The sequence below is a fragment of the Castanea sativa genome, chromosome 3 (genome assembly GCF_040712315.1).
Source record: "Castanea sativa cultivar Marrone di Chiusa Pesio chromosome 3, ASM4071231v1".
Classification (NCBI taxonomy): Eukaryota; Viridiplantae; Streptophyta; class Magnoliopsida; order Fagales; family Fagaceae; genus Castanea; species Castanea sativa.
The window spans coordinates 11128337-11272515 of NC_134015.1; the positions used below are offsets into that span (position 1 = coordinate 11128337).

The following is a 144179-nucleotide window of genomic DNA, read 5'->3' on the forward strand; positions in this document are numbered from 1 at the left end:
CGAGGTAGCAATAAATATCCTAGTTAATTTTTTTTTTTCCTATTTATGTTTTTCGGCTTTATTTCATGCAATAAACTTGTAATTTTTTTTAATTATTTACTTGTATTTTTTGTGGGATTTATTGTATATGGGTTTAGTCTCAAGTTGGTGAAGAATTGCTCAAAAAAATGTGGCCCACGAATATATACATATATGTATGAATTACCTGTATGAAACATGTACATATCGTTGAAATATGATACTTTCTTGGCTCATTTTTAGGACCAATGATGCATGGAGCTGTCCAGCTATGTGAAGCTACAATTCAGTAAAAATTTGCATCTTATAAAATGAAATTTGGCTCCATAATTGAAAATGTATAAATCATCATAACTTGGGAGTACATATATATATTGATAACTTGGGAGCACATAATTGAAAATGGGCAAGACGCTAATGATTAAAAAAAAAAAAACTTTTTAGTATTCAGTACACACAAATCATTTAAACACTTGTTCCCATCTGTACCCAAAAACAAAAAGTTCCTCCCTAACAATGGTGCCGCCAAATTGGTGGTCCGCCTATTATGTTTGGCCGGCTCCATGTCTTGTTCACTAAATATGATAGAATTAATTATAAATAACAGTATTACTATTTTCGTGTGTGTTCTAATAACTATTATTTTTTACTCAAAAAAAAAAAAATATCAACACCAGGAATGTAAACTATTATCATGCATCAATGACAACTTGCCAACTAACTTGCCATATTAAATGGGTATTGAATTAGGCCTATTAAAATCCAAAAAGACAAAGCTCCTTGATGAATGAATGAATTGAAGAGTGCTTAGAATTGTGCACTAAAGTGCAACAGATTCCAAATACAAATTAATAAAACTAATACTGCTATTTTTCTTTTTAAATTTTTATAAATCAAATACATATGGATTTTTTTCTTGCTCTCGTATGGAATTCTCCATCATAGATCTTACCTATATTGTCACTCACAGTATATGGATATTCATGTTAGTTAGTTAACAAAGCCAAGTCCTCCATCATTTTCATCTTCCCTTCCTTGCAGCAAAAATGAAATATTGCTTGCAGTCATATTTGTGGTGCAATCGTATCGCAACTTCAAAAAATAAAAGGCTACACTACACGAAAATAAGTCTATTACATCAAGTATTAATACAACAAATAAAAGGTATAGTGGTATTAGACAAAATATTTCATCTACAAGTAAAACTTGTTGCAATACTAACTTAAAATGTTAAATTATTGAATCAACAATAATAAATTTTAATAAACTATAATGTTCGGTTACAATAGAAGCTTTGATACATTAAGGAAAAAGTTGCAATAACTTAAAATAAAGAAATCGTTGCAATAAATTAATACCAACTATTTTTGCAATCTATTACAACGAAAATTTAGAACTAATAGCTTAATGCAATGAAGTTATCATTGCAATAATTTGATATAAATTATTTTATAATCTATTGCAATGGCAAACACGTAACTGGAACAAAGATATCATTGCAATGATTTTATCCGATTTATTTTGGTCAACATTTTGCAATTTATTGCAATAAGATTCATGAAGTAATAGCCTATTACAATATATTTGAAGTAGTAAATCTTTTATTGCAACAATATATATGTATATATATATATCATTGCATCAAAGTTTTCATTAAAATATTTGGAGTTTATGGTTGGTTTGAATTTCTCCAAAATAATGCTCACTTCATATCTGACTTATTATAAAGCAGATGAAAGCAAATTTTTCTCCAAGTCTAGACGGTTTCGGCATTTTTGAAACTTCTTCACGATATTAGAGTATCGGTGCTTCTCCATGATGTTAGAGTTACAGTGTATCTTATGAGAAACAAAGTGATTCCTAGACATTCGCAAAATGTCTTTCAAGGCTTTCAAGCGACTAATTGATGCTTTAACTCTATTAATTGATGCTTCACTTTATTACGAGTTTCTTTCAAAATGGTTTTCTCCTTCCAAAGTTCTCCCAAAAATCCAAAATTTAAAATATCACAACTGCTCAGTTCTCCTTTAAAATATCATAACATTGATTATAAATCTCTCAACATAAGCTGTAAATATAAGCCAAATCAGATTATGTATATTCCAAGCCAAAGAAAAAAAAAATACTAAAAGCTACAGATTCTAGATTTATTCCACCAAAGAAAAACTTTTAGTGATGAGATGTAAATGTAAAGAAAATGCTATACTTGTGTATAGGTAGTGCACATCATCACAAGTTTCAAATCTTCATTGTAACCACCGGAAAACACAAAATGTTGTAAATCCAAAGAGTCACCAGCCATATAAGTGCTATGACATTTTTGAGACTCAAATTTATCAACACTGATGGTTGTAAATGTCCATGTATATATAAAGCTGTGAATCACAATTAATAGATAGAGAAAATACAATTCATTAGAACTTTGATCAATTTCTACAAAATGAAATTACACTAAATAATAGAAAATGCGTGAATCATATAATTTAGTGAGCATATAATTGGTTGTGCAAAACGACTAATGATTAAAAGAAATAACCTACAAGGGTCCAATATGCGTAAATCATTGAAATGATTGTTTTCATCCATACCCAAAAACAAAAAGTTTTTCATTGACTATGGAACCTATGGTGCAGCTGTAGAAGACCATGAGTGATTTACATTTTTATTTTTGGTTGGCTCCATGTATCATTATTTGTGCATTATATATATAATGCACATAAAAATTTATATAATATGATTTTTTATTCTAATTATTAAATTTGATAATTATAGTAGATATTAGGAAGAATTTATTATGAATGTATTTGTATAAGAAATTACATATTCTAGGTTTAGACATTTATTATGATTTTATTTATTCATGAAATTATATTCTAGCATTTAAAAAAAATATGATGTGCCAAAATTTTTATGGATGTTTTAAATGTAGAATAGAATTTAAATTCAATAAAAATTTTATATTAAAATAATCATTTGCAAAATTGTGACTTTTGAAGTTGTGAGGTCCCAAAAATTTATGTGGCACAATATCATGAGGTCAAAAAGTCAACGTCTTTGGTATATATATATATATATATATATATATATATATATATATAATATAATAGATATTAGATTATAGATATTCAAATTGTTAAAAGCAATATTAATTTTTATTTTAAATTACTTTAAACTTTTAGTAATAGGATTTTAGTTGAAGTAAATTTTGAATTTTTTATCATTTAGGTTGAAATCATGTTTCAATTATTCTCTTACTAGATCGTTTAGTTACCAATCACAACTTTTCTTAGATTTCCTAATTGTAGTCATTTTAATTCCAGTTTTATTTTTAGAAGTTTAATGTTTGATTAGTGTTTGTAATTTTTACAAGAAGGGTAAGACTAGAATTTTTTTTCTATTAAATTATAAAAAATAAATAAATCATTTTCATATTAATCAGATGTATTATCATGTTTTTATATATTTATTAATATTTTACTCAAACATAAATTGAATCAAATTTTGATAAAAAAATTGGTGAGTTAAAGGGAAAAAAAATTAGGTTCAATAATTATATAATAAAACAAACAATAAATTTATTACCTATATCTTTTTTTCCCAAGACCGCCCATTCCAAACATGAAAAAGACTGGAATTTTTCTACCCTTATTATAAAAAGAAATCCTTGGTTAGGTCCCCACAGTGCCCTTTGTTCATGGCAAATCAACCATACATGTGAATGTTGTCTCCTTTGAAAAATGATGTTAATTTTGTGCTAGAAAAATCATAAGAACAAGTGGCACATATTGCACTTGAGGAATCGTAGGTCTAGGTTGTTAAGTTGTGTTTGATATTGGTGTTCACAACTTCATTAAGGTCATTTGTAGATTAGGGGCATTGGTGGAGGAAGGAATGAGGATGAAGGTGATGTATGGCTGTTGTGAGGAGAGGGCTAGGGCCAATCAAATGGTCTAGGTGAAAATCGATGTGTCTGCCATATGCAATTTGGGAAGTTTGATACTATCTCTTCCTCTCTTCTGAGTTTGAGTGAATTGAGTTGAGAAAATGAGAGAGTATGAAACACTACTATATAGAATAAAAGAGATAATAGAGATATTGTTGGTGTCAAGTTATAAAGTGATACAACATTACTTTTTCATGATCCTACCACAACATATGATTTTTATTTATGCATTAATTACATGTTTTTGAATTATTATGAAAAATATTTGTGAAAAGTTTTGAGTCAATTGACTTTATTCATTCATATCATTAAGGTATTGATACTATTAGGCTTCATTTGAGAGTTCATAAGGAAATGGAATGAAATGATTATAAGAGACTGAAAATTAATGGAATGGAATGGAATATATTTAAGTAAGGGAAAGGAATGGAATGGAATGAAATTAAACAACCTTGATTGAATGTTTTAAAATAAAAGAATGGAAATGAATGAAAATGAATGAAATTTAAGTAATCTTGTTTAGAAATAACATGGAGGGAATGAAATGAAATCATTTTATGATAATATTATTATTAGACTCCTATTTTAAAACAGAGGGTTGAATATATAAGGGTATTTTTGGAGTTTTAGTAAAAAATTTATTAAATCTAATTTTATTTCCTCTCATTCCTTCCAATTTCGGGAGGGGGGGGGGGGAATGAAAATTTGAGATTTTAAAGGAATAGAAATGAATGAATGTTCCCTCCTACACATTCCATTCATTTCTACTTAAACTCTCTTAAAACTCCCAAACAAGAGAAGGGAAGAATATTTTAAAATTATTCTTTTCATTTCTTTCAATTTCATTCCCTCCTCCCAAATGAAGCCTTAGTATTAGTTAGTGACTATTGGATTTTTATATAAATATATTTCTTCTTGCTTTCAAGGTATTTTCTTTAATCATTCGTAAATAGAACAAAATATTTTTGAGCATTAAATATATTTTCTAAAATAAGTTCATAATGTATTCTATTTTTTTAAATAAAAAAACAGTAATATTTATTATAACACACAAACATGAAAGTAGTATATAGAGTTTTTTTAAACAGACTTATAATATATTACATAACCAAAGTACTACTACAAAATAGTCTAACCTTTGTAATAGTAGCCTGGGATTATAAGGACTGAAACTCTAACACACAGAATCAATGTGGGATAAACATCTCTATAATTTTTTTGTTGAGGAAACAGTAATACTTATTAGAACACACAAATAGGAAAGCAGTATATAGAGTTTTTTAAACAAACTTATAATATATTACATAACCAGAGTACCACTACAAAATTGCCTAACCCTTGTAGCAGTAGCCTGGGATTATAAAAACTTATGTCAAAGAAAAGAACTTTCATATAAGTAAACTTCTTATCAAAACCAATAAATATAAATTATAAATTTAAAACAGATAATAAATCTAATTCTAAGTATCTTGAAACTTTTTTTTTTCAGCAAGATACTTCAAGTCATCAAATGATACCAAATGAAACTTTTGTTTTGAAGTTAGTTGATTATCTCTTTGTATCAGCTTTACAAGTGCTGGATAAAATCTGTAACGTACTTTTGATTCTCAATTCCATTGGCATCCTTGTATTTCACAACTTCGAAATACTTTTTTGATAAAACAACTTCGAAATACTCCATTCTATATATTTGTCTTTCTTGTATAATATCTCCAAAACAATCAATAAAAACTTTTCAAATACTTGCATGAATAAGGTTATCTTAAAAAATTTTAATACCAATTATAGAATCAAATTAAAAAAAGACAACTTTATTTTTTTTGAGAAACAAACACACACACACACATAGGGGAAGGGGAATGAGATAAGAGAATACACTCATACGCCAATATTAAAACTGCATGGGCAGTTAAAAAAAAAAAAAAGACAACTTAATAAAGAAAAAGTAAGTTCATTTCCATTTAAAGACCTAAAATAAATTTCATTTTTGATTTCATAACTTACTTTCTTGTAACTCTCTCTTTATTATTTCAATATTTTTTTAAACTATTTTTTTTCTTTTTTAAGTACTCATTTCATTCAATAGGTTATATCTCTTGGTGTCTATTATGATAAAACAATATAAACGAAGCAAGGAATTAGATTTTTGACTTCATATCTCTCGATGTCCAAGTTTAGGAATTGTGGTAGATGTCTCCCCTAGAAAAATACTTGATTTTAAAGGCCTTAGAGATCAATATTTCTTTCTTTCTTTTTTAGGAAAAAGACAGCAGTGCTTATATTAAGAAAAACTAGCTAAATCAACCTAAAGTACAGAAACAAATGGTGGTGGAATAGCCTTCATCCACCAAATAACAGTTATAGCATGTCTAGCTAAGTTATGAGCAACTTTATTACCTTCTCTTCTAACATGAGAGTAATGTAATTGATTAAAAACATTAGAACATAATTTTGCATCCACAATCAGTAGACCATATGACGATAAAGAAATTTCCTCCTTAGTTAGAGCTTTCATTATCACCTTAGAGTTTCCCTCCGAAACTGCATTGACAATCCCCAATTCAAAGGCGAACTCCAAAGCCCTTGTTGTTGCTAAGGCTTCAACTTCCATTGCAAGGTAGGCCTAGGGGAGTTTTTGAGAAAGGCAATGACCATGCCTTGATTGTCTCCAATGACAACACTGATGCCATACTTGTTTTCTACTGCAAAGGAGGTTCCATCGAAGTTAATCTTGAATAGATCGGGTGGAGGAAGCCACCAAGAGGCACGAGGCTGTTGTTGGGAAGACTTTTGGGGCGGTTGCAGCCTGCAGGCTAAGAATTCTTCTTACCTCTCCTTTAAGACTTGAACAAGTTGGTGGAGACTGTAGCTCAATCAGGCTAATCGAACTTGGTTTCGTTGAGTCTAGAGTGACCAAACTGTCATGGCAAACAACTCATAGTTTTTTTTGTAGCTGAATGATCCATGAGAGCAGCCAAAGACAGACCTTAACCCCCCAAATTTTGGGAAAAATAAAAAGCTTAGTATGTGTATACATAAAAAATTTACAATTTGCCCAAAAAATGTAATCTTGGCCCCCTCGTCCAAAAAAAAAAAAAAAAAAATTATAAATTGGCCCATGAAATCCAAAATAAAATGCTCTATCCCTTTTTGCCTAGTTGCGTCAAGAATAATTACAATAACCTCTTGATAATAAGAAAAAAAATAAAGCACATATCTGGGCTAAACATACCCAATTGCCTCAAGAATAACTAGAATAACCTTTAGACAAACCCAAATTCCGGTCTAAACAAAAAAGAAATATAGTTCATATTGAAAATGCAATATTGTCAACATCTTGTTTGACAACCCAATTTCTAAAATCCATCAAATAATTTTTTGAAAAATCACCATTGATAAAATTGGTAATAGTTCATTACTAAATAATCTAGAATTACCACATATATAATTATGATGTTAATTAACACAATGAAATTGAACAAGCTTGTGTTAAGTGCTTTTATTTTTAAGATACATACAATTTTTGCTTTTTGCTTTTAGCTTCTTTTTTTTTTTTTTTGGCTCATGTATAGTTTTTTTTTTTTTTTTTTAACTTTACTTTTTCTCACTTTTTTAAAGTATAAGCATACTTTAATTTACTTTCGGCAAAAAAACAACTAACAAAAACCCAAATATACTTACGGCAAACGTACACTCACCCATTTGGTACTAGTGTTTAAACAATAATTTTTAATTTTTTTTTAAATACATGTGGGGTGAAAAATATATATAAATACATATAATATTATTTAAAAACTGAAAATATATACTTGAACTTGCATACCAGACGGGCCTAAATCTTCCCAAGCATAGACCCCCTTCCTCTTCGGAGAGTCAGAGCATATACCCTTTTTTTTTCTTTTGGGTCAGGTGTAATTTTCAGTTTTCTAGCTCCAGGCCCATGTTCCCACCAAAAGCATTATGGATTAAATCAAGTTTTTTTTTTTTTTTTTTGCATCTATCGGCACAACTGAAGCATCGGAATTTGGAACATGATGGATGAACATATGTATGTGTGTGAGTATAATATACATATGACGCGCACATACACACAATGCACTGGAGTGTGTTTTTTTTTTTTTTTTTTTTTGTGGGGGTGGGGGGGGAATTTAAAATAAAATTTCTTGTAATTTTAACGATTTAACAAAACACATAAATGTTGTATTCCCAAGAATTTGATAGGTATGCAACTAACAAACCAAACGAGAGAATTCTATATTTCCATGAATATGATTTCAGGAATCAAAGATTCCACAAACAAAAATGGTCTCTTTTAATGTTTGAAACTTCGAGGTTGACCTTTCACATTCTCTAAAATAGCAGTCAGTGAATTGCTAGCTCCTTTCCAAGTGCAATGCACCATTTCAAGCTATGGTTATCAATCCCACAACAGATTCAGAAGATAATTGCTAAATAAATCTTGGATGGATCTAAGCTGCAAAGATATCTTGACATATCAAAACTCTGCTGGGTTTAAGAACCCTGCTTCATGTGATCAGTCACCAATTGGTCTCAAATACTCAGTGCCACACTTTTATGGTATCATTGATTTCAAAATTATGTTGCTTATTCAAACTCGGATTGGTGCTGTCAAACAGGCATGCAAAATTTATCTTTTTGCTGAAAATGGATTCATTGATGCTTGATATTCTTCTAGTGTTCACACCATGGTCTCAGGAATCAACTTTGCAATGAACAGAACGGTTAAGCCACACATGCTTGAGAATATCAAGAACGTTGCTGACAAAAGATAAGCATAAATTAAAAACTAAAATGATTGTATTGTAGTTTGTACCCAATATAACAATTCTATTGAAAGATTGAGACTAATTGGGCATTATCTACTAAGCTCCAATCTATTAGAAAGTTAAAAGCATATGAGATAATCCAAGAACCCAACCAGCTAACCAATGTCACAAGGTTACCAGCCGAGCCCTTCAAGTTTATGCGATTTATGTGAGACACAAACAACTCCATTTCAGTCAACCAAAGCCTTTCATAGCAATTATTTTGATTAGAAACGACGGAGTTTCAAATCTAATAAGATAAGTCTAGCTCTGACATTATAACCAAAGGAATTCCCCCCATGCCTTATGAGAAGGATCCTGTGTATACCTGATTGCAGAACTAAATAGATCCACAAAATTCAACTTATCAATCTTTAAACCTCTTAAGGATTTGGCTCAAACCAATAGTTAACATTAATTGGTGTATGATGCTGGAATTCTGACCTTCAAGACAGTATGCAAATGTTAAAAGCAATTGCACCATGAACATAGATTGGGACCTGTAATGGATAGCTAAAATCAGATATAAAAAAGCACAAATTTACGCAAGAACCTACAAACTTGATACTGTTTCAGAAATACTCATTCCGTGGAGGGAAATATTCATTCTTTCAAAGGGGGAAATAGTATTTTTGAATTGCTTCTAACGGGTTGAAACTACAACCACAGGTAAAGGTAGTAAACGGGCTTCCATTTAATGAGCATTAAACTTCATAGGACTTCCACACTCGTTGTAATGGGAAGACTGAACAAAGATATGAAAGTTAGAGATAAAAGCAAAAAGAAACTTTTTTTCCACTTTCTGTTTTTCCTTTGGTATAGTATAAAGAAGAAAGAACTGTCCTTGGGATGATTGCAATACTAGTACACCAACAAGCGCTAAAATTGGAGTGATCTTGTTCCATGTTTGCAGATCCTGCATAATTGAAGCTTCATCAAATATTCAAATGAAACAATGAAGATAGAATTCAAGAGAAATAGATTTTTCTCTAGAAAAAACCAGCAAGAACAATGACAATCCCTCAAGAAAGCAGCCTAACATGTTCCTGCCGCAGAAATCTGTGAATGGGACTCAAAATTATTTTTATTCAACTCCATAACACAAGTACTGATTTCTCAACCTTCTTACCAATAGAAGTAGTTGTTGTCCAGATTTATCCATAAAAAGTACCCCTAATCCTGCCATTGGAATCTGTACAAAATCATCTATATTACTTAAAAAAGCATTAAGCATAACCAAAGGTTGGAATTACATGAAAGGAGTCAAGAACCTGAACCGCAACCATTGCCACAGTCCCAACACTACCCAAAAACCCTGTCATAGACAAAGTATTTCTCTATTCAACTTCCAAATTCCTTGTCAACTGTAGGTTGAATAAAAAAGGAACAAAAAAGAAAAGAAAAAGTATTTTTCTACCAGCTAATATGAATATAGTTGCATAAAATGCAATGCTATTGACCCCTCCAACTTCTTGTAGTACCATCAGGCAAACTCCTACCTAACCCACCTTCATGTTAGCCACAAAAGATCAACATAGAAAGCTTACAATGAGATGAGCCTAATTCCATTGGAATAATTCAAGAATACTAGCTCTAGAAAGCCATTGAAGGGTTTCTATGTACTACTGTATAATTATTCAAAAACCATATCAATATTTGTTTCTAATAAAAAATGTTGGGAAAAATTCAAGACTATGTTTAAATTTTTCTACTTAAAATGGGAACAAAGAGATTTCTCATTGACATCTGAAGTCAAAACGTTGCTCAAATCTCAGCAGCTTCTTGAGAGATATCAGCAATCTCTCCTCTAAGGTTTTGTAGAGCAGCTTCACACTCTTTCTTTCAACCAATCTTTGCCTGCAAAAAAAAGAAATTCATCATTTGAGCATGTCAGCCAATGCTTGACAGATGCATTATACTCGGCAACACTGGAAACCATTACAAATACTAGCAAGGTTGTGGATAGCCTCTATTTTAGGTTTGTGAAGATAATGGCACAAAGTTGTAGCGTTTCTAACTGCCACCATATTTTCCTTGGTTTTATTCTTAAAGCAACTACCATGCTTTCTCACTTGATATACATGCTAGATTGATTGCTTGGTTCTTTTTAGCCTTATTTCTTTATGTGAGTTTTTGGATTCATTATGCTGGAGAACATTCATCTTAGTCGACAAAATTTGCAACAGGGATGATCAGCTAGTTGAACTTCATTTTAGTCATCAATTTGTTTTTCATTTAAGGAAAATTGTCCATGTTTTGAAGTCTGCTAATGATTTATGTTTTTTAATAACCCTGAAATCAGAAATCATCATTTCAGCAAGAGCTTTAACATGACATAACTTACATTATTTTCTTCTTCGGATTAATTCTGCATGGTTTGAGTGATAACATCTTAGGGCATTTAAGAATCACGAAAAAAAAAAAAAAAAAAAAAACCAAACTGAAGTTGTTCTATTTGTATGCGCAATTTGGAGGGTTTCAAATGCTGACTTAGTTGTACAATATAAAAAATCATGCAAATGATTTGATTGGCCGTATTGCACAATAAGTGAGAAGTTGGGATGCCTACTTCCCACCTAATTATTATTTTTATCTATCTCCCAGCTTTTTTTAATTTTGTTTTTGGTACTAAGCAATGAAAATTAGCAAGAACAAAAAATAACAGAAAACAAGATAAGTTCATTTACTTGCCCTATTGTTTACACAAGACCATATAGGTTCATAGAACCATATAAAGCTAACTTTGCAAGGATAGTTTACACAAGACCATAATAGGTTCATAGAACCACATTCTTCTCTTGATTTCTTATTAGTGAAGCATGACAAGGCAGCTTTTACAACAGCTTCTGCCTATGAAAGTTTGTTTCATTTTAAAGGATAGCTTACAGAGTTGTATCATACAATAACAATGGTGCAAAGTACATAAAACTAGACTCAGAATGTCAAATTCAAATGAAGATTAGCTGCCTACCTCAGAGGCTACAAAAGCCATGTGTTTTGCGTAGTCATTGGTTGTATGCTGTTTAGCATTGCCAAAATATGTTTATAGAACCATACGAAGCTAGGGCTTCTGTTTCTGTTAGCATTGTTACTGGAACTGTCATAACACAAAAAAAAAAAAAACCCAAAAAACCTTCTTCCTTTCCTACTCAAAAGTCTCACAAGAAAAACCGCCATATCACAGGCTCTCCAAAACTCCAGAAAATAGAAGCCAAAACAGAAAACACCAAAAAACACCTTCCTTTCTTTTACAAACCCGAAGACACAGAAAAACCCCACCTTTTTCATATACCTTAACCCTCATCAACAACAACAACATCAGCATCAAACGAGACAAAGAAAGGAGAAATCATTGACACTAAAGAAACAGAACAGAGGGAGAGGAAACAGAACATTCTGAAGCAGAGAACACTCAAAAACCCCAATAAGCTTTCTCCTCTTTATTGTTTTGGTTCTCTTTTTCTTAATTATCTACTTCCTAATTTAGAGCTTCATGTCTACTTCCAGCCTGAGCTCAAAATGTCAAACAAGCAACACAGGAAAAGAAGAGAAGCAGAACAAGAGATACAAATGACAAGAAAATGGGAAATATATATCTACCCTCTTCTCATTTCTTTCTTATATGGCTGTTAGTGTCAGTTTCATGTATGATGCTGTACATTTTCATCAACATATCTTTTTGCATGATTTGTATACACACAGACACAGTTCATAAACACATGAAAACATAATCACAAACATACACCTATACCCATCTCCCCAAACCAAAGCCACCAAATTTCCATACACCCCATTCTCCCAAAAAATATCCATACACCGGAATCCAACAAACAAACCCACTGGCATATTTTGCCAAATAGCATAAGTCTTTGAAATATTTAAGAAAAAAAGTACCGGGTCAAACATATTTTGAATCCCACTTGTTTTAACAAACCCGAAACCCAATCCCAAAATCAAATCCACAAATAACCAGACAAACAAAAGAAAGGTTAGGAACATTCTAGATTAAGAGGAGAGTGGGTATTCGGCTGAGAAGAAATAAGGTTTGGGCCAGGTCAACCCGCCCATTTAGGAAGCCCAATCTGCTCTATTTGAATTTAGGCCTAATTTTCATCCAACCTTATACAGCCCAATCCACTAAGCCCATCAGTTGCTGGAGACCCACCAATACGAAACACACTTCCGGTAAGCCCAAGTTCTCACTCATAACAGTAGGCCCACGCCTCACCTAAGCCCATCAGCTACAGCACCTTAGCCTTAGTTTTTCAGGAAGCAACTGAGATTTAGAGTAACTTTTGAAATGTTTTTAATTAGAAAGTCACAAATTTCGAATTGATACTTTTGTTGGTACAGCTTTCAAATGATTGGCCTTCCTTTCTTTCAGGATTATACACAACCCCTTCAACAATCAACAGCTCCCAAAAGGGTAGATTTTTCAAATTGTAATTTGTAAGCCAAGAACCTGGACAACAGCCATTACTATACTCCCAACCTTAGCTGAAAAACCTGCAATAAACCAGTGATATGAAATTTTATCTACGTTTTCTTTTCCTAATATGATTTCTATACATAATATGAAAAAAAAAGAAAAAAAGAAAAGAAGAAGTACAATTTTTAACTTGATGTGATTCTGATACAATGTATATCTTCAATGCAGATACCAATGACCAACCTCTTTTAATGTTACAATTGGGGAGACACTTTTTTATCTGTGTGTTTTGATGAGGCTGACTTTTATCTAATGCTAACACTTACAGGTTTATTGGGGACATGCTTGGGTTGCTTCATCACAGGGTTGTCATTCTTATTGCAGGTTCCTTCTAGAATATGTTCAATCTCCATGCTCTTCTCTTTTGGATACTGTTTGCTACTTTTACCTTATGTGTCATTTCCTGAGATGTAAAGCTTGTTGTGATCAGGACCTTCAATGGTGGAAGGAGTTCACTTCTGCTATGGTGGTTGTACTTGTAGGGATATACTGGTAACGTAATTTTAGCGTGGGGACATTCTTTGGTTTCTTTTTTTGGTACCACTTACTTACCACTACAAGATAACCACATCACTTCGTAAAGCAAGTGACAGTAAAATCAATTAACACCCACAATTTTCCTATTCTGCCATAAATAAATTCCACAAAATTTTTTTTTTTTTTAAATACTCACAATTCCCACATTAACATATTCGGCATGATAAGTCATTCTGATATTTTATTAGAGGCTCATTACACAATACTAATAGACATATCATGCGCCACTACTTACACACTTTCTCTTGTAGTGGACAAAAAATAAAAAATAAAAACCTTCCTCTTCTGAAATTAAAAGTTGAGGAAGTTTGCTGGCCGAGTCAAACCTAGAGCTTGTTAATTACTTAAAACATTATTAATGTTCAGAAAAGGGGATATTTCAAGCATCCAGGATTGAAATTGTTAACGGTTAGACAAAAGGGAGCTGTTTCATGACATTTGACAATGAATATAGTATCTTGTGCAGTTGTGCTGTTTTTCTCAATTGGACTAGGCCTTGCAGGAAAAACAAGGCTCATAATGTCAGAGGTCAGTTATCGTGCAAGAACTGTTGGAAAAGTATATGATTACAATGAAGGAATAACAATAAATAGATAGATAGCAAAAGGCTTAAGGCACAATCACTCTGCTATTCTTAAACGATATTAATTTGCCCCTATATAAAAGATACTAAAGGGTTACTATAAATTAGTTCCTAGATAAAACTAAGCTTGGAATTCTTCAAGTAGTATTATTGAGATAATTTTGTGAATTTTTATGAAAAATGGTTAAAGGAGGTAGTTACAAAAATGAATATGGATCACTATTTATAACCCTATTTATAACCAAGGGGTTATGCCCCTTCAAAAACACTATTGGAGAGTCACTTTGGTTGACTATAATATTCACATAGAATATTAGCCATTTGACAAACCAGAAAATCTCCATCTAGAAAACTGCAGAAAAACAGTTTTTACGATCGACCAAGAATTCCTTTGTCACCGAGCCAGGAATTGAACAAAGATCAGGGTTCTCATATTATACAGGCTTCAACTTATCGAGCCATATCTCAATTGATCAAAACAACTTTGGCCATCAAACAGGAGTCATAGCTCATTAAACCAAGACTTAGCTGCACTTTCAATGGGAAATCTCTCCTATTTAATCTTAAATATATTACAACCTACATTGTATATACCTTTATATACAACATGAACTCTGGATACTTCAATGGGAACTTCAAAAATTAGTCCACTAAAGCATGGCTTCTAATTCAATTTTCGTTTACTATTCCAAATATTTCCAATAAACATGAAGGGTTCAGCTGGAAACCTTGTGTTTTTGGTAAACTGGTTTAGTTTTTGTATTGTGTTATATGTTTATAACTTCTTAAAGAAATGGAGGTCAGCAGGTGATGCCTCTCTCTCTCCATTGTCCAGTGCAAATTTTTTAGTCCACTTTATTGCCTAGTGTGAAAGTTTCAAATATATCAGGATTGACTGTTCTATTTTTGTCAATGCTAGTACCAGAGACGAAGGGGCAAACACTTGAAGAAATGCAGACAGCTATGAACCCTTTTCCAGCAAGGTAAGCCAGGTTTCTTGCACAATGGCAGCAATCTAATTTGTGCAATATTTTATCATGGATGATGCTTAGCTCACTATATTTGGTTAGTGATAAGGTTCTTAAGCTCATAGCTTAGATAATTTATCTCCCTAGCCAAGGGTTCCAAGTCCACACCTAGTTTACAGTCATTTGACCACAAAACATTAATCACGCAACAAAACTTTTATGGATATCTCCATTGGGATTTTGGATTAATTTCCAAAAGCATAAACAGTTAAAATTTATTTCTTCTAGACATCCTAATACAAAATTATATGATTTATGAAAATTGATAGCCTCTGTTAGTGATATCAATCCGACTTCATGACATTGGCCAAACACTAGTTCTATAGTAAAGCATTTGAAATTAGGCTTTCTTCTACGGTTTATTTGATTGCTGATTAATCGGGAATAATAAAGAGAATCTGGAACGGTAAAAGTATTTGAGACTAGTATTTCTTTTAAAGTAATGGATATGATAGCTTGTTTAAATAGACAATTATTGAAGTTTGTAACTAAAAGATAGCATTAAGTAGATAGGCTAGGATTTTTGTGTTGTTGTTGTTGTTGAATAAATAAGCTAGTTTATTTTTGGTGTATGCCCTACTCAATTGAAAATCCAAACCGGGAAAGAGAAGCATCACCATCATTAATCTTTAATGCAAACATGATTTTTATAGAATCTTGATAGCAATATGCTTCTGATGCTGCAGAACTTTATTCTATAACTTTCTTGTATTCAAACTGATTCACTAAACTTAAAGGCTCCACTTTTCTTGCTAACTGAAATTACAAGGAATAGAGTTAATTTTGCAGACAAATAAAAATCAAGGACATTGTCTAGGAATCATTAAAAGATTGGGCATGATGGTTTTCCAATGAAGGAACTTTAACTCGCTTTGTTAATTAGATTGATGTATTTGAGTCCATGTGGAAGGCAGAGATGCATCTGAACTTCTCTGGGTAACACAAGTCTTGTCATCTTTAATGTTGTATGCATAATTCTTCATGTGAGATGCATCAGAGCTTACGGCTCAGAGTGTTTGAAAGGGAAAATTTCTATCAATGATTATGAATTTGATTGTGCATCAATATGTGGAATGAGGTAGAATATTGAAGCATTTGTGTGTTTTTAGTTGTATGATATTGTAAAGTTGTGATTTACAACTATGTTTTATGTTGGTTTTATTCCATAACAAAAAGTGTTGTATTTGCTTTAATTTGTTCCTTGTACTTTGTGGGATTTTATTGTATTGGGTTTAGTATTAAGTTGGTGAAGATTCAAGCTTAATTGAAGATTAGTGGATTTCGCGACTGTCTTGCTAGATGCTAACCTGCGAAAGAGCCACGTGAGAAGCACACGTTGGAAGCTGAAGCGTCGTGCCAGCCTGAAGGTTTTCGCGACTGTATCGCTGGTAAAGCCTTCCCGCGAGACACTCGTGAAACTCTTTGCTTGGAGGTTTTTTAAGTGTGACTTTTTTACCCTTCACTCATACTATATATACCCTCATTACCTACAAATGTGTAAGAAGGCCATTCGGAGAGAAAAAACCCTAGATAGGTTTTCTACAACACACACTCATCCTTTAGAGAGAGAGCTACCCATCCTTAGTGAAAAATTATTGTAGCCTCCTCTCCTTCCCTCTCCCATTGTCATACCTTGAGAGGAGATTTGTACCCAAACACAACCCACACCTTTTCAGAGTGTAGAGAGTGTTTTGGAACTTGGGAAGCTTTGGGGATTTTCCAAAAGAAGCTGGTAAGACTTGGCGGATGCAATCGGGCGTATTGCGGGATCCGGAAAGCTAGAAAAGACATGACTCAGAGAAGTCTGTTAGTAGCAAGATCTTTGAGGGCTCAAGTACATTGGGTAGACTAGGCTTGGAGGGTCTTTTGTTATTCGTGTACTCCAACTTTATTCTGTAGTGGATCGATTTACCACTTGGAGGGCGGTGGAGAGGTTTTTCGCCGAGTTCTTCGGTTTCCTCTTCGATAACACATCGGCGTGTTATCTTATGTTTGCATCTCTCTTCCCTACTCTTTTAACTTTCATTTTATTGTTGTGTATTGCTGAATATGGCTTAGAGTAGTTATTTTGTTTATTCGCTCACATTTACTCTCTTTTGCACTTAGTATAAGTTAGAGTAAAATCAACCAAGCCATAATATTTTATTTTGGGGTCTAAACAATTCTTGTATTTTTAACACAAATCCGAGCTTTTAGATATGATTCCAATTTGATGATTTTTTGTATTTTGATGACATGGAAGTTGGGAATAAAACTATTGATTTGGAGTGGTCTCTCTAAGAGAGAGTTTTAGTAGTATGATTTAAAAATCAGTAAAATAAATCTATTTCACACACCAACATACACACACGTCCATACACACATAAGAAAAACAGCTAAAATCTTGTGTGGAAGACATGACACACGATCTTAGTTGTTTTTCACCTGTGTGCCATGTGTGCAAGTTGGTGTGCTTAATAGAATCAAAATTCAACTTTGCTCAATTCCTAAATACTACTTGTCTTTTATTATGGACCATGTGAACTTGTTCATACATTTTTGCCTCGACAAATTGATACGTTAGAAATTCAAATTATTGAATCACTAAGAAAAGAAAATAAGACATTTTATCTCCAAGACTTATAGTCTTTAAAATAAATGGTACATTCCGACACTGTCTACAGCCAAAAATCTCAATAACATAATAGACCAAAACCCATATCCAAAAGCATGCAATCAACCCAGTACTCCCATAAAAGCATTTGGCTTGATGAAAGGTTTGCATGATAAAAGTAAGCTTCTAAGATTATGAGCAGTTAAGAAAGCCTAGCCTCTTCTTAAATGCTTACTAGAGGCTTCTGCTAGAAAGAGGACATTGTTGGAGGCTCCATTAACAATTTTTTTTAATGCATACCAACTTGGAGCTAGTATTTATGTGTGATTCTTTTTTTCTTTTTTTTTTGCTGAATGGTATTTATGTGTGATTCAATCTCACGTTCACTAATTAGACAAATGAAGTAACTTGCATGAAATTCTTCTTCGGCTTAATTCTGCATGATTTTGAGTGATAATATCTTAGGGTATTTAATAAAATAAAAAAAACTAAATGCAATTGTTCTATTTGTATGCGCAATTTGGAGGCTTTCAAATGCTGACTTAATTGTACAATAGAAAAAATCATGCAAATGATTTGATTGTCTGTATTGGACAACAAGTGAGAATTTGGGATGCTTAATTCCCACCTAATTATTATTTTTATCTATTTCTCAGCTTTTTTTGCTTTTGTTTTTGGTACTAAGCAATGAAGAATAGCAAGAACGAAAAATACAGAAAAGAAGATTAGTTAATTTACTTGCCCCATTGTTTCCACAAGACCATAATAGGTTCATAGAACCATATGAAGCTAACTTTGCAAGGGCCTTTGTTTCTGCTAGCATGGTTCATGGAACTGTCATAACACAAAAGAATAATTCTTCTATTACTAGAGAGACCTACCAAGGAGGTGTTGATCTTCCTTTCCATATGTGTCTTCCATCTTGCTTTTCAAAAGTTAGACTTGGGCTTTCAAAAATACCAAAAATATAACTTGCAGGCTGTGTATATTGATCTCTTCATTTCTTATTAGAGAAGCATGACAGGGCAGCATTTACAATAGCTTCTGCCTATAAAAATTTGTTGCCTTTTAAAGGATAGCTTACAAAGATGTATTATACAATAACAATGGTGCAAAGACTATAAAACATGACTCAGAAGGTCAAGTTCAAATGAAGATTAGCTGCTCGCCTCAGAGGCTCCAAAAGCCACACAGTTTGTGTAGTCATTGTTTGTATGTTGTTTAGCATTACCAGTGATGGCATCATGGTGCTGTGCAATCCCTAAAGCATCTTCCAGGCTGACAGATTTGAGACCATCAGATCACTTTCCAGCCAAATATTCAAGTTGTCGTGCTGCATATTTTTAACAGAAGGAATTTTGCTTCATTTATGTTTATAACCCAAATAAATGATGAGAAAACTCCACCTATTGATGATCAAGAAACATCATCTTCCCTGCATGGAACACGTCTTTGTGACCAAACACCAAGAATATATAACCAGGATATTCCAGGATGGTAGCATGAGATGTTAGGTCGTTTGAATCCAGCAAATCAAGTGTAGAGGAATGGAGGAAAGAGTTGTTCCCTATCTATTTTGATTCAACATAAGCATCAAGCCAGAGTGACACTGATATCATACCAAATAATATCCACTCAGGATTCAGACATATCGCTTCAAGGCTGGGCAACTAGTGAAAAAGCCAGTCCAATAAGCATTTTCCCTGTCTGCATAACTTCTAGCAAGCATTGGTCTGGCTTATTAATGGCAGTAAATTTCATTCAATTTTGCTTAGTCAACTAAAGGTAGAAGGAAAAATAGTATTACTTATGGGAAATAATCATCAATTTTCAGTGGCCATGATTCATTTGCTGCATATTTTGCCATAGTACAGATAGATGGTGTAGAATACAAGGCATTTACTTGATCTTCTTGAGAAAATTAAATACACTCATAAATGCATTACTAAACTAAGTGAAACATATTGAAGAACTAATAAAGAGAAAGGTAGAAAAACAAGAATGTTTGAAAGCTCCATTCCCGTTTTGAAATTAATTAAATTACACACTTAGAAATGATAGATAACAATTTAACAATAAGAATAGAACTAAAGAAGTAAAAGAAGAAGTGAATACCTCTAGACAAGTACATTATATAGTGAAAACTAACTAAAAGTATCAAACAGAGAGTAAAACTAATCAAAATTAATTTAGAACTCAAAAGACACAATCTACAGGGATCAGGACAGGAAATCATAATATCTTTTGAGTACCGAGCTAAATGTTGTAATAATTAAATATACCCAACTCAGAAATAAGTTTATAGAACATGAGATGCAGCATGGTTTGAACACAGATTCTAAGAACACTTTAACCTCAAATATGCTAGTAGAGAAAGGTGTGGTATAAATAAGTGGAGAAATTATAGAAACTTAATTCCCAACTTAAACCCTCAATCTTTTATGAGAGCCATTAACCAAATTATCTAGTAATGGACCTGATATCAAGAGTCATTTTTTGTAAATCTAGTGCTATATTTGAGTTTTGAAAATATGCTTTTCATGCAGTATTAGATCTGACCACCTTCCTGTTGAAGCATGTGATGTTAAAACATCTAACAAAGAGTCTTCTTCCTTCTTTAGACTTTGCCACAAAAGTGTGCCACTCCATTTGGTATCTCTCTTCCAAATTCCATCTGGGGTTAAAATAATTTATCAATCCTTGATGGGCCTACCTTTTGTTATGAAGTCTGAGTTTATTCTATTAGCATGTTCCTGCTGATTCTCTGCATAAGCTTGTTGATACATGCAAACCAAAGCCTTAGACATTAGGAGAACATTATAGGCATTAGCACTTGATTTCTGTGATGCCATATGGCTACAGAGTGATAAGTAGAGTTTGGGAAACAAAGTTAACGGTTTCTATATCAAATCTGTTGGATGAGCCATTTTTAAAGTGCCCATTTTAGTGAATTAGGTTGAAACTTTGCTGTCATGGATTAACCTGACCCAAACCAGATAGCTCTGGAAAAGGTGTAGAACACATAGGTGGACCATTATTTTAGTTTCTCTGTGACAAAGGTTACAAGCAGCATCACGGCTAAGCTTTCTATCTAATAAGACCGCCTTAACTGTTATAGCATCGTGCAGTATTTTCCAGGTAAAAGTGAAACTTTGCAGAAGTTTAACTTTCCACAAGATTTTCTTGACTTCATTGTTAACATTATTTGTCACGCCCCGAACCTAACTATAAAGATAGGCACGTGACAACCACTGCACGCTTATAAAGTAAGCACCATACAAGTGTGCAAGGCCTTCTTAGCAACTAAAATTTATCCTCAAAAATTAAATCAAATAAATCCAAAATACATCAACAATTTCTTTATGAATAGATCTCCAATAATTTAATAGGAACAAAATCCAAACCTCATGTACATAATACCAATTGGCCAATAAATATAAAACTATTAGAAGACCATCCAATCCCAAAATTTGTAAGCTTCTTTTCCTGCTCACAACATAACATCAAAACTCCCAAAACTTGTTATTCTTCCCAATCTGAAACTGGAGGGGAAAAAGGGAGGTGAGTTGACAACTCAATAAGTAACCAAAATCCTAATAAGTTCTATTAAACAATAGATCTGTAAAATAATAAGATGTAATATGAGTTTTCAAAAATTATAATATACTATGGGTTTTCAAAAAAATAATTAAAGAAGTTTCATAGTCTTAAAATAATAAGTTGCAAATAGATCACATACTTTAATCTTACAAATATATATCATAGATGATTTAGAAAGTAGTCCGTTTTCCATATATCAAAAGCTATAACTTACAATAGGTTCCAAAAATACATAAGCAGTTTAAATGACTCAAAACAGTTCAAATACTCAAACATTTCCAAAATCACATATGTAATTTTAAGGACTCGAAATAGTTCAAATATTCAAACGTAATTCATATTTTTAACAATCTTATGACTATGGTCACGCTATATCCCCGTGACTGGGTATCAGAGTACCAATGAATAACCCCCATTGACTGGGTATCAGAGTACCAATGAATAACCCCCATTAGTTTGGGTATCAGAATACCAATGAGTAACCCCCATTAGCTGGGTATCAGAGTACCAATGAGTAACCCCCATTAGTTTGGGTATCAAAGTACCAATGAAAAACCCTCATTGGCTTGAGTATCAGAATCAATTCATAGTCAGATTGTTTATAATCATAAATATGAAATCATAGTTCTAACAAAAATATATCTTATTAAAATACATATATATATAATCATATATTCAATATTCAAATATATTTGTGATATTTCTATATTCTTTACTTTAAATCAATATTGCTAAAAAAAAAAAACAATTAAGGGTCTGTTTAGATAGAACTTATTACTGAAAACTGAAAACACTGTAGCAAAATAATTTTTAAATGTGTAAATAGTACTGTGGGACTCATTTTTAATTAAAAAAATGCTGAAAAGTGAAGCTTATGGGTCCCGTGAACAGTGCATGGGACCCACTTATACTCAGAAAAAAGGGCTAAAAAGTCTACTTTTGCGGCTATTGTTCATGCACAGTACATGAACAGTAGCTTTTGTCCCTTAAAAGCTGTGCAGAAAAAAAAAAAAAAAAAAAAAAACTGAAACGTGAACGTAGACGCAGCCGCTAGATCCAAACGCCATTTAAATAAAATAAATCTTATATTCAATGCTTATATATATGTGTGAAAATTCTTTATTCTTTACTTTGAATCAGTATAGCTAAAAACAATTAAATAAAATACATCATATATTCAACAATCAGATATATTTGTGATAATTCTTTACTTGAAATTAGTAATACAATAGAAATAAAAACTCTAACAATTATAAACAATTTCCAGTAATTAAAAATTCATTAATATAAGCAAAATAAAACCCAATTAGGATAAGGTTATTTACCTCTAAAAGCCATATCAAAAGGAACTTCTCCCTAACATTTCCTCTAAAATCCTTATATATCACCTAAACAATTTTTCAAATATCATTTACTCAATAATCTAATATTTTTAAATAAAACTTATATGAATACTCGACCAGAAGAGAGACTATTAAAAATATCCAATAATTTTCCACTATTATCTTATAGTTAAAAATCCCCATATTCATCATATATATATATATATATCCTCCACTTTCTGCCACTAATAGTACCTAGGGATAAAGCCTATAGATACACCATACATATAGCTATAAAGGGTCAAAAGTATACCACCTAATCTTTTATACGTGTGCTCATATAACTTTTTATTATTATTTAATCTCCATTCATCCCTAGTTCTCTTTGAGATCAGGACAAAATTAGGAAAAAAAGGTACTATATTCTATGTCATACAAAATCTAGCCTACACGAACACTATAACCTTTTGCTATTCCCCAAAACCCCATTTCAGTAAACCTGTGCAAAACCGAACCGGACCCAGGAGCCTTCTTTTACACTTAACGCAACACAAGGCATAGAGAAAATAAATCAAATTCCTCCTTCGTTTACATTGTTAATCTCATATATAAACAGTCTCACTATTGGCCAAAATACCCACTAAAAAAAAATACTCTAATTCCAAATAAAGCTTAGATTTGCATGAAAGAAATTCTTAGGCTCTTACCTCAATTGTGCCGTCAAACCTTCTCTACTTCAGTCCTTTGGGTAATCCCCTCTCTCAAAATATCTCCATAAACATTGACTTAATAAGCTTATATATAGCTAGGGTTTCAACCCCTATTTTCTAAAAACTCCCTTATAATTATAAATTATAAAATTGGCCCTACAAAAAAAATTTTACTTAAATACCCCTCTTTTTAAATCTTTTTTTTTTCCAGGTATTACATTATTAGTTATAGCACTGCCACAATCGTCATCACTTCCCATTCTCAAATAACCTTATTTCCACATGCTGGAATACTATCCTTGTGATAGTAAAAAGGTCAAGTACCTTATAAACATATTTATTTTGATTTAATATGTTCCACTCAACTGGCAGGAGACCCTATGGATAGGTTAAAATAGAATGAAAACAGAATCCGAAAAGCAAAAAAACACAAGAAATAGTGAATGTCCGTGGACATGTGATTTTCCTTTTCAAATACTTTTTATATATAAATAATTAGTAAATAATTCATTAAAAAGCAGGGGTGTGCAACCCATGTACATGGGAAGTACACGAGATATATCAACAACTATTAACAATAATTACAAAGATCAAACATCTCAAGTAAATTAGAAATGGAAACTTGTCCTGAAACTGATATCCACTTATGGGATCTAAGAAATGGAAAATGCTTAGCATTTTGAAAGACAAAACCTTAGCTATATATAAAAAATCCTCTGTATTTCATTTCTATATTTTGTTCTTCTAGGCCAAACTTAGTTAACACTCTTTGTGTTCTTTTGCCACCAATTAAACATAAAATTCTTGACTAGTAAGCCCAATCATGTTCACATCTAATCTCTAAACATTCCTTCAGAAGTTCACCCAGTGCATTGGTCCATTTTCGTTACCAACACGCCCTTACACTTGTTCTTGTGATTCCTCTTTTTCTCTCAAATGTAGAATTGTCATGAATGAGCTGCATAAACTAAAGCTTTATTCTTATGTGCCACCCATTTTCAACCAAACAATTCTAGACCATATAACATATCTCTCAATGAATTATCACACTGATACTGCTCACTAAAAAATGTTTCAAGCACCCATAGACAATAACTTGTCTCGTTTGGTTGTATGCTTGGTTGTGACAAGAAATTTTTATTCTTATGGTTGTCTGCTTGGTTTTTACAGGAATTTTCTGTTCTTATCAATATGCATCTATTGTCTTTCATACTCTAGTAAGAAGCTAGTGGAAACAATATCATTATGGCTAATAATAAGATCCAAAGGTAACATAGTCACATTATAGGATCCATCCAACCCCCAACTGTGAACGTATTGCGTGGCAACAGCTTTTCCAATCTACCATGAAAACAAATTATTGTTATATTGCAGGTTTTACACATGCACACCCACAACCAACTCAAATTACAAATAGATTAGTCACAAACCAATAAACAATCTAATATGCTTCTTCTAAAAAATAAAATAAAATAAAAAGAAGAAGAAGAAGAAGAAGAAAGAAAGAAAGAAGTTTCGCAAAACTACACCAATAGACAACCATAATAATGCAATAGATTCAACAATAAAGAACTAAAGGCTCAACCCAAATGAAAATAAGTGCAAAAAAAATTAAAACAACATTGGTCTTTCTTTAAACAATTATTGTGAATGTTGAAATTACACTGGGCACATTAAAAGTCAAATTAATGTGTAGCACCTCCCAACAGGTGGCCACTATATGTGTTTCTTGACATTTGGGGTTTTCCCAAGACTACATTTGTAATGAGCAGGATAGCTGCAATATGCACAGTAGTAGAACCATTGCTTGGGATCTCGTTCCTTTCCACATATTTCACAATAATATTCACTAGAGTCATCTTCAAGAGTATAATGGAGAGTGAAGGGATGTTCATGTTGGTTGTACCATGTGGCTTGGGGTAGTGTAGCACATTTTAAGTCTAAAACAAATTCACAAGTGGAACAAAGGAATACAAAATAGTTTTCAAAATTACAACTACTACACTTTGGTAGAGAGTTTGTCATGTAGAGGTAAAGATGATGCTCATGACAGGCATGAGTAAGGGTGTCTGATAATAAAATACATTGAACTTTGTAATCAAAGTTGCATATCTGACAGTTGTATTTTAAGCCATTGCACCTCTGGCAACATCCATTACATAAAAAAGAAGCTTGTTGATAACTGAGGATGAGAGGGTGTTGATCAAGTGGATGTTGTTTTATTTTGGGTAATTTAGAACAAGATTTATGAAGAAAGAAGTTACACTGGGTATGCACCCGTTGCATTTTGTGTTATTCGGAATCTCACCAGTAAGCTTCAAATCGTGCTTGTGGCTGAAGTGTTTGATTTTTGTGGCGATTTTAGCTCTATCCTTCCTCACAGTGGTTTTTTTGACTTACATTACCAAATTAATGAGATATTATTAGGGTCTTCATGTCAAATATCTGGATGTAAGAACCTCTTATTTTGATGGTCTCCACTCTCCAAGTAAAATGATAGGAATAAAGAATAAATAATTTTTTTTAAAAGCCTAGAATGCTAGAAATAAACAATTATGTCTTTAATTGATCCCTCAATTCTTGCGACTAAACTATTGAAATTTAACAAAAGTTATGCTACTTAAAAAATAAAATTATAAGTGCTTGTGGGGTGTAGGGGGCAAGGGCCGGAGTTCAAGTCTCCAAGAGGAAGCTTCACACACATATACACTTAGATTATACTAGAGTAGAATTCTATCTTGTATCCAAAGAAAAAAAAAAAAAAACAATTCCTGTAATACTAGTTTTTTAAACTCAAGTAATTATTTAATACACTAAGAGTAATATTCCTTTCTCCACATAATAGTAGATCACACTAATTAAATTCTTAGTGAGAATTTACATTTATATGAGATGAGGGATCGTTAATCTCGGAATATTCAATAATTTTCTTCTTAACTCACGATTGAAATAAATTTCTTTCTGAACTATCATGTTTACCAAATTTTATTATGATCTATCATTCTTTCTGAATATTGAAGCAATTAAGCATTAGAAACTCATTAATTTATAAAGAGATCTTATAGTTTTTAGAATTATTAAATATATATATATATATATATATTTTAAAAACCATACAGATTTAAAGATTGCAACTTATTGTTTGGAATTCTTTCATGTGATTAACCTATAATAGATATTTAATAAGAATGTGAATTCAAGAAAATAGTAATTTAAAAAAGTAGCTAATTGATGTAATTTTTATGAAAGCTAAGTCAAATGTAGCATGAACCAAACCCGTTTAGCAACAATATATATCTCACAACAACATAATGCTAATTCAAGTACTAAATAAGCCAAAAAATTTACAGCAATTAACATCCATACGACAAAATTTAAGCCATCAAATCAACATATTATTTATGAAAAGTAATAGAAAAACACACATACATATAAATAAATTTGCAAAAACAACTATCATAACTAATAATAAGAATAATCCAATATTGACTTCAAAGCACGCCTAAGAAACCTTCCAAGTTAGTCTCAATATCAATTTTGTCAAATATATGTTCTTGTGGAGGTCATCCATAACTCCTATATATAGGCTTATTATGCCTATGGTACATAAATGGTACATGAAAACATTCTCCAACACAAAAGAAAGAACATGAGAAGAAATTGGGCAAGGAATTTGATGCTTACTTGTTTAGATATTTATACTTATCTTTCTCATTTTCTCTTATTATTATTATTATTATTATTATTATTATCATCATCATCTTTTCTTTATCATATCTAGACTTCATACCAGCATTTCCTCTTTCTTTTTTTGTAAACATGTCCATACAATCAATTTATTTCTCATTCATTTATTATATTTCTTTGTGCATCTCTATCTAGGTTATACATGCATGTATGAAACTCTATCTTTTTGTTTCTTAGATATATTCTTTGAAAACATCAAGATGTGCCAGTTAAGTTACATGGCTCTTGACAATAAAATGGTAAGTTGGTAACGATAGATCAATCCTATTCAATACCCAAAAGAAGCATCATATATTGCATTGTATTGTATTATATTATATTAATTATTTGTGTAACTATATTAAAACATAGATGACAATCTGGTAGTGGTTCTAATTTGGGCTATCAAAGACATCATTTTTTTACCTATTGTGAATATGTTGTGTCTCTAGCTTTATTCATATGACTTAACTAATTGAATTTATTTTGTTATCTTTTATATTAATTAATATATAATTAATTTCTTTTAGATAAGTAGATTAGTAACTGTAATAAATATGTAACTTGGGTTCTACTACATTTAACGCTTTTGCTTCAAAAGTGTAACAATTTGTTTTTCTTTTTTGTGTGTTTCCTTTTTCCATTTCTTTATTTTTGAAAAACATAAACATTAAGGTCAAAAAAAGAAAAATATAAACATTAGATTGAGGTAAAAAGAAAAGGAAAGAAGATTGAACAAAGAAAAAGAAACCACTACTCCCCATTGGTGCGGTGGTCACTCTACAAGTATACATGCTTGTGGGGTGTGGGGGGTACAGGCCAGGATTCAAGTCTCTAGGAAGGAGTTTCACACACATATATACTTAGATTAGGCTAGAGTAAAAATTCTATCTTGTCTCAAAAAAAAAAGGAAAAAAAAGAAGAAATTAATGTCCTTTCTCCACAAAAAAGAAAAGAAAAATGTCTATAAGAATTCTTACCATCTCTTCATATATTATTTCCTAATAATCAAGAAAATAAGAAACAATATAAAGACAAAAATACTTTGAAGAAATGAACTTCTTTATCTTTGCATTGATTCTACTCAATCACTTTAAAAAATTGATTATTCCAAACTTGAATGCTATATCTTGTGTAACAAAATCACTTCTTTATCTTTGCATAAATTCAACTCACTCATTTAAAAAAATTGATGATTCCAAACTTGAATGTTATCTTTAGTGTGACTTAATCATGTCAAATGTTGCCATTAATATCTGGTACCTCTAATAAGCATAAAATATCAATTAGTCCATTATATTCTAGTTTATCAACATATAGTGTAATTCTAAGCAATGTTATATTACTTAATAAAATTAAAATTTTGAAAATGCTAGTGTTACATTACATGTTCTTTACATTTTTAATATGCATTGAACTTTGAACATTTTTGTTGTAAACGCCAGTTGGTGTCAGTTGAACTATAAGACTCTTGACGCAAAATTATGATTTCAACTAGAATCATAAATGTTATATTCTCACGAATTTGATAGGAATACATCTAACAAACCAAACTTGATAATTCTATATTTCCATGGATATGATTTCAGGAATGGAAAATTCCACAAACCAAATGGTCTCTAAATCTATAAAAATTCAGTATTACCTTTCACATTCCCTAAATTAAGTGGGGAATAGGTAATTTCTCTCCAAGTGCAATGCAGTGTTTCAAGCTATGGTTATCAATCCCACAATAGTTTTGGAAAATCATTCTTGGATGATTTAAGCTACAAAGATATCTTGACATTTGAAAACTATGCTGGGGGGATAAAAACCTTGCTTATTGTGACAACCAGTCACCAATTAGTCTAGCACTCAGTGCCACAATTTTGAGTTGATATTTTGGAAATTATTTTGCATATTCGAACACGGATTGGTGCCGTCATACAGGCATGCAAATTTTTTTTTTTTTGGTGCTAAAAATGGATTCATTGATGCTTGAATTTCTTCAAGCGTTCGCCCCTTGGTCTCTGGTACCACTTTGCTACAAACAAAACAATTAAGCCACATATGCTTGAGAATGTGAAGAATGTTCATGACAAGCACTTAAAAAGCATTAAGCAGAAGCAAATGTTGGAATTCTACAAAGAGAGTCAAGAACCTGAAAAGTGACCATTGCTATGGTCCCAATACTACCCAAAAACCCTATCATTGACAAAGTATTCTTCAATTCAACTTCCTTTTCTTGTTAACTATAGGTAGCATTAAATAAGGGAAAAAATTAAGAAAAAGGAAAAAGAAATTCCTTTTTCTACCAGCTAATATGAATATAGCACTTGCATAAAATGCAATTCCATTGACTCCTCCAAATTGTTGTAGTATCATTAGGACAACTCCAACACTACCCACTTTTATGCTAGCCACAAAAAGATCAAACCTGTCTAAAAAAGTAAAAAATGTGCTACAAAGATTATGATACAAAAGCTTACACTAAGTGAATGAGCATATTTCCATTGAAATAAGTCAAGAATACTAGCTTCAGAAAGCCGTTGAAGGGTTTTTGTTTACTCCTATAAAATGATTAAAAAACCATGTAATACTTGGTCCTAAGAAAAATTGTTGGGAAAAATTCTAGACTATGTTGAGGTTTGTAATTTTTCTAGTTAAAATGGAAACAAAGAGTTATTTTCTCATTGACATCTGAAGTCCAAAAGTTACTCTTATCTCAGTAGCTTCTGGAGTGCTATCAGCATTCTGCCAGCTTTACACTTTTTCTCTCAACTAATTTTTGCCTAAAAAAAATGAATCATATGAGAATGTCAGTCCATTCTTGAATTTGCTTTGCCACTTTATAGCATTTAGATATCTTTCTTTGTACTTGGCTAAAAGAAATAATGGAAAAAGCAATGATTAGCAAAACTTTAACTCTTTGTTTGTTCTAGTATTCAAATGCATTATCTAGAGAGCACCTTTTGTAGGAATATTTACATGTGAGTGGTGCAATTAGTTATGACTTATAAGTTGTTTAATTATAAGTAGTGAAGTCCCACATTGGATAACAATGACAAAAATGAGTGATTAAATACAATATAATTGAGCCCAAACCCACTGGCTCTAGCTTTTAGGTTAAGTGGTATTCTGATATGTTATATTAACTCCTTAATTGGAGTCTCCCCAAAGTGTTATCTCCCCAACGCCTTCCAAAAAACATCTTTGAGTAAATTTTGAGTAACTCACCAACCATCCTGGAGATTCTGGAATGAAGAATAGACCAAGAAGTTGTACTAGACATGGTATAGTTCATGAATTAAAGAAAAGAAGAAGCCCCATTATGAAACTACCTTCAAATGACAAGAATACATGGCAAGAGTAGAGAAGCTTACCAATCAGAGCCAACGTTTGCCAGTTCACAAAAGCTCCAATTAGATATGTTAATGATACCCCATAACAAATCATCAACTATATGACTGGAAATTACTAGGTGAACAGGGCAATGACTTATACGGTTTCCATATTCATGAGACTTTTGCCTTACTTGACGAACAGTTGTAAACCATTCACGAAGATTCTTAGGTGTTAATTTTGCTATATACATAGGTACCTGATTGCTATCCGGGAACACAATTAAGTTTACTATTCACATGAAAGATAATTCATTGAAATTGCAATCCAACAACTTACCACATAGGAATGGAGTTCATCCCGCAACCTACCAACAGTCTCCCAAGCTCAAGCCACCAAGCAACCTTTCAACAAGCACCAAACATTTGACATTATGAAGTGAAGCTACGATAATATATGTACTTACTACAAATTAATTCCTGAAACAATGTTGTGACATAGTTGTTTCTGATCATGTATGATCATCTAAACTTATTTTTATGTCAGAGAAACTACAAAACTATGATGCTGCCTCAATGATTTCCAATATCCTTATCTAAACATCTTTTTAGATAAATGTAGGGGTTGTCATGCATGTAACATTAACATTGATGATTAGAACCACAAAAAAACAGAGAGATGGGGTTCAAAACCTTTGACAATGCTATGGCTAGCCACCCTCCCAGATAGAATATCTCTGAAAAGCCTATTGTATGCCTTGCAAAACAACCAACAAATTGAAAAACTAGTGATCTGTGGAGTTTGAACCTTAATAATACCACCAGTGATGATTTCAGGGTGAAGTACTTACACCTCTTCTATCTATGTAATCTGCTATTTGGCCATTCACTATTGCACCTATCATTGATCCAATTGTCAATATTGAACCAAAAAGTGAGTACTGCAGTATGACCAAAAGATGTTGAGAAGATCATATACAAAAACGTATAAGGCAAGCAAAAGATAGTTTATGAAGCAATGCAATAAAATGGACTTTGCATAAAGCAATACGATACAACATTTCACTTCATTTTGAAAGCTCAAATAATGACTTTTCTATGAAGATCAGATTAGTATCTCCAAGTCATATAGTCCTTACTGCCAACTAAAGTTATTCTCTGCATTCAAAGTTTGAAATGTCATTCATCCTTGCCTTTCAATTGTATTTGTTAAGGACATATTTTATGTAGTTGGCTAATCCTTTGACAAAATGCACTTTTCTTGTAATTAGGTAGATCTAGGATGTGTTTAATACTTTAAAGAACATGTTGTTCAAGTCTAGTATTAAAGCCATGAAGATTGGACCAAGAAACAAGTGAAGAAAATGTGTTTACTAAAGCTAGACACCTGCGGACAGCTGCTCGACAGATAGCTATCTGTCGAGGTTTAATGAGGCTCGACAGATGCTATCTATCGAGGTACCTATCGAGGTTATGAAAATCAAAATTTTCAGATCTGATTTTTGGGCCAGGATTTTGTATTTGTGTAGGGTTTCTTTTCTCACAACCCTAGACATATATAAGACATATCTTAAAGGCCGTCACATAAGAGAATACAAGGATAACATATGCAAAAGGTGACTGAAGCCTTATTCTTTCTAAAATAAGCTACTGCGTCTTTGCGCCTTAGGATTTTGTAACCAAGTGCTTCTTGATCTTCATTGTTGATGAAATGAAGAACGTTGTAGCCAACATTCTTCTTTCTAAAGTTGGTGAGTGAGTCACGTACTGGGATTCGTGCAAAGGAGTGAGTCACGTACTGGCATCCGTGCATCAAAGGGTGGCGTTCATATATTGAAGAGTTCAGAGGTTTTGAAGCGGTAGAAGGATTCTGCTGTGAGTTCATTTACGGGGATTGTAAAGTCTAGGGACAAATGTTTTGTACTAGATTTGAAACTTCTCTTTACTATAGTGGATTGCTTTTCGGGAAGGTTTCCCCCCAAGTTTTTTTACTATGAAACTGGTTGGTTTCATTAGTTTTCCTAGGTCATCATATCTTGTCTTATTTATTTTTTCGCTGCACTTAGTTTTAACATGATATTGATGTTTGTTTGTTTTAACAAGTTTTATGCATAATAAATCTAATTAACAACTTGGATTTAAAACTTGTTAATTCTATCAACCGGGGTCTAAATTTCCCAACAAGTGGTATTAGAGCGGGTACACTCTGATTGGATTAATTTCCTAAGTGTGATCCTGGACCCCCGTTGTCATGGATCATGGACAATCTCTTTGGATTCCTCCTTTATTTGATGGAACTAATTATGCGTATTGGAAAGTTCGTATGAAAGTTTTTTTTTTGCAAGCTCTAGGTGAACAGGTAAGGCTGGCAAGCTGTTGAAGTTGGCTAGATTAAGCCAAAGGAATCACCGATGGATTGGGATGATGCAACAATCATAGCGGCAAATTTCAACAGTAGGACCTTGAATGCTTTGTTTTGTGGGGTGACCAATGAGGAATTCAAGAAAATATCATCCACGGAAGTTACCAAAGAAACATGGACCATTTTTTAGACGACCTATGAAGGTACCATGGCTGTAAAGACTGTGAAGCTTCAAAGACTCACTAGTAGCTTTAAAGAAATAAAGACGGCGGAGGATGAAACCTTTGATGAGTTTTATGCTAAACTCAAGGATATTGTGAATTTTGCCTTCAACCTTGGAGAGTCTATAGCAGAATCCAAAGTTGTTAGGAAAATCCTTAGGTCCTTATCTAAAAGATTCTATGCCAAGATCACTGCCATTGAAGAAGCAAAGGACATTGATCAAATTCATTTGATTGAGCTTGTAGAGAACCTTCAAACCTATGAGATGGGATTAGGCTCAATGGGAAAAGGTGGAAAGAGTAAAAACTTGGCTCTTAAGGGTATAGAGGAATATATCAAGGACTCTGAAGATGAGGATGAGGATGAGGATGAGGATGAAGATTTAACCTTCATAATTGATGAGATTATCAAACTTCTTCAATTTAGGAAAAAGGATAAGGGTAAACCTCCTAGGAAATCTAAATCCTTTAGGAATGGTAAGAATGAGAAGCCCTCATCCAATGCCGTGCCTATAAGGGTTTTGGTCATATGAGGATAGAGTACCCAAACTACCTTATGAAGGAAAAGGCCAATAAGTCAGAAGATAAAGGGTTGGTTGCTACTTGAAGTGACATCGAGAATGACTATTCTAATGAGTATGTGGATGAATGTAGTCATGTTATGGCCTTTGCGGCCTCAACCGATAAGGTGATTGTGGAGAGTGCTAGTGACGGTGATGATTCTTCTGATGATGAAGTTTCCAAGAAGATGACCCTTCAGGAAGCTTATGATAAGCTATGCACTGAATTCATAAAATCTAAAAAGACTTCTCATCTTTGTAGAAAAGAGCTTAATGAGGTAAAAACTGAAAAGGCTGATCTGTTAGTCAAACTGGATGAGACTACAAAGTTAGTTGAGACTCTCATTGTGGAGAACACTTCATTAGAAGAGAAGGTCAAAAATCTTGAGGTTGAGCTTAGTTAAGCTAGAACTCAAATAGAGAGGATGTCTAGTGCAAAGCTTGAAGAGGTCTTGAGTGCTCAAAAGCCTAGTTTTGATAAGACTGGCTTAGGATATGCTATCTCCTCCAGTCCCTCCTCTTCCACGGCTTCTGGATCAAGGACTGTCATTGTGCCCCAATCTAAGAAATGTAATAAAGGTATGAAATCCAAAACTTTTTTAGCTAATTCTAAATCCTTTGTTAGACCTTATGTTTGTCACCATTGTGGTGTTTCTGGACACATTCGTCCTAATTGCTTTAAATTGTATCCTCAAAAGCAAGTGTCCAAACGGTCACAGGTTTCTTCTTAAGGACCTACACCTTTGTTTGGAGAGTTACTAAAAGCCTTGAGCTTTTTAACTCAATTTCAGAACTTATTTCAGAGCTTTGTTAAGGACTTATTTTATGTAGTTGGCTAATCATTTGACAAAACGTACTTTACTCGTAATTGAGTAGATCTAAGATGTGTTTAATACTTTAAAGAATATGTTGTTCAAGTCTAGTATTAAATCCATGAAGATTGGACCAAGAAACAAGTGAAGAAAAGGTGTTTACTAAAGCTGGACGTCTGCTGGACACCTGCGGATAGCTGCTGGACAGCTACTCGACAGCTACTCGACAGATAGCTATCTATTGAGGTTTAATTAGGCTCGACAGATGTTATCTATCAAGGTACCTATCGAGATTACGAAAATCAGAATTTTTAGATCTGATTTTTTGGGCCAGGTATTTTGTATTTGTGTAGGATTTCTTTTCTCACAACTCTAAATATATATAAGGCATATTTTAGAGGCTGTCACATAAGAGAATACAAGGAGAACATATGAAAAAGGTGACGGAAGCCTTATTCTCTCTGAAAGAAGCTACTGCATTTTTACGCCTTAGGGTTTTGTACTAGATCTGAAACTTCTCTTTACTATAGTGGATTATTTTTCAAGAAGGTTTCCCCCTAGTTTTTTTACTGTGAAACTGGTTGGTTTCATTAGTTTTTCTGGGTCATCATATCTTATCTTATTTATTTTTTCGCTGCACTTAGTTTTGACATGATATTGATGTTTATTTATTTTAACAAGTTTTATACATAATAAATCTAATTAACAACTTGAATTTAAAACTTGTTAATTTTATCAACCGGGGTATAAATTTCCCAACAGTATTTAACATTCCTTTAAATCATAGTTGAACTTTATTCTAATTTTCTAGCCAGAAAAACACAAGCTAAATGATGAACTGTGTCTGTGATCTAGCCATGTGGAAATGATTTTCTAGACATAACCTTTCTTCTTTTTCCATGTAGTTGAGCTCAAATATTGGTATCTTCACATGAAGATTTGTTGTCATAATTCACCATAATCCCAGACATTAAAAGCATAAATGCAGAAATTTATACAACATGTCAATGAAATAAATATATAAATGGAAAAATGGTTAAAATAATACAAATGTTATATTCATAGTAGAAGATGTTTCCAGAGCAAGATAGTTCAAGTGCTCTAAAGTGACAATATCATTTGCCAAAAGTAAAAAAGCACTTTATAGTTTTACACCCAACTTCGCCATGGTAAGGCTGTATGACCTAGGTCATCCATGATTCTAGACTGAGCAGGTGCAGTGATGAATATCCCACCTACAAAATCAATTATACACCATTTTCAGCTTTGTAGTCAGCATATCAAACATCTAGGCATTCCACATAAAGATACCTATTCCATAATTGTCTTATTTAGTTATTCTTCCAATGTTACAAAAGACTCTGCCTGCAATCCATTGATAAATCATTTAGATACATGTGTATGTAACATCCCTACAAACTTTTGGTCTTCAACTAATATATGTTCAATCATGGCCTAGTAGGCTAGCTATAGACTGTGGTAGCATTGAAAACATTGTGACACTTCAAATTGGAGTGAAGATTCAGAAATTAACAATTCTTCAAGCATTATTAATTCCAATGACTTGAGTTACAATAGTCTCTCCATTTCAAACGTATATAGTTAGATATCATAGAATTTGGTACTCATCATAAACACATCAAAGTCTTTGCAGACCACAGACGATGTGGACTAGAGAGCGTGTGGACCACTCAATGCTAAAGCTAAATTTCACTTACAGCTGTGCCAAAAAAAAAGGAACCAAAGACAGCAACCAATGTGCTAAGCACAACCACACCTATGGCCAAGGAAGATCCACTCTAATTCTCATTACCATTATCACAATCAGTAGTGTTGACACAAACATGGTCACCACCACTAGTACCACTGGCATGCCCTTCATGGTGTTCTTCTTTGGCAACTAGAGGAATTTATAGCTCTCCTTCTTGAATGCTTTCTCTTCCCATATGGTAATTCTCTTTGGATGGCAAACAACAATCCTAATAAGATATATCTCAAAGGCCAAAAAAAAAAAATCCCTGAAACTACACCAATAAACAATTATAATAACACTCTAGATTCAACAATATATAACCAAAGGTTCAACCCAGATGGAAAATATAGAAATAAAAATTAATACAACATTGGTCTTTCTATAAACAATTATCGTGAATGTTGAAATTACACTAGGCACATTGATAGATCATTTTTGACATTGGCAGTGGTCTTTATTTCTTCAATGAAAGTAATTGTGTCTATGTGACAATTAAATTAATAAGTAGCACCTCCCAACATGTGGCCATTATATGTGTTACTTGACATATGGGTTTTTCCCAAGAATACAGTAGCAATGAGCAGAAAAACTGCAATCAGCACAGTAGTAGAACCATTGCTTGGGATCTCGTTCTTCTTCACAAATATCACAGTAATATTCACTGGAATTATCTTCGAGAGTATAACAGAGAGCGAAGAGATGTTCATGTTGATTGTAGCATGCGGTTTGTGGTAGGGTAGCACATTTCAAGTCTAGAGCAAATTCACAAGTGGCACAACGAAATATTCCATACACTTCAAAATTACAACTACTACACTTTTGTGTATAGTTTGTGAAAGAGAGGTGAAGAAGATGCTCATGACTGGGATGAGTAAGGGTGTTTAATAATAAACTACATTGAACATCGACATTAATGTTGCAAATCTGACAGTTGTATTTTAAGCCATTGCACGCTTGTCCACAGGAATGACAGTGAAAAGAAGCTCGTTGATAAATAATGGTGAGCGGATGTTGATCTATTGGGTGTTGTTTTATTTTGGGTAATTTAGCACAAGATTTATGAAGAAAGAAGCTACACTTAGCACAATTGTAAAAAGGAGATAGAATAGCTCGTACGCACCCGTTGCATTTTGTGTTATTCAAAATCTCATTAGTAAGCTTCAAATCATGCTCGTGACTGAAGTGCTTGATTTCTGTGGCAATTTCAGTTCCATCCTCCCCCACAGTGCTTTTTACGACTTTGCAAATTTCTGAGTCAAAGGATTGATGGAGCTCTAGATCTTCAGATTTTGAATCGGTAGACTGCTCCTCTTTAAGTTCCTGCAAATTTATGTACTCCCTGTTTACGGGGAGCATAGCACAATAGAGGTGGGCAGCAAAATCGCATCTTGAGCAATAATAAAGGCAGAGTGTATCCACTTTTCGAACACAGAGTAGACAAATTGGAGAGTTGGATTGATGGACTTCAAGAGAAGGGGTGAGGTGGAGAGGGTGGTTGTGACGATAAACTTTCAGTTTGTGTGGGCAAGCAGCACAATGTGAATGTATAGCGAAATTGCATTGGACACAAAAATAGGGCAGATTGCCTTCTTTGCCACAGAAGTCGCAAGTGAACTTCATCAACTGCCAAATGCGGGTCAATTGATGGTCATGAACTTCAGTTTGGATGGTGAGTGATAAAGAAGAACATCTAATGTGAATGTTGAAGTTGCAACGGTAACAATAATAACTGTATTCATGACTCTTTTCTCCATAGACGTTGCATTTGCTAAATTTTCCATATTCCTCTCTGTTGTTTTTATGATATTTATATATGCCAATGAGAATAAGAGGATGATTTGGGTGTGAGGGATGGTTCAACTCAAGGGGTAGTTCTGCACATGATTTATGATGAACGCATCGCCCTCTGCATTCTTTACAACTGTAGCTAGGACCAAATACTGGTTCGAAGCACCCATTACAAGGTTGTCCACTTCTTTCATCTTCATTAAAGACCAATGGATGTTGCCAATGCCACCAATGTTGAAGCTCCATCGTCTGGACAACATCAAATTTGGTTAGAAAATAATGACAGTGCAAAACAAACTGAGATGCTTGATTGAAGTCTGGTAGCATTTGTTTTCTGACTAATTATCATCAAGTCACATGGAAGAATTAGTAAAGTTTTGTATAAAGAGTAAAGACCAATACCAAATAGACAATCTCACACTTCTCCACTAAGCTTAGACGCTAATGCTCTCGCTGGCTGGGCTTGCTCAATTTTGATTTGGAAATCCAATTTTAAATGTCAGCTTGTGAGATTGTTTAGAAGGATAGGAGACATTGGATTCATTCGGAGGTGGAAGTTGATGAGTTTGGACTTGTTTGGAAGGATCTAGAACACTATCTATTTTTGAGTTTGTAGGGTGAATTTGGGCCTGAGAATGTGGGTGGGCTTAATGGGGCTTAATGAGTGAATTGCTGGTTTGTCAAATTGGGGGGTGGGACTGGGTGGTGGTGTATTTTGTAATTTAATAAATATTAAATAGAACTACTGATTTTTTTTTTTTTTTTTGATAAACTAAATAGAACTACTTGATTTAGTTTCCTTAAAGTAATGTTTATTGGTTTTTTTTTTCGATGTAAAATGTGGAAGACTTTTGAAAAGTTATAAATATTGAGGTAAATAAGAGTTTTTTAAATGAGTATTTGAAAATATTATGAATTTTTAACTAAGGCTGTTAATAGAAGAAAATTTGAATATTTGATAGGCACAATGTATAAGTTATTATTTACATTATAAAATGAGTTATATTTTATTAGGGTCCTCATTTCAAATATCTGAATGTAAGAACCTCTTAATTTGAAGGTCTCCACTCTCCATGTAAAATGATAATAACAACAACAACAACAATAATAATAATAATAATAATATAAAAAAAACAAAAAAAAAAAACAAGAAAGCTAAGAAGAAACGAGAAAGACATTATGCTTGTACAAAAGTTTCAACTATAATTGATCTCCAATTTCTTGTGACTAAAAAAAAACTTAGATTTAATAGTAGAAGACATTGACAACTAAATGTTGTGAAATTTTGCATATGATAAAGCTATGATAGATATTTAATAAGATTGTGATTCAATAATATATCTCACAAAAATATATTGTTAATTCAAGTAAAAATTAACAACTAAATAAGCCTAAAAGTTTTCTACATTTAACATCTATATGACAAATTTTAAGCAAGCAAATCAACATACTATTAAGAAAAAAGAACACATCTATAAAAACAAATTTGCAAAAGCAACTATCTATACTTACATAAAGAAGAATTCAATTTAGGCTTCAAAACACACCTAGGGAAGCTTCCAAATTAGCCTAAATTTCAATTTTTTTTTAGAGCTAAGTTTATGTGAAGTTCATCTATTACTTCTTCTATATATAGGATCATTATGCCACTATGCCAAAAATACCTTCCCAACAAAAAAGAAAGTGAAACAAAGAAAGAGCATAAGAAGCAAACACATAGACAAGCATTGATTCTTGCTTGTTTAGATTTATAAACCTAAGGCATTTATGCTTTCTTGAATAGATTTATGTACCTTTCTTTCTCTTTAATTTTGCTTCAAAACACACTTATGGAAGCTTCCAAGTTAGCCTCAATTTCAATCTTGTTAAGCTAATTCCATTTGGAGTTCATTCATAACTTCTAGTTCTACAGTCATTATGTCATTGTGCCAAAAATACCTTCTCCAACACAAAAGAAAGTGAAACAAATAAAAAACATAAGAAGCAAACAAGTAGACAAAGTCATTGATTCTTGCTTTCTTAGATTTTTATATCTAAGGCATTTATGTTTCTTTATTAGATTTATATATTTTTCTTTCTCTTATATTTTATCTTTTTCCCCCATGGTTAGACTTCATTCTAACTTTTCCTCTTTCTTTTTTCTACCATTCTTTTCCTAAACATGTCCATACTATCGATTTATTCTCGAATTCATTCATTAATGAAATTTATTTAGACATCGCTATCTAGATTATATATACATATAATTCTATTTCATTTGTGATATTTGAATTATAACTTTTTTAGGTAAAATATATTCAAAATTTCTAATATTGATTTCTATGGTTTATGTTAACGAGAAAGGTAATTAAAAAATTCTACGTTGTTTTATTATTTAGATTTTGAAGAATCCAAAGTCAAAGTTCAATCTCTATGAAAGAATGCACCATTTATAAATTCTACCAACATCACAATTGTCGTACTCTCAATCAATCCACCATGATTACACTCTTGGACAAAAAATACATATATTCTTGGGGATCCAAAAATTTTAAATTGTCAAACTTTACATTTATGTTTTGGATTTAATTTTACAACAAGTATATTAGTGCCTCCCAAATTTTCTTAATTTTATAGGAGTCTTCTAAAATTATTTATATAGTTGATATTACTTTGAACCCCTAATTTTGAGTTCTAATTTCACTGCTAACTACTTTTCATACTACCATTGTCACCACGACTACCACCATCATCATTGTTAATACTTTTACCACTGCCACCACCATCCTCATTTCCACCACTTGTTAACAACATTAAATGAAAATTTAGAGATATTAGAGTAAAAGAAACAGAAAAGATCAAGCAAGATACTCCAACTTGCAAAATAAACTTGATCATATGCTTTTCTTTCTCTCATTCATTACATTTTCTCTTTCTATATCTTATTAGTTTGATTTCTCCCTTCATTGAAAATAATCAATGAAGATGTCATTGATTCTTGCTTGCATAGATTTATATACCTAAGGCATCTAGGCTTACTAGATTAGATTTATATACATTTCTTTCTCTTTTATTTGCCTTTGAAACACACATAGGGAAGCTTTCAAACTAACCTCAATTTCAATTTTGTTAAGCTAAGTTCACGTGCTGTTAATTTATAACTTCTACTATACACATGATCGTTATGCCATTGTATTAAAAATACCTTCTCCAACAAAAAAGAAAGTGAAACAAAGAAAAAACATAAGAAGCTAACACGTAGACAAGTCATTGATTCTTGCTTGCTTAAATTTATATACCTAAAGCATTTATATTATTTTATTAGATTTATACTAGTATGTAACTCATGCTTACGCATAGATATGATGAATTGTAGTGCTGCTATTGATGTTAGTTTGAGTTATTAAACATATAGGACATAGTTCAACCAAGACATTTAAAAGTACTAAAATAATTTTTCTTTGCAATTTTTATGATATTGGTTACGTCAAGTTTCTCATTACATTGTTATTACATATATAATTTTGAAAGATACTACATATACAATATCAATTCACAATTATTATTTGTGAAATTATACCAAATACAACACAAAATAAAATAATAAATTGGTCAAATAATACCTCCTAAATTGAATGGGAATAGGTATGTGGGATTGTTCAGCTCAATTGCAATTTGTTACGTTCAATATCTTTGCATACCAAATATCTGAATAGAAATAATATAAAAAATATGCTCATTAGTTTAGAGAAAAAATAACAGCAAAAATATAAACCATTTAATTTGTACGAAAAGTTAACAAAAGCAAAATTAAATTTTAATTCTAATTCTAATTGAATTTTCTCTAAACTTTTGTTTAAAAAAACATATATGTGTGTGTGTGTGCGTGCGCATGTACATATTACCTAGTTAGCAGTGGTCAATACATAATCATGGTATAATACATAAATGACTTATAAATTTGAATTGTTTTTAGTTATACAAAAAAAAAAAGACTCATAAATATAAAATCATTCAAACTCTCTCTTCCTCTAATTTTATATATAGAGTTAGATATATGATTATGTTTTTTTTTTTTTATGGTTTATTTATATTGGAGTCCTCGTTTTCTACACTAAATTAACTCATTTGACATAACAAAAAAAAAAAAAAAAAAAACTTAGATTAGATAGGACACGTAACATAAAATTAAACTCTACTTGAAATTCAATTTTCACACTAAATTAATTCATTTGGCACAAAAGTTTAAAACTAAATTAGATGGGACACATGGCACAAAATTAGACTATAATTAAATTCTAGTTTGAAATCTAATTAGATTTTCTCTAAATTAGATGGGACACTTGGCACACTTTTTTTCTCTTTTATTTTATCTTTTTTTCCCCATGTTCAGACTATATGCTAACTTTTTTATCTTTCTTTCTCCCTCCCACCTCTCTTTTCCTAAACTTTTCCATACTAACGTTTTATTCTCTAATTCATTAATTAATTAGATTTCTTTACACATCTCTATCTAGATTATATACACATTATTTTGTCTCATCTGTTATATTTGGATTATGACTTTTAAAGTAGTGGTGGTGACGACGGCACTATAAATAGTAATTAGCGGTGAAACTAGAATGTCAAAATTAGGGGCTTAAAGTAATAACAACTATATAAATAAATTTAGAAGATTCATATAAAATTAAGAAAGTTTGTGAGATACCAATATACTTGTTACAAAATTAAATCTGAAACATATATGTAAAGTTTGACAATTTAAAATTTTTGGATCCCCAAGCATATTTGTATTTTTTGTCCAAGAGTGGGGTCATGGCGGATTGGTTAATAAGTAATAGTATGAAAATTACAATGTTAGTAGAATTTATAAATGATGCATTCCTTCATAGAGATTGAACTTCGAATTTGGTTTCTTCAAAATCTAAATCATAAAACAACTCAAAATTTTTGAATTACCTTTATTGTTAACATAAATAAAGGAAATCAATATTAGAAAATTTTAAATTACAATTTTGAGTATCTTCCAATAGTTCATGAGTCAGAGACTCAGAGTGCACAATAATATATATGTCCCACATCCAACTATCAATCTAGATAGTTATTACATGTATACTATATTTGATTATACATGATAACACAAAACTAACAAAAAGTTCATAGGCCTACCTTGTTCACAACTCATATTGTAATCATAACATACAACAATACAAAAACAGCTAATTCAGGAAAAAACTATAAAAATGGGAAGAAATGATCTACCCTAGGTAGCGTAAGACAAAAAAAAAAAAAAAAAGTGAGCACTCAGCAGGGTTTGATGCCCCTTAAGGGAGAACCCCATGATAACAACTCCCTTGGGATTATGTGGAGCAAAAGATAAATGCAGTTTTAGATCTTTTAACTCATGGATGTTAATATTGTTTAGGGTTCTCCTCTTGTATTCAACACACCATAAATCACTCTAAAAACTAAATCTAGTACCATCTTCCACTTCATGACTTTGTATTACTACGAATATTTTATGAAAAGGTTGCATGTACAGTAAAGTCTTGAGATATAATTTATAAATAAGGCCTAGAGTGCAACTATGTTTATATAGTGGTATTAAATATAGTTAATAGTAATTTTGAACTTGTTAAAAGTTGACAGAAAAGCCCAAGGCCCATTGGAGCTAGTGTCTTATTGGTCCCTTTTGGTCTCACTCCAAGCCACACACTTAAGCCCAATTGGAAAGGCCCAAAAGGCCAACCCAATTAGATAATCAGTTAAATACAAATGAAGAAATATATAGAATTTTCTATAGACAATTGTAAGAACACTATTGCAAAGTGGTGTAAGAAGTGTTGGACACTTTGACATTCTCCCTTTGAAATTGATTGGAGTGAAGATTGAAAGTGTTCCCAAGTGCTTCTGATCTTCGGTTTTGAAATTCATCGCTCTAAGGTACACTCTCTTGTTCTATATTCTGAAACTTACATAGTACATGTTAACAATTATGAATGAAGTAGATTCGTTTATTTTCCACTGCGTATGTTTTGTATGCGATATGCGATACAAACATGTATATTTCCATCACATACCTCGTAAATCAAGGGAAAAAAATACAAAAGCTATGCCTAACACAACTGGTGACATGGCAGCATATGGCACATCAGGCATTTGCGGCAAAAAGAAAAAAAAATCTAATAGATTTAATTAGAAATCTAAGAAAATAAAATTTCTTATTTTCAGTTGACATGCCAAGTGTACTAAACTGCCATCCCACTATTTGAGTTGAGGGTAATTTAGCCATATTTTTCCTTTAGGTGTGAATTGCTAATCTTTTTCTTCTTTAAATTGGGGTGTGAAATGCACAAATCATTATCTTAGGCGAAGATTGCAAAATCAATAATAATCTAGGGTGGTAAAAGTGAAATTTACCCAAAACTAAGCAATATCATAAAATCCAATATTAAAGCTCTCAGAAGTAAGAATATTCACCTTAATTTTAAATCTATTTAATGAAGGAGATGCACGTAGTAGGGATGTGCAAAGGAGGAGGCAGAACACACAACGATTTAGTCCCAATTCCAATTGCTTAAGATTCCTTAATTTGGGCAGTTTGGGAAAGCAGGTTAACTTCTGAAAAATTCAATCACAACAAAATGGATAAGCATCTTATTTTGTTTGTACTTTGGAACAGAAAAGTGGATTTTTACATACTAACCTGAAACCTTAAGTCCAACACCAGTGTCTCTAGCTGAGACAGATAGCTTTGAAACTGGGAAAAGCTCTTGATAATATAGCTGGCATAAGTCCCACCAAAATGTGCATTAACAAGCGGGGGTGTGTGCTTCAAAGAAATGCATTCATGGTTTCCATCGTATTTAAATGAAATAAGATTCACAGCATAAATATCAAGACTTGTCAACATGCAGTAAGTTATCTCTAATTGCTTTAGCTTGAGTGATGGTCCGGAAATTTTAAAATTCATCACACGCGAGTTTGATACAGATAAGAATTCAAGAAGTGGGCAAGCAGACAAAAAGCATTCGAGAACTTCTCCAGTCACCTCCACATAGGACAGACGAAGTTGTACTAACGAATCGAGTCTGTAGTTACGAAGCATTGGAGGCGTAAGAGTGTATAACCTTTGTGTGGAAGCCCATGTACATGTGAATATCAAATGAAGCCTTTTAAATCTCTTTTGAAAAACGAAGTTTATCCAGCTATCAATATCACTTTTAAAATAATCACCATACACGGAAAACTCAAGGCTGAATTCATCTACATGCGAACCCTTATGTAAATTCAATACTTGATTGATCCAATCAACAAATCTCCTCCTTTTAACAAGAAATGGTGGGTATGTAGGTTCTAAGGGTGCACACATATCAAAGGGAGTGGGAGAGGGCGATCAAGGCCGAGAAAACAATAGATAGTTTACGCTGCAATCATCAAACTCTAAATGAGTAATGGAAGTCCACAAATACCGCCATCTACGGGCAAGGACACTAGTTCTAATTGCTTGTTTCATAGGTAAGAGAGACAAAATGGAAACAAGTATTTCATTTGGCAATTTACCAATACCAATCCAATCCTCCAGGTCATTTTGAGTCTTGTGACACTAAAAAAATTTGAAGAAAAGACAATTTGACACATGTTAGCAACAAGCACATAAAAATAAAAATTGTGCAACCTTTGAAGATAATATTTTGAAGTAGAAATAGTATTACAGATTAAATGCATAGAAATTAGAAACAAAATGTGAAGGTGTCACCTGGAGCAGAGGAAACTCTGAATCAGGCTGCCTTATTTTCCTTCTCTTACTTGAGAACCCCGCCATGGTGTTGGAATTTTCTTTTCACTTTAGCTTCAAAACAGTACACTCTACAAGGCAAACAGGCAAAAACCAGCACAAATTCAAATAAAAATTGAAACAATCTGAATTTAAAAAAAAAAAAAAAAAAAACCCTTTTCCTCTTTTATCTCCGAGAATCAGATACAAACCTTTTTAATCTAATACATTGGATTTATTATACATGAGCTAGAAGATGTATCAAAACAACAACATTATACATACTGATACAGATGATGAAGGTCGGCAACAGAAACAGAAAACCGAAATTGGGTCCCCGGCGAGAGAGAGAGAGAGAGAATACCTGGGCTGAATGAGAGAGAGAGAGACAGACTTCTAGACGTTTAAATGGTAAATTAGGTCTGAGCCTTTTCGGACTTATGCCGGTGCACGGAATGAATAAATCAGAAGAGAAAAGAACAATACCCTTTTTTTTTTTTGGAGAGAGAAATTAAGACTCCCCTTTTGTTTATAAGAATCTCTTTAAAAAATATTTAATCATTGTTAGTAAAAAAAATAATCAATAAATTCAGAATAAAATAGGAAATTTATCAAGTACCAAAAAACACTTGCAACGAAAAATCTCTTCATAATCCATAAAAAAAAAGTGAAATTCGCAATTAATATTTTAAAATACACTTTAATTAAAAATTAAAAATAATAAATTTTAATTATCCCTATCAAAAAAAAATTATGAAATAAGATAATTTTAAAAGCATACCGTTAGACTTCTAAACATTTAAATACCTAGGCTAAATGAGGAGGGAGAGTGTGCTATTTACACCTTTAAACGTTTAAATAGTGTTAAGATTTTAAGATGAGGAGAAGTTGTCTGGTCAGTCTAGGTCTTTTACATTATAGATTTGAATTCGGATTTATGTCGGTGCACGAAATTATGAGAATTATATTACGGGCTAATTATACTTCTCTCCCTTAAAATTTGTGGGAATGACACTCCACCTCAAACTAAAAAAAGAAAAACACTTCCCTTCTTTGAAGTTTGAAGAAATTAAGACTCCTCCCTTTTGTTTATATTAATAATGAAATTATCTAAATTTTTATAAGAATTTCTTTCAAAAAAAATTAATCATTGTTAGTAAAAAAAAAACCAATAAATTTAGAATAAAATGTGAAATTTATTATGTACCGAAAAACACTTGCAATGAAAAATCTCTTTGTAATTTGAAAAAAATAGCAAAATTCGCAATTAATATTTTAAAATACACTTTAATTAAAAATTTAAAATAATGAATTTTAATTATGAAATAAGATAATTTTGGAAGCGAGCTCTAAGCAATGGGCAAGTTAATAAATATTTTTAAAAATATTTCTCATTTCCTACAACAACAACAACAACAACAAAATTTAATATTAATTTAACAAAGTTTGGTCAATTGGATGTTAATGGGAGAAAGTGTTTTTTTCATACAAGTTTGTGGTAGAGTGTCATTTCCTCAAAAATCAAAGGAGTGGAGTGTAATTACCTCTTATATTATTAAAATTTTAATTATCTAAGTAACTTGTATTTTAATCGGCACTCACCAACTATCAAATAAAAAATAATAATTAATGTAAATTAGGAAAATATATCTATACTATCTATAAGAGGATTTCCCTCTTTGGACTGAACTTTTATGTAGTTCAGAAATACCCTTAGACCTTAAGTTTAACAGAAAAAAAAAACTTAAGGACAATCTAGTAAAAATATATCTTTAACTCCACTTAAAATGCCTGCAAAATAGGACACTCTCCTACTAATCTATATTTACAAAACAAACTTATTCAAATAAAAAAAGAAAATTATACATTAGACAAAAAAAAAGTCTCATCGTAAGCATAAAATGGGTGTGACAAGACTAGTACTACTATAGTTTAGTTTAGATGAAGAAAAGAGTTTTTGGATTATTAGAGACTTTTTGTATCTTGTTATTTAAAATTTTTTAAATAAATGATTAAATATAATAGTGAGGTGAAAATTGTTGGGTTTTCATGATAGTCAAGAGTCAACCTTAATCTAAAAATAAATGTCAATAAAAATATATAAATAAATAAATAATAATTATCATTATTATCATTATCCTTATTATTATAAATATTAGAATTATTATAGTTTACATTCCACTAATTACAACTTATCAGGTAATCTTTTTATTTTTCTTATAAAAAAATTGAAGTTAAAAAAAGAAATAGACATTCACAACCCTAATTAGTGGAGCATTAAATAGATAGAACACAAAAAGTAGAAAAAATTATTTGTATTAAAAGTACAATAACACATACCGGGCTCTTTTACTTAACTAAGATAGATCAAAAGTGCAATAACACAATGAGCATGTAAGAGCATTCACATGTGGGAATTCTATTCCATCTTATTTTACCATCTCAAAAAGCTATTTTATCAATTATACAACACAATTTTACAATACTCCTAACATCCCAATTTTTATTTTACAATACAATACATTAAAATAATATTTCTACACAATAAAATAATATATCCCAAAATTGTATCTATTCTCCCCCATCTGTCTCCTCTCTCTAATTTTTAGCTCTCTTCCATCTGCAACTTCCACCGGAGCCTTCATTTCCAAAGAGGTGGTGAAATAGTCCGAAGCCATAATCTTATTCAGCCTCTCTCTCAATACCGAATCTACAACAACACACAAAGAGACAAAATCACACACACCAATTATTCAAAATTGAATCAAAACAAAGAGGTTGTTGGCTGAACCATGAATTGGAGAAGAATCAAAAGATAATTTTTTCTTCAGACCATTGAATAGGTTCAAGAAAAAAAAAATGCATCAATCAAACAAAATCCAACAATAACCCATCAACTCAAACACCCAAAACTTCATAAATCAACCAAAAACGCATCAATCAATAAAACCCACAAACAAAAAATCCTAAATTTCACAACAAAATCCTAGATCATAAATAACCCAAAAAAAAAAAGAACAAACCCATCATCAATCAAAGAAAGAAAAAACAAATAAATAACAAAGATGAACGTCGTACTCGCACTTCCATCTTGATCATTCACTCCATGACGAGCTCGTACTCACACTTCTCATAGATGTGGTGCTCAGTCTTGCACTTCCATGGGAGGTACAACTCGACTTGCCTGCACTTGTTGAAAGGAAACCACGCTGCAATCCACGCTGAAAAATGCTGCAAACCACGTTGGAAAACGCTTCGTGGTGTGGTGGCTATGGGTTTTGGGTCTAAAGAGAGAAGGAAGAGAGCAAAGAAAATGAGAGAGAGAGAGAGAGAGAGAGAGAGAGAGAGAGAGAGAGAGAGAGAGAATTAAATAATAATAATCAGTTTACCATTCAGCTACAGTACAATTCTAAAGATAGAATTGCACTGTAGCTAAATGGCAACAAAAATTTGGCTTCTTACTATTGTTCACTTCCGGATGCTGAGCTCCATGTGGGGCTAATGCTTAAATACCTTTAAATTTGGCATTCCCCTTGTTGATGCTCTAATGAAAGATGGTAATGCATTGCAGAGAATGCCAAATTCCACCAGAACCATCTTCACAGAAGTATCAAATTACTGTTCAACCTTTCAATTTAATTTGATTAAAACAAAAAATCAAAAGAAGGCCCATTAGACTTGCAAAAGCAAGAAGATTCAATTTTATTAACAGAACCTCAATATGAAAATTTAGTGGACACAAGTACAGAACAGAAAAACACTAGAATTGTTACAAACTGGTAAACAACTCCTATCTATATGAAAGCACTAGAATTACAATACCTGAGAAGTAAATCCAATTAGAATTTAGAATTTAGAATAGAAGTCCTGCAAAACTGTGTCATTTTGATTCTAGTTAGGTAATAAACAAATGACATAAAACAAATGAGTTTTGAGACCCATCATTATCATCAAGCAATTAAACTGATTCTTTTGTGTTTTTAGTTTCAACTAAGTACAACAATTTTTTTCTTTTCTTTTTTTTTTTATTTACAAAAAGGACATTGAAAATATTTAAACTTTGCTTGGCATTAGAATTATGAAAACCCCCCTTACAAAAGAAAATACAATATACTTCTTTAAACAAACAGACAAACAAACAAAATATACTCAATTTTCTAAATTTGATTCAATAGATTCTACCTTAAAAAATAAAAGAAGAGAAAAACAGAAGAGTACTTCTTCAAAATATCTTTGTCTTGACGTTGTTTCTTATTTACTTGGTTTTTAGAAAAGAATATGAAGATATTGTAAGATTTTTTATAGACTATAAATTCATTTTTCTTTTTTCCTTTTGCCTTTTTTTTTAACGTTTCTAAATACATAAATAATCGTGGTCTTATCATTTTATGAAAGAGTATCATTATAATGAAAGTAATTCCCTTTCATCTTCTTTTTTTTGGTTCTCTCCCCCAATCTAATATTTAAGCTTTCCAAAAAGAAGGAAAATGGAAAAGAGATACAAAAAAAGAGGTAAAAATGAGCATACGAACCATTCATCATGTCTTATCAAATATTACTCCCAACAAAGCTCCCATGTTTTGAAGCACAAAAGCTAACATGACTTGTAACTAAATTCGTTGACACTTCTTAGTCTTTCTAATAGAGACATCTAGTCAAATTCTTCGCCTCTCAACTATCGAATTATATATATATATATATATATATATATCAAGGGAAAGAAACCAAATATGTTAATATCAAATTGCAACGATGGTACTTGATCCATATCCAAATTATCAACCTAGATTTTATTGCATGTATTCTTTACATGCTAACACAAACAATTAAAAAAAATTGTTCATAGTTTTATCTTCTTCACAAGTCATATATCTCATTATTTGTATAAAAATAAATAATCTCTTGATTAAGGAAAGAATCAAAGTGAGAGAAAATTATTAGGTTATAGTTCGGCAAAATTGTGCCATTTCTTCTCACATTCATGGTAGACCTTACAATGAATTTAATTTCTGGACTCTACCATAAATATGAGAAGAAAGAACACAACATCACTACATTCTAGGAGTACCAAAGTGAGAAAGCTAAGTCCCTAGGCACTGTTAGACAAAATGAAGTTGTCAGAATTTAGCAATTTTGAAGATTTCAATGGGGTTCCCCAAACAGGTAAGGAAAAACAATTCTCAAGCAAGAAAATGGTTTTATTGTGCCTTTGCATGAATACATGTTGGCCCAAATTTTTTCAACTCACAAAATTATATCTACATCTAGTTGAACAAAATGTGGCATTTAAGTAAGAGGAAACTAACGACTCTCATGCTTTAATAGGGACACAACTCACACAAGGTATTAGCCATGACAAATACTGACACTTTAGAAGTAAGAATACAACTATTTCATTTATGGTTCAAAGTTCAAACCAAGAAAGCTAGTCATATATCTTGTTATCTTATTACCACATGTACCACTTATATTCAATCTAATTCGTTGGTAACCTAGATGTTTTACACTAACTGCCACATACAGTTTTGGTGTTGGCGTGTGAGTGTATTCCCTTATTTCATCCCCCTTCCCCTATATATGTGTGTGTGTGTGTGTGTGTGTTTTTTTTTTTCTCAAAATAAATAAATAAATAAATAAAAGCAGATACCTCATGTAGGAGAGCATGAAGTCTTGCCAAGTGGTACATTCGTTGAGCCTCTCTCATTTAAGTTTCCATCTCATCAAAGTTTACATTTATGTAAAACTTTTCTTTCATTGAATGTGTCAATGAAGTGAATACACATTAATTATCTATAAGTATGCACTAATTATATATATATATAGAATTTTTTATGGTTTTTCTTTAAAAAAAATTATATAAGAAGGAAAAAACATCACGTAAGAGGAGGAAGTATGCTTCATCCCTCTCACAAGCTGGTGGGACCTACTAATATATATATATATATAAGCAGTGACCTCATGTGGGAGAGCATGAGGTTTTGCCAAGTGACACATTTGTTAAGCCTCTCTCATTTAAGCTTCCATCTCATCAAAGTTTACATTTATGTAAAAATTTAAGTTCATTGAATTTGTCAATGAAGTGAATACATATTAATTATCTATAAATATGCATTATATATATATATATATATATATATATATATATATAAGAATTTTATATGGTTTTTCTTTAAAAAAAATTTATATAAGAAAGAAAAAAATGTCACGTAAAAAAAGGAAGTATACCCAGTTATGGGTGTATGCTTCCTCCATTTCACAAGCTGGTGGAACCCACTAGCATGGGAAAGCATGAGGTTCTTGTCAAGTGGCATATTTGTTGAGCCTTTCTCATCTAAGCTTCTATCTCATCAAAATTTATATTTATGTAAAACTTTTAGTTTATTGAATGTGTCAATGAAGTGAATAAACATTAATTATCTATAAGTGTGCACTAATTATATATATATATATATATATATATATATATATATATAAGAATTTTATATGGTTTTTCTTTAAAAAAAATTATATAAGAAAGAAAAAAACATCACGTAAGAGGAAGAAGTATGCTTTCTCCCTCTCACAAGCTGGTGGGACCCATTAATATATATATATATATACAAAAGTAAAGACCTCATATGAGAGAGCATGAGGTTCTGCCAAGTGACATGTTCATTAAGCCTCTAAGCTTTCACTCATCAAAGTTTACATTTATGTAAAACTTTTAGTTCATTGAATGTGTCAATGAAGTGAATACACATTAATTATCTATAAGTATGCACTATATATATATATATATATATATATATATATATATATAAAAGAATTTTATATGGTTTTTCTTTTAAAAAAATTATATAAGAAGGAAAAAACATCACGTAAGAGGAGGAAGTATGCTTCGTCCCTCTCACAAGCTGGTAGGACCTACTAATATATATATATATATATATATATATATATATATATATAAGCAGTGACCTTATGTGGGAGAGCATGAGGTTTTGCCAAGTGATACATTTGTTAAGCCTCTCTCATTTAAGCTTCTATCTCATCAAAGTTTACATTTATGTAAAAATTTAAGTTCATTGAATTTGTCAATGAAGTGAATACACATTAATTATTTATAAGTATGCATTAATTATATATATTTATATATAAGAATTTTATATGGTTTAAAAAAAATTATATATAAAAAAAAACATCACATAAGAGGAGGAAGTATATCTTGTAAATAATAATACAAACGCCAAGCCTCTATGTCCGACTCCCACCCAACCGGTACCAATTCCAATTTTCCCAAATTCATCTTTAAACTCGAAATGGCTTTAAAGGACATGAAAACTGTGCTAAGTGGATACCTTGCCTGATTACCATGCATATCGCTTGTATTCAATCTAATTCATTATTTCTCAATAAAAATCTAAATTCTGTAAATTCACAACTAAATCAATGCAACACAAGGACTTGAACTAGTTTGTTTGTGTTTATTTATTTATTTTTCTGAATCTGTGAACGAGTTTCGCTTTAGGACTTAACAGAGTCTTCCAAGTTTCTAAGCTAACCAACGACTAGGCGGACTGGGCCACCTTTTTTTTAAACAAAAAAAATTTATTTATTTATAGTATATTACTATTTCTAGTCCTTTATCTAAGCTTCGGGTGAACCCTCTTAATAAGAGAAAGTCCAGAGTTAACATTGTTCTTTGTAAAATAGTACTAGTCGACCGTATTGAAAATCTTAACCCCTTTGGTTCAGCATCAAGGTAGTCCTCCTTGTTCTAACAACAAAATCCCTAATAAACCCATTTAGTAACCATAAAAATTAGTGCAATGTAGCCTGCAAACATATTCACTATTGATGCATGCAAAAGGTGTCAATTTATCAATCCAATTATGGTTCTACTAACAGCCTTCAGAATGGTGCACTACCAGAATCTCTCCACTTATACAAATTTGACCTCAAAGCCCAATTATTAGAATTAGACATCTAATTCAAAGCTAGACTTTAGGGTTTGTAAATTCTCTTTACAAGTTGTTTCATTAGGTCTTAAAATGGCCCCTAAGGTTTAACTAATAAATTTGACTATGTTTTATAGACTAATCAAAAAATTCATGCACTAACAATGTTTTCTTCTTTTTGAATTTAACTATAATACTTTTAATACTTGAATTGGCTTGGATCATTTATAACGCTATATACCGAATACTCAAGATCTTCTCGCCAGTAATTAATTATCACATAAAAAAAGAAAACCAAGTTCCTAAGAAGTTGTGTGAAGCCAATTTCCCTCAAACCCAGGTTGAAGGAACGAATACAACCACTGGTGAAAAAAAATTTGACTCAAAAGGAGCCGATACAAATTTGAAGGATAGAAACTAGAAAGGGAACAAAAACTAGAGGGAGAAGACTTCAAAATTTAAAACCCTTAAACAAGAAGACAAACTGGAATAATGCTCAACAAGATTTGGGGTGATTAAAAAGCAGTGGCGGCTCCAGGAATTTTTCCCAGGGTGTTCCTCAATAAGTATAAATTACACGATCTAATAAAAAGAAAATTTTATATATTGGCAACAACGATAAAAAAACATGTAAATACATAAAATTTACAATTGCCTTCTACGATTTTTCATTTTTTGAAATTATTGCATGATAGTCTCATTATCAATGCTACAAGCTATATCTTTTTCAATATACACAACCAAGCAATCATTCATCCACTGATCTCCCATTCGATTGCGCAGTTCATTCTTTATATATTTCATTGCTGAAAAACTTTTTTCTACTGTTGCAGTAGCAACAAGAAGGGTCAAAGCTAACTTCACAAGAAAATAGACTAATGGATAAGTCTCATGCTTCCTCGTGCTCACTAACTTTTCAACAAGTTCACTAACTCCTTGAAGCTCTAAAAACAAGTCATTGTTGCGCATATCAAAAATGAAATTTTGAAACTGAGAGTCAAGTGCCAAGATATCTGTCCCAGGAAAATCATATGGATAGAACCTTGCTAGATGTATTAACTTTTCCTTATCAAAAGCCACAAATGAATTACTTGGATTCAAGCAAGCCATAAAAATTAGCAAATCGGTATTAACCTCTGAAAAACGATTGTTTAGCTCTTGAAGTTGCATATCTATGACTGTGTAGAATAGCTCAACACGATAATGATGTAAATTTGTATTTTGTTGGGTGTTGCGTCGCGGCCTCCCACTAACTACAAATACTTCATCCATGTTCAAGATAGGAATATCATGTGTGGCACAAAATGAAGACACTTCAATCAATAAAGATGTCCATTCATCATCTCTCATCACTTGCAATCGTTGCTTAAACACTTTAACAAGATCCATAGCATTTACTATATCTTGATTTTTTTTTTGCAATGCTATTGACAACTCATTTGTGATCCCTAAAATGTTTTTCATCAAGTGTAGAGAAAAAACAAATTCAAAAGATAGAATTGACCTCATAATAGATCGAGCTTCAACTTTTTGGTCAGAGAGCCCATCTTCTTCAATAATCTCAAGTACATCAGCAACAACAGAGAATATCAAAATCAAGTTGAGAATAGTCCCATAATATGATCTCCAACGTGTATCACCGGGACGTTTAAGATTTGTCTCTTGATTCAAACCTTGTCCACTTCTTCGTACACCATTCTCTAAATCTTCTTTAATTTTGGCGAATTGAGCATCTCGAAGAGCATCTCGTCTCTTACAAGAGCCTCCAATAACAGTTACTAAATTACTAACCACATAAAAAAAATCAGCAATGTTAATGTGATTTTTAGCAACGGCAACAAGTGTCAATTGAAGTTGATGAGCAAAACAATGGACATAAAATGCTGACTTATTCTCTTTCAAAATTAAAGTTTTGAGACCATTGATATCACCTTACATATTACTAGCTCCGTCATAACCTTGCCCACGTAGTCTCGATAAACTCAAATTATGTTCACAAAGTAAACCTTCAATAGCACATTTGAGTGACAAAGTGGTGGTACTTGCTACATGTACAATACCAAGGAACCGCTCTATAATAATTCCTTGTTTGTTCACATAACGAAGAACGAGTGCCATTTGTTCTTTCACTAAGATATCACGTGACTCATCAACTAATATTGAAAAGAACCCATTGCCAAGATCCTCGATGATGGCTTTGGATGTTTCACGTGCAATTGCATTCACCGTGTCTTTTTGAATATCAGGATGGGTAAGCTTGCAATTTTTCCAAGTATTTTGCATCACTTCATTGATAGATTCATTGTGATCCCCCAAAAATTGTAGAAGCTCAAGGAAATTTCCTTTATCACTTGAACTTTGAGATTCATCGTGACCACGAAAAGCTAATCCTCGGAATAAAAGGAATCTTATGCAATCAACTATTGCGTTTAATTGAATCCGATATTTAGCTTTATCTTGATTTGATTGCTTAACCAAAACACTTTGAATGTGTTGCTTTTCCTTCTGTAAATCTTCACTCTTCTTGACAGCTTGGTTATGAGCACTATTAACTCCTCCAACATGGGAATCTAACTTCCCAACCTGATTCCAAAGTCTGAATCCCTTCGTTACAAAAGTGTCACCTCCTCCTTGCTTACCAACATCTTTCCCATATAGGTAGCAATAAAAACAAAATGCTGCATCTTTGGCTATACTATATTCCAACCAATTTCTAGTTTCATTCCATTCGACTCTAAATCGACGGGGCTTTCCAGAAAAATATGATACCGGGTAATCATGAGGAGGTCGACAAAGGCCTTTTCCTAAATAATGTCTTCTTATTTCATCATGATTATTAGGATGATAAGATGATATCTTTTATCGTAGCCCAGGATCTGAAGGAAGATTTTCTAAGTTAAAGTCAACACGACTTCGCTTAGAAGATGGAGATGAATCTTGCACATGAGATGAATCTTGGGTACGTGGTTTTTTTATCAAGTATTTGTCCATAATTCTAGCAAAAGAATAAACAATAAATTATAAGTTTATATGAAATATTAATAAATTATTAATTATTGTTGTTTAGTTGTTTCATTAATTTGTTTGTCTTTTATAAATTATAATTTATTATATTATTGTTTCATTAATTATAAAATTATTAATTGTTGTTTAGCCTAACATAATTTAATTTTTTTTGTCTTTTATAATGTATTGGTTAATTAAATTGTTAACGCTAAAAGACAATCAGAAAATTTCACAAAAACTAGCTACCAATTAGAAATTTTCACAATCACAATCTCATAAATCACAATAACGCTAAAAAACAATTAATGTCTTTGAGTCCAATACCAATACACACCAACAGTCCAACATGGCAACACCAACACCAACACATTACAATTTACACACCAATCAACGAATAAGAATCAATCATAAGATAAAGCCAAAAGCAAAATGCCAAATTCAAAAAGTAAAAAAAAAAAAAAAAAAAAGTTAAAGTGTTAAACTGAGTGCTTGTTTCCCAACCAAAAAAAAAAAAAAGAGTGCTTCAGCCAGCCAATCACGGTTCACCAGTTCAGACAAGGAGACAAAATCATAAAGTTAAGAGAGAGAGAGTCATAAGTAAAGGCATAACTCATAACTGTGTTCATTATTTCATTTTTTTCATTCCTATGTTCATTTCAGATTTGAGAGAGTATAGAGAGAGTGAGAGACCGAGAGAGAAAAAGAGAGAGAAATACCTAGGCGACGGCGGCGATGTGCAACGGCGATGGCGACGAACAATGAGCGACTGCGACTGGGACGATGTGGACCGATCTCCGTCTCCGATGCGATGAAGGGCGACGAGACGAGTCCGATCTCCGATGAGCGACTGCGACTAGAGCTGGACCGATCTGGCGATCTCCGATGTCCGATGAGCGATTGGAACTGACGAACCGTGGATCAATCTACCTTCGAAGGGGAGCGCCGTTGCTCACTTGCTCTGTTTTTCCTTTTTAGGTTTGCTTAGCTTTACTGATTTTTTTAATTTTTTTGAGAAAAGCTTTAGTGATGATGTACTGAACTACTGATAGCTGATTTGAGGTTTTTAATGGGTCTGTTTTTTTTTTTTTTTTTTGGTTGAGAAACCGTGGGTTTGCTTCCTCTGTCATTTGTTGGGCTTGCCGTGGGCTTGATGTTGGGCTTGCTGTGATCCCCTCCGATGTTTTGCTCTTACAATTTTTTTTTTCTCTTTTTTTTTTTTCAAATTTTAGTTGAAATTTCTTTTTGGGCTTTTTTTTTTTTTTTGGCTTGAAAGTAGAACAAATATATATATATATATATATATATATATATATATATATTTTTTTTTTTTTTAATGTGAGGGTGTTCCTAATTTTAATTGAGGGTGTTCCTATTTTATATTTTAAGAGTAAAAAAAAAAAAAAATTGTATATATAAATTTCAAGTCAGGGTGTTCTTGGGAACACCCTAACCATAACGTGGCGCCGCCACTGTTAAAAAGGGAGCCTAAAGAAGAGAGGTTTCAATCTCCAATAGGATAAATAATATCTTTGAACCCTATAACTTCATAATACACATTCATCTCAAATTCAAAATCAATATGAGGTTTTCTCATTCGCTCCTCACTCTTTGAAGAAATAAAAAACCCAAGCATATTTCAGAAGCTCCACCCCCACCTGACCATCAGAAATTGATAATTTTATAGTACCACTAATTGTGTTCCTAGAGGTAATCTTGTTTCAAGGTGCTGCCTGGCACGACTTCTAGACTCGCTTGTCAGAATTCTTAGGTGTCCATCTAAATGGACAGCGGGGATCGATAATTATCTTTTCAAGTAACACATTATGGCTTAGTATGTAAGCCGCAATCTGCAGATCAACTCCACACCCAACAAAGCCAATTAATTCAACCACCTCGAGGTATTTATGTTGATGTTTAGACTTTTTTTACCTCCACTTTCTCTTTCTTAGGCTTGCCTAAGTCTTTGAACTGCACAATAAAAGGTTAACATCACATGGTTGTTCAAAGACAAGAAATTAGAGATAATATAAACAATCAATACTAACAAAAAGTATAAAAAGCAATGGTATCATCACCTAAAATATAAATCTAACACTAGGCAATATGCCATCTAGTTGTCCCAAGAAAAATATGTTAAATCGCTCTAGCACTTTCTACATGTAATCCAACCAATATGCATGGGTTAAATAATCTAAGTATCATAATAAATTTGTAAGGATTTCAATTTGAAACTTATTTAAGGGGTTTTACCTACTAAATGAGCCATTTAAATAAGGTGAAAAGGCCTAATCCCATCATATCACATTTTGTGCAAGTACCACATTCCCACAATAATCCAGATTCTAGGCAAGATGGATGTAAGTCAAGAAATTAACTGCTTTAACTAGTATTTAAACCTAAAAAAAGCCTTCCACTATTCTTTCCTAATGGAACCCTTTTTAGTACAGCAAAAGTAGCTTCAGCAAGCAGGTAGAAGCAAAACTCATATTGCCATGAATGTGTTCAACCTTAACATAATGTCAGATAGATAATACTTGATCCAAATCCAAATTATCAATACCAACCTAGATGTTATTGCACATAAATAAGCTAAGACAAACAAAATAATGAATCATAGACTTACTTTCTTCACAAGTCATATACCCTGTTATCTATAATATATATATATATATATATATATATATATAAATTGAAACGTAGTATTTATTGTTTCTACGCTCTAGTTGAGCCACATCAATGTTCACGTCATTTGTTTTTTCTTTCCAATTTTCTTATAATTGTTTTTAACATTTATTTATTTAATATTTACACTCTCTAACCTTTCTCTCTCCCTTATTTTTTCATTTCCCCACTACCCTCTATATCAATATCATTCTTTCTCTTTCTCTTCATCTTTCTTTCTTTTTGTCTCTTCTTATTCGCACCCTCTTACTATAAATTTGTCATTATCTCTTTCATTCTATGCATAGTTTTTCCTCACAAAAAAGGTTCTCTCTCTCTCTCAATTTTTTGGTGGATTTTTTATTTTTCTTGCATTTCTTCTTTAGGTTGATAATTTTTTATATTCTTTAAAACTCGACTTTGGGTTAATGCGATTTAGTTTTGTTTTTTTAAATTTTTTTTTCTCTTCTTTGATTGCTAAATGGTATCCTATTGTGTTATAAAGGATTAAATATAGCATAAAAAATATAATATTATTCTATTATGTAGCATGATTTGGATAATTTGGTATTTATTCTATTACATAACATGATTTTTTATAGTGCTCAATTTAAATATATAAAACTATGAGACTTTACTAATTTTTGTTTATTATTTAATCCTTTGTAGTGGACAAAGTACTCTTAATAGTTGTATTAGAAGTACTCTATAATGACATTTATTTAGAGAAAAAAAAGGTTAGCCAAACGAAAATAATCTGATGGGTGAAAAATTTTAGTTTTTGCAATTTTATTTTATTTTTATTATTTTTAAACAATGCATATATAGAAATTTAATTATTAGATTTTGCTAATAATTGTATATTTGATAATATGTTTTGGGTGGATGAAATTACAATTTCTACAAATAAAATAATCTTAATAGATTATCAACAACAAATTATTTTTCTAATTGATCCAATTAATCATTGTTAAGTTTAATTAATTTTTTAGTTACGTTTTTCGGTGTTTTGGATTGTAGGCAAAAAAATTAAGGTTTGAGAAAGTCTTTTTAAAACTAAAAGAATAATTTCAAAATTTTATATTCTTTTTAATGATTCACAAAATGTTATAAATAACTGTAAGGACACAATTCAAATTCCCAAACCACGACTGGGAGGAAATGGGCTTGAAAGGCCTTTCTTCACAATGAATTTGTAGAGGATGGGTTTGTAATCTAGATTTCAAGGATGGCTTAGACAATTACAAAAAAGAACGGGCTTTGGGCCCAAAGGAACAAAACAAAGAATCGTTTGCAAAGAGTAAGACTGAGAATTCCTCCTCGGACTGTTTCCGAGGATAGTTTATAATAGTATTTCTCAAGTTTTGGATACAAATATTGATTATCATACACTTTTTCTTTCTCAAAAAGCCTCTCCCTGGTTCTTATGCCTTCCCTTCTATTTATAATCCTCTCCTTCTCTTCATCATCTTCCACTTTATGGTTGCAATCCTGATTTTTGGATACTTGTCCCATCCATTCTTCCCTAAAGCCCGCTGGGATTAGGGACCAAGTTTCAAGCTCTATGCTCAGGTCCCATCCTTCCATCTATACAGTCAGCGTATCAATTACAGAGCTTTTAATATATGGGCAGTGGTAGCAGCTTTACTTTAGACATTCCACCGCTCTTTCTATTGTCCTCCACGTATACTGTGTATCCTCGGCTTAACATTCCGAGGACAAATCTACTCCTCTGACGTTTTGGGACATTTAAATACTCCACGATCATTTTGATGTTTTCGGATTTGGGTTTCTAGCCCAAAAGACTTCGTTGGGCCGTCCTTCATAAATTACTGGGCCCAATACCCCTACAATAGCCCTTCGAGATTCTTTAATTTTTTTCACCTCGGGAGGAAAATAGGATCTCGACTTAAAAGACCTTTTTACCTTGCAGAATCCTGGAATACTACTAACGAAAATAACTTCTGAATTACCCATCGCGTGTTCCCGATGCTTCGGTATGCGAAACGCCCCCGAATTAATTGTTGGCACTTCTATGTCCCCCACGTTTCATTGATATGACACATATCCAACGGTCGAGAGCGATTCCTGTGTTGAGGCGGGAATTCGCCCGCTTCAAAACACCTTTTGACATATAAATACTAATTTTCTTCAAAATTCTTCACACTACAGAAACCTCATAACGTACCTGCCACACTTTCCATCTCCCCGTACTCTCTCTTTCTATCAAGTACCCTGTCCGAGGTGACGTGCTTTCTTCTTTTTTAAAAGTAAGTTCTTCAATACTCTTTCCCCTCCTTATCAGCTTTTTGTTTCTTTTGTTTCTTTTCCTTTCCATCTTCTCTTTTTCACTGTGTCTTTCATCCTCGGCGTAGTTAGTTTTCTTCACACCCCCCCTTTTTTCAAAGAAAATGGGTAGATTTGCGTCCCTGGTGGATTCAAACGAAAAAATAGAGCAGTTTAAGGTTAAGTACAAAATTCCCTCGGATGTATCCATTAGGTACTGTAACGAGGAAGAATATTATACAAAAAGAAAAACGGGGGAAGTTGTAATCCCGATGATTGCGTTCATCGAAGGGGGAATGAAAATCCCCATGGGAACAGTGACTAGGGATTATCTTAGGGCCTTTAGATTGGCTCCCACCCAGTGCGCCCCAAATATCTTTAGGATCCTAGGTTCCATAGATGCCTTAAATGAGAAGATGAACCTAGGGCTCACTCACCACGACGTGAACTGGGTTTATAACCTCCACTACCTAAGCAAAAAAGATGAATATTACCTAAAGTCTAGATACCCCGAAGTTAGGCTAATTCAATGTCTGCCTGAATCAAATAAGGGCCTAAAAAACGACTTCCTGATCGTATCAGGAAATTGGCACGATGGCCTCCCCTGTCCGACAAGGGAAGGGACTCCAGGTGAAGTTTCTTTTACATACTATTATATTTCGTCTTTTTACTTATTCTTACCCACTTTTACTTGGATAACTTTGCAGATCCACACGCAGCGGATCGTCATCCTAATCTTGTTGATTTCGGGCGATTGGATAGGATCCTACAAGCTGAGATCTTCGTGCATATTGACGGCCAACTCTGTGCGGCTCATCTGATCCTCGGCTACACTCTGATATCTAAAGCTTTTCAGGCGCCAAAGTGCGTGATTAAAGCCCACGATCCTCGTCTTCCTCGGATTAGCGTTGCCGTTGAGGGTTTCTTGCTACCGGAGGGGACTACCATTCCTCAAGGTACTTTGGTCACCCAACCAATCCAACCACCACAATTCGTTCCAGTTGGGATTCCCACAGTTCCTTTCTCCACAAAATTAACCTTTGGTGAAGCCGCGTCTTCCCACTCTACTGTAAAGGAAGAAGAAGAAGAAATAGTTGAGGTATCAGATTCCGAGGACGAGTTTGAGGTTTTTAATCAACCCCACTCTCCTGAAGATTCAACTTCCATCCTCGGCACCTCTACCCAAATCTCAAAGGCTACTACTGAAGAACTTGACAATATGGGCATTCAACGAAAGATTAAGCCCAGCCTAAAGGATGTCCTTGAGGGCGCTGACAAGGGCCCTAGAGTCCAAGAACCTCCAAAAGAGGTGCGCCCTCGGACTCAAGAAAAGGGTGCTGACAAAGGCCCTGAAGCTAGGCTTCCTCCTCCTCCCCCATCCTCCCAAACTCAACGTACCAACATAGCTGATCTCAAAAGAAAAAGGGATCAGCCAAAAGGAAAGGAAGTGGTGGAGGTAGGAAAGGGCTCTGTTTCCAAGGAGCCCGAGGTGGAAAAGGGTGGAAAGCAGGCCCGCACTATGCATACTAGGTCGGAAAGAAGAACCGACCAACAGGTGGTCGTGCGCGCCCCTGTATGGCTTCCTGACATGTCTATGGACGACGAGGTCATTACCGTGGATGCGTCCATTAGAAATTTCGATGAAGGGACAGCTGCATGCGTTGCAGATGCATTGGAGCAGGCGCTGTTACTCCCCGAGGATATGGTTGAGCTTAGAAAGAAAAGGGACCACACCGTCTTTATGACTTTGAAGAAGGAGCTTGCAATGGTGAGTTTTCTTTCTCTAAAACCTTCGCTTTTGTTTTTATTTCCTACATATATATATATATATATATATATATATGTCTAAGTTTTATATGTTTTGTTCGTAGGCCGTTCAATCTGCCCATAGGGCAGAGGAGATTGCCATCAACTCCTACAAATCTCTGAGGGCCGAGGAAGCCAGGAGTGAAACCGCCCAAAAGATCTCGGATCTTCACAAGAAGAAACTGCAGGAGGTCACAGCAAAGTTGGCTAAGGCAGAGAGTGACAAGGCAGGCTTAGTGGCTGATTTGAAGACAACGACTAATCAAGCCGAGGATCAGCGCCTAAAGCTCCGTGAAGCCGACAATAACCTCTCAGCAGCACGAAGGCTCGTAGAGGATCTCAAGAAAGATCTGAACGAGTCTGAGAAGGCCAGAGAGGAAGCCATCAAGGGCAAAGAGGAAGCCATTGAGGAGAAGAAAAAGGCTGAGAAAGCAAAAGAAGAGGCCGAGATCTCAAGGGACCAAGCCGAACAAGACGGTTATGATATAGGCGTGAAGGAGGTCACCGAAACCTTCAAGGCTCAGGTTCCCGAGGTATGTAGGCACTACTGCCTCCAAGTGTGGAATGAGGCACTTTCCCAAGCTGGGGTTGATGCCTCTTCCACTCTTTGGAAAGCAGAGAGTGTCTACTATCCTCCCGCAATTCGCGCTTCTTCCATTCCTAACGCTGCCCAAGAAGCTGCCCAGGGATCATCTGAGGATAAGGGGGGTGAGTTGGCTGAAGACTCAACTCTTCCTGAAGATGCTCCTAAACAAGTTGATCCAGCACAAGAAAAGGCACTTGAAGACGTACAGCCCTCAAGTGACCTTCAGGAATCTTCAAAGAATGAGTTGGGTGATCAAGCTAATCCAATAACTTTGATAGATGATCCTAAGGGCAAAGGGATTGCCGTTGAGTCCTCGGCTCAGCTTCCATCTCCTCAAGACCCCAAAGGCCCTCTGAAGATTAAGCTGAAACAGTGACTGCTTGTTGTCTTTCCTTTCTTTATTTTTAATTTATTTTGTCTCTAAGTGTAATATCTAAGTATAAGTGTAAAAGTACTATTTTGGAATCTAATATAAGGATGAATGTTGTTTATTTAGATGATTCTTACTTTTTTTTGCTTTATTTTGATCATATTGTTCAAAAAGTACTATCCTTTTGCTTTTTACCTAACTTAATAGCAACAACCTGGATTGAAGTTGATACTCCAGGAAGGTTTAATTATGCCGGGAATTGCATCTAAGTGATGCATTTAAGTAATTTATTCTTCACTTTGGATCTCTATTTGAACTATGTAAAAATAAGGCATATGGTCTTTTAACTTAGGTATGTAAAGATTTCATGTCTTGACAAAAAAGAAAAGAAATGTTAATTCTTCCCAAGTAAATGATCCGAGGACCAGGCCTAACTTAGGTTTTGTTTAACACTTGGTAAAGAATATTAATTTAGACGAGGTATGTGGTCCGAGGATCCAGGCATACCAAGCTTCAGCTTGATACTTTAGACAAATAAATTGAAATGTTAATTTTCCCAAAGTAGATGATCCGAGGACCAGACGTAACTTAGGTTCTGTTTAACACTTAGTAAAGAATATCAATTTAGACGAGGTATGTGGTCCGAGGATCCAGGCATACCAAGCTTCAGCTTGATACTTAGACGAATAAATTGAAATGTTAATTTTCCTAAAGTAGATGATCCGAGGACCAGACGTAACTTAGGTTCTGTTTAACACTTAGTAAAGAATATCAATTTAGACGAGGTATGTGGTCCGAGGATCCAGGCATACCAAGCTTCAGCTTGATACTTAGACGAATAAATTGAAATGTTAATTTTCCCAAAGTAGATGATCCGAGGACCAGACGTAACTTAGGTTCGTTTAACACTTAGTAAAGAATATCAATTTAGACGAGGTATGTGGTCCGAGGATCCAGGCATACCAAGCTTCACTTGATACTTAGACGAATAAATTGAAATGTTAATTTTCCCAAAGTAGATGATCCGAGGACCAGTACGTAACTTAGGTTCTGTTTAACACTTAGTAAAGAATATCAATTTAGACGAGGTATGTGGTCCGAGGATCCAGGCATACCAAGCTTCAGCTTGATACTTAGATGAATAAATTGAAATGTTAATTTTCCCAAAGTAGATGATCCGAGGACCAGACGTAACTTAGGTTCTGTTTAACACTTAGTAAAGAATATCAATTTAGACGACGTATGTGGTCCGAGGATCCAGGCATACCAAGCTTCAGCTTGATACTTAGACGAATAAATTGAAATATTAATTTTCCCAAAGTAGATGATCCGAGGACCAGACGTAACTTAGGTTCTGTTTAACACTTGGTAAAGAATATCAATTTAGACGAGGTATGTGGTCCGAGGATCCAGGCATACCAAGCTTCAGCTTGATACTTAGACGAATAAATTGAAATGTTAATTTTCCCAAAGTAGATGATCCGAGGACCAGACGTAACTTAGGTTCTGTTTAACACTTAGTAAAGAATATCAATTTAGACGAGGTATGTGGTCCGAGGATCCAGGCATACCAAGCTTCAGCTTGATACTTAGACGAATAAATTGAAATGTTTAATTTTCCCAAAGTAGATGATCCGAGGACCAGACGTAACTTAGGTTCTGTTTAACACTTGGTAAAGAATATCAATTTAGACGAGGTATGTGGTCCGAGGATCCAGGCATACCAAGCTTCAACTTGATACTTAGACGAATAAATTGAAATGTTAATTTTCCCAAAGTAGATGATCCGAGGACCAGACGTAACTTAGGTTCTGTTTAACACTTAGTAAAGAATATCAATTTAGACGAGGTATGTGGTCCGAGGATCCAGGCATACCAAGCTTCGGCTTGATACTTAGACGAATAAATTGAAATGTTAATTTTCCCAAAGTAGATGATCCGAGGACCAGACGTAACTTAGGTTCTGTTTAACACTTAGTAAAGAATATCAATTTAGACGAGGTATGTGGTCCGAGGATCCAGGCATACCAAGCTTCAGCTTAATACTTAGACGAATAAATTGAAATGTTAATTTTCCCAAAGTAGATGATCCGAGGACCAGACGTAACTTAGGTTCTATTTAACACTTAGTAAAGAATATCAATTTAGACGAGGTATGTGGTCCGAGGATCCAGGCATACCAAGCTTCAGCTTGATACTTAGACGAATAAATTGAAATGTTAATTTTCCCAAAGTAGATGATCCGAGGACCAGACGTAACTTAGGTTCTGTTTAACACTTAGTAAAGAATATCAATTTAGATGAGGTATGTGGTCCGAGGATCCAGGCATACCAAGCTTCAGCTTGATACTTAGACGAATAAATTGAAATATTAATTTTCCCAAAGTAGATGATCCGAGGACCAGACGTAACTTAGGTTCTGTTTAACACTTGGTAAAGAATATCAATTTAGACGAGGTATGTGGTCCGAGGATCCAGGCATACCAAGCTTCAGCTTGATACTTAGACGAATAAATTGAAATGTTAATTTTCCCAAAGTAGATGATCCGAGGACCAGACGTAACTTAGGTTCTGTTTAACACTTAGTAAAGAATATCAATTTAGACGAGGTATGTGGTCCGAGGATCCAGGCATACCAAGCTTCAGCTTGATACTTAGATGAATAAATTGAAATGTTAATTTTCCCAAAGTAGATGATCCGAGGACCAGACGTAACTTAGGTTCTGTTTAACACTTAGTAAAGAATATCAATTTAGACGACGTATGTGGTCCGAGGATCCAGGCATACCAAGCTTCAGCTTGATACTTAGACGAATAAATTGAAATATTAATTTTCCCAAAGTAGATGATCCGAGGACCAGACGTAACTTAGGTTCTGTTTAACACTTAGTAAAGAATATCAATTTAGACGAGGTATGTGGTCCGAGGATCCAGGCATACCAAGCTTCAGCTTGATACTTAGACGAATAAATTGAAATGTTTAATTTTCCCAAAGTAGATGATCCGAGGACCAGACGTAACTTAGGTTCTGTTTAACACTTGGTAAAGAATATCAATTTAGACGAGGTATGTGGTCCGAGGATCCAGGCATACCAAGCTTCAGCTTGATACTTAGACGAATAAATTGAAATGTTAATTTTCCCAAAGTAGATGATCCGAGGACCAGACGTAACTTAGGTTCTGTTTAACACTTAGTAAAGAATATCAATTTAGACGAGGTATGTGGTCCGAGGATCCAGGCATACCAAGCTTCAGCTTGATACTTAGACGAATAAATTGAAATGTTAATTTTCCCAAAGTAGATGATCCGAGGACCAGACGTAACTTAGGTTCCGTTTAACACTTAGTAAAGAATATCAATTTAGACGAGGTATGTGGTCCGAGGATCCAGGCATACCAAGCTTCAGCTTGATACTTAGACGAATAAATTGAAATGTTAATTTTCCCAAAGTAGATGATCCGAGGACCAGACGTAACTTAGGTTCTATTTAACACTTAGTAAAGAATATCAATTTAGACGAGGTATGTGGTCCGAGGATCCAGGCATACCAAGCTTCAGCTTGATACTTAGACGAATAAATTGAAATGTTAATTTTCCCAAAGTAGATGATCCGAGGACCAGACGTAACTTAGGTTCTGTTTAACACTTAGTAAAGAATATCAATTTAGATGAGGTATGTGGTCCGAGGATCCAGGCATACCAAGCTTCAGCTTGATACTTAGACGAATAAATTGAAATATTAATTTTCCCAAAGTAGATGATCCGAGGACCAGACGTAACTTAGGTTCTGTTTAACACTTGGTAAAGAATATCAATTTAGACGAGGTATGTGGTCCGAGGATCCAGGCATACCAAGCTTCAGCTTGATACTTAGACGAATAAATTGAAATGTTAATTTTCCTAAAGTAGATGATCCGAGGACCAGACGTAACTTAGGTTCTGTTTAACACTTAGTAAAGAATATCAATTTAGACGAGGTATGTGGTCCGAGGATCCAGGCATACCAAGCTTCAGCTTGATACTTAGACGAATAAATTGAAATGTTAATTTTCCCAAAGTAGATGATCCGAGGACCAGACGTAACTTAGGTTCTGTTTAACACTTAGTAAAGAATATCAATTTAGACGAGGTATGTGGTCCGAGGATCCAGGCATACCAAGCTTCAGCTTGATACTTAGACGAATAAATTGAAATGTTAATTTTCCCAAAGTAGATGATCCGAGGACCAGACGTAACTTAGGTTCTGTTTAACACTTAGTAAAGAATATCAATTTAGACGAGGTATGTGGTCCGAGGATCCAGGCATACCAAGCTTCAGCTTGATACTTAGACGAATAAATTGAAATGTTAATTTTCCCAAAGTAGATGATCCGAGGACCAGACGTAACTTAGGTTCTGTTTAACACTTAGTAAAGAATATCAATTTAGACGAGGTATGTGGTCCGAGGATCCAGGCATACCAAGCTTCAGCTTGATACTTAGACGAATAAATTGAAATATTAATTTTCCCAAAGTAGATGATCCGAGGACCAGACGTAACTTAGGTTCTGTTTAACACTTGGTAAAGAATATCAATTTAGACGAGGTATGTGGTCCGAGGATCCAGGCATACCAAGCTTCAGCTTGATACTTAGACGAAGAAATTGAAATGTTAATTTTCCCAAAGTAGATGATCCGAGGACCAGACGTAACTTAGGTTCTGTTTAACACTTAGTAAAGAATATCAATTTAGACGAGGTATGTGGTCTGAGGATCCAGGCATACCAAGCTTCAGCTTGATACTTAGACGAATAAATTGAAATGTTTAATTTTCCCAAAGTAGATGATCCGAGGACCAGACGTAACTTAGGTTCTGTTTAACACTTGGTAAAGAATATCAATTTAGACGAGCGAAGATAACGAACGTAATGCAGTTTACAACAAAAAACGGCCGAAGTGCCTTTTTATTTAGTAGTAGTACCTTCGTAGATTATTTACATTCCAGAGACGTTGTACAACACGTTCATCCAAATCTTCCAGATTGTAGGCCCCTATTCCTGCGACCGAAGTAATACGATAAGGTCCTTCCTAGTTGGGCCCCAATTTTCCCCACGCAGGATTCTTCGTCGTGCCCAAGACTTTCCTTAATACTAAGTCACCCGGTCCAAGAGGTCGAAGTTTCACATGAGAATCATACCCCTGCTTGAGCTTATGTTGATAATAAGCTAGTTGAACCATGGCGTTTTCTCGTCGTTCCTCAACTAAGTCTAAGTTTCTCATTAATAGATCATCATTGCTATCTGGAATGAAGGAGCTTTTCTTCAGGGTTGGGAACCCAGTTTCTAAGGGTATTACTGCCTCGGCTCCATAAGTCATGGTGAAGGGTGTTTCACCTGTGGATCTTCGTGGTGTAGTTCGATACGTCCACAAGACATATGGCAGTTCTTCCACCCACCTCCCCTTGGCGTCACCCAACCTCTTTTTGAGTCCGCTCACTATTACTTTGTTGACAGCCTCGGCTTGCCCATTTCCTTGGGGATAAGCCGGAGTGGAATATCTATTCGTAATGCCCAAATCACAGCAGTATTTCCGAAAGGCTTTGCTATCAAATTGTAAACCGTTATCTGAAATGAGAGTATGAGGGATGCCGAACCTGGTAACGATATTCTTCCATACAAACTTTTTTGCTTCCATGTCTCTGATATTTGATAATGGCTCAGCTTCAACCCATATGGTGAAATAATCTGTTCCCACGAGAAGCCACCGTCTGTTTCCTGTTGCTTTGGGGAAGGGTCCAACAATGTCCAAGCCCCATTGAGCAAAAGGCCATGGGCTAGATAGAGGATTTAGGACTCCCCTTGGTTGATGTATATTTGGAGCGAACCTTTAACATTGGTCACACTTCTTTGCATAATCTTGTGCTTCTCTCTGCATATTTGGCCACCAATAGCCCTGAGTAAAGGCTCTGTGAGCTAAAGACCTTCCCCCTGTGTGACTTCCACAAATCTCTTCGTGTAACTCTTCCAAAAGTAGCTCCGTTGCCTCGGGGTGTATGCATAACAAATATAGTCCGGAAAAGGAACGTTTGTACAATTTCTGGTCCTCGGATAACCAAAAACGAGTGGCTTTCCTGCGAACTTTATCTGCTTCAGCCTTTTCTCCAGGTAGGATGTCATTTCTGAGAAATGTTACTATTTGATCCATCCAACTAGGCCCAGTCCTAATTTGGAGAATTTGAGTGGAGTTACCGTCCGTCCCAGTGGGTTTCAACAGATCTTCGACAAGGATAACTCGTGGTAGACTTTGTGCCGAGGACGTTGCGAGCGTGGCTAATGAGTCGGCATGGGTATTGCCACATCTGGATACATGTAATAGTAAAAAAGACTCAAATTTAGACTACATATACCTGACATGGGTTAGGTATTCTCGCATTCTGGAATCCCTTGCTTCTAGTTTCCCTTCCACTTGGCCTACCACCAACAGTGAATCTGAGAACATTTGCACCGTCTTTCCTCCCATTTTATGAACCATGTTCATCCCTGCGAGGACGGCCTCATACTCTGCTTCGTTGTTGGTGGCCGAGAATCCTAGTCTCAAAGATTTCTCAAAAGTAATTCCCTCTGGAGATATCAAGACTAGCCCTATACCCGATCCCCTCTGATTTGCTGCTCCATCAACATGGACTTTTCATAATGGAGGCCCTTCACACGAAATCATGCCTATCGACTTTTTACCCACGCCTTCTTGATAGTCTTCTAACGAAGGCTCAGCAAATTCTGCCACAAGGTCCGTGATGACCTGTCCCTTTATAGAGGTGCGAGGCATATACTTGATATCGAAAGCTCCTAGGACAGTTCCCCATTTGGCAATTCTTCCCATATAATCTGCACTTCGCAGAATTGATTTAAGAGGGAGTTGTGTAAGAACAACAACCGTATGAGACTGGAAGTAATGGGGAAGTCTTCGTGTAGCATGTACCACCGCCAAGATAGCTTTCTCCAATGGCAAATAACTCAGCTCGGCCTCATACAGAGATTTGCTTACATAATAAACCAGTCTCTGGATGTTATTGTCATCTCGGATAAGAACCAAACTAACTGCATGGTTAGCCACTGCAATATATGCAAACAGAATTTCATCAACTTCCGGTCGAGACATAACTGGCGGTCGCGAGAGATATTCCTTTAGCTGTTGGAAAGCCATCGCGCACTCCTCGATCCATTCAAAACCCTTCCATTTATTCAGTAATTGAAAGAAAGGTCTGCATCTGTCCGCGGACCGAGATATAAATCGGTTGAGAGCAGCAGTCATACCTGTTAGTCTTTGCACTTCTTTAGGATTTCGAGGTGGGTGTAAGCTGTTTATTGCCTTAACCTGAGCAGGATTCACTTCAATCCCCCGGTGAGTCACCATATATCCTAGAAACTTGCCCGATCCCACACCAAAAGAGCATTTAGAGGCGTTGAGCCGTAATTTATACTCTCTTAGCTTCTGAAAAGTGTTGCTCAGATCTTCCAGATGTGCAGAAACTTCTTTACTCTTTACCACCATATCATCCACGTATACCTTAATAGTTTTTCCTAGCTGGGCCTCAAACATTCTCGTCATCATCCTTTGGTAGGTAGCCCCTGCGTTTTTCAAACCAAAGGGCATTACCTTATAATGATAATTTCCTGTAGGAGTGACGAATGCAGTCTTCTCCTGGTCCTCAACGGCTAAGGGTATCTGGTGGTAACCTTGGAAAGCATCAAGAAAACTCATCCGAGGATGTCCAACAGTAGCGTCAACCAATTGATCAATCCGAGGCATTGGGAATGAGTCCTTCGGGCAAGCTTTGTTTAAATCTGTGAAGTCTACACAAACTCTCCACTTCCCATTTTTCTTTTTCACCACCACCGTATGGGCTAACCATTCAGGATAAAACACTTCTTTGATAGCACTTGCCTCTTTGAGTTTGAGCACTTCCTCTTTTACGGCTTCGGAATGTTCTTTAGAGGACCTCCGAGGTGGTTGCCTCCTCGGTACTACAGTTGGATTGACCTTTAAATGATGACATATGAAGTTCGGATCAACCCCAGGGGCCTCATACGCGTTCCAAGCAAATACATCCATATTCTTCTTTAAAAATAAAATCAGCTCTGTCTTCTCTTCCTGCGGCAATTGAACTCCAACCTGGAAGAACTTCTCAGGATCATTGTCTATGAGAATTTTCTCCAATTCTTCACATACCGCTTCATCCACCTCGGCTGTGACAAGAGACTTTGATTGCTACGCTTCTCCGTTAGCCGAGGCCGAGGAGTCTGGTTCTGGTCGACGCAGAATTGCAGCCGTGACACACTGTCGAGCCATAGACTGACTCCCAAGTAACTCCACCACCTGGTCTCCAGAATGAAATTTGACTTTGACATGCAAGGTTGAGGAAACAGCCCCTAACGCATGCAGCCAAGGTCTCGCCACAATAGCCGTATAGGGAGAATAAGCATCGACCACGATGAAATCTACGTCTACCACCTCCGGACCTGATTGCACAGGCAGTCTAATTTGTCCTTTCGGAACGACAGCTCTCCCTTCGAAGCTTATCAAGGGTGAGTCATATGGCATGAGATCTTCAACTCTTAGTTTCAAGCCTCTAAATAGGTCAGGGTACATGATATCTGCGCCACTGCCTTGATCAACCATTACCCTCTTTACATCATAGTTCCCTATTCTGAGGGTTACCACTAAGGCATCATCATGAGGCTGGATGGTCCCCATCTTGTCCTCTTCAGAGAAACTTAGGACTGGCAGGATACTTGCCTTAATCCTTTTCGGCTGATCCCGTGACTCTTCGGCCAATGTTCGAGCCACTGACATTACCCTGAAAGGAGCTGAGCCAGTCCTACCAGGTGCTGCAAAAATGACATTGATAGTACCTAGAGGAGGTCTGGATGAAGGACCGTCGTGGTTTGCCACTCCTGATTGGTTTCCTCGCCCGTTGGGTTGGTACAAAAACTGCTTGAGCTTTCCCTCCTTAACCAATTGTTCCAGATGATTCCACAAAGTGCGACAATCTTCGGTGGTATGACCTCTCTCCTGGTGATAATGGCAGTGGAGATTTTGGTTGCGTCTCAAAGGGTCCCCTGCCATTTTATTTGGCCATTTGAAAAAAGGCTCATGCCTTATTTTCTCCAACAGCTACTGCACCGACTCCCTGAAGACGGTGTTGACCACTTGTGGGGGTATGTGACCAGCCTGCCTGGAAAAATCCCGCGCAGGCCTATTGTTGTTGTATCTGTCCGACCTGAAATCCCTCCTTTCTTGTGGGATAACCTTCGCCTTGCCTTTTCCCTGCTGCTGATCTTCCTCAACCCTTTTGTACTCGTCGATGCGATCCATCAGTCGACGCACGCTTTTGACAGGTTTCTTCGTTAAGGATTTCCTCAAGTCATGCTCCGTTGGTAGGCCGACCTTGAAGGTCCTTATTGCTACATCATCAAAGTCTCCATCAATTTCGTTGAACATTTCCCAATACCTGTCCGAATACGTTTTCAGGGTTTCCCCTTCCCTCATGGCCATGGATAGTAAAGAATCCAATGGACGAGGAACTCTACTGCACGTGATAAAGCGAGAACCGAATGCTCTAGTAAGCTCTTTGAAAGAATCAATGGAGCCTGCCCTTAAGCCGTCAAACCATCTCATGGCTACGGGCCCTAGGCTAGAAGGAAAAATTTTGCATAACAAAGTTTCATTCCTGGAATGCACTGCCATTCTCTGGCTGAAATGGCTTACGTGCTCCACAGAATCCGTCCGACCATTGTAATGAGTGAAGGCCGGTTGTGTGAAGCGCCGAGGCAACCTCCCTTCTTCCAATCTGCGCGCGAAGGGTGACCTGGAGATTTGGTGTAACGCTCTTCCCATCGCGTCATTTCCTAAGCCCCTAGGGGGGTAGTCTCTGCCATGCCTCCCATGCAGATTGTCTTCTTCGGAAGAGACATATTCACCTGGGGGAGTTCTGGATCTCTGCCCATAATTGTCATCTTCGGATCCTTCCGAAGAGGGGTCAGAGACCGGAGGAGTTCTCCTTCTCCTTTCGTGACGCAATCTCCTCTTTAGGCCGTCAATCTCCTTCTGCATGGCCCTGGCATTTCTTTCATAAGGAACTCTGCTTCCTCCTTGCGAATGACTTGCACTTCTGATGGTGTGTGTAGTATGTACACTTCCTTCTCGGTTCTCTCCATGATCAGGATGCAAGGAGTGATCCTCACGCTGGGAGCCCACGGACTCTGCACTGCGTGGTGGTTCTGATCCTACCATGATGTCCTAAACTTCCTTAAAGACTAAATCCCCACAAACGGCGCCAATTGTAAGGACACAATTCAAATTCCCAAACCACGACTGGGAGGAAATGGGCTTGAAAGGCCTTTCTTCACAATGAATTTGTAGATGATGGGTTTGTAATCTAGATTTCAAGGATGTTTTAGACAATTACAAAAAAGAACGGGCTTTGGGCCCAAAGGAACAAAACAAAGAATTGTTTGCAAAGAGTAAGACTGAGAATTCCTCCTCGGACTGTTTCCGAGGATAGTTTATAATAGTATTTCTCAAGTTTTGGATACAAATATTGATTATCATACACTTTTTCTTTCTCAAAAAGCCTCTCCCTGGTTCGTATGCCTTCCCTTCTATTTATAATCCTCTCCTTCTCTTCATCATCTTCCACTTTATGGTTGCAATCCTGATTTTTGAATACTTGTCCCATCCATTCTTCCCTAAAGCCCGCTGGGATTAGGGACCAAGTTCCAAGCTCTATGCTCAGGTCCCATCCTTCCATCTATACAGTCAGCGTATCAATGACAGAGCTTTTAATATATGGGCGGTGGTAGCAGCTTTACTTTAGACATTCCACCGCTCTTTCTATTGTCCTCCACGTATACTGTGTATCCTCGGCTTAACATTCCGAGGACAAATCTACTCCTCGGACGTTTTGGGACATTTAAATACTCCATGATCATTTTGATGTTTTCGGATTTGGGTTTCTAGCCCAAAAGACTTCGTTGGGCCGTCCTTCATAAATTACTGGGCCCAATACCCCTACAATAACTTTTATAAAAAAAAAAAGTGAATATATTCTTTAACAAAAAATTGCACTGTTTTAATTTTGGTACGACAAAATTTATACTTATGATTTATGATTGTTCCTATATTACATGTATGATTATTCTTGTAATAAATAAAAATATGATTACGAAATACATTACTTCTTATTAAATTAGTTTAAATTGTAAAAAAATAATAATAAAACTACCATAAAAATAATCATTATGCGCAACATGCGGATTCGCAGCTAGTTCTACATAAAAAATACATAACCAACTAATTTAGAGTAAAACCGTCAAAGTGGGAAAAATAAGTCTACCCAACATAGTAGCTTGTAAGGATTTCAAATTGAAGCCCTCAATATCCCCAATCATCAGCACTCAGGAGGTTCCGAAGCCCTCAATATCCCTAACATAGTAGCTTGTTTTTGGATTATGCAGTGCCAAAAAAAAAAAAATCCCCACAAAGGAGCAAGGTTTCATCTTTTCCCATAAAAAATAAAAGATAAAACAAGAAATCAACTTATTATACAAGTTTACAAACAAGTGAAAACAATTGTTAGGCAAAATTAAAGTCTTATTGTGCCTTTGCATTAAATTCACACTAGCCTAAATGTTTTCTTTTTTGATACAAAATAGAATTTCTACTCTAGCCTAATCTAAGTGTATATGTGTGTGAAACTCCCTCTTGGAGACTTGAACCCTGACCCTTACTCCTGCACCTCACAAGCATTTATACTTGTGAAGTGACCACTGTACCAAAGATGCGCGGTGGTAGCCTAAATATTTTCAATTCACGAGTTCATTGCTACATCTACTGGAGCAAATGTGGGCCTTTAATAAGGGGAAACTGACATGTGAGTCATATCTTGATGTGGACAAAAGGTATTAGCAATGACAACTTCATAAAATTTAGACATAAAAAATATAACAATTTCATTTAGAGGTTGAAACCAAGTGTAGATAGATATTATCCCCATCCCACAACTTTTTTTAGAGAGAGAGAGAGAGAATATGAACTATGGTTTTATATGACTAACATTCAAAAAGACAAGACAAGTCCTGGATGGGTTTCTAAAAACTATGGGTTAGAGAGGGACTAGCTAATCCAATAATTCACAAGTCAGTGTGCAACAATAATGTGACCCAAATCCAAATTTTCAATCCAGATGTTATTGCATGTATACTGTATACATCATAGCACAAGTCTAACTAAAAGTTAATAGGCCTACCTTGTTCACAAGTCATTTCATCTCATACTATATGAGAATCCAACACCAGTTCAGGGAAAAACTACCAAAGTGGGAAGAAAACTTCTACCCCAAGTATTGTAACTAAATAAAATTGTCAGGATTCAGTAGGGTTTGATGCCCCTTGAGATAGATCCTCAGGATAGTAGCTTCCTTGTGGAATATGTGGTGCAAAAAGATAAATGCAAATTGCAAATAAGATAAACCAGAATAATGTTTCATCTTTTCTATAATGAAGGGGGAAAAATCAATCTCTCATAAAAGTTCAAAAGAAAAAGTTAGGAACACAATTTTCATGCAAGATTATGGTTTTATTGTGTCCTTGCACTAATTACACACTTGCCTAAATCTATTCATATCATAAGTTCATTTATTTAGGGTTAAATTGGATGATCCCAAAGACGGTGGCAGTGTTACCAAGCATGTTGGGAGGAATAGTTCAGTAAACAAGATGGCAATGAAGTATGGAAGGATGAAATGCATTCGTAGGAAAGGTTGTGCCTTATTTTCAGGGGAGAGAGATATCTATAGATAAGCTGAAACCTTTATTAATTTCTAGGTACACTATATCTGTGGATGATGACCATAATTCACTTTTCATATATATATATATATATATATATATATTTCTTGCTAATTTTAGATCTTTTTGACTTCTAGATTTTTTTTTTAAAGGGTTCTCCTCTTGTATATGCCTTGCGTACAAGGGTTGCACCCCTTATGCGCTTCTTCTGCTAAAATTAATTATTACTCATTAAAAGAATTAAAAAAAATTCATTGCTACTTTTACAAGAACAAAACATGTCACTTTAATATAAAAATATATATATTTACTAACTCTCATGCAATGATAGGTTGAAAAAACAGACATGTGAGTCATGTTTATTTGATTTTTAATTGGTAATTTACACACACTCTATGAGTCTTGAACCCAAAACCTCACCCTCCATATCATAATAATGAAAAAATAAAGTACCGCTTGAGATATAACTCATGGACACAAAGTTTTAGACACGAAAACTTCAGAAAATTTATGAATAAATCTACAAAAATTCCATTAGGGGGTCAACCAAGTGCAATAACTATCAAGATCCCTCTTCTTTTTTTTTAATATAAAAAAAGTGGAGTTCCTATGTTATAAGTCTAAAAGCCAAAAAAGAAAAGAAAGGTCCTTTTTTCGTTTAAGGAAAAGACCTCAATAACCCATTGAATGCAGCCCAACAAAACAGGGTGTGGTCAAGATTCAAAGAGGGGCATCTAAAGCACAGAATAAACAAATCCAGCAAGAGCATGGAAATTGTAATTCAACAACTATTCACGGATTCAATATTCAAACTTTAAACTACACACTTCTTGTTTATTATAAGTTATTCCTTAAGGGATTTTACCTTCAAATTAACAATTTATATGAGCTGCAAAAAGGTCTAGACCCATTAAATCACATTCTGTGCAAGTGCAAGTGGCATACCATGTTTCCACTCTCTTCTACATTCTACAAACCACAATCCAGAATTTAGGAAAGCTAGATGCAAGTAATCTAATTAACTTCTTTAACAGTGACACGAGAAATTGGAGAATTTGCCTACATATGCTTGTGGTGGGTTCAGGTTTATAATGATTTGTGAATATAGGGTTTACATTTGTTAAAGAAAGTTTTACGACACAAAATTGGCTTTAGTTTGGTAAATTTTTTTATGCCTATTTGATAGAATAAGTATGTAAAGTTTAAGGGTTTCCAAGTCTTTCCAAAGATGAGGAATGATTTGACTTTGGCTTGTAAGTATGAAGGGCCAGAAATTTATTGAGTTCTATTAACACTATCTGTGAAAAGTATCTCGAGAAGTAGATGAAAAAAAGAAAATTAATGCCAACATGTCTCCATCCTTTTTTTTTATAGGCCATGTCTCAATCCTAAACACACTCAGTATTTTTAGAAATCAATCCATATACTCTTCAAGTACAATCTGTACAAATATGTAGGACTCTTTCTTGCACAAGTAGAATTAAGACTCCTAGTTTGACTAAAAACAAAAAACCTAGTAATAAGATTCTTAGTTTGACTAGTAAAATAAAAACCAAGTAATAAGTAATACAAGACTAACTCAAACCCAAAGAAAAGAAATATAAGATAAATAGGATCTCCTAAAATCTAGACTCAAGAAAATTACAAAAATAACCTTAATACATAGAATAGTAGCAATGTAATATAGGTAAAAACCTATCCAGGTGTAAGGAAAATGTCTACCCTAGGTATTGGAAGACAAAACAAGATACACTCAGTAGGGTTTGATGCCCCTCAATGCAGATTTGCTTGCTTGTGGATTCTTTGGTACAAGAAATATATGCAAAACCAAAGGACCTCAACAATCCTTCACTGCAACCCAACCCAATAAGTTGTGATCATGTTTCCGAGAATTATCAGGTCAGTTTGGATTCAAAATAATGATCCAACATGCACTACAAAAAAAGAGTCTACTAGCGAGGACCATATGCCCTCGCAAAAATTCAAATATCGTCGTAAAAGGTTATTAGCGAGGGCATATAGCCCTCGAAGGCCGTCGTATTTGCTCTTGTTGCTAAAAGAGATTTTGCGACCATACCTTCGCAAATAAATAATTTACGAAGGCAATCCACCGTCGCTACTGAACAAATTTGCCTTCACAAATATATTACCAAACGACGAGAAAAGTCGACGACTTATTTTTAGCGAGGGAAAACAATCGTCGTTAACAACTATTTGTGAGGACCTTTATACCCTCGCAATTAGTTATTTGCGAATTCTAAATTGACGAAATACTTTTTAATGACAAATAATGGCATCGCTAAAATTTGTTTGTGAGGGATTTTAATCCCTCGAAACTTATTTTTTGCGAGGGGAAGCAGTTGTCGTTAATAAATATTTGTGAGGACATTTATACCCTCGCAATAATGGCATCGCTAAAATTTATTTGTGAGAGCTTTTAACCCCTCGCAACTTATTTTTAGCGAGGGAAAGCAGTCATCGTTAATAAATATTTGTGAGAACCTTTATACCCTCACAATAATGGCATCGCTAAAATTTATTTGTGATGACTTTTAACCCCTCGCAACTTAGTTTTAGCGAGGGAAAACAGTCGTCGTTAATAACTACTTGTGAGGACCTTTATACCCTCGCAATTAGTTATCAGCAAATTTCAAATTAACGACGAGACAAATAATGTCGCTAAAATTTATTTGCGAAGGATTTTTAACCCCCTCGCAAGAGGTTAAAGAGTGTCGCTATTCTATTAATTGCGAGGGACTTTGTCCTCACTATAAAATTATTTATGACCAAGTTTTTATGTCATCGATGGTAATATTTTTTATAATTTTTGAAATATTTTATTATTTATTTATTTTATATCATTTTTGTTTAACCATCATGTTACAATAGTAAAATAATTACTAAAAATTGATAAAATAGTCCAATAATTACTAAAAATTGATCCATTGAAAGATAAAAATTCATATAAGTTCAAACTTTAAAATATAAAATATCCAAAGAAATCCTGAAATTAAACATTGTTTTAAACTTAAACTATTCTATGACAAGATCTATATTAGTCTTCCTCTGAGTCACTCTCCAAGTTGTTTTCAACCTCTATGTTATTGTTTGAGTTGTGCTCTTCATCTCTGCTAGTACCATCCTAAAAAATAAATAAATAAACATTAAACATGAGTTCAAATGAAACAATTAAAGTGAATTTGTATTTGTATCAATGCTTCAATAAATAAGTACACATATACCATATCAAATCTAATCATATAATAATATATCATAAACAACAATAAATTCCATATATATGGTCTCGAATAAGCTATATGCAAAGAAAGCAGTATTGCAACTAACCTATTTAGCAAAGAGGTTCCGAGACAGATAAAAAAGTCAGGTTTGCTATTCATTGCTTATGAAGGCATAAAGCGACCATAAGAGCAGTTACCGGTTCTAGTATCCCTAAATCGCTTAATGTAACTTTTTTTTTTAATTTAACAATAACAATAACTTAATTTGATTACTTAAACCACTATCAAAACTAAATATAAATTAAAATAATATAACAATGGTGTAAAACATAAACCACAAAACACATATGACATACAAAACCTATACACAACTGTCAAAACAGTAAATAGTGTCATAGTCGTATTATCATTTATCAAAACTAAATATTAAATAATATAATATTATAATAGATGCGAGTTGTAAACCACAACAAACCAATAGAAAGTTGTAAAAGATCCAAAAGGCAAAAGCATAAGTTTGAGATTGTACCGTGGTAGCTGGATCTATGTCAGATTGTTGTGGTATGCCCATCGACTGCAACTTTTGTGCAAACTTCTCCTCAAGCTTCTCCACAACTTTTGCAAGTTTGGAATCCATTTCCTCTCTAAGACGTGCCTCCAAATCTTCTTTTTCTTTTGTAAAATCTTCTCTGCAACGTTTGCTACAACCTTTACCAGATGAAGTTAAGCCGTACACATCCTTAGCCTTAATACCTATTCCCATGCCAAGAATACGACCATGACTTGGTTCACCAACCACTTCACGAAAGATCTGATAATCATTTGTCTTAGTACCTTCAGAAACAGCTTTGGCCTTTATGGCATCCATTTTTTCCTACACATAAATAAAAACCACGTGGATAATGAAAACAACAAAAAAACTAGAGTTGATAACAAAATTAAAATTTTGGTCTAAGTTGCATACATATAATGTCTTAGCATGATCAGTTGCCCATTCTTTGCCATTCTTTTTTGTGTGAAATTTCTTAAAGCAATCAATGGGGCTAGGCTCAGAGCCCGTCTCAAGATACTGCAATATTTAAAAGAAAAAAAAAACATTAGTAAAGTTATTAAACTATGTAAAAACACAGTAAAATGTAAAACTATTTGATGATAATATAATATACCATTTCATATCTGTACTTGGCCATTGGTACGGAACCTGTAGTGGAGAAAATTTTAGACTTATTTCTGTTGCCCTTATTTGTCAAACTTGTCTCCTGCAATCAAAATTCATACACTAGAATATTAGTTTCTATGAAAATATTAACAAATAATGGTTAGAGAGAGAGTAAGAGAATTTATGACATGTATTCCATTTACACTCACCCCCCAATCTTTCACCATCCATTTATCCACCATCTCTTTCCAAAAAGTGGTAGGAATGAAAGAAGGACCATTCTTGTAACGATCTTCTTTCTTTTCGTACTTCTGAAAAATAGGATTTCTTATGCGAAACATCCAATCAGAATAGCGGTGTTTCACTGATTCTACAAACGCTTTCTTGACTTCCTCATCTGGCTGTTTATGCTTAAAGCGTTGAGCTTTGTATCGAGCATATAAAGTCTCTAGCTCAGAATTTGGGTATTCTGTAAAATTTGTCCAAGCTCCATTAAGTTTTTGGTGAAAAAGAATGGTAATCTCTCGAGTGGCTTTTGGTGTAATAATTCTGAAAATTGAAATCAAACATGTTAACAATATCTTATAGCTATGATACCATAATTAATTTCAATAAACCAACATAGCAATAAGTCACTCACTTGCCATCATAAATCTCAACCTCTATTTCACCATCTCCAGCATTGATGCCTTTAGCCTTTCCTCGACCCCTCTTTTTTCCAACATTAGTACCTATTGATAAAACAAATACTATTAAAAATTATGAAGGTGCAACCAAATCACAACATAAATTATGAATATAAGTAAATGCGATAAAAAAAAAAGGTATATAATGTAAATACTACCTATTATAATGGAATTAGAGGCCTGAGGTGCTCCTTCATCAGTTTGAGGCTCAGATGAAGGGCGTAGAATTTGTGAGAGCTCCTGCTCACAAACTTCATTATGATCTAAGGAAGGCCTAGTTAACTGAGCTTCTTGTACTTGAGAGTCTTGAGACTCACTAATGCCTTTACCTTTCCTCTTAACTTTCCTTGCCATGCCTACCTACTATTAGAAAAACTAACATTTGTAAACAACACAATGAAAGTAGAATATAAATATGTTAATGTGATCACAAAAAATAAAGAACACTAGCAGTTATGGATATTAATGTGAAATTACACATGAAACACAGCTCTACCTAACTCACAAAGCTTTTACTTCAATGACATTACTGTGAAGAGAAATATAACTAACAAATTTTTCAAATCGAAATACATGCTCATCATCCTATCACATTGATAAATTAAAACATAAAATTTTAATTGACAACACTTTAATCAATAAATAGTTTCTCAAGTTGTGGAATCCAAAGGTTATCATCATCAATTGAATTGTTTCCATAAACAACACAATGAAAGTAGAATATAAATATGTTAATGTGATCACAAAAAATAAAGAACACTAGCATTTATGGATATTAATGTGAAATTACACATGAAACACAGCTCTACCTAACTCACAAAGTTTTTACTTCAATGACATTACTGTGAAAAAAAATATAACTAACAATTTTTCCAAATCTAAATACATGCTCATCATCCTATCACATTGATAAATTAAAACAGAAAATTTTAATTGACAACACTTTAATCAATAAATAGTTTCTCAAGTTGTGGTGTCCAAAGGTTATCATCATCAATTGAATTGTTTCCTTTCATCTACTATAATACAATGGAACATGGAAACAACTGAGGAACAACCTCAGAACAAGTGCCAAACCACCAAATCAACAAATACAGAAAATAAAATGGATATATTGACATTAAATTCTGGATACAATTTGTATAAACTGTTGACTGGAAGAACAAACTTAAACCATTGCATATTTGCTGCACAAGGATAGCTTATTATATGAAATCACCTTGTTAAGAAATTCATTACAATACAAAAAGACATCACAGAATTCAAAAAAAAAAAAAAAAAAAGCTGCAATATTGTGTGTTTCACGGCTCCTATTAACTATCACATATTTTGTGTTCCATACAACCTGTTTTTTTTATGTTTTTTTTTTTATGATCCATACGGCAATTGACTGCAATTGCACTATTATATACCTATAAAACTGGAATCCTATAAACTAGGACAGTATTATATGCCTATAACTATAAAATAAACCAAACGAACTTTTCTATCACAGCAATCCTTAAGATTGATTCAGTAATACATTAGTTTATTCAAAGTTCAAATACAAGCTACACATTGGTGACACATTGAGCTAGACGCAAGCCTGTAAAAAAGACAGCCTATTCGGTGCATTCAATGTGGAAATAGGCAAAAAAAAAAAAAAAAAAAAAGAAGCAAAGTGACAAAGAGAGCGGAAAAATAAATAAATAAATCTTGGAGAGTGCTAAACACGGTGGAAAATTGACCATGGTCCAAAGTACATCCAACATGGAAAAGAAAGTGGCAAAACAGTTCAATTGAACAGCATCTCAATTCCTATTGAACTAGGATATCTTCTTTGTCAATGACATGATTGATTTAAGAGTCTTTTCTCAAACTCATGTGGTTTATAACACGGAATTCCACAATCTTTCAAACTTATCTTATAAAGAAATGAGTAATTTTAGGCGTGTACCTTTGACTGATGGATCACCAAAAGCTATAAAAGATTGAGCAAATCTGCCAATGGAAAACAGAAATATGAAATTAGGAAGAGAGAGAGAGAGAGAGAGAGAGAGAGAGAGAGAGAGAGAGAAATCAGAGGCGCAAGGAATAAAACTGGAGGGGATAAATCAGTACCTGACACCCTTGTCTTTGGTTTCGTTCTTAGCCTCTCTGTGATGAACCGGAGGCCTAGCAAAAAACAGGAAATATATAGTAGGATTTGTGCGGGAATTTTTAGCACAAAGTGGCGGCAAAGAGTGAAACTTATGTGAAGTAGCGGCAAAGAGAAAAATAAAAAATAAATAAAAATCAAAGAAGGAAATATTTTAGGAAATATTTGAAAGCTTATTCAAAGATCTTATAACCATATACAAAACCCATTAAAAATAAAATTTAAACCATAAATTAGATATTGAAAAAAAGAAATTCTATTTTTTATAAAAGGAATAAACAATCTGAGGACCTCATAACCAAAAATAGGAGAAATTCTATTTTTTATATCCGTGTAGAAAGTTTGATTCTAGCAAATGATATACTGCAGTGAACCTAATACAACCACTTCTCACATTCTTTTCTATAAAATCAAAAAGGAAGCAAGGTAAAAAACAGAAAGATCTAAACTTTCTTTCCAGGACTTGTGTACATTTTCTCAGCAACCCTAACAAAAGGAAATAAAGTTAACCTCCAAAAGAAAAGAAAAGAAAAAAAAAAAAAAAAAAAGGTAGCAATCTTTTTCACATTTTGCTCTATTTGAAGTAATGGGTTTTGTTTTCTTGACCGTATGAAACGATCCAGAATATCTTGAAGACACAGCAAATAGGCCAATAACACTGAATAGTAAAGAAATAAAAAATAAAAAATAAAAATTTAAAAATCCTAGATATAGAGAAGTGAGATTGAGACAGACCTTGCAGGCACGACCCAAGATGTGTAAGGAGAATCGACAAGGTATGGTTTGAAATGTAAAATAGAGGCTGCATCAATTGATTGCCGAAGAACAGGAATGGGAAAAATGCAAAATAGAGTTTGTTTGTTTCTGTGAGGCATTTTGTCGAACAGGTTGTGAACTTTTTTTTTTTGAATTGGGAAATTTTTTGGAAAAAAAAATTGTAGGCTTTTGATTTGAAGGATGTGAAGCCGCATGAGTTTGTATGGTATGGTTTGAAATGTTTGGAGATGTTGGCTGGGATTGGTGACTCTTGTGCCAAAGACACACATGATAGGTTAAGAGTTGTGGTATGTTAAGAGTTTGGAGAGAGTTTGAGAGAACCTAGTAGAGAACTAAGACTGAAGGAGTGAAGAGGTGAGGAAGCGTGTAAAGGGGAGGAAGCCATGAGGCCCATGACCACGGATGCAAAGCACTCAATCTGACCTCTGGAGACTTGAGTCCGAAGTGAAAATTGAAGGAAGTGAAGAGAGCCATTAGCTAGAGATATGGAGAAGCATTTCACTTTTTTCTATGCTATGAGTTATCATGTCAATCTGCAGGAGTCATTAGAAGTCAGGACCCATGTGAAGACCACAGTTACACGTTTACATCAACATAATAGTTACACGTTTACTGATAAAGCATTCCACTTTATTTTAGTGCTTCTATTTTCTTTTTCTTTATTTTATGGGAGTGCTTCTACTTTTTAGTGCTTCTATTTTCAACACTATAGTTACACGTATACTTAATTTAATTAAATTACAAGTTTAGGATAATATATTTTGTATTAAAATTAACTTTGTTAAGTTCTGTGATAAATAATTTTTTATTCCAGAAAATTAATAATTTTTCTATTACAGATCATGTTTTATTTTAATTATAAATGTTTACTAAAAGATTAAGTGATTTTAAAAGGAAATGTTAATGAAACTTAAATATAAAAATTTAATTAGTAATTTTATATTTCAAAGAAAATGATAAATAGATTTTAAATATAAAAAAAATTAAAAGTTAAATAAATATTATCTAATTAATATTTAAATAATTAAGAAAAGTTCCGCTTAAAGATTTCGACTAAGACTCCTAAATTTGTTGAACCGGCCATGTTTATAATTAATTATTATTTTTAATTATTCTTAAAATCCTTTTTCAAAATTAATTGAACTTGCAACCAAAATTATGTTGACAATCAATCACTTACACGTACACAATGGTCATATGGCTTGGCCGACCATAAAATTTGGTGATTTTACAAATATCCCTCTTGGATGTTCATGTGTTTTTTTTTTTTGGTAAGCTCTTGGATTTTCACGTGTATTAGGTGTTAATCTAGTTTTTCTTTTTTCTAATTTAAATAATTAATCCTTGGACATTATGATGAAAAACCATTTTAATATCTTCAAATGTCTTATTATTAGTATTATTATTATTGATGATGTAAAAATAATCAGTAAGCTGGATGCTTTGGATTTCAAAGGACTACTAGCTGTCTTGATGGCTTGAAAAAGAAATAACAATGATCAAAGGTGACCGGGGTTGCCGGCCAAGAACCTTCCGATGCCAAAGCTAGTTTTTCTCTTAAATTCTGGAGTTCCCACTTTTCAAGAATTTTTTTTTAAAAAAAAACGTACCTTTGTCTAGTCTAAATGGACGTTTATATAGTGTGCCCCAAAAACGGTTATTAGATTTGTAACTCCCCCTGTATTTTAGGAGATTAGAGAGTTAAGGGTAACTTTCACAACCGCCACGAGAGTTATATTTCATCATTCTGTAACTGTTATTGATGGTTAAACTCCTCATTGGAAGGCACAGTGGTGAACCCAGGTATTACTCGTGCCTTGGAACCATTATCCATGGTCACCTTGAGTAAGGGAATTATTCTTGGAATTTTCCCAAGTACTGTGGGTCGTCCATGTGCTTTCCTATGGACAACCCTTGGTATGGACGACCATTGGTGGCTTGTCTTGTTTATCATGCTGGACACCTGTGGGTCGTCCATGTGCTTTCCTATGGACGACCTTTGGCATGGACGACCATGGACGGTTTGGAGTTAATCGTTTTTTCACTACTCCTTATCAATTATTAGTATGAGATAACAAAATCAAATGATCGTTAAACTTTCATAAATGTAAATTTTTTATTTATTTATTTGACATTGTATTATAGAACTTAATTACTCCAAAATATAAAAGTCTTGGTTGAACTATTTTTCTATATGTTTAATAATCCAAGCTTAACATTAATAGTACCACCACAATTGAACATTCTCGTGTGTAAACATGGGTTATATGTTAGTTTAGAATAGTACATGTTGTGGGATACATAAATTTAATATGGTAATAGTGCCACTTGTCATATCTGAGGTGAAGGATGCCACGTTGATGTCGAGTAGACCCTACCCTCGGATGGCCAGGCCAAGGAGGCGAGCCTTGACCACGTCAGTTTAGCTATTGTTGTTTTCATATGGACTACAGTTTAGCTAGTAAGCATTGACCATTGAATGATATTTTTTTTTTGAATTGTTGTGACAGCCTTGGGTAACGTGTTAGACTTGCTAGTGTTGGGAATTGTCTTGTCATGAATAATGAATCTCTATTCTCTCATGTCATGACAATTTTTTTTTTAGTTGTTTATTTGTTTATAATTTTATATGATTATATTTGATTACTAGTTTTGGTACTTAGGTGCTTTATGTACATAGTATTTTTTTTTTCTTTTTGTCATGTCTATTTCAGATACAAAATTACTACTAATTAACATGAACAACATATAATTTTTTATTTTTTTAGAAATTTTATAAATACAAAAAATTTGACAAAACTTTTCACACTTGTTGACGTGACGATTGATAGTGATTAGTAAAAAAGTGGGATTAATGGTAGACCTAGATGAAAACAAGTAAAAATTTGATAACTCAACTCTTATTATTATTTTATTTTTTAGAAGTGCAACATTCAAAATATTTTTCACAACAAATCCTAGGTTTTAAGTTATTTATTGTTTTCTATTTGAAAAGACCACTATAATTATCTTTTTGCCATCAATAACAGGCTATAACAACTTATTATTTAACATTTATTATAAAAATATTGTAAAAAATATTATAAACGTAACATTTTTTTTCTTTTTTGTTTATTTTTTATTTGATAACAAAAATATTATTTTATTTATTGATTAAAATATGAGAGCATTTTTTCTTACTAAGGGCTCTAGGCCACTACATCTATTGATTATTTGATTATACTATTCAGCCAGCCCTGGAACACAATTCCCCTTTCCCTCTAAATTTTTTCACTTTTCCCTCTAACCCTCCGAACTCACTCCAGCTAACAACAAGAAGCTGCGCGGCAAGACACCCAAAACAAGCAGAAGAGAAAAGCGGCGAAAGATCTCTCTACCAAATTCTCAACTCCTCACGCCATAGCCTAACTCAGTTCTTCTCCATTATCCCAATCACTTTCCTCCTTCTTCTATCTTTCCCTGTTACACTTACACACCACCACCACCTTCGTCTCTCGCTCTTCTCTCTCCAAACGGCGCCGGTGAGTCTTTTATGATTTCAGAGAAAGTAGTTATTGGACCCGAGAGAATTTTTTTTATTTGTCACAGTTAAAATTGGAAAGGCTTTTGATGAATTTAGTTTGATTTTATTTTGCTTTTATATTAATATAATATGGTTTTCACTGTGTATGCTTTACCAATATCTGAACCTGAACTTACCGAACATGAATGAATACAAAATATCTCAATATGTTCATACTTGTTTTATTGTAGGCAGTTGTTGGTTCATGAAAGTTGGGATGGTTCAGTGGGGAATGCAATTGAAAAAATTGTTTCTGCTAATGACTCTGCAATTTTTTACATGTCCTAGTTGTAATTGCAGCCTTGGTACTTAAAATTGGTGCTCTGATATGTTTTGAAACTATAGTTCCTTATTCTTTCTTTAATCTGAACAGAAGAACGATTTTTAGAAATTTGTTGAATTGAAACAAATATTTTAGCTAAGAGCAACAACGTAAGAGCAGGTGATCAATTGTTTTGGCCATCTTCTTATAAATAAGTTATTAGTAAATATATGTTGAGTTGGTTTCTTCAAATTTGTTAGATATTAGGAGTTATGTGTCTATAAAATAATAATAGTTTATTGTAGCCTACTATTTATGGACTTTGTAGGTGTCTTTCCACTTTGATAAGTTTCCAGTGCCCTGTGTTTCTGAAAAGAGTGGAGGGAAACCAAATGGCATATCATGAATTATATTATGTGAGTGTTGAGCTTTTGTTGTTTTAAGTAAATAGAAAAATTGGCTAATGGCGAATTAAATCTATAAGATTACCCTAATTTGCTATGATAATTTGAGTTGTTCCAAGCTTTAGATAATCATGCAAAGCAAGAGTGCCTTGTTGGCTATTAAGGTTACGGGATTAATATAGGTGAATCCTTACTCTCCCGTTCAAAGTTTGTACTCAAAACTATTTTCAATTGGAAGACCAAGTTGCAGTATGTACTAATTACATCCCAATTAATTTTGAGGTGATTTTTGTTTAGTTTTGTTTATGCTTTTTTATGAAAGGTGTCTGTTGTGTTTATGCTTTTTTATGCTTTTTTTATGAAGCATGGCCATTGATTTTCTTTGCAATTTGCAGGCCTTGATATTGTTTGCAGAAGCTTTGTTGGAGAAGCGGTAAAGAGTGTGGTTTTTGTTCCAATTTGGTATGAAACGTTCATGTTTGTTTAAAATTGACGTATGCAGATTTACTATCAGCACCATCAATGTTAGTAATGATTAATACAATGCTTTAAATGGTGTAGATAAAATGACGGTTGATAAATCTTGGATGCATCTTTCTACTAGATCGTGCACTGAGTATATTAATGGAGTTGAAAACTTTCTTGATTATGCATTTAAACATTCAATAGATGGAGATATGAAAATCAACTGTCCGTGTATTGATTGTAGCAATAGGTATCGTAGGACTCGAGATGAGGTCCAGTATCATCTTTTATTTAGGGGTATAAGGAGAGATTATAGTACTTGGTACCTTCATGGGGAAGGTGATAGTGAAGAGGAAGGTGATAGTGAAGTGGAAGGTGATGATGATGATGGTATGCTATATGGTGATATGTTTGATATGATCAAGGATGCTTATCCACAAGTGGTGCGTGACAAGGAATCAAGTGGAAATGAACCACAAGAGCCAAATGGAGATGCAAAGAAATTTTATAGATTGTTGGAAGCAGTTAAACAACCTTTGTATCCAGATTGTGAAAAGTATTCAAGCTTGTCCTTCATAGTCAAGTTATTGCACATAAAGTGCATATCATCATGGAGCAACAAGTCCTTTAGTATGTTGATGGAGCTGTTAAAGGATGCATTTCCTATGTGTGAGAGACTACCTAGCTCGAACTATGAGGCAAAAAAAATAGTCAACGATCTAGGCCTCCATTATGAGAAGATAGATGCGTGCAAAGATGATTGTGCACTTTATTATAAGGAGTATTCAGAAGCGACTCAATGTCCAGTTTGTAAACTTTCAAGATGGCAGCCAAATAAGGGTGGTAAAGGGAAAAATAAAAAGGTACCATGGAAGGTTTTGCGGTATTTTCCACTTAAATCAAGGCTACAACGATTGTTTATGTCAACAAAGACTGCTGCGGATATGAAATGGCACCATGAAAAACGTGTTAATGATGGAGTGTTACGACATCCAGCAGATTGTGAAGCTTGGAAAAAATTTGACCAAATTCATGAGTCATTCGCAATGGATCCCCGTAATGTTAGGCTTGGACTAGCTACAGATGGGTTTAACCCATTTGGAAATATGAATATTAAATACAGTGTCTGGCCTATTATCTTATTTCCATATAATCTTCCCCCTTGGATGTGCATGAAGGAGCCTTACTCATTGATGTCATTACTTATACCAGGCCCAAAGGGTCCTGGGAATGACATTGATGTATTCTTGAGGCCGTTGATTGATGAGCTGAAAGAATTATGGGAAGATGGGGTGTGTGCATATGATGCTTCAGCAAAGGAGAACTTTCAAATGAGAGCAGCAGTGTTATGGACTATCCATGACTTCCCTGCATATGCTGTTATTTCCGGTTGGAGTACAAAGGGAAATTTGGCATGTCCTTGTTGTCATAGTGAGACTACTCATTGCAGGTTACGAAATGGACATAAGATATGCTATATGGGACATCGTCGTTTTTTGGCCTTAGACCACAAATGGCGTAATATGAAGTCACAATTTAATGGTAAAAAAGAAAGGAAGACAGCACCCAAACGGTTATCTGGTAATGATGTGTTAAAACAAATTCTTCCATTAAAGCCAATTATATTTGGGAAAGGCCAGAAAAAGCAATTTCTAGAAGGGCATGGGCAGTTTCATAATTGGAAGAAGCATAGCATTTTTTTTGAATTGCCATATTGGAGAACACTTTTGTTACGTCACAATTTGGATGTGATGCATGTTGAAAAAAATATATTTGACAGTGTGATTGGGACAATTATGAATATTAAAGATAAAACGAAGGATTCTTTAAGCACTCGTCTTGATCTAAAAGAAATGGGCATACGACATACGCTCCACCCCATAGAGGTTAATGGGAAGATAGAGCTACCCCCAGCTTGCTATACACTATCAAATGATGAGAAAAGGGCCATATGCTTATGGGCAAAAAATCTTAAATTTCCAGATGGCTACTCTGCAAACTTATCTCGATGTGTGAATATTGAGGAGAGAAAATTTTCTGGTATGAAGACTCATGATTGTCATGTTTTCCTAGAAAGATTACTCCCACTTGCAGTGCGTGACTTTTTACCTAAAAAAGTATCTGATGCTTTGACTGAGTTAAGTAACTTTTTCAAAGAATTGTGTTCCAAAGTGTTACGAATGGATGATTTGGATCGTCTTGAAACCCAAATTGCAATAACCCTCTGTAAATTAGAACAAATTTTTCCACCTTCTTTCTTTGATGTAATGGTTCACTTGGCCATTCACCTATCATGGGAAGCTAAAGTTGCGTGTCCAAAGTGCAATACAGATGGATGTACCCAGTTGAGAGGTAAAGTTTACAAAATTTCATTATAATCTAAATTACAATTGCACACTAGTATTTTGTTTTTGATAAAATTTCATATTATGCCTTCAAATATAGGTATTTGCACAAGCTTAAGAATTATGTCCGTAATAAGGCACAGGCAGAAGGGTCTATTGCAGAAAAGTATTTAGCAGATGAATGTCTTACATTTTGTTCTCGCTATTTACATGGAATAGAAACCAAATTTAATCGGGTAGAGCGAAATTATGATGGAGGTACTTCCGCATGTGCAAATACCTCTCAATTGTCCATATTCTCAACACCTGGACGACATTTAGGGAAAGCGATAAGGTGTGAGTTGAACGATGATCTTCACAATGCAGCAACATTTTATGTCCTTCAAAATTGTGTTGATGCTGACCGATTTGTTGAGTAAGATGATCTTCACAAAAATTACTTCTTTGATATTCTCATGATATGATATTAAAACTGATTAGGATATTTAACTGTGTGTAGAGAACATAAGAACATCCTTACAAATGCTGGTGTTCTCGACATTGACAGGGTGCATAGACAAGAATTTATTGCGTGGTTTGAAAAAAGAGTAAGAGAGTAATTTATTTTGAAAATGTATGTTTGTTTATTCTTTAACTACTACAACTTGAGTTTAACTTTATTTAGGTTTTATTGTAGATCACCAACTTATATAATACAAGGCAAGTTGATGGGCATATGCTTTCATTAGCTCGGGGCCCTGAGAAAAGGGCTATTTTTTATCGAGGTTACAATGTTAATGGGTTCAGATTTCATACAAATCAATGTGATGAAAGTAAAAGAACACAAAATAATGGAGTTATGGTGAGAGGGGAGGATCAAAGCTGCAATGTGCCTTATTATGGACAACTAACAGACATTGTTGAACTTCAATATACTGAAGGGAACAAAGTTGTGTTGTTTAAATGTGATTGGTATGATGTATCTCGTGAAGGAATTGGCTATAAGAGAGATCGGCATGGAACCACCATTGTTAATACATCACGAAAGTTGAAAACCGTAGAGCCATTTGTATTAGCATGTCAAGCAACTCAAGTTTACTATGTTAATGGAATAAAAGATCCCACATGGAATGTTGTGATTGAAACCAAACCACGAAACCTTTATGAAATGCCATCAAATGAAGAAGAGCCATACCAAGATGAAGAAGAGCCATACCAAGAAGAAGAAAATTTACACTATAATGCAAATGTGCTACAAGAAGAAAATGAGGATGGTGATATAGATTGGAGTAGGAGTGGTGTTGAGAATATGATAATCGAGTGACTTCAAAGGCTTACAGCCTCCACTCCATCACCGTATTTGGCTTCATCCAGATTAGTCATTTGTGTGCATAATACTAAGGATGCTTATTGAAATAGAAATTTAGTTACAGACAAGGTACGGGCATTTATATCCCATGCTCTCTTTCTTAATTATCTAAGGCTATTACCCTAAAAGTATAGAATGCTCTTAATGACCCCATTGAGTTTAATATGTGATTATTGCTTGAAGTTACTTTTTTTTTTTTTGAAAGAGATACTATTGTTGGCTTTATGAATGTGTCCCCTTCATGCTTATATATCTATTTTGTCTCAGACATGCACTTTAGACTAGGGAGGCAAGGACAATGGAGTCATGAATACAATTTAGACTACATATTTGAGCTTGATCAAAATTCTTGGATACATGGAGGTTATTAGCGAGGGTATTGAACTTTAATATATTAACTACAATCGACTCAAAAAATAGCATTAAAAATTTACCTCCTTACCTGATTTCTTTATCATTTGAGCCAATGTCTATTTGGAAGTAGAGTCAAATTTGTTTTAAGAATATCAAAATGTCTATATATGTTCATAATAAGAATGACTAAGCTTTTAGTGGCGAAACAACGATTAAATTTTAGTTTATTTTGCTAGACTCTTGTATGATCTTGTTACTTACATGTAACACAATGGTGGATTTAATGGTTTAGAAACATTTCTGCAATAAGCGTGAGTTTTCATAAGTAAAACTTATTTATTTATTTTTTTGTAATTAGGGTGTTAATGTTAGTGGTGGTTGATTTTCTGAATTTTAGATTGCAGGGACAGTAAGAAAGCTGGACATTCTGGTGGTTGCAGATAAAGTTTATCATATCTCACTTTTGGAACTAATCCATTTGTGCCAATGGGAGTATTTGGATCAATAGTGCCTGTTCTCACACTAGGGTTCATATCAAAGAGATGGCTTGTACCAGGTTGGCAAGTAGGATGGCTTCTGACTAGCGACCCTAATGGCTAGAATTCTTCCTAGACACAAAGGCTAAACTTCTTGGATCCAAGTCTAAATTACTGCCTCCAATTCTCACCACTTAATTGCTTTGCACTGATTTTGAATTGAGTTTTTTTTTTTGTTCATCTTATTTCCCAGTACTATGAGTGATTGGCAATCACTGACTGCTATGTGTTGTGGATATGTAAATAACATTTTTACTATAGTCTAGTTCATTCAACTTTCCAAAGAAGCGATCATGTAATTCTTGTAGGGGTTAATTACACAGATAGAAAATGATGGATAAATTAGAATTATGAAGTTCAAAGTGATCAAGCTGAGTCCAAAGGTTTCAAAGAATTTGAGCTAACCATCTATAAGTTGGTGGCCTAATTGAAAACTAGAGATGAAAAATAAGATATTATGAATTTTAATAGGCATAATTTTGAAGACAAACTTCCTATCACTTTATCACCAATCATTATATTCTTTGAATCTTAGAATTAACTTATCTCCAAAGAAAATTAATATTTTCATGATTATTTGCGAAAGCCAATTGTAGCCCTCGCAAATAATTTAGTATTAGTGAGGGTATATTTTTCATTCACCCAAAAAATAAACATTTTGCAAGGAATTTTTATTGTCCCTCGGAAATAATTTGGCGGGAATATTTCCCTCCAAATTTTTTTGCATTTTAATGATTGTTTGTGAAGGTCAGTCCTAACCCTCGCAAATAAATTTAGTATTAGTGACGACATTTTTTTAACCGTCACAAATAATACACTTTTTGCGAGAGATTTTTAATTATCCCTCGTAAATAATATGGAGGGAAAATTTCCCTCCAAAATATTAGTATTTGTGACAGCTATAACACATACTTGCGACAGCTTTTTTTTTTCGTCACAAATATTGCACATTTTACCAAGTATTTGCGAGGGCATTATTTTTCCATCACAAATAATATTTTTTGAGAGGGCTTTTTGGGTCCGTCAAAAATTCTTGGTCGCTAATAGACATTTTTTTTGTAGTGATGTTCAGGTTAGCTCATGGGTTAGAGAGGCACAGGTAATTCAATAATTAGGGTATCTTAAACTAGTTTCATAGTTCTAAACCATTGGATGCTTCAAACGTTAATCTTACATTACTCAAGGTGATACATTCCATTTGAACTGAATTTTCCATCAGTAAACCACATGGAAAATTCAAATAATGATAATCTTAGTGATAGGAGAGAAGTCACTTATAGACTTGTGATGTACATGTATGTCCAGAAAAGAGAACTATTTATTACACTAGTAAGTTGCCTCTGTGCGATGCACGGATAATATTGTAATGTTTTATGTAGGATAAGTTTAGAGAATGTTGTACATATATTATACCATAATTGTCATAGAACTTTGCTAGTAATGAGTTCATTATAAGAAGTAACAAAAGCTAAACAAAATAATGAAATAAAGATGAAATATAGAATTTTTTTTAAAAAAAAAAACCTTAATGAACCAAATGCTAAAATCCTCGATTCATACATTATTGAAATTCATAGAAAAGAAAGCACACACAACATATAGATCATTATACAGTCATCATTAAACCAAAACTCAAAAAAAAAAAAAATCATTAACCCAAAACTCAATTTATTGTAGGAAAAAAGTCAATATGTATTTCTTTATTGAAATATCAAGAAACTTACTCAAGAAAGAAGCTTTGGAGTCTAAAAAATGCAGATTGAATAGTCGTGTTGTTTTTCCTCTACAAATTCAATTGCCATTGACTAAATCCCCTCCACCCTACCACCGCACACTCTTAGTGTGATGATCACTTCACAAGTATAAGTGCTTGTGGGGTATGATAGGTAAGGGCCGGAGTTCAAGTCTCCAAGAGAGAGCTTCACACACATATACACTTAAATTTGGCTAGAGTAGAATTTCTATTTTGTATAAAATAAAAAAAAACCCTCCACCCTAGATGATAATTGCTTGATCCCTATAATCCAGTTTATGATTTACAACATGTTTAGCTTTTGTTTATTTTGAAAAGACTAGTCTACTTAGGTCAAATGCGAAGATTAAACAATTTTGAACAATGACAATGAGACTTTTACAATAAATAAACAATTATCGACTTCTCAATTCTAGACTTCAAGCATCTTTTGAAAATCGATATATACAATAACACAACCTATATAAGAAAATAGCAAAACACAGAATCTCAAGATCTTAACCCTACCGATTGTAAGTGAAGAAATGAATTTTTGAAAGTAACAAAAAATAGCTTGAACTCATACATGTCAAGGCCACTTAATGTGCGATGAATAGCCATTGGCTACAACAAAAGATCACAAGAGCAATAGGTTTCTTCAATTGGCTTGGTGTTTTAAAAAATTGTGAGTGTGGAAACAAAATTTGAGAGTAGCAATAGTTTAGGAAATTTAACTATTAAAGGTTTTTTTTTTTTTTTTGAAGAGAAAGAAAGTTTTTTTAAGAGAGAAAGAAAGAGAATGGAGGCATATGGTCAAAGTTGAGAGGGGAAGGCAAAGCGTGAGATAGAGGTTGGGGAGTCAAAAGGTTTAGAAAATCCTATATTAATCATTATAGCAGAGTATTGATAATATACATAATGTGAAAACAAAAAGGCAAAAACCAAAACGTCATTTTGGAGGTAAGCTGTGATTAATACATTTACACAATCATAAAGCCAGCAACTTTTTATTTAACTAACGTAAAAACTTGCCATACCAAAAAAAAAAAAAAAAGACTAATAGAGGAGGGAGACTTTGTTTATGAGATGTTTGTATGTAAATTCATCACCATAAAATAATAAGGATTCCATAGAATAAAATAAAATAATAATGATTAGGCAACAAAAATGCTAGAAGATTATCTATCTCGATCTCATTAGTTATTAGTATCCCTTTTTATTTTTATTTTTAAAAAAAACTGAAACATTTTGTATACTAAAAGACATGAAGAAGAGAGAGAGTTGTGGTGTAAACTCAGTCAATTAATGGGAGAGTTGGATGATTAATAGACTCATTACAAATAAAGTTCTATAATAATTATGGTATAGTATTTATACAACATTCTCAAAAACCATTTTATATTAAATATTACAACATTATCCGTGCATCGCACGAGTAACTTATTAGTTTATATAGTTTATTTGGCTACCTTATCACTTCTGGTTGAAGTAGTCCTTTTTTAATAAAAAATTTCTACTTATCAAAAAAAAAAAATTTATATAGTTTAGTACTTTGAAGTATTAACTACTATTTGCTATTACATTCGAAGAGGCCATTCATAATGCATACACAAATGGAGGAGAAAATTAAAATACAAAAACCTTTAGCATTACTATCACAAATATAAAGCTGTTACAGGTCAATGTCACAACAATGATTCACATATACAAAAACTTTAGTTCAACTACGAAAGAACAAAAAAATGCCCACAATCATATAATGAAAAACACATAAGTTTGGAGAATGTTGTACATGTATTATACCATAATTGTCATAGAACTTTGTTAGTAATGAGTTCATTATAAAAAAAGTAACAAAAGCTAAATAAAATAATGAAATAAAGATGAAATTTAGAATTAAAAAAAAAAAAAAAACCTTAATGAACCAAATGCTAAAATCCTCAATTGATACATTATTGAAATTCATAGAAAAGAAAGCACACACAACATATAGAATTATACAATCATCATTAAACCAAAACTCCAAAAAAAAAAAAAAAACCATAAACCCAAAACTCAATTCATTGTAGGAAAAAAGTCAATTTGTATTGCTTTATTGAAATATCAAGAAACTTACTTGAGAAAGAAGCTTTGGAGTCTAATGCAGATTGAATAGTCGTGTTGTTTTTCCTTTGCAAATTCAGTTGCCATTGACTAAATCCCCTCCACCCTACCACCGCACACCCTTGGTATGATGGTCACTCTACAAGTATAAGTGCTTGTGGGGTATGGGGTATAGGAGGGCAAGGGTCGGGGTTCAAGTCTCCAAAAGAGAGCTTCACACACATATACACTTAGATTTGGCTAGAGTAGAATTTTTATTTTGTATATAAAAAAATAAATAAATAAAAACCCTCCACCCTAGATGATAACTGCTTGATCCCTATAATCCAATTTATGATTTACAACATGTTTAGCTTTTGTTTATTTTGAAAAGACCAGCCTACTCAAGTCATATGCTAAGATTAAACAATCTTGAAAGGACAATAACAATGAGACTTTTACACTAAATAAACAATTATCGACTTCTTAGTTCTAGATTTTAAGCATCTTTTGGAAATTGATATACATAATAACACAACCTATAAAAGAAAATAGCAAAACACAGAATCTCACGATCTTAACCCTACCGATTGTAAGTGAAGAAATGAATTTATGAAAGTAACAAAAGATAGCTTGAACTCATATATGTCAAGGCCACTTAATGTGTGATGGATAGCCACTGGCTACAACAAAAGATCACAAGAGCAATAGGTTTATTTCATTGGCCTGGTGTTTTAAAAAATTATGAGTATGAAAACAAAATTTGAGAGTGGCAGTAGTTTAGGAAATTTAACTATTAAAGGTTTTTTTTTTTTTTTTGAAGAGAAAGAAAGTTTTTTTTAAGAGAGAAAGAAAGAGAATGGAGGCATATGGTCAAAGTTGAGAGGGGAAGTCAAAGCGTGAGAGAGGTTGGGGAGTCAAAGGTTTAGAAAATCCTACATTAACCATTATAGTAGAGTTTTGATAATATACATAATGTGAAAACAAAAAGGCAAAAACCAAAACGTCATTTTGGAGGCAAGTTGTGATTAATGCATCTACACAATCATAAAGGCTGAAACTTTTTATATGACTAACATAAAAACTTGCCATACCAAAAAAAAAAAAAAAAGACTAACAGAGGAGGGAGACTTTGTTTATGAGATGTTTGTATGTAAATTCATCACCATAAAATAATAAGGATTCCCATAGAATAAAATAAATAATAATGATTCCCATAGAATAAAATAAATAATAATGATTATAATAAATAAAATATATGGATTTGTGTAATTTTAGGCAACAAAAATGCTAGAAGATTATCTATCTCGATCTCATTAGTTATTAGTATCCCTTTTTATTAAAAAAAAAAAAAAAAAAACTGAAACATTTGGTATACTAAAAGACATGAAGAAGAGAGAGAGTTGTGGTGTAAACTTAGTCAATTAATGGGAGAGTTGGATGATTGTAGAGAAATTTCATAGGATGTGCCACTTGGCAAAAGCTTAGACCCTTACACAATGAGGTCTCTGCTTTTATATATATATATATATATATATATATATATATATTGATTTATTGATTGATTGATGATTATTTTGCAGAAGCATTTGACTTGTAAGCTCTGTTTTTCTTTCTTTTTGGTTAGGGGTTCAGTGCATAATGCCAAAAACAATATTTAGTTGCTTCTAGCTTAAAGGGGAAGTTTAGTGGCTCTCTAAGATTGGAATATTTGGAATATGACATTCAATAATGTCGAGCACACCTTGAACAGTATCAAATATTTGTTTTTACAATCCTTGTATTATTAGATGACTGTAATAAACAGTACCCAATGCTCATTACTTCTTATTTTTATCACTCTTCTCAAGTTTAGAATGTACCCAATGCTCATTGCTTCTGTAATTACGTCAGTACTAATCAAAAGAAGTTTTCCTTTAGTACATCCAATAATAAGATAAAGGAAAAAACATTGAACTATAATGAAGATAAAACATTAATAAGAAACACAAACTTCATGATAAATAAAGCTAATCAATCCATGCTATGTTTAATATGAGGACATCAGGTCCGAAAAAAAAATGTTAGAAGTTAAAACAAGATGTAGCTGTGTTGTTTAATGACATTCGCAATGTAAATGAAGATATTAGATTTTTTTTTTTTTAAAAAAAAAAAACTCAGACTATGAAAAAGAATAGTACACTTGACCAACTACCAACCTCCAAATAACTGGTGGGAAAGGAAAGCTATATAATAAGCATAAAACAAATATGTAAAATGCATAGAAATGAAGGAAACATGCACTTTACCTTCCAAAACTAAGACCCCTTTTGCAATCTCCCCCATATAATCAATTTTTCATTTAACACACAATTTCAAACCGTAAATCACGGAAAAAAATATACATAAGTTATGCCTAATACATTTGGTGACATGGCAGTGTAGAACTTGTGGCATATGCCATATCAGACATTTATGTTAAAAAAAACAAGAAAAAAAACAATAGATTTAATTAGAAAACTAAGAAAATAAACAATTATTTATTTTTAGTTGACATCTCATTATTTGTGTTATGGGCAATTTATGCATTTTTCACATTTAGAGGTACATTGCTATATTTTCTTAAAATGGGGTGTGAATCACACACATGAATATTTTAGGGTAACAATGCAAAATCAGTAATAATTTAAGATGGTAAAGTGAAATTCACCCAAAAAGAAACAATATTTTACAATCCACAACTATAGCTTTGAAGTAAGAATATTCACCTTAATTATAAATCTATTTAATGAAGGAGCTACACATAGAAGGAATGTGCAAAGAAAGAGGCAGTGCACAGTAATTCCAATTGCTTGAGATTCCTTAACTCGGGCAATTTGGAAAACCGTGTAAACTTCTAAAATTTTTTAAATCACAACAAAAATTGATAAGCTTTCTACTTTTGTTTCTATGTTCTTTCTTTCAAAAAATAAAGAGAAGGGGTGGGGGGGAGCAAAAATTTGGATTTACATACTGATAGCTTGGAGGCTGGAAAAGACTCTTGATGATATAGCAGGCATGAGGCCCAGCAAAAGATGCCTTAACGAGCTGGGGTGTGTAGTCAAATGAAATGTTTATAATTGCTCCCATATATTTAAATGACACTAGATTTTCCAAGACGCAAGAGTATATCTCTAAGTGCTTTAGCTTGAGTGATGGGCCGGAAATTTTGAAATTCATCACGTGACATTGATACATATAATACTTCAAGAAGTGGGCGAGCAGATAATTGTATTCGAGAGCTTCTCCAGTCACCTCGACAGAGCACAGACAAAGTTCAGTTAACGAATCAAGTCTGTAATTATAAAGCAATGGAGGCATTAGAGTGTATGACCTGTTATTCAAAGCCCAATTGCATATGAAAATCAAATGAAGCCTTTTGACTCCCTTTAGAAATGCAAGGCTGATCCAACTACCAATATCACTTTTTAAATGATCACCATACATAGCAAAGTGAAGGCTGAATTTGTCTAAATGTGTACCCTTGTGTAAATTCAGTACTTGATTCACCCAATCAACAAATCTCTTCCTTCGAACAAGAAATGGTGGGTATGTAGTTGCAAATTGAGACAAATCAAAGATAGTGGGAATTGGAGGTTGAGCATTTAAAAGATTCATTACGCTCACATCATCAAACTCTAAACGAGTTGTGGAAGTCCACAAGTAACACCATTTGAGGGTGAGTACACTAGTTCTTATTGCTTCTCCCATAGGTAAGAGAGAAAAAATGGAAACAAGTATTTCATTTGGCAACTTACCAATACCAATTCAATCCTCTAGGTCATTTTGAGTCTCAAGACACAAAGAAATTTCAAAGAAAAGACAATTTGACACATTAGCAACAAGCACATAATAATAATAATAATAAATTGTGCAACCTTCAAGATAATATTTTGGAGTAGCGATAGTGTTATATTAATGCCTAGAAACAAAGTGTGAAAGTGCCACCTTGAGTAGAGGAAATTTTGAATCAGGCTGCCCTATTTTACTTCTCTTACTTGTGATCCCTTCCATGGTGTTGGAATTTTCTTTTCAATTTAGCTTCAAATTATCATAGTATGCAAAAACAGGCAAAGAATCAAAAACCATACTTGAGCACAGATTCAAATAAAAAATGAAATAATCTGAAATTAAAAAAACAGAGAATAAATCCTCTAGCGTAATAAAGGTGAGACCTTTTTCCTCTTTACCTCTAAGAATCAGATATTATAAGTGCGATAAACCTTAATCTAATAGATTGGATTTATTATGCATGAGCTAGAAGATGTATTAAAACAACAACAAGAATAACATGAAACATGCTGATGAAGATCAGCAACAGAAACAGAAAACAGAAATTGGGTCTCCGGCGAGAGAGACAGAGAGGCTGAAGGTGAAGGTAGGCATCGGCAGTGAGGAGATTTCCGAGGACTGTGTCAAACAGTTACAGAGGGATGTGAAAGATTAGATAGTAAGTTGTTTAGATTTTATATGAGGAGAGGTGGTCTTGTCGGTCTGCCCCAATTGTTTCCTTTGACATTTAGATTCAGATTTGGATTTATGCCCTTGCAATACACGGAATGATTAAAATTCTATATATTGGGATGCCTACTTCCCACCTAATTATTATTTTGATCTATTTCTCGTCTTTTTTTGCTTTTGTTTAGGTTTTAAGCAATGAAGAATAGCAAGAACCCAAAAAATAAAATAAAAAGAAAAGATAGTTCATTTACTTGCCCCATTGTTTACACAAGACCATAATAGGTTCATAGAACCATATGAAGCTAACTTTGCAAGTGCTTTTGTTTCTGATAGCATGGTTCCTGGAACTGCTATAACACAAAAAGATAGTCCTTCTATTACTAGAGAGACCAGCCATGGAGGTATTGTTACTCCTTTCCATACGTCTTCCATCTTGCTTCATACCAAATATATCAAGCTTTTCAAATCTTAGATCTTGGGCTTTTAAAAATTCCAAAAATATAATTTGCAGGCAGCGTATATGGATTTCTTGAGTTCTTATTAGTGAAGCATGACAGGGCAGCATTTACAACAGCTTCTGCCTATGAAAAGTTGTTACATTTTAAAGGATAGCTTATAGAGATGTATAATACGATAACAATGGTGCAAAGACTAACACAAGACTCAGAAGGTCAAATTGAAATGAGGATTAGCTGCCTACCTCAGGGGCTCCAAAAGCCACGTGTTTTGCATAGTCATTGGTTGTATGCTATCTTCCAGGCTGACAGAGTTGGGACCGTCGGATCTCTTTCCAGCCAAATATTCAAGTTGTCCTGCTGCGTTTTTTTTTACTAAAGAAAATTTGCTTCATTTATGTTTATGACCCAAATAAATGATGACAATACCCCACCCTATTGATGATCAGAAAACATCATCCTCTCTCTGCATGGAACACATCTTTGTGTTCCTTGCAGAATTTTTGGAATATAAAGTGGACAACTTTTGTGATCAAATAGCAAGAATATATAACCAGTACTTTTCAGGATGGCAGCATGAGATGCTAGGTTGTTTGCAGGAATAGAGGAAATAGTTATTCCCTATCTATGCTTATTCAACATAACCACCAAGGCAGAGTAACACTGACGTCATACCAAATAATATCCACATAGAACTCGGACATATTGCTTCAAGGCTAGCTGGGTGACCAGAGAAAAAGCCAGTCCAATGAGCATTTGCACTGTTTGCATACCTTCTAGCAAGCATTGGACAAGCATGAGCCTTGATTATTAATGGCAGTAAATTTCAATAAATTTTGCATAGCCAACTAAAGGTAGAAGGAAAAACAGTAATACTTATGGGAAATAATCATCAGTTTTCAGTTGCCATGATTCCTTTGCTGCTTTTTTTCCTTAGTACGGATAGATGGTGTAGATTACAAGGAATTTACTAGATCGTCCAGAGAAAATTAAACACACTTGTAAATGCATTACTAAAACTAAGTGAAACATATTGAACAACTGATAAAGAGAAAGGTAGAAAAACAAGAATGTCCTAAGCTCCATTCCCATTTTGAAATTACATACCAAGAAATGATAAATAACAATTTAACAATAAGAATAGAACTAAAGAAGCAAAAGAAGAAGCAAATACCTCTAAACAAGTACATTATATAGTGGCTAACTGAGAGTATCAAACAAAGAGTAAAAATAATCAAAATTAATTTAGAAGATATACCACATTAATTTGAAAGATACAATCTACAGGGATCAGGACAGGAAATCATAATATCCAGTAATGGACCCGGTATCAAGAGTCATTATTTGTAAACATAATGCTATATTTGAGTTTTGAAAATTTGCTTTTCATGCTGCATTTTAGCTGGCCACCTTCCTATTGAAGCATGGTATGTTAAGACATCCAACAAAGAGTCTTTTTCCATCCGTAGACTATGCAACAAAAGCATGCCACTCCATTTGGTATTCTCTTTCAAATTCCATCTGGGATTAAAATAATTTGTCAATCCTTGATGGGCCTACCTTCTGTTATGAAGTCTGAGTTTATTCTGTTAACTTGTTCTTGCTGATGGTCTGCATAAGCTTGTTGATACAAGCAAACCAAAGCCTTAGACATTAGGAGAACATTATAGGCATTCGCACTTGATTTCTGTTAAGCCATATGGCCCAGAGAGTGGTAGTAGAGTTTGGGAAACAAAGTTAAAGGTTTCTATATCAAACCTGTTGGATGAGCCATTTTAAAAGCGCCCATTATAGTGAATTAGACTGAAACTCTGCTGTCTTTATCAATAAATCTGACCCAAACCAGATAGCTCTAGAAAAGGTGTAGAACACAAATAGGTGGTCCATTATTTCAGTTTCTCCGTGACAAGGTTACAAGCAACATCACAGCTAAGCTTTCTATCTAATAAGATTGACTTAAGCTGATATCCACAAGAGGTATACCAACAACTACTAATGATAATTACAAAGATCAAGTATCTCAGGTAAATTACAAATGGAAACCTGTCCTTAAGCTGATATCATCTTATGGGATCAAAGAAATGGAAAATTCTTAAAGAGTTTTGAAAGAAAAAACCTTAGCTATATTTAACAAATCCTCTGTATTTCATTTCTATATTTTGTTCTTTCAAGCCAAACTTAGTTAACACTCTTTGTGTTCTTATTCCACCAATTAAACACAAAATTCCTGACTAGTAAGCCCAACCATGTTCACATCTAATCTCTAAACATACCTTCAGAAGTTCACCCAATGCATTGGTCCATTTTCACTACCAAGACGCCGTTACACTTGTTCTTGTGATTCCTCTTCTCTCAAATGCAGAACTGTCATGAATGAGCTGCAAAAACTCATAAGCTTTATTCTTAAGTGCCACCCATTTTCGACCAAAAAATTCTAAACCATATAACATATCGCGCAATGAATTATTTGTCTGAGACTATTCACTAAAAAATGTTTCAAGCACCCATAGACAATAACTTGTCTTTTTTTTTTTTTTTTGATAGGGAATAACTTGTCTTGTTTTGGTTGTATGCTTGGTTGTAACTAGAATGTTTTATTCTTATGGTTGTCTGCTAGGTTCTTACAAGAATTTTCAGTTCTTATCAATATGCATCTATTGTCTTTCATACTCCAACAAGAAGCTAGAGGAAACAATATCATTATGGCCAAAAAGTAATAATAATAATAATAATAATAAGATCCAAAGGTAACATAGTCACATTATAGGAGCCATCCAACCCTCAACCATATTGTGTGGCAATATCTTTTCCAATCTACCTTGAAAACAAATTATTGCTATATTGTAGGTTTTACACATGCACACCCACAACCAACTCAAATTACACACAGATTAGCCACAACCCAATAAATAGCCTAAAAAGCTTCTTCTAAAAAAAGAAAAGAAGAAGTTCCCCAAAACTACACCAATAGGCAAACATAATAATGCAATAGATTCAAAAATAAAGAACTAAAGGCTCAACCCAAATGAAAAATATACAAATAAAAATTAAAACAACCTTGGTCTTTTTATAAACAATTATTGTGAATGTTGAAATTACATTGGGCACATTAATAGATCACTTTTGACATTGCCGGTGGTCTTTATTTCTTTAATGAAAATAATTGTGTGTGGGTGACAGTCAAATTAATGTGTAGCACCTCCCAATAGGTGACCCATTATATGCTATTCATGAGTTATTTGACATTTGGTTCTTCCCCAAGAATACAGTCACAATGAGCAGGAAAATTGCAATCTTCACAATTGTAGAACCATTCCTTGGGATCTCGTTCTTCTTCACAAATATCGCAGTAATATTCACCGGAGTCATCTTCAGGAGTATAACGGAGATTGAGGGGATGTTCATGTTGGTTGTACCATGTGATTTCTGGTAGTGTAGCGCATTTTAAGTCTAGAGAAAATTCACAAGTGGAACAACGGAATACGAAATAGTTTTCTAAATTACAGCTACTACAATTTTGTAGATAGCTTGTCATGGAGAGGTAAAGATGATGCTCATGACAGGCAAGAGTGAGGGTGTTTGATAATAAAATACATTGAACATTGTAATTACGGTTGCATATCTGACAGTTGTATTTTAAGCCATTGCATCTCTGGCCACAGGCACCACAGTAAAAAGGAGCTTGTTGATAACTGAGGGTGAGAGGGTGATGATGAATAGGGTGTTGTTTTATTTTGGGTAATTTAGAACAAGATTTATGAAGAAAGAAGCTACACGGGGTACAACTATAAAATGGAGAGAGAATGGATTGTACGCACCCATTGCATTTTGTGTTATTTGGAATTTCATCAATAAGCTTCAGATCATGCTCGTGACTGAAGTGTTTGATTTCTGTGGCTATTTCAATTCCATCCGCCCCCACAACAGTTTTGTTAACTTTGCAAATTTCTGAGTCAAGGGATTGATGGAGCTCTGGATCTTCAGATTTTGACCCGGTGAACTGCTCCTCTTTAAGTTCCTGTAAATTTATGTACTCCCGGTTCGAGGGGAGCATAGCACAATAGAGGTGGGCAGCAAAATTGCATCTTGAGCAATAGTAAAGCCAGTGTGTATCCACTTTTCGAACACAAAGTAGACAAATCGGAGAGTCGGATTGATGGACTTCAAGAGAAGGGGTGAGGTGGAGAGGGTGGTTGTGACGGAAAACTTTCAGTCTGCGTGGGCAAGCTGCACAACGTGAATGTATAGCGAAATTGCATTGGACACAAAAATAGTGCAGATTGCCTTCTTTGCCACAGAAGTCGCATGCGAACTTCATCAACTTCCAAATGCTGCGGGTCAATTGGTGGTCATGGACTTCAGTTTGGATGGTGAGTGATAAAGAAGAACATCTGATGTGAATGTTGAAATTGCAACGGTAACAACAATAACTGTATTCATTACTCTTTTCTCCGCAGACGTTGCATTTGCTAAATCTGCCATATTCTTCTTCGTTGTCAAGATATGTATATATGTCGAAGAGAATAAGAGGATGATTTGGGTGTGAGGGATGGTGCAACCCAAGGGATAGTTCAGCACATGATTTATGATGATAGTAGTAACCATCGCAATTGCTTTCTATACAACTGTAGCTTGGACCAAATACTGGTTCCACGCACCCATAACAAAGACGTCCACTTCTCTCATCTTCATTAAAGACCAACGGATGCTGCAAATGCCGCCAATGTTGAAGCTCCATCTTCTGGACAACATCAAATTTGGTTAGAAAATAATCACAATGCAAAACAAACTAAGAAAGAGAGAGATGCACATGAGATGCTTGATTGAAGTCTGGTAGCATTTGTTTTCTCACTAATTATCATTAAGTCACATGGAACAATTACTAAAGTTTTGTATAAAAGAGTAAAGACCAATAGCAAATAGACAATCTCGCACTTCTCCACTAAGCTTAGACGCTAAGGCTCTCGCTGGCTAGGCTTGCTCAAATTTGATTTGGAAATCCAATTTTTAATGTTAGCTTGTGAGATTAGAGGTGAGGATTCTGGGATTTTAAGAAAGATAGGAGACATTTGGGTACATTCGGAGCTGAAGTGTTTGGGCTTTGAATTGGAGTTTTGTAGGCATGAGTGAAATAGGCACTCACGCACATGAAATGTTTGATTTGGGTCTTGTGAATAAAGTTGTTGAAGAATCACGTGAGTAAAAATTAAAGAGGCAGGGATTGTCAAATTGGGTGGTGGGACCGGGTTGTGGTGTATTTTGTTAGTTAATGAATATTAAAAAAAAGAGCTACTGATTTAGTTTCCCTAAAGTAATGTTTATTGTTTTTTTTCTAATGTAAAATGTGGAAGACCTTTTGAAAAGTTATAAATATTGAGATAGATAATTTAGCAAAAAAAAAAAAAAAAATTGAGATAGATAAGATTTTTTTAAATGAGTATTTGAAAATATTATGAATTTTCAACTAAGGCATAGAAGATAAAATGAATATTTGATAGTCATTATGTACAAGTTATTCTTTAAATTACAAATTGAATGAGATTTGATTAGCGTCCTCATGTCAAATATTTGACCTTATAGATTTAACAGTAGATGGTATTGGCAAATGAATTTTGAAAATTTTTGCATGTGATAAACCAACGATAGATATTTAATAAGAATGTAGATTCAAAAATATATCTCAACAAAAATATAATGTTAATTCAAGAACAAATTAACAACTAACTAAGTCCAAAAGTTTACTGCATTGAAAATCTATATGACAAATTTTAAGCAAGCAAATCAACATACTAACTCTCAAAAAAAAAAAAAAAATCAACATACTGTTTATGAAAGGCAATTATTAAAAACACACATACACACACATCCATATAAACAAATTTGCAAAAGTAACCATCTATACTTACATAAAGAAAAATTCAATTTTGGCTTTAAAACACACCTAACCTAAGGAAGCTTTCAAATTAACCTCAATTTCAATTTTGTTAAAAGTAAGTTGATGTGAAATTCATTTATTACTTCTACCATATATAGGATCATTATGTCATTGTACTAAAAATACATTCTCCAACACAAAGGAAAGTGAAACAAAGAAAGAACATAAGAAGCAAACACGTAGACAAGTCATTGATTCTTGCTTGCTTAAATTTATATACCTTCACCAACACAAATATTAAATATAGCAAGTGATTTAGTTTCTCTAAATTTTATTTTATTTTGTTTATTTATTCACTTATTTTCATTTTTGCAATTTGAAATGCAGAATACATTGTTGAAAGGTTAAAAATATTGAGAATTTTTAACTAAGGCTATTAATAGAAGATAAAATGAATATTTAATAGGCACTATGTATTAGCTAATTTTTACAAGAGGATTAGGATTTGATTCGGGTCTCCATCTCAAATATCTGAATGTAAAAACCTCTTATTTTAGTAGTCTCATTTTTTAACCTCAAAATGATAGAAATGATATAATAATAAAAAATGCCTAAAAAGCTAGGAATAAACAATAAGACATTACACTTACACAACAAAAGTTTCAACCATGCCTTTAATTGATCTCCTATTCCTATGACTAGAAAAGTATACTTTGTATCACTTTCTTTTGTTTCTATCGTTCTTATCATTCATTAAAATTTAAAAAGTTAAACTAGGGAAATTTTCCAAAATTTATACTACTTAAAAACTATTTTCTTGTAATAATAATTTTTTTAAACCCGAGCAATTATTTAATACACCAAGAATAATCTTCCTTCCTCCCACATAATAGTAGATCCCACTAATTAAATTTATGGCGAGAATTTACATTTATATGAGAGGAGGAATCGTTACTCTTAGAATATTCAATAATTTTTTTTTTCTAAACTTACAATTGGGATAAATTTCTTTCTGAACTATCATGTATACCAAATATTATGATGATCTACCATTCTTTCTAAATATTGAAGCCTTTAGACATTAAAATCTCATTAATTAAAATGAGATCTTGTAGTTTTTTTGTATTCTTAAATATATTAAACAAATAACCTTATAGATTTAATAGGAGATGGCAATTGATTGTTACGAATTTTTGCATGTGATTAACCTATAATAGACATATAATAAGAATGTGAATTCAAGAAAACCGTAATGTATAAAATGTACAAAGTGATGTAATTTACTAATTTTTATGAAAACTACATCAAATGTAGCATAAACCAAACCCATTTAGCGATAATATATATCTCGCAAAAATGTAATTTTAATTCAAGTACTAAATAAGTCCAAAATTTTATTGCATTTAACATCTATACAACAAAATTTAAGCAAACAAATCAACATATTATTTATGTAAAGTAATAGAAAAACACACATGCATATAGACAAATTTGCAAAAGCAACCATCATTACTTATAATAACAATAATCCAAAAGTTAGCCTCAATTTCAATTTTGTCAAATAAAAGTTCATGCGGAAACCATCCATAACTTCTTCTATATATATACTTATTATGCCTTTGGCACATAAAAACATTCTCCAACACAAAAAAAAGAATATAAGAAGCAACTGGAAAAGGAATTTGATGTTTACTTGCTTAGTTTTATATACTTATCTTTCTCTTTTCTCTTTTCCTTTTTATTATAATCTTTTTTATCCATATCTTAATTTCATATTAACATTTCCTCTCTTTTTTCCCCAAAACATGTCCAAAAAATCAATTTATTTTCTCATTTATTTATGAGACTTCTATCTAGATTATACACAAATTAAGCTCAAGCTTTATTCCTAGGGTTCACTAGCACAATAATGGCCACTTAACAAAAAACTAGTGATAAAAGATAGTAATTGGGTGATGAAAAAGAGGATTTAAACCCTGAATATTTTTGTTGAAAACATTAATAGGTGCCAATTGAGCTGTACAGCTCTTGGTGATAGGATTGTAATTGGGTGATGATAGAACAATCCTAACTGTGTCATATATTTCACCAGGAAAAAAAAATCATATACTATATTATATTATACTATTAATTATATGTGTAACTATATTAGATCTTAAGTGACAATTTGTTAATGGTTCTAATCTAAGCCCATCAATAACATTACTTTTTTATCTAACATTAACAGATTGCCACTTAAAAGTTGTTGTAAATATATCGTCCCTAGCTTTTTCATGTGACTTAACTAATTGAACTTCTTTAGTTATCTTTTATATTAATTCATGTATAAAAGTTTTTAAAGATATTTAATAATTATTTTAACTAGTTTCTTATAAAGAAGTAGATTAGTAATTGTAATTAATTTGTAACTTGAACATTTAGTACATTTAACGATTTTGCTTCAAAAGTGTAATGGCTTTGTTAGGAGTAATATCTACAAGCTTGTTTTCCTTTTTTGTGTGTGTCTCCTCTTTCCATTTTCTTTGTTTTTGAAAAACATAAACATTAGATTGAAGTAAAAAAGAAAAGGAAAGAAAATTGAAAAAAGAATAAGAAATTATGGTTTATAAAAATTCTTACCATCTCTTCATATATTCTTTACTAATAATCATAAAAATAAGAAACATCATAAAGACAAAAATACTTTAAAGAAACGAATTTCTTTGTCCTTGCTTTGATTCTACTCAATCATTTTAAAAAATTGATTGTTCCAAACTTGATTGCTATATCTTGTGTAACTTAATCAGTTCTTTATGTTTGAATAAATTCTACTCAATTGTTTTTAAAAATTAATGATTCCAAACCTGAATGTTATATTTAGTGTGACTTAATCATGTCAAGTGGTTGCTAATATCCTTCTAAAAAAATAAAATAAAATAAAAATGTGGTTGCTAATAATATCTGGTACCTCTAATAAGCATAAATTATCAGTTGGTCTATTATATTCTTGTTTATTAACACCTAGTATAATTTTAAGCAATATTATATTACTTAATAAAATTAAAATTTTGAAAATCTTATTGTTAGATTACATGTATTTTATGTTTTTACTATGCATTCAGGGCCGGCTAATTGTACTATAGGTCCTAACGCGACTACTTTAAGGGGGACCTGTTCTTATATTTTGAATATTAATAAAATATTTATTTAACTTTTGGTAATTTTTTTCATTTAAAATCCTTTTTTTTTAGATTCTAAATTACAAATTAAAACGAATCTATCGTATTATTGAGTGAAGCAACCAAATGTTAAAAATTATGTTTGAAAATTTTAGAAAAATTATATATTTGATATCTCTTTTGAGAATACTAAGTATTTTAACACACACACACACAAGGAGAGAGGGGAGAAGATTTAAAAAAAAAAAAACTAATAGTGGTGTATATCTAAAAGGGCCTAACTCTTGGATACATGTTTTTTCTTTTGAGAATACTAAGTATTTTAACACACATATACACAAGGGGAGATGGGAGAGTGTTTTAAAGAAACTAATAGTAGTGTATATCCAAAAGGACCTAACTCTTGGATATACAACACATGCTTTTAAACTTCTACAACTCACACTCATTTTCTAATGTGGGATTAACCTACTGTTTTTTCTTTTGAAAATACTAAGTATTTTAACACATACACACACACAAGGGAAGAGGGGAGAAGGTTTTAAAGAAACTAATAGTGGTGTATATCCAAAAGGGCCTAACTCTAAATAAATTTGAGTATAAATTTTTTTTTCTAATAGGAGATTAATAAGTTCTTTTAGCATTTGTGTGTGAGAGATTAAATGAATTCTATACTCTAAAACTGAGAAAAATGAACAGTCATTTAAAAAAAAATATACACAATTCACTTGCAATGAAAGAAGAACAAACCGCAATATTGTTCAATTAATAATTGGAGGGAGACTCAAAACACCACACAATTTTAAAAAATAATATAATCAAAGTAATTTACGCTATTTTTTTCATATATATATATATATATATATTTCATACTTTATATAATGAAACAAATAACAATGAAGTATATCATGTGGCAACATTCCAATGGTTATATGACTGACATGAGAAAAAAAGGGTTCAAATTTTCAAGCTATGGTATGAGATCTAACATATAAAAAAATAAAGAATATATTAACTTCCCATCTGTTATTTGAGTTATACCTATATTTATATCTCAAATGTTCAACGAGTCTTATTTTGTGTAAATATATTTAATAATTTTTTTTTGATAGGAATATATTTCATATATAAATTTAACAAAATATATCATATACCTTTTGTGATATTATTTCATTTTCAGTTATTAAAGTCAATTAAATATAATAGAAAATGTAAATTGAATTTGACAAATATATTGGCTAAGTACTTTTCAAAGGAGCATGGATGAATGAAAAAAAATTCCCCATAATGATATGGTTTTCATACATATATATTCAAATATATAAATAAACAGAATCCGTACAAGGCAGGAGCTTATAGCTAGTACTACTAATAATAAGATTCTCCTATTTGGGTTTATCATTTAGCGTATCAAAATATCGTCACATATATTCTAAAATAATATATCCTTTAATTTAATAGTATTTCCAACAAAAGACAAAGAAGTTTAAAAGGGTTATTTAAGATTCTTAAAACTTACCAATTTTTTTGCCGCGAATATGCATCAAAAACATATAACCCAAGGTACACTCCATCAATATTCTTACTAAAAGAAAATGATTACTTATATTTGAATTTAAATACCTCAACTACAAACGATTGCTTTTTAAAAAAAACTACAGTCTTATCCTAATCCATACAATTATCACAACAATTAGATAGATCGAACTATGGAAAAAAAAAAAAAAAATCCCAGTTCATCAAAAAATAAAAATAAAAACCCCGACCTGTGACTTGTCCACTTCTGCTATTTTTTTTTTTTTCTAATTCGGAATCCCTACTGCATTGTTTATGGCTCTGTGATCAAGCTCGGTCTGTGTGGTTGTCTGATCCTGGATTCTTGTTTCTTACCCAGAAGACGTGCAGATCTTTTTTGGAGATTTTGGAAACTCTGTGCAGTGTTGCGTCGGGTTTTCGGTGTGCTCAGTTCGCCATGACTGCTTGGTGTTTATGGGAGCGTCGGAATCACTTAAGAGTTCATCATCGTACCTGGCAGCTCCACGAAATTGGTGCTAGCGCTTTAAAACTGGTTCAGGAGTTCTGGGATGTCCACTGTAAAGAGACGCAGAGCAGTGTTCGACCAGCTCTTGTGCAATGGACTCCTCCACCAGCTACATGCTATAAGATAAATTTTGATGCAGCAATTCTGGATGGTTACAACTAAGTTGGGTTAGGTGTGGTGTGTAGGGACTTTGAGGGTAATGTGTTAGTTGCTTTGAGTCAGAAAGTGGGGCTGGTCCAATCGGTGGAGATGGCAGAGGCTTTGGCTGCTAAACGAGCAATTGTTTTTGCAAGAGAGTTGAGTTTTTTTGATGTGCAGGTTGAGGGAGATTGTCTTCGTGTTATACAGGCTTTGCAAGCTGCAGATCGTTACTATACTCTCTATGGCCATTTTATAGATGAGACAAAAAAGTTGGAAAGGCTGTTAAGGCATTGTCAATTTCAACATGTCAAAAGGGATGGGAATAGATTGGCTCATGGCCTAGTTAGACGAGTCGTTTTAGGTCCTGATACTGATGTTTGGGTAAAGGATTTATCTAGTGATTTAGATGCTGTATTCTAATTAGATGTACTTTATGTTTTTACTTATTAATAATATCTCACTTACGTTTCGCTCAAAAAAAAAATCAAATGTAAAAAAAAAAAAAAAAAAAAACAGTATCGTTGGTTTCTCCTATGGGTTTCACTTTTGATTGGACAAAATTACCCTCATCTGAAAGTGTTAAAATTGCATCAATAATAGGGATAACAACGTAAACTTCTTGCTCCAAAATACCCCCTGTATCTCAACTCACACTAGCCACTACATCCGAGTGTCTGAAACAAGGGAACCATCACTATCCCAACTCCCACAACCACAAGGATACATCTCCCCTCAGTTCACAGGCTTTTATTCAATTTCTCAATCAAATCGAAAAACCGAAACCACCTTTCATGACGAAATCAAAACAACTCCTGAAAACAGCATTGTTTGTTATCATTCACAGATGACAGCCGATCGAGCTTAGCGACAGCGACAAAGATCCACGACTACAACAAGCCCCGACGCTGGATTTGGATATTTATGAAACCAGGAGCTTAAAGGCAGATTACATCTTATTTCTATTGAGGTATGTGTTTCCTTGAAGCAAAGGGAGGTGAACTTTTGTTTGTTACATCTGATTCTCCTACATCTACTCTCTTGCCCATCGTGTGCTGTTTGTTGTTTCTAGAGATTTCTACAACCTCTGTTTGATTTGCTCTTTCGTTGCTTTAGACTTTTGTTTCTTTTTCTTTTCTTTTTGTGGGTTTTTATTTTATTTATTATTCTAATTAAATGGTCGCTTGGTGTTTGTTGTTGTTTTGCTTAGTAATATTTGCGCATCAATGTTTGAGGTTGAGATTCCCAATATTGTCTATCAGCTCTTTGTTAGTCTTTTTATACACTTTTTACATTGACCTAATTGATATTACTGGGCTTATATGTGGTGATTTTTGCTTTGCATTTCTCTTATGCTTGTTGGCCAAAATTTGGTGATTGTGGTCAATTTAAAAATAAAAGTCAGGGTTTGTCAAATTGGTGTATGGTGATCTAACATTCTATTCAAATATAAAATTAATTAGGCATTTAAATCTCACTAATCTATAAAGAGCTCTTATAGTTATTTGTATTCTTATAAATGTATTAAACAAATAAGCTTATAGATTTAACAGTAGATGGCATTGACAACTAAGTGTTGTGAAATTTTGCATGTGATAAACCTATGATAGATATTTAATAAGAATGTGGATTCAAGAATATATCCCACAAAAATATACTGTTTAATTTAAGTACAAATCAACAACTAAATACGCCATAAAGTTGACTACATGTAACATCTATATGAAAATTTTTAAGCAAGCAAATCAACATACTATTTATAAAAAGCAATAAAAGAACACAAATCCATATAAGCAAATTTGCAAGAGCAACCATTTGTACTTACATAAAGAAGAGTCTGACTTTGGCTTCAAAACACACTAAATTAGCCTCAACTTCAACTTTGTCAAATCTAAGTTCATGTAAAGTTCATCTATAGCTTCTACTATATATAGGATCATTATGCCATTGTAACAATAATACCTTCTCCAACACAAAAGAAAGTGAAACAAAGAAAGAATGTAAGAAGGAAACATGGAAAGATGTCATTGATTCTTGCTTGCATAGATTTATAATTTTATATACCTTAGGAATTTATGTTTGCTTGATTGGATTTATATACCTTCCTTTCTCTTTTATTTGGCTTCAAAAAACAGCTAGGGAAGATTTCAAGTTAGCCTCAATGTCAATGTTGTTAAAACTAAGTTCATGTGGAGTTCAAAGATAAGAAGCAAACATATAGACAAGTATTGATCCTTGCTTGTTTAGATTTATATACCTAAGTCATTTATGCTTACTAGATTAGATGTATATACCTTTCTTTCTCTTTTTTTAGTACACACCTAGGGAAGCTTCCAAGCTAGCCTCAATTTCAATTTCGTTAAGCTAAGTTCATGTCTAGTTAATTTATATCTTCTACTATGCATATGATCATTATGCCATTGTGCCCAAAAATACCTTCTCCAACACAAGAGAAAGTGAAACAAAGAAAAAACATAAGCAAACATGTAGACAAGTCATTGATTCTTGCTTGCTTATATTTCTTTCTCTCTTTAATTTTTTTTTTCCCATGTTTAGACTTTATGCTAACTTTTCCTCTTTCTTTCCCCTGCCCCCTTTCTTTTCCTAAACTTGTCCATACTAATGTTTAATTCTCTAATTCATTAATTAATGAGATTTCTTTACACATCTCTATCCAGATTATATACACACACTATTCTATCTCATCTGTTATATTTGGATTATGACTTTTGAGGTAGAAGATACTCAAAATTGTAATTTAGAAATTTCTAATATTGATTTCCTTTGTTTATGTTAAAAAATTTTGAGTTTTTTTATGATTTAGATTTTGAAGAAACCAAATTTGAAGTTCAATCTCTACGAAGGAATGCATCATTTATAAATTCTACCAACATTACAATTTTCATACTATTAACCAACCTGCCATGACTACACTCTTGGACAAATAAATACATATATGCTTGGGGATCCAAACATTTTAAATTGTCAAACTTTTCATTTATGTTTCAGATTGAATTTTGCAACAAGTATATCGGTACCTCCCAAACTTTCTTAATTTTATATGAATCTTCTAAATTTATTTATATAATTGTTATTACTCTGAATCCCTACTTTTGACATTATAGTTTCACCGCTAACTATTCTTCATACCGCCATTGCCAACACCACTACCACCGTCATCACTCTTAATGCTTTTGCCACTGCCACCACATCCCCATTTCTGCCACCTGTTTATACCATTATGTGAAGATTCAAAGGCATTGGAGTAAAAGAAAAGGAAAAGATAAAGTAAGATTCTCCAACATACTAAATAAACTTAATCATGTGCTTTTCCTTCTCTCATTCGTTACATTTCTCTTTCTATATCTTATTGGATTAATGTTACCCTTCAATGAAGAGATTTATAAAAAAAAATAATAATAATTATTTCTTGATTTTTAAGAAAATAATAAATTACATTAAGAAGTCAAGTGAATTTAAGAAAATATATTTTCTTATTTAAAAGCGATTATTCTAAAGTTATCTTCACGTGTCCCAATCCATTGCTCTACATGTGTGCATGAATATATATAAAATGATATGTTCAATCTTTGCTAATAAATTTGATACCTTCAAAAAAAAAACACTTACTTTTCAAATAAATATATCAATTTTCTACTATAGAGTGTATCAACAATTTGTGTTTTAATACAAATTTGCTTAACTATTTTACAGTAGACTTGAGCAGTCCATCTCTCAAAATGTTTTCTGTAGATAGTTGGAAGATCTTCTTCATTAGTCATGAGTGATACTATAGAATGAGCACTTTTGCTTCAAAATGTCTAAGACCCAAAGCCACACTAGGCCCAACCAACACCCAATCCCTTCAAATCCAAACAATTACTTAAAGGCAATTAAAATCGTTCAACAAAAACCGCCACACAGATGGTCCAAAGTCCAAAATCCAAATCTATACATAGGACCTGAATTCACCACAAAACTACTAACCCAAAGCCATAACCTTTCTCCTATGAATACCTACTGCCTTTATGTTGATTCAAACACACAAAAACACAATTCATAACTCATAAGACAAGAACTACAAACACACAGTGATGCATTAAGGCAATGATACTGTCACATCCACTTTTTTATTTCCATTTTTTCATATCCACTCTCATGTTTTAAATTTGAACATTTTTTTTTCATGTTTTTTGTTTTAAATAGTAGATGTAAATGAGTGTAAGAAGATGTTTTTTCAAAAATAAGACCATATATAAAACCAAAATTAGTTTAAATCACACAACTATTGCTAAATAATTCTTGGATGCGGTTAAGAGCCTTGCTTCATGTGACAAACAGTCACCAATTAGTCTCAAACACTTAGTGCCACAATTCTATGGTGTCAATGTTTTGAAAATTATATTTCTTATTCAAACACGGATCAGTACCATCAAATGGTATAGGAGATTCATTTTTTTGCTGAAAATGGATTCAATGATGCTTGAATTTCTTCTAGTGTTCGCCCCTTGGTCTCAAGTACCAACTTTGCTACGAACAAAACAGTTAAGCCACATATGCTTGAGAATATGCAGAATGTTCCTGATAAAAAGTAGACATATATTTAAAACTAAAGTGATCTTATTGCAGTTTGTACCTAATATAACAACTCTATGAAGAGACAAGACTGGTTTGGCATTACCTGCTGAGCTCTAATCCATTAGAAAGTTCAAAGCATATAATATAATCCAAGAACCTAACCATCTATATCTATATCTATATATTATTAAAAGTTGAAGCGTAGCATTTAATGTTGCTACGCTCACATTGAGCCACGTCAACAGCGATGTCATTCCTATCATTTTTCTTAAATTTATCCTACAATTTTAGAAGAGTTTTTATCAATTTTAAAATATTAATGAAACTAAAATTATTTCCACCATATAAAACTAAAATTATTTCTAGCCTATCTCCACCATAAAGCCTACTTCTTTTAAATTTAATTCCACTAGCCCACATCTTCTAAATTTAGTTCCAACTTAAAGCCCAAACCCAAGCCTTCTAAATTGAAAACCCTTTGAAAATCACGGCTACAACCTTTGGATTTCCTTCCCTTTTGTTTCTCACGTATTCCTTCCCCTTCTCTACCTTCTAATGGCAGATTTCTCACGCAAATTGTGTGCCTTCCCCTTCTCCACATTCACGTGCCTTCCTCTTCCCCACCTTCTAATGGCAGCCTCTCTGTCTTCGTTACTCCTTTCCTCACAGTATATAAGTACTGACACAAGCTGGATACATAAATTTAGGTATCTCTAAAATCCCAGTTTGTTTTCTGCTCTATTCTTTTTGCTTGATTTCTTGATGTTTTTTACTCCCTTCTTACATTTTGTTACCGCCTACTGCCTCTTAGGGGTGTCAATGTTCGACCCAACCCGTGAACACGAAATGAACCCGACACGGGTTTTTTTGGGTTAGGGTTGGGCTTTAATGGGTTTGGGTCATAAACGGATCGACCCGAAAGTGACACGATAAGAAACGTGTCATAAGCGGGTCAACTCGCATAACCTGCAGTAGACACGTTTGACACGTCAATTTATTTGTGTCAACCCGAAATGACCAACTTAACACAACTCATTTAACTCGTATAACAAATAAATATTTTTTTTATTTTAGATTTGTCAAATACCTTTCATATCCAAACATATATTTTAAATTTAAAAAGAAAAGTGAGTAATTACAAAAATTTACAAGATATATAATTGGAAATTGAAACTTTACAAACCCTAGATCTCTAAACCTTACAAACCCTAAACCTCTAAACCTTTTTATAAATATATATATATTTTTTAATTTTAGCTGAGTTCTAAGGATATTATACTTTTGTTGAACTATGTTATTTTATTTTTGTTAAACTATGTTATTTTGAATTTGGGTAGAAGTGTTGCACTTATTTTGAAGTGTAAAGAACTTATTTCTAGATGAATGTTATATTTTTGTTGAACTATATTATTTTGAATGTGGGTTAAAGACTTGAAGTGTATGCACTGCTTTTTAGGATGTAAAAAAAATTATTTTCATATGGATGTTATATTTAATATTATACAGGTTGAAATGGGTTGTGTTATATTCGTGTCAACCCAACACGACTCGTTTAGTAAGCGTGTCAAATGGGTTGGGTCAGGTCAACCTGCCTTATTAACAGGTCGGGTTAGGGTTGAAGGATCATGACATGATTATTAAATGGGTCGGGTTAGGGTTAAGTTATTTAGTCGAATACCACTACCTCGACACAACACGAACCCGACACGTTAACCCGAATTTCCAAGAACCTAACTATCTATATCTATATCTATATCTGTATATATATATAATAGACGAAGCTGAGAGAAAGTGGATTCCTGCATTTAAGGACGTGTTGACAAATAGGATAACTGCCTATTTAAAATTTAGACACGTATACAAATATTCAAAAATACAGCCGCACGTTACAACGCTTGACTTTTTAAACGTCTTCAATTAAAAAGCGATACATTGTATTGTTTAGCAAAGCTATAGCACCGTTTAAAAACCTTTTGTATGAAAGGAAAACTAACCGGTTAAAACACAATTAAAAGGGCTTACAATACTCCCAAAAAAAACTTGCGATGCTGAGAACGAAGAAGGAGAGAGAGATCGAGAGATCAAAAACTGAAACCCAAATCAGACACCAATCAAGATGAAGAAGAGCCGTACAGTCTTTTCCAATATCCCCAAACTCTCTCTCTCTCTTCTCACGAACCCTAATCTTTTTCTTCAAGAATATTCAATTCCTTCAATCCAGGCTACAGGTTTGTTCTTTAATTTAATCTTTTTCCAATTCAAGATTCACGTATTTGTTTCTTGCTCTCTATATTATTGTATTCCTCAATTTTTTAAAGTTTTTTGAAAAATCAGATTTGAATCGATCTTTGTCACGCCTCTACCTCCATCAGACCCGTACTCTCCAATGGTATGGATTTTGTTTTTTTGGTTTTTTAAATTTGGGGTCAAATATGCTTTAGGTCTGGGTATTTTCGTTAGATTGGATTGAATTCACGTTGTTAATTTTTTTGTTTCGAATACTCTTTCTGTGTATATAGTTTACCAAATTCAACCCACTTTCTTTCCATTTGCATGTTCCTTTCCAGAAAATCCAAAATCGCAAACCAATTTTGCCTCTTCAGAAATTGAGAAGAACCCTCCTTTTTTTTATCAAGGAACAATAGCATCTCTTACAATCTAACCCATTTTGCAACTATCAAAATTTCTGAAAATGCATTTTTTTTTTATATCTTTCATTGAACAAATTTGTTTTTTTGCTAGAGAGAGAGGGTCAGCGAGTTTTTTAGCTTAGTAGAGAGAGAAAAATCTGAAGACCACTGTCACTGTCAGGCCATTCTCCCGCCACTGTACGATTTAAAAAATACAATGATGGGGTTATTTGACAATGAATTGGGCCAGAATAGATTTTATTGGTAAGATCATATACATATTCTAATCCTGCAATATGTGTTTAGTTGTTTGTTGTTGTATCTATCAGACCCGTACTCTCCAATGGTATGGATTTTGTTTTTTTTGGTTCTTTAAATTTGGGGTCAAATATGCTTTTGGTCTGGGTATTTTCGTTAGATTGGATTGAATTCACGTTGTTAATTTTTCTGTTTCGAATACTCTTTCTGTGTATATAGTTTACCAAATTCAGCCCACTTTCTTTCCATTTGCATGTTCCTTTCCAGAAAATCCAAAATCGCAAACCAATTTTGCCTATTCAGAAATTGAAAAGAACCCTCCTTTTTTATCAAGGAACAATAGCATCTCTTACAATCTAACCCATTTTGCAACTATCAAAATTTCTGAAAATGCATTTTTTTTTTTATATCTTTCATTTAACAAATTTGTTTTTTTGCTAGAGAGAGAGGGTCAGCGAGTTTTTTAGCTTAGTAGAGAGAGAAATATTTGAAGACCACTGTCACTGTCAGGCCATTCTCCCGCCACTGTACGATTTAAAAAATACAATGATGGGGTTATTTGACAATGAATTGGGCCAAAATAGATTTTATTGGTAAGATCATATACATATTCTAATCCTGCAATATGTGTTTAGTTGTTTGTTGTTGTATCTATGATGTTACTAAATTGGACCCGATTTGAATTTTTGGGTTTCTTTGACTGCAAATAAAAGTTTGCACTGTTCTACATATTTGTTTTTATTGCAATCCACATGTTCGATGAAATCCCTCTTAGACTTAATATGTGATGCTTGGGTTCAATTTTCTCCACCCCATATCGTGATAAATATAAATGATTTATTCATTTATCAACAATGAATATGAACAAAAGTTTAGAAGGATAAAGTCTAGAAGATATCAGCATGGTGGGTAAAATGAATTATGAACCAAATGTGATGCAATTGGTAATATTACATAACATGTACACAGTTATTTTTTTTCCATAGCTATGTGATGATGTGCTTACTTATTGCAGATAGTGTTGCACCACAATTTCAGATGAATAAGCAACAGTCCTCCAAGAACTTCTCAGGCATTTCCTACCCAAACATCAACCCAAATATATGTAATTGATGGTCTTTACGTTGAAAATATTGTTCTAATGGTAATGGTAACTACATTTTAGTTACATGCTTACAAATTGTTTGATAAAATTATAATGTTGCTTTTATTCTAAAATTTCATTTTATATTGTTCATTATACTTTAGGCCAAATTAGTTAATTGCAAAATGATCAAATGTATGGGAAAGAGTCTTCCCTAGAAGATTGTAGAGAGCCCTTTCAACTCTATGTGCCAAATGGCAAAACCTGGAAATTTCTAAAGCCAAAAAACTAAGGCATTGAGTTGCTTTGGGCAGAGCAAAAATTGACTAAAAGCCAAAAGCACTTTTGCTTTGTTCACGAACTAATCTCTAATCCTCTTGCAACAAACTTTGCATATGACCTAAGATGGTTTTAGGTTTCAGTCTACCCCCAAAGATTAAGTTTTCTTGACTCTAAGGTATTTCAGTTGTAATTGGTGATGTCTCTGTAAATGAGAGTTTCAATTTCAAATGGTGTTTTTATATTTATGGTTTGTCGTCTCTTGCATTTTCCCCACCAGTGTTTGTAATGTTTGAGTTGCTATTGTAGTAAATTACTTATAACCATTATGTTTTATTTTTTTGAATTATTATATACAAAATAGAGTATAAAATATTTCTTTATGCTGTTAAATTTAAGTTTGGTATTTATACACGTTCAAAATTTGTAATGGTTCATTTATATAAACCTGCAATGTTTTTTAATTTTAGATAATTATACTTAATTACCTGGCACACAATTACATGTTTTATAAGATCTTAGTTTCTAGCATCTCATTTATATTGACTCTTCTCAGGATTTTTGTATTTACAATGACATATTTTCCCCCAAATGTTAATGCAAATCAATCATCCCTGACTTATAAGACCTTTGGCTACTGCACCAACACTGCCCAATATATATATATATATATATATATATATATATATATCTAAAATCTATGTGTTTTGAGTAGTTGATAGGCTAAATCTAGAAAATTTAGAGTACGTTTTATGGAATTCCTCATAGAAGCTTTGTTGTTTTCTAAAATAAATTTGTTGTTTGGTGTTTATTTCTCTATTTGATGCAGAAAGCTAAATTTATTTTATAAACAATTATTCTTTTTTCCTTCTATAATGATTTTAATCAGATAAGAAAGATCTTATTTTGTAGTTAATATTTTCAATTGTAGATTAGAAGCTACATACTAAAGAATTATGTTCTTCCATCCTTTATAAAGACAAACCATGTCATCGTTTATGACATTAGTAATAAAAACGATCGATTGATATTGATCTTAATTCAACTGTTATAAATACTGCCTTACCTTATGACAATAGTAAGCTAGAAGTTCAGTTGTTATTTTTTTTTTGTAAATTCTTACAATCATGGACCAACAAAATTAGTGATCTGCTATTTGCTCCAAAGTTAACGTTGATAGCATTATTGATGTGTAGGTGTAGAATAAAGTTTTAAACACCCAAAAGTGGATATGGTAGGCAAAATTACCATCATGCAATTGCTGCTGAATAGCTGCCAAACTTAAATCTTTTTGTAAGTTTTTGCTTCCTTTTAATTTACTTCTTCTATATGATTTGTAAAAAAAATTTGGGATTGTTAAATGATCATCGTCCCATTTTTGTTATATCTGTGGCCTTTTGTAATTTCCTGTCACTGAATTATAAACAAAGTTTTGAATGTGTTTATATCTATAATTATTTATAGCTATGAATTTATTTTCTTATGCTCAACCTCTACCATTCCGATGCAAAGAATTATTGTAGTTCTTTGTTTGTAGGGATCACATTGTTTGAGTTTTGTATTTTAGTTTATTATCATTTACTGTTTTCTTAATTTTCTATTAAGGTTTGTGCCTATGAAAAACTTTTTGAACAAGTTGGTGGGTTATTCCTATGAAAAGCATGATAACTATGAGTTTTGAACTACTAATTGCTTATCTAGAAAACACTATTAGATATATACAAATAAGGAAGAGTTTCTTAGAAAAGAAAATTAGAGTTTAAATGAGAACCTATATCCAAAAAAATTGCCACTACCAGTAAAGGTTTTTATTTTTTATTTTTTTATTATGGGTTGTAGGGCTAAGAAAGTTGAGAGTTATGGCACAAACATGGGTTATGAAAACAAGTTTGAGTGATTGCTTACATGTGAAGAGTATTAAAATAATGATGAGGTGTTTGGCTCAGTTATTGTGGCTGTGATTTACTTATTTGTTCACAGTTAAGATTGTCCAATATATTTTAGAAGAAAGAAAGTATAGAAAAGACAAAGACAAGCTGAATGTCAAAGGGTTCAAGTGAGGTTTGACATGCATTGTAAAACAGGTGGTGAAGATTAGCTCTTTTTTAGTAGGATTTCTAGATGTTTCTTGCATGTTTATAAAGCTTGCCAAGGTGGTGAAGGAAAATTTTTAATTATTCAAGTAGGACGTAATTTTTGTTATAAATGGGTTTTAATTTTGAATGGAGTTTCAATGTAAAGAAGACATGTCTGTAGTTGGGTATGACGATAATGATGATGGTGGTGGCAACAATGTTCCCTCATCAAGTAGTTTTCTCATCTTATTATTGCAATTTTTTTACCAAAAGCACTGTTTTTCACCCTAAAAAAAATCTGATTGTGATTTTTTTTTTCCCAACTAGCCTGGATTCCTTATGTTAATAGTTACATATCATTCATGTTGGGCTGGCTGTGTTTGGTTTCAGAAATATTGGAGTAATGTAATGTACTATTGGATTGGTTTTGATTAAGGTATTTGGGTGAGAATTCATTTTGTTCTGGATCATTAACCAAATCCAAATTAGTTTAGGTTGTAATGAAACTGTAAGTAGTATGTCAGTATAGACTTTTTTAATATTAAATAATCACATAAGAACTTTTGCGGTGGAATATAGACTCAACAAGTCTATGTGCTCAGTGCTCTGTACCTTAAGTGATCATATAGTGATCACCTTAGTTTTTACAGAATAATTAAGCATAATCCTCACATGAAGCTTTTTGTGTGTGTGTTTCTTTTGGACAGTAAAATATATTTTACTGTGAAGGATACTTTGATGAATGTTTCGTTCATTTTTTTTTTTTTTTATAATCTTTTTTTATATAGGTTAGGGAAGAGTTTTAGACTTGCTTTTTTTTTCCAGCTAAAAGTACTTGCCTCTTTGTAGTAAAAAAGATTTCTGCTGAGGTTTTGGACTTTCTTACTATCAAGGATACTTTGATGAATGTTTCTTTCATTTTTTTTTTTCCTCTTTTTTATATAGGTTAGGGAAGAGTTTTAGACTTGCATTTTCTTTTCTTTCCTTTTTTTTTAGCTAAAAGTACTTGCCTCTTTGTAATAAAAAAATTTCAGCTGAGGTTTTGGACTTTCTTTCTTCAAGCCAGTGAGTTAGGCTGCTTAGATTTGGTGCAAATGTGAGTTGGGTGTTTTGTCATTTGATGGATTGTCTTGAATGTGTTTGATTATTGTTGTCAATCAAACTCACATTAGAGTTGTGAATGAGATTTACACTACTTTGACTCAAAAGAACAAAAAGTCAAGCCATCTCTCAAAAGTCTTTTTAAAGAACAGAGAATGCCAAGAAGAAATTTGCACTTGACCATAAATTAGGATTTAATAGTGGATTACTTCAAAGAATTATGTATACTGTTTAATCTATCCTTTAGAATTTTTTTCCCAGTTTCAGGCTTCTTTTTTTCCTTCTTCCTTGGGTAAACAATATTGAACTTCTTCTTTTCTTTGTTTGCAGCTTCATCCCGATGCCAAACTCAGTATTTACTGTCAAAATCAAAGTTTGTGAGGGAATTTGTAGCTTGAAAGTGGATGGATTTATTTCATCTTTGATTACTATGTTTTTAGTTATTTTAATTTTTCGACTAAGTCAATATAGTGCATTTAATTGTATTGTGGTTGTTTGGATCAGTTTATATATCTGCTTGAATGCATCAAAATTTTCCTTATAATGTCTATTGAATTTTGCATAAGAGTTTGTATCATGACTATAGTGTAGTGATGTCAAATATGGATCACCAGTTTTTTCATATTTTCAAGGTAAATTTTTAAAGCAGTAAAGCACAATCTTGATATAAAAGTTTGATAATCTTATACAAGTTGTTTTGGTATTGCATGTCATATTATATAGGCTATTGTTTTCTTCTCATCATCTATTGAGTTTTTTTTTTTTTTTTTTTTTTTTTTTTGAGAAAATCTTTTGAGTAGTTGAATGCATGTTCAGTTGCTTAATGGAACACTATGGTGTTTTACCCAAGAAATATGATAAGTTAAGACACTTTGTTTTTTTGAAATAGTATTCCATGGTTTAGATATACAGATGTAACAATCTAAATTTTTCTTTCCATTTCTTCTCCTCTCCTCTCTTCACTTTTTTTTTTTTTTTTTTTAAGAAACATAATGATATCAAATTCTTATAACTTTATTACTTCTAATGAAACCATTTTTACAATTATACAGAGGTTATCATTTTCACCTCTTCTATCTTTTGAAAAAAATTCATTTCCAAAAGCAAACAAAAAAGGAGGAAATTATAAATGCAACTCATGATCAGAAAAAAAATTTTGTTAACAAGCTTTTACATTGAGAGGCGATCCGAAAGAAAATGGCATGAAAGGGAAAATAGTTTACAAAATAAACTTACCAGGCTAGGAAATCTAGGGAAATAGTCATTGCTCAAAAGAGGAAAAAAAAAGGAGGGATAGAACAACATTAAACTATAATTTGTGTATACACCAATTGTACACTATCTTTCTCATAATATATACTAATGATGTTCAAGATATCTCAGATTTAGTAGTAAGCAGAAAATTACTAATTTTGCGAAAATCTTAGCGTCAAATATTTTTTGCTTCTGACCGTTTGTTTACTTAATTAATGACTTTACAAGCACTTTAAAAATTGATTTTATTAGCCAAATTTCTCTTATACTTATGAGATTTCATATGATCCCGCGCTTAGCGCGGGTTAAACACTAGTATTATTAAAAGTTGAAGCGTAGCATTTAATGTTCCTATGCTTACATTGAGCCACGTCAACAACTATGTTATTCCTATTATTTTTCTTAAATTTATCCTACAATTTTAGAAGAGTTTCTATCAATTTTAAAATATTAATAAAACTAAAATTATTTCCACCCTATAAAACTAAAATTATTTGTAGCCTATCTCCACTATAAAGCCCACTTCTTTTAAATTTAATTCCACTAGCCTACATCTTCTAAATTTAGTTCCAACTTAAAGCCCAAACCCAAGCCTTCTAAATTGAAAACCCTTTGAAAATCACGGCTACAACCTCTGGATTTCCTTCCCTTTTGTTTCTCACGTGTTCCTTACCCTTCTCTACCTTCTAATGGCAGATTTTGCACTCAAATTGTGTGACTTCCCCTTCTCCACATTCTAATTGCAAACTTCTTGTGCAAAACGTGTTCCTTCCCCTTGCCCACCTTCTAACGGCAGCCTCTATGTCTTCGTTACTCCTTTCCTCACGGTATATAAGTACTGACACAAGCTGGATACGTCAGTTTAGGTATCTCTAAATTCCAGTTTGTTTTTTGCTCTATTCTTTTTGCTTGATTGCTTGATGTTTTTTTATTCCCTTCTTACATTTTGTTACCGCCTACTGCCTCTTAAGTGTTGTGATGCGACTCAGATTAGTTCGTGTAATCTATGCAAAATAAGGTAATATTGTTGCAGCTGAAACAATTTTTTTGTACTTTTTTCTTACCTATCAAATTTTTTTTTCTTTGTATTTATTACAATGCCAAATATTTGTGTCAGTGTAGATTGATACCCAAGGTCATTTGATTAGAGTTTTCAATATTGTAGCAGATCTCCTCTGTGTATGTATTTCAATAAAACTCATGGTTTGTCAAATTGGGGGTGGACCAAGTGGAGGTGTATTTTCACTACTTTGTCACCTGTTAATAAATATTAAATAAAGCTAGTGATTTAGTTCCTAAGTAAATATTTATTGTATTTTTTTTTTCAATGTAAAATGTGGAAGACAATATTGAAAAGTTTTAAATATTGAGATAGATAAAAGTTCTTTAAAATGAGTATTAAAAAAATTATGAATTTTCAACTAAGATTATTAATAAAAGATAAAATGAATATTTAATAGGCACTATGTATAAGTTATTCTTTACATTATAAAGGGAATGAGATTTTATTAGGGTCCTCATGTCAAATTCTTCACACTAAGATTAATGTTCTTTCCTCCCACATAATAGTAGGTTACACTAATTAAATTCTTGGTGAAGATGTACATTTATATGAGAGGAGGGATTGTTACTTTTGAAATATTCAAAAAATTTTTGCTTAACTTGCGGTTGGAATAAATTTCTTTCTGAACTATTAGGTTTAGCAAATATTATTATGATCTATCATTCTTTTTGAATATCGAATCAATTAGGCATTAGAAACTCATTTATTTATAAAGAGATCTTATAGTTTTTTGAATTATTAAATATATTAAACAAATAACCATATAGATTTAACAGTGGATCGCAACTGATTGTTGTGAATTATTGAATATGATTAACCTATAATAGATATTTAATAAGAATGTGAATTCAAGAAAATGGTAATTTTAAAAAAGTAACTAATCTATATATTGCTAAAAGCTGAAGTGTAGCGTTTAATGTTACTGCTCTCACGTTGCGCTACAATAGTTGTCATGCCATTCTTTTTTCTTTTTCTTTTTTTAATATAATTTGTCCTACAATTTTAAAATGGTTTTTACAATTTTCAGCCTTATAAATCCCAGCCCTATAAATGCAGCCCACTATGTATTTATTTACTTCCACTATTACCCTATAATAAATCTAGCCCACTACTTATTTATTTACTTCCACTATCACCATATAATAAATCTATATAATTAATCCAACCCATCTCTTATTTATTTAGTTCCACTATCAAGCCCAACCTAAAGCATTTTCAGTTCAGCTTAAAGGGAAAAAAAGAAAAGAAAAGCCTTTTCAGTTCAGCTTAAAGGGAAAATAAAAAAACGTTGTTTATGTGAGCCTTTTTAGCTTAAAGGAAGAAAAAAAAAATGTTGAAGCCTTCAGGGTTTTGTGTGACCAAATAGAAACAAGAGGAGACTGAGAGTTTGAAAATTGTAAAGTGGAAGGAAGCTTAAAGGGAAAAAAAAAAAAAAAAAAAATTTGAAGCCTTCAGGTATTGCATGAGAAAACAGAGAGTTTGAAAGCTACCCAACTTCCTGCTCTACCATTTTGTAGTAACGGCTGCCTATTTGATTTCCTTCCTTCCTGTCTTCCTTTCTACATGGTGTATAAATACTGACAGAACTTGCCTGCTTCGGTTGAGGTATCTTTACATCTCAGTTCTTTTTTGCCCCATTATTTTTCTTTATGGTTTCTGTTTCCCTTATTAGATTTTGTTATAATTCTATGTGATTCCAACTACTTAGTGTGACCCTGATTTCTTAGCATAGTGCTGTGGTGTTTGCTTCCACTGTCTATTTCAATATCATGATTGTATAACATGGATTGGGTTTTAGAATCAAAGCAAATTGTTTTCCTAGTGTTTCAATTTTCTGCAGTAATTTTTCTGCATAATCGTGTTTATCGTGGTCTTTGGTTTAGACTTGGTTTGATATTCATGGTTTTAATTTTAAGTCACTGTGCAAGTGTTTTTATTTTGTGCTAAGATTGTGTTTTTTAATCAAGATTTATAAGGCTGCTATGGTGTGGCTGATTGTTTACTGCATCTTTTTTAAGGTGTTGAATTTTTGATTGCTAGGTTTTTAATTCTACTAGCTTTTAACCCACGCAATGCACGGGATCATTTTATATATTAATAAACTTTACATTCAAAGTCACACATAACCAAGTATATATGTTAAAGAGCATTCCAAAGTTAAAACAAAAACTATAATCAATCTAGTGTAAAAGCTTGTGAACAAAAATTTTTTTATCCAATCATGAGTTGCATTTATAATTTTCCTCCTTTTTGTTTGCTTTTGGAAATGACTTTTTTTCAAAAGATAGAAGAGGTGAAAATGATAACCTTTGTATAATTGTAAAAATGGTTTCATTAGAAGTAATAAAGTTATAAGAATTTGATATCATTATGTTTCTTTAAAAAAAAAAAAAAAAGTGAAGAGAGGAGAAGAAATGGAAAGAAAAATTTAGATTGTTATATCTGTATATCTGAACCATGGAATACTGTTTCAAAAAACAAAGTGTCTTTACTTATCATATTTCTTGGGTAAAACACCATAGTGTTCCATTAAGCAATTGAGCATGCATTCAACTACTCAAAAGATTTTCTCAAAAAAAAAAAAAAAAAAAAAAAAACTCAATAGATGATGAGAAGAAAACAATAGCCTATATAATATGACATGCAATACCAAAACAACTTGTATAAGATTATCAAACTTCTATATCAAGATTGTGCTTTACTGCTTTAAAAATTTACCTTGAAAATATGAAAAAACTGGTGAACCATATTTGACATCACTACATTATAGTCATGATACAAATTCTTATGCAAAATTCAATAGACATTATAAGGAAAATTTTGATGCATTCAAGCAAATATATAAACTGATCCAAACAACCGCAATACAATTAAATACACTATATCGACTTAGTCGAAAAATTAAAATAACTAAAAACATAGTAATCACAGATGAAATAAATCCATCCACTTTCAAGCTACAAATTCTCTCACAAACTTTGATTTTGATAGTAAATACTGAGTTTGGCATTTGGATGAAGCTGCAAACAAAGAAAAGAAGAAGTTCAATATTGTTTACCCAAAGAAGAAGAAAAAAAGAAGCCCGAAATTGGGAAAACAATTCCAAAGGATAGATTAAACAGTATACATAATTCTTTGAAGTAATCCAATATTAAATCCTAATTTATGGTCAAGTGCAAATTTCTTCTTGGCATTCTCTGTTCTTTAAAAAGACTTTTGAGAGAGGGCTTGGCTTTTTGTTCTTTTGAGTCAAAGTAGTGTAAATCTCATTCACAACTCTAATGTGAGTCTGATTGACAACAATAATCAAACACATTCAAGACAATCCATCAAATGGCAAAACACCCAACTCACATTTGCACCAAATCTAAGCAGCCTAACTCACTGGCTTGAAGAAAGAAAGTCCAAATCCTCAACTGAAATTTTTTTATTATAAAGGCAAGTACTTTTAGCTAAAAAAAAAGGAAAGAAAAGAAAATGCAAGTCTAAAACTCTTCCCTAACCTATATAAAAAAGAGAAAAAAAAAATGAAAGAAACATTCATCAAAGTATCCTTGATAGTAAGAAAGTCCAAAACCTCAGCAGCAATTTTTTTTTTAACTATAAAGAGGCAAGTACTTTTAGCTGGAAAAAAGAAAAAAAAAAAAAAAAAAGCAAGTCTAAAACTCTTCCCTAATCTATATAAAAAAGATTAAAAAAAAAAAAAAGGAAAGAAACGTTCATCAAAATATCCTGCATAGTAAAATATATTTTACTGCCCAAAAGAAACACACAGAAAAAGCTTCACGTGAGGATTATGCTTAATTATTCTGTAAAAACTAAGGTGATCACTATTTGATCACTTAAGGTACAGAGCACTGAGCACATAGACTTGTTGAGTCTATATTCCACCCCAAAAGTTCTTATGTGATTATTAAATATTAAAAAAGTCTATACTGACATACCACTTACGGTTTCATTACAACCTAAACTAACTTGGATTTGGTTAATAACCCAAAACAAAATGAATTCTCACCCAAATATTTTAATCAAAACCAATCCAATAGTACATTACATTACCCCAGTATTTCTGAAACCAAACATAGCTAGCCCAACATGAATGATATGTCAGTAAGTATTAACATAAGGAATCCAGGCTAGCTGGAAAAAAAAAAAAAATCACAATCAGATTTTTTTAGGGTGAAAAACAGTGCTTTCGGTAAAAAATTGCAATAATAAGATGAAAAAAACTACTTGATGAGGGAACATTGTTGCCACCACCATCACCCAACTACAGACATGTCTTCTTTACATTGAAACTCCATTCAAAATTAACACCCATTTAATTAGAAATTTTCCTTCACCACCTTGGCAAGCTTTATAAACATGCAAGAAACATCTAGAAATCCTACTAAAAAAGAGCTAATTTTCACCACCTGTTTTACAATGCATGTCAAACCTCACTTGAACCCTTTGACATTCAGCCTGTCTTTGTCTTTTTTATACTTTCTTTCTTCTAAAATATATTGGACAATCTTGACTGTGAACAAATAAGTAAATCACAGCCACAATAACTGAGCCAAACACCTCATCATTATGTTAATACTCTTCACATGTAAGCAATCACTCAAACTTGTTTTCATAACTCATGTTTGTGTCATAACTCTCAGCTTTCTTAGCCCTACAACCCATAATAAAAAAATAGAAAATAAAAACCTTTACTGGTAGTGGCAATTTTTTTTGGATATGGGTTCTCATTTAAACTCTAATTTTCTTTTCTAAGAAACTCTTCCTTATCTGTATATATCTAATAGTGTTTTCTGGATAAGCAATAAGTAGTTCAAAACTCATAGTTGTCATGCTTTTCATAGGAATAACCCACCAAATTGTTCAAAAAGTTTTTCATAGGCTCAAACCTTAAAAGAAAATTACGAAAGTAGTAAATGGTAATAAACCAAAATACAACACTCAAACAATATGATCCAAACAAACAAAGAACTACAATAATTCTTTACATCGGAATGGTAGAGGTTGAGCATAAGAAAATAAATTCATAGCTATAAATAATTATAGATATAAACATATTCAAAACTTTGTTTATAATTTAGTGACAGGAAATTACAAAAGGCCACAGATATAACAAAAATGGAATGATGATCATTTAACAATCCCAAATTTTTTTTACAAATCATATAGAAGAAGTAAATTAAAAGGAAGCAAAAACTTACAAAAGGATTTAAGTTTGGCAATTTTTCAGCCGCAATTGTGTGATGGTAATCTTGCCTATCCACTTTTGGGCGTTTAAAACTTTATTCTACACCTACACATCAATAATAGTATCAACGTTAACTTTGGAGCAAATAACAACTGAACTTCTAGCTTACTATTGTCATAAGGTAAGGCAGTATTTATAACATTTGAATTAAGATCAATATCAATTGATTGTTTTTATTACTAATGTCATAAACGATGACATGTTTTGTCTTTATAAAGGATGGAAGAACATAATTCTTTAGTATGCAGCTCCTAATCTACAATTGAAAATATTAACTATAAAATAAGATCTTTCTTATTTGATTAAAATCATTATAGAAGGAAAAAAGAATAATTGTTTATAAAATAAATTTAGCTTTCTGCATCAAATAGCGAAATAAACACCAAACAACAAATTTATTTTAGAAAACAACAAAGCTTCTATGAGGAATTCCATAAAACGTACTCTAAATTTTCTAGATTTAGCCTATCAACTACTCAAAACACATAGATTTTAGAAATATATATATTGGGCAGTGTTGATGTAGTAGCCAAAGGTCTTATAAGTCAAGGATGACTGATTTGCATTAACATTTGGGGGAAAATATGTCATTGTAAATACAAATTTTTTTTGATAGGATCATTGTAAATACAAAATTTTTGAGAAGGGTCAACATAAATGAGATGCTAGAAACTGACATCCTATAAAACATGTAATTGTGTGCCAGGTAATTAAGTATAATTATCTAAAATTCAAAAACATCGCAAGTTTATATAAATGAACCATTACAAATTTTGAATGTGTATAAATACCAAACTTAAATTTAACAACATAAAGATATATTTTATGCTCTATTTTGTATATAATAATTCTACAAAATAAAACATAATGGTAATAGGTAATTTACTACAATAGCAACTTAAATATTACAAACACTGGTGGCGAAAATGCAAGAGACAACAAACCATATATAAAAACACCATTTGAAATTGAAACTCCCATTTACAGAGACATCACCAATCACAACTGAAATACCTTAAGAGTCAAGAAAACTTAATCTTTGGGGTAGACTGAAATCTAAAACCATCTTAGGTCATATGCAAGGTTTGTTTCAAGAGGATCATAGATTAGTTCGTGAACAAAGCAAAAGTGCTTTTGGCTTTTAGTCAATTTTTGCTCTGCCCAAAGTAATTCAATGCCTTAGTTTTTTGGCTTTAGAAATTTCCAAGTTTTGCCATGTGGCACATAGAGTTGAAAGGGCTCTCTACAATCTTCTAGGGAAGACTCTTTCCCATACATTTGATCATTTTGCAATTAACTAATTAGGCCTAAAGTATAATGAACAATATAAAATGAAATTTTAGAATAAAAGCAACATTATAATTTTATCAAACAGTTTGTAAGCATGTAACTAAAATGTAGTTACCATTACCATTAGAACAATATTTTCATCGTAAAGACCATCAATATCATACAATTGGGTTGATGTTTGGGTAGGAAATGCTTGAGAAGTTCTTGGAGGACTGTTGCTTATTCATTTGAAATTGTGGTGCAACACTATCTGCAATAAGTAAGCACATCATCACATAGCTATGGAAAAAAATAATTGTGTACATGTTATGTAATATTACCAATTGCATCACATTGGTTCATAATTCATTTTACCCACCATGCTGATATCTTCTAGACTTTATCCTTCTAAACTTTTGTTCATATTCATTGTTGATAAATGACTAAATCATTTATATTTATATGGGGTGGAAAAAATCGAACCCAAACATCACATATTAAGTCTAAGAGGGATTTCATAGAACATGTGGATTGCAATAAAAACAAATATGTAGAACAGTGCAAACTTTTATTTGCAGTCAAAGAAACCCAAAAATTCAAATTGGGTCCAATTTAGTAACATCATAGATACAACAACAAACAACTAAACACATATTGCAGGATTTGAATATGTATATGATCTTACCAATAAAATCTATTGTGGCCCAATTCATTGTCAAATAACCCCATCATTGTATTTTTTAAATTGTACAGTGGTGGGAGAATGGCCAGACAATGACAGTGGTCTTCAGATTTTTCTCTCTACTAAGCTAAAAAACTCACTGACCCTCTCTCTCTAGCAAAAAACAAATTTGTTCAATGAAAGATATATATAAAATTAAAAAAAAAAAAAAAACACATTTTTGGAAATTTTGATAGTTGCAAAATGGGTTAGATTGTAAGAGATGCTATTGTTTCTTGATAAAAAAGGAGGGTTCTTTTCAATTTCTAAAGAGGCAAAATTGGTTTGCGATTTTGGATTTTCTAGAACGGAACATGCAAATGGAAACTAAGTGGGCTGAATTTGGTAAACTACACAAAAAGAGTATCTGAAACAGGAAAATTAACAACGCTATGCAGAACTTGTGTATACAGAGTTGTAGAAACGAAACAAACAAAGCATGAAAGGGGAAGAGTTTTCTTTTCTTTTGCCCATTTTTGTTGAACGAATGGAAACAGAGGATGATAACTTTTTTGTTGAGGTACAACACCAAATTGATCCATGAAGATCTGAAGAGCAAAGACATACACCCAAAATAAATTGAACCCAAATATCCCAAAAAAAAAAAAAAAAAAACCAAATCTAAGATAGATAACTGATATTAAAAACCATTATAAACCAAATTCCTTACTCAAAACCGAATTTAAGTCAAAATCTGAATTCAATCCAATCTAATGAAAATACCCAAACCTAAAGCATATTTGACCTTAAATTTAAAGAACCAAAAAATAGAAACCATACCAGTGGAGAGTACGGGTCTGATGGAGGTAGAGGTGTGACAAAGATCGATTCAAATCTGATTTTTCAAAAAAATTTAAAAATTTGAGGAATACAATAATTTAGAGAGCAAGAAACAAATATGTCAATCTTGAATTGGAAAAAGATTGAATTAAAGAACAAACCTGTAGCCTGGATTGAAGGGATTGAATATTCTTGAAGAAAAAGATTAGGGTTCATGAGAAGAGAGTGAGAGAGTTTGGGGATATTGGAAGAGACTGTACGTCTCTTCTTCATCTTGATTGGTGTCTGATGTTTTGGGTTTCAGTTTTTGATCTCTTGATCTCTATCTCCTTCTCTGCTTTCAGTATCGCAAGTTTTTTTTTTGGGAGTATTGTAAGCCCTTTTAACCGGTTAGTTTTGCTTTTATACAAGAGGTTTTTAAACGGTGCTATAGCGTTGCTAAATAGTATAATTTCGCTTTTTAAAGTTAAACGTGTTTGAATTTGAGATAGGCAGTTATTCTATTTGTCAACACCTCCTTAATTGTAAGAATCAACTTTCTCTCGGCTTCTACTATTATATATAGTATATGTTGGCAAATCATGATCAAAATATAGAGTCTAGGTTTAGGTTTGCTCAAAGTATGTTTAATTGTAAAATTGGAATCGAGTGATTGCAGAAATTATTGGACGAAATCTGCAAGGCTCGATTGATCAAAAATTAGATTCGATCGATCGAAACTCGTGCAGATTTAATTTTCTATAGGATTTTCAATTCAGTCCAAGCCCGTTTGACGTGTAGGGTTCTATAGGAAAACAATCTAGCTATGTTTTAGAGGTCTTTTGGGTGTTGTGTAGTGAATCTTTTGTGAGATCTAGAGGTGTTTACCTTCATACACACATATAGGGTTATCAAAATCAAGATTCATGTCAAGAGCTTGATGATCGCTTCAGTTGCTCCTAAAAGAACTTAAAGAAGATCTAAAACCTTTGAGTGGAGTCTCAAAGTCACAAGTAGGAGAACTTGTGGTTGTAGCAGATCAATGAAAGAAGTAGTTCGTGGACTCGGAGCTGTCATGTGGTCGTGGTAGTAAGTTTTCTACACGAGGTAGCAATAAGATGTTAGTGGTCTAAGTCTTATTGTACAAACTTCAATTCTTTCTTAGTGGATCTATTTTTTACCTTAAGGATAACTATGTTAAATCCTCCCCAGGTTTTTTACCGGTTAGGTTTTCCTGGGTTATCAGATCTTTGTGTTCTTTACATTCCACATTATATTTATTTAACCTAGTTTTAATTAATAAACTTGTTAATCAACTTGGCTTAATATTAGGTTAAACATATTATGTTAAAGGGTCTAAAACCTAACAACATGGATTGGGTTTTAGAATCAAAGCAAATTGTTTTCCTGGTGTTTCAATTTTTGCAGTAATTTTTCTACATAATTGTGTTTATCATGGTCTTTGGTTTAGACATGGTTTGATATTCATGATTTCAATTTTAAGTCACTATGCAAGTGTTTTATTTTGTGCTAAGATTGTGTTTTGTAGTCGAGATTTATAAGGCCTAAATATCTCTCCCCACCTAAGATGTATCAGTTTCATCTTCCCATTAAATATGTAATTAACTTAAAATACATCTAGAAAGTTCATATGTCTTTCAAGAAGAGCAAAACATTATAGTAAACATTTTATGCATCCTATTAATTAGGGTGGGTCTTACTTGCAACTTTCAACTAACCATTAAATATGTAATTAACTTGAAAGACGTATTTTAAAATGTTTTGCTCTAATTTAGTTAATTAGTTAATTACATACTTCAAAAAATTAGTTCTTTAGTTCAAATTAGTTATAAAAAAAAATTCTTTAGTTCAAATTAGTTATAAAAAAAAAGAAAGCAGAGCAAATTAGTTCTTTAGTTCAAATACTATATAAACTAGCTTGTAACCCCATGCACATGCATGAATATACTTAAAAAATACACATTAAGATGCATAGTATAATTCTTACATATATAATTTAAATATTATTGATAGTCATTCTTTTTTCTTTTTTTTAACTTTTTAAAAAATCTTGTAAGAATGTTATTAGGTAAAAAATGCAAAATTGTCCATTTTTTAAATATTTTTATGCTCATTAATTCTAGACTCTATATGGAAAACAGTCTACACTAAGAGACACTCATTGTGAGTGGAGTGACATATTTACTATGGAACAATTGTAGTTTTCCGGTCCTTGAGAATTGTTGACAAATTTTTGTATAATCCTATCAAAAGCGTATGTATCATTCTTTTGTTGCCAAGAAATAAAAAAAATTTGTTAGAAAAATAATAAATGAAACAACTTTCCTCTAATTGAGGTTACATAACAGCGACTCTTTTATAAAAAATTTGAATTGGAAAGGTTACTTTTATATTAGCTGCTTCTTGAGAAATATTAGCATTCTTTCCCCTAAGACGCTGTAGAGAAGCTTCAAACTCTTCTTGCTTACCAACGTTTGCCTGTATCATTTCAGAAACACAATGTACATGATTTAGTAGCCTTGAAGAGACTTTGGTGCAAGGCATGCTCTTTGAAAAGCCTAGAACAATAGGATTTAGATTGGAAATATTTGTTGACAATGTAATATTGAACAACCCCACTGGGTGATTTGTTTACAAATGGGAAAAACCACTAAGGCAAAAACCCCACCGGGTGAACTTAAGGTCATAACTCCCGAGAATTCACTATTATCACAACAGGTGGTTACAAGTAAAGGAATCCTAGTACCTTATACCAGCCTACAATTGAACCCTTACCCCAATATACAATTGGATTTGTTCTGTAGTGACAATCTCTCATTTTCAATGCATGGCTCCTAGTACGTGACTATCCAATCGATGCGTGGATCCTAGTATGCGACTTACTCACCAACTTATGAAAGATGTTGGCTGCAAAGTTTTTCAGTTCATCAACACAATGAAGATCACAAAGCTCTTTGGTTACAAAACCCAATGACATACAAACGTAGCAGCTTCTTCAAGAGAAAGATGAACTAGGGCAAATTCTGTCTCTGGTCACCATTTGCATGAACAAAACTTTGCTTCACATTCACACAACCTTTGATTGCCCTTAAAATAATCCTTATATATGTTTAGGGTTGTAAGAAAAGAAAGTCTAAACATGTACTCACGGATTGGAGTGAAATCAGATCTAAAAAACTAATTTTTATAAATCTCGATAGATAGGGTATCTATCGAGCAGCTGTCGAGCATATGGCTAAAGCAGCATTTTAAACCTCGATAGATGCTATCTGTCGAGCTAGCTGTCGAGCTATTTGTCGAGCTAACTGTCGAGTTTTAAAATCCAGCACTTTTTCACTTATTTCTTGGATAGATTTGCATGGCTTCAATACTTAGACTTGAACTCTTATTTCTTGAAGTATTAAACACACCCTAAATCCACCTAATTACAAGTAAAGTGCATTTTGTCAAAGGATAAGCCAATTTGAAATGACATATGTTCTTAACATTATCCATATATGTCTTAACAATCTTCCCATTTGGCAATTCGTGACAAAATCACAACAAACAAATGAACATATGAGAGAAGTCATAAATCACTCAACTCATAGTCACTTGTTGAATACAATAAAATCTATCCTAATACAAACTCTTGATAACTTTGCAAGAAGAGAGTTTATGGCAAGAGAGACTTTGACAACCTGTATTTCTGAAACACTTTAAACAAAACTCATCACGGCATCTTAGTGTGAAATAAAAATAAAAGATTGCATACAAGTAATAAGATGCATGTGCATAAAGACAGAAAAGTAACAACACATGAAGAGATAGGTAAAAGAAAGTAATAACAACCGCAATATATATATATATATATATATATATATATATATATATATATATATTAATAATAATACAAGGTTTGCTATCACAATGTAAAAATAATGTATCTAAAAAGAAAGAAAAGAAAAAGATACATAAGTCTTCATATCCCTCATAAACAACAGCACTCCCCCTAACAAAAATCTCCTATACTAACTCTTCCCTTAAGTACATGACTATTCTCATACCCAAAACTACTTCCCCTTTTTGTCAAGAATGACAAAGGGTAAATCACTGAGAATCAGTCATCTCCTCGTCACTAGAAGAGCTAGCACCATCATCCTTATCACCATCGAAGTCACCACCATCATCCTCGTCCTCAGAAGCCTCTAGAGAAGGAGAGGGAGACTCTAAGAAGCCGCCAAGACAAGCCTGTCATCGTGCAATATGACTGACACAGGTATTCACTTGACAGAACACATCACTAAGAGTATTAAGGCAAGCATCCATGTGCTGAAGTTGTGTCATGATCGACTTAAGCGTCACACCACCTGCTGAAGAAGAAGGAGCAAATGTGGATAGAGCTTGTTAGGACATATATGGTTCACTTAATAAGAACATATGTCATTCTTTTATGTAATTGACTAATCCATTAAAAAAACACACTTTACTTGTATTTGGGTAGACTAGGATGTGTTTAATACTTCAAAGAACATGTTGTTCACGTCTAGTATTAAAGCCATGAAGATTGGACCAAGAAACAAATAAAGAAAAGATGTTTACTAAAGCTAGACACTTGCTAGATACCTCCTGGACACCTACTTAACAGATGCCTATCTATTGAGGTTTAATGAGGCTCGACAGATGCTATTTATCGAGGTATCTATCAAAGTTACGGAAATTAGAATTTTCAGACTTGATTTTTGGGCCAGGTTTTTGTATTTGTATTGGGTTTCTTTTCTCATAACCCTAGGCATATATAAGGTTTGTTTTAGAGGCTGTCATATAAGAGAATACAAGGAGAACATATGAAAAAGCTGACTGAAGCCTTATTCTTTTTAATGGAAGCTACTGCGTCTTTGCACCTTAGGATTTTGTAACCAAGTACTTCTTGATCTTCATTGTTGATGAAGTGAAAAACTTTGCAACCAACATCTTCTTCTCTAGTTGGTGATTAAAGTCACGTACTGGAATCCGCGCAATTGGTTTGTCACGTACCGGTGATTCGTGCATCAAAGGGTGGCGTTCATATATTGAAGAGTTCAGAGGTTTTGAAGCGGTGGAAGGTTTCTGCTGTGTGTTCATCTACGGGGATTGTAGAGTTTAGGAACAAAAGTTTTGTACTAGATCTGAAACTTCTTTTTACTATAGTGGATTGCTTTTCGGGAAGGTTTCTCCCCAAGTTTTTTACTGTGAAACTAGTTGGTTTCATTGGTTTTCCTAGGTCATTATACCTTATCTTATTTATTTTTTCGCTGCATTATTTGTGACATGATATTGATGTTTATTTTTTTAACAAGTTTTATGCATAATAAATCTAATTAACAAGTTGGATTTAAAACTTGTTAATTGTATCAACCGGGATCTAAATTTTCCAACAAGTGGTATTAGAGCGGGTACACTCTGATTGGATTAATTTCCTAAGTGTGATCCTTAACCCCCGTTGTCATGGATCGTGGACAATCTCTTTTGATTCCTCCTTTATTTGATGACACTAATTATGCGTACTAGAAATTTCATATGAAAGTGTTTTTGCAGGCTCTAGGTGAACAGGTATGGCAAGCTGTTGAAGTTGGCTGGATTAAGCCAAAGGAATCACCGGTGGATTTCATAGCAGCAAATTTCAACAGTCGGGCCTTGAATGCTTTGTTTTGTGGGGTGACCAATGAGGAATTCAAGAAAATATCATCCACAAAAGTTGCTAAGAAAGCATAGACCATTCTTGAGGCCACCTATGAAGGTACCATGGCTGTAAAGACTATGAAGCTTCAAAGACTCACTAGTAGTTTTGAAGAAATAAGGATGGAAGAGGATGAGACCTTTGATGAGTTCTATACTAAACTTAAGGATATTGTGAATTCTGCCTTTAACCTTGGAAAGTGTATAGCAGAATCCAAAATTATTAGGAAAATCCTTAGGTCCTTACTCAAAAGATTCCATGCCAAGATCACTGTAATTGAAGGAGCAAAGGACATTGATCAAATTTCTTTGACTACGCTTGTAGGGAACCTCCAAACCTATGAGATGAGATTAGGCTCAGTGGGAAAAGGTGGAAAGAGTAAAAACTTGGCTCTTAAGGGTATAGAAGAATATATCGAGGACTCTGAAGATGAAGATGAAGATGAAGATGGAGATGGGGATGAGGATGAGGATCTAACCTTCATAACTGATGAGATTATCAAGCTTCTTCAGTTTAGGAAAAAGTATAAGGGCAAACCTCCTAGGAAATATAAATCCTCTAGGAAGGGTAAGAATGAGAAGCCCCTCATCCAATGCCATGAGTGCAAAGGTTTTGGTCATATGAGGATAGAGTGCTCAAACTACCTTATGAGGGAAAAGGCCAAGAAGTCAGAAGATAAAGGGTTGGTTGCTACTTTGAGTGACACTGAGAATGACTCTTCTGATAAGTATGTGGATGAATATAGTCATGTTATGGCTTTTGCTGTCTCAACTGCTAAGGTGATTGTGGAGAGTGCTAGTGACAGTGATGATTCTTCTGATGATGAAGTATCCAAGCAGTTGACCCTTCAGGAAGCCTATGATAAGTTACGCATTGAAGTCATAAAATCTGAAAAGACTTCTCATCTTTGTAGAAAAGAGTTTAATGAGGTAAAACTGAATTGTCAGTCAAACTAGATGAGACTACAAGGTTAGTTGAGACTCTAATTGTGGAGAACACCTCGTTAGAAGAGAATGTCAAGAATCTTGAGGTTGAACTTAGTCAAGCTAGAACTCAAATGGAGAGAATGTCTAGTGCAAAACTTGATGAGGTTTTGAGTGCTCAAAAGCCTAGTTCTGATAAGACTAGCTTAGGATATGTTATTTCCTTCGACCCCTCCTCTTCCACGGCTTCTGGATCAAGGATTGTCATTGTACCTCAATCCGAGAAAGGTAATAAAGGTATGAAATCCAAAACTTTTTTGGCTAATTCTAAATCCTTTGTTAGATCTTATGTTTGTCACTATTGTGGTGTTTCTAGACACATTCGTCCTAATTGCTTTAAGTTGGATGGAGCTTGTTAGGACATATGTGGTTCACTTAATAAGAACATATGTCATTCTTTTATGTAATTGGCTAATCCTTTGACAAAACACACTTTACTTGTATTTGGGTAGATCTAGGATGTGTTTAATACTTCAAAGAACATGTTGTTC

At 33.1% G+C, this 144179-nt stretch overlaps 4 protein-coding genes, 2 long non-coding RNA genes and 3 pseudogenes across 7 annotated transcripts; 1 reads left to right on the forward strand and 8 right to left on the reverse strand.

Annotated features, from left to right (window-relative positions):
- Positions 1 to 8609: 8609 nt before the first annotated feature.
- On the reverse strand, positions 8610 to 36596 carry LOC142627121 (sugar transporter ERD6-like 5; annotated as a pseudogene).
- A 304-nt stretch (positions 36597 to 36900) lies between these two features.
- LOC142628501 (uncharacterized) lies at positions 36901 to 38437 on the reverse strand. Its single transcript, XM_075802586.1, has 2 exons — positions 37520 to 38437; positions 36901 to 37074 (listed from the first exon to the last, which is right to left on the reverse strand). The coding sequence occupies exons 1-2, from the start codon at positions 38435 to 38437 to the stop codon at positions 36901 to 36903; spliced, it is 1092 nt and encodes a 363-aa protein (XP_075658701.1).
- A 5988-nt stretch (positions 38438 to 44425) lies between these two features.
- Positions 44426 to 46429, reverse strand: LOC142629367 (F-box/LRR-repeat protein At3g58900-like; annotated as a pseudogene).
- Positions 46430 to 53127: 6698 nt separating this feature from the next.
- Positions 53128 to 56538, reverse strand: LOC142628502 (uncharacterized). The gene is made up of 5 exons (XM_075802588.1): positions 56524 to 56538; positions 55821 to 56467; positions 55454 to 55670; positions 54798 to 55249; positions 53128 to 53320 (listed from the first exon to the last, which is right to left on the reverse strand). The coding sequence occupies exons 1-5, from the start codon at positions 56536 to 56538 to the stop codon at positions 53128 to 53130; spliced, it is 1524 nt and encodes a 507-aa protein (XP_075658703.1).
- Positions 56539 to 58568: 2030 nt separating this feature from the next.
- LOC142627120 (uncharacterized) lies at positions 58569 to 102547 on the reverse strand (annotated as a pseudogene).
- Positions 80402 to 85573, reverse strand: LOC142629653 (uncharacterized). The gene is made up of 10 exons (XM_075803678.1): positions 85384 to 85573; positions 84612 to 84665; positions 84448 to 84491; positions 82670 to 82874; positions 82466 to 82556; positions 82035 to 82374; positions 81833 to 81925; positions 81631 to 81735; positions 81196 to 81540; positions 80402 to 80569 (listed from the first exon to the last, which is right to left on the reverse strand). The coding sequence occupies exons 4-10, from the start codon at positions 82863 to 82865 to the stop codon at positions 80483 to 80485; spliced, it is 1257 nt and encodes a 418-aa protein (XP_075659793.1). The 5' UTR covers positions 82866 to 82874; positions 84448 to 84491; positions 84612 to 84665; positions 85384 to 85573; the 3' UTR covers positions 80402 to 80482.
- Positions 102548 to 106684: 4137 nt separating the features above from the next.
- LOC142628503 (uncharacterized) lies at positions 106685 to 108187 on the reverse strand. Its single transcript, XM_075802589.1, has one exon. It carries the CDS (start codon positions 108185 to 108187, stop codon positions 106685 to 106687), a length of 1503 nt encoding a protein of 500 aa, XP_075658704.1.
- Positions 108188 to 115362: 7175 nt separating this feature from the next.
- On the forward strand, positions 115363 to 127210 carry LOC142629796 (uncharacterized). 2 transcript variants are annotated; one of them, XR_012843120.1, is made up of 5 exons: positions 121226 to 121467; positions 121574 to 121628; positions 123143 to 123271; positions 124687 to 124783; positions 126997 to 127210. It is a non-coding gene; the product is annotated as an uncharacterized LOC142629796 (long non-coding RNA). The 2 variants fall into 2 exon arrangements; XR_012843121.1 differs by lacking the exons at positions 121226 to 121467; positions 121574 to 121628 and adding an exon at positions 115363 to 115631.
- A 7017-nt stretch (positions 127211 to 134227) lies between these two features.
- On the reverse strand, positions 134228 to 137351 carry LOC142627519 (uncharacterized). Its single transcript, XR_012842864.1, has 4 exons — positions 137169 to 137351; positions 137008 to 137062; positions 135649 to 135777; positions 134228 to 134282 (listed from the first exon to the last, which is right to left on the reverse strand). It is a non-coding gene; the product is annotated as an uncharacterized LOC142627519 (long non-coding RNA).
- Positions 137352 to 144179: the final 6828 nt, after the last annotated feature.

Coding starts and splice junctions, on each gene's coding strand:
- LOC142628502 (XM_075802588.1), bottom strand. Junction 55,671..55,820: donor TATGACGGAGCTAGTAATAT/GTAAGGTGATAT, acceptor TTATGTGGTTAG/TAATTTAGTAACTGTTATTG. Junction 53,321..54,797: donor GTTAGTGAACTTGTTGAAAA/GTTAGTGAGCAC, acceptor ATAATGAATTAG/ATTGAATACAAGCGATATGC.
- LOC142629653 (XM_075803678.1), bottom strand. CDS start 82,865: ATGGCAAGGAAAGTTAAGAGGAAAGGTAAAGGCATTAGTGAGTCTCAA. Junction 81,926..82,034: donor GGATGGTGAAAGATTGGGGG/GTGAGTGTAAAT, acceptor TTTTGATTGCAG/GAGACAAGTTTGACAAATAA. Junction 81,736..81,832: donor CCAAGTACAGATATGAAATG/GTATATTATATT, acceptor TAAATATTGCAG/TATCTTGAGACGGGCTCTGA.
- LOC142628503 (XM_075802589.1), bottom strand. CDS start 108,187: ATGGAGCTTCAACATTGGCGGCATTTGCAGCATCCGTTGGTCTTTAAT.
- LOC142628501 (XM_075802586.1), bottom strand. CDS start 38,437: ATGGAGCTTCAACATTGGTGGCATTGGCAACATCCATTGGTCTTTAAT. Junction 37,075..37,519: donor ACACAAAATGCAACGGGTGC/GTACGAGCTATT, acceptor ATACTCTCGAAG/ATAATTCCAGTGAATATTAC.